Source organism: Notothenia rossii (genome assembly GCF_949606895.1).
Source record: "Notothenia rossii genome assembly, chromosome: 3".
Classification (NCBI taxonomy): Eukaryota; Metazoa; Chordata; class Actinopteri; order Perciformes; family Nototheniidae; genus Notothenia; species Notothenia rossii.
The window spans coordinates 36,911,094-37,043,068 of NC_136901.1; the positions used below are offsets into that span (position 1 = coordinate 36,911,094).

At 40.4% G+C, this 131,975-nt stretch overlaps 6 protein-coding genes, 2 long non-coding RNA genes and 1 pseudogene across 11 annotated transcripts; 8 read left to right on the forward strand and 1 right to left on the reverse strand.

Annotated features, from left to right (window-relative positions):
- Positions 1–20,865: 20,865 nt before the first annotated feature.
- On the reverse strand, positions 20,866–27,038 carry LOC307032519. The gene is made up of 3 exons (XR_013806287.1): positions 26,910–27,038; positions 23,959–24,054; positions 20,866–22,313 (listed from the first exon to the last, which is right to left on the reverse strand). It is a non-coding gene; the product is annotated as an uncharacterized lncRNA (long non-coding RNA).
- Positions 27,039–32,383: 5,345 nt separating this feature from the next.
- On the forward strand, positions 32,384–47,517 carry btr12 (bloodthirsty-related gene family, member 12). Its single transcript, XM_079669321.1, has 8 exons — positions 32,384–32,494; positions 35,885–36,369; positions 36,677–36,868; positions 37,039–37,134; positions 41,809–42,042; positions 43,644–43,791; positions 44,560–44,586; positions 45,652–47,517. Exons 1-8 carry the CDS (start codon positions 32,488–32,490, stop codon positions 46,188–46,190), a joined length of 1,728 nt encoding a protein of 575 aa, XP_079525447.1. The 5' UTR covers positions 32,384–32,487; the 3' UTR covers positions 46,191–47,517.
- Positions 47,518–47,872: 355 nt separating this feature from the next.
- On the forward strand, positions 47,873–60,550 carry LOC307031848 (E3 ubiquitin-protein ligase TRIM39). The gene is made up of 10 exons (XM_079669320.1): positions 47,873–47,972; positions 49,123–49,985; positions 51,229–51,324; positions 52,036–52,266; positions 52,753–52,900; positions 53,021–53,047; positions 53,139–56,200; positions 56,910–57,545; positions 57,877–58,104; positions 58,218–60,550. Exons 1-7 carry the CDS (start codon positions 47,924–47,926, stop codon positions 53,690–53,692), a joined length of 1,968 nt encoding a protein of 655 aa, XP_079525446.1. The 5' UTR covers positions 47,873–47,923; the 3' UTR covers positions 53,693–56,200; positions 56,910–57,545; positions 57,877–58,104; positions 58,218–60,550.
- Positions 60,551–61,948: 1,398 nt separating this feature from the next.
- Positions 61,949–72,788, forward strand: LOC307031851 (E3 ubiquitin/ISG15 ligase TRIM25-like). Its single transcript, XM_079669322.1, has 6 exons — positions 61,949–62,969; positions 63,107–63,166; positions 70,807–71,040; positions 71,207–71,351; positions 71,435–71,461; positions 71,557–72,788. The coding sequence occupies exons 1-6, from the start codon at positions 62,400–62,402 to the stop codon at positions 71,859–71,861; spliced, it is 1,341 nt and encodes a 446-aa protein (XP_079525448.1). The 5' UTR covers positions 61,949–62,399; the 3' UTR covers positions 71,862–72,788.
- A 4,910-nt stretch (positions 72,789–77,698) lies between these two features.
- Positions 77,699–85,016, forward strand: LOC307031852 (uncharacterized protein). Of its 2 annotated transcripts, XM_079669323.1 has the most exons (7): positions 77,699–78,913; positions 79,023–79,154; positions 80,438–80,533; positions 80,615–80,718; positions 80,831–80,939; positions 81,521–81,665; positions 81,858–85,016. In XM_079669323.1, exons 2-7 carry the CDS (start codon positions 79,113–79,115, stop codon positions 82,628–82,630), a joined length of 1,269 nt encoding a protein of 422 aa, XP_079525449.1. In that variant the 5' UTR covers positions 77,699–78,913; positions 79,023–79,112; the 3' UTR covers positions 82,631–85,016. The 2 variants fall into 2 exon arrangements, with proteins under 2 accessions (XP_079525449.1, XP_079525450.1); XM_079669324.1 differs by lacking the exon at positions 77,699–78,913 and having other exon boundaries at positions 78,926–79,154.
- Positions 85,017–87,515: 2,499 nt separating this feature from the next.
- LOC307031850 (E3 ubiquitin-protein ligase TRIM21-like) lies at positions 87,516–92,602 on the forward strand (annotated as a pseudogene). Its single transcript, XR_013810625.1, has 7 exons — positions 87,516–87,724; positions 89,618–90,088; positions 90,226–90,321; positions 90,651–90,884; positions 91,049–91,193; positions 91,276–91,302; positions 91,398–92,602. The product of XR_013810625.1 is annotated as an E3 ubiquitin-protein ligase TRIM21-like (transcript).
- Positions 92,603–99,440: 6,838 nt separating this feature from the next.
- On the forward strand, positions 99,441–101,990 carry LOC307034477. The gene is made up of 2 exons (XR_013806930.1): positions 99,441–99,495; positions 100,756–101,990. It is a non-coding gene; the product is annotated as an uncharacterized lncRNA (long non-coding RNA).
- Positions 101,991–103,384: 1,394 nt separating this feature from the next.
- LOC307031220 (E3 ubiquitin-protein ligase TRIM21-like) lies at positions 103,385–108,638 on the forward strand. 2 transcript variants are annotated; one of them, XM_079668129.1, is made up of 7 exons: positions 103,385–103,596; positions 105,474–106,048; positions 106,186–106,281; positions 106,613–106,846; positions 107,011–107,155; positions 107,238–107,264; positions 107,360–108,638. In XM_079668129.1, exons 2-7 carry the CDS (start codon positions 105,479–105,481, stop codon positions 107,938–107,940), a joined length of 1,653 nt encoding a protein of 550 aa, XP_079524255.1. In that variant the 5' UTR covers positions 103,385–103,596; positions 105,474–105,478; the 3' UTR covers positions 107,941–108,638. The 2 variants fall into 2 exon arrangements, with proteins under 2 accessions (XP_079524255.1, XP_079524254.1); XM_079668128.1 differs by having other exon boundaries at positions 105,477–106,048.
- Positions 108,639–113,140: 4,502 nt separating this feature from the next.
- On the forward strand, positions 113,141–125,408 carry LOC307031219 (uncharacterized protein). The gene is made up of 22 exons (XM_079668127.1): positions 113,141–113,179; positions 114,640–114,871; positions 115,061–115,149; positions 115,613–115,820; positions 115,949–116,040; positions 116,130–116,211; positions 116,298–116,383; positions 116,499–116,565; positions 116,677–116,762; positions 116,880–116,967; positions 117,054–117,139; positions 117,255–117,321; positions 117,433–117,518; positions 117,613–117,697; positions 117,798–117,886; positions 117,997–118,122; positions 121,361–121,456; positions 121,538–121,641; positions 121,745–121,853; positions 121,999–122,143; positions 122,349–122,375; positions 123,784–125,408. Exons 2-22 carry the CDS (start codon positions 114,640–114,642, stop codon positions 124,329–124,331), a joined length of 2,598 nt encoding a protein of 865 aa, XP_079524253.1. The 5' UTR covers positions 113,141–113,179; the 3' UTR covers positions 124,332–125,408.
- The last annotated feature ends 6,567 nt before the right edge of the window (positions 125,409–131,975 follow it).

Below are 131,975 nucleotides of genomic sequence, written 5' to 3' on the forward strand. Positions count from 1 at the left end.
TTTGAAAGATATCATATGAACTGAGACCGAAAAAAGCGTTCCATAATGTGTCATGGTACTTGGATGCAAATGTTGGTTTAGGAGATGGATTTACAGAATGAATGTAAAGCAGGTTAAGCTTTTTAGATGGAGGTTGACTAGCTTTAGAGCCAGAAGCACATTCAATGATACAATGAGAACCTAATCTGGGCATCATTACGGCTTGGTTCTGTTTGTGGGACTGGATTATATATCGCTTATTCTAATCAAATTAGAGCCAAAAGTTCATTGGAACCACAGCCCACCAGAGCCCCGTATTAAGCTGTAAAAGCAGCATTTTGAGCAAACAAGACTCCTGGCTACATGGAGCCTGCAGAGAGCTTAACAGCTTGGTCCACTTAATGTACAGTAAGAGCAGCTCTGAGCAGATATTCAGCCGGTAGAGAAGCACACACTCAGCACCGACGCACATCTGGTTACCTGGTCAAACACAGACCGTCAGCCGGGAGTCCTCACAGGAGGCGGGGGAGGACGGCGAGGGGTAACACAGCGTGGATGAGATGGAAACAGCCGCTGGGTGGGTGTATAAATTGAAGGGTAGAGTGGAGAAGAGGACCAGAGAGGAGATGAAACGAGCACGAGTCCGCCCAGGCACTCCTGGAAACGATATGGTGGATAAAAAAAAAAAGCCCCTGGAGTAGATTGGTTATGTAAGAGAAGAGAAAGAAAGAGGCCGGGATACAAAGGATGGATAGTTGTAGAAAAAGAAATCCCCATGCTAAAACCTGTTTCCCTTTTTCCTGACAAGAACCAGTCGCCTCCTCAGAATAATGCATCCTCCCTCCGGACCCGAACGATAATGAATCCTGTACGACGCCACCTTATTTTGACACGTTATTATTGGGCCCCGCTGGGCTAGTTAGCACTTTTGTTGTAAGCATTTAGGCAATGCAAGTTCCCCAAGACAATGGCTTAATTTCAACGTTATGTAAAGATGGAAATATTTTTTTCTCATAATCTCTTTATGGTCCCATTGATGTTGGTTTAGAGACAATATTATGCTCATCAGAGAGACTTTTCTTTTAGCAATTAAAAACGTAATTATGATTTACTAAAGTAATGTTGAAGCAATTACTCATCTGGCTGGTGAAATTTGATTTCTTTAAACTTTTATTTGGAAGAAAACGTTAACTGAAATGAAACACATATTTCTCCACTTTTATAACGAGGATAAAATCGTTGTTGGAGATATTAGAATATTAGCTTCTGGCCTTAGGGTGCGCTTTTCTAGCTGAAATATGAACACCGACACTACTTTGTAACGCGCCGTCAAATAGTGCAAACTGACTGGAGCACGTAATTACTGGGACTTAAGAATATAAATGCCTATTTCTTTGCTTTTTTTTAGCAAGTGCTGAGCGATCACCATTAACGACTGAAGCCATGGTATTGTTAAGTGGAATATAGTTAGCTTATTGACTTGACATTGCCGCTTGTAAAGTCAATGTTTTAATAAAACAAAAAAAGGTATGACGCTGTTGAACTGAAGCTCTAAACACACTAGTTGTTAGTTTGAAAGAGGTCTTGCTCCGACATTGGTTAAACGCACTTACCGCCACTTTGGAAAAAACAAATTAATGAAATGAAATTCAGACAAACGAGATGAAAAGCCGCTGCTTGTTCAGGTAAATCTACCAACATCAGATTCAAATGTCACAGGCAGTAAAGAATAAACAGAGAAAAAACAATTAACACCTACAATAATGGATGTAGACTTATTCATTGTAAATCGTTGGGTTTTGGTTCCATCGGTTGGCCCTTACTAAAACGTTGGAATATGTCACAACTAAGACTCTGGAAAATTGGGACTTTTGTGCCATTTCTGACATTTTATTGACAAAAATATTGTTGGCTGCAGCCGTACAGCAGATGGACCAACCATAATGATTCAATTGTATCTTAATATGCTGCATTGGCGTGAAAGATATGCACAATTCCCAAAATGATGACCCCAAATCTCCCTTCAAAAACCAACATTCCTCCACCATAAAGTAGGGCTGCTCAATTAATCGTATTTTAATCGCAATTACAATTTTGGTTTGCAACGATTATGAAAACAACATAATGGAAATAAAACGATTATTGATTTTTTTTTTCTTTTTTTTTTTCTGTTGAATTATACTTAAAGTTCAGCGTAATCAGCTGTTAAAAACATACCGTTCAAACATTTCAATAAGTGGAGGTTTTCAAAGTAAATGGATAATCGTTTTTAAAAATCGTGATATCAATTATTGACCCAAATAATCGAGATTATGATTTTTGCCATAATCGAGCAGCCCTACCATAAAGTTTGGATTCTACATCGCACGGGATGAGTGGGCGAGGTTGGGATTTTATGAACTCTGACAATTGCAAGCAGCTCTCTAGGACCTTATATAACTCATGTAATATGCATTACGTTCTTTCCATGAAGACTCGGCTCTGAGATCAGCGGAAGGTGGAGAAAAAGGTTGCAGCTTGGAAAGGATAAAGGGATGTGACAAAAGTGTGAGGAAAACAGCTCGGAGAGGTGTATCCCTCGAAGGAAAACTGTGTGTTGTAAATGAAGTGCAACACACAGTGAAAGGTGGGGTGGGGTGTGTGTGTGCTTCTAGCCTCTGTATACGTGTGTACAGTACGAGCATGTGCGCGCGTACCTCCATCTGGACTCCATTTATGCCAGCCGAGTGTTTTCTGAATAGACCATGTATGTTCCAATCTTTCTCACGAGCCAGTGTTCGAGCGTTTTCTTTTTTTTATCTCTATCTTGCCTCCATATGTGTCTTTCTCTCTCTCTATCACCTTCAGCAGCTCCCCAGGGCAGACTGTTAAATGCTGCAATCTGTCTCTGTCTCCCATCCTCACCCTCCCTCCCCTGCCTCTCTTTCTCTCAGCCTTTCTCCGAGGCTCGCCGCTCATGAATCACAGCGCTAACTACTACATGTAAACGAGGGAAACCCCTTACTAAAAGCAGAGGGAGGAGGGAAAGGGGGGGGGGGGGGACATATCTCAAGGGGGGTGTTAAAGCTACCTAGTCACTTGTGATTCGCGGGATGGAAGTGGAAAGGACAATACAGCCTAGGGCAAAGGATGAATGGATGATATTGGATCGTTATATGAGGACTTTAGGGTCAGGGGTCAGTTTTTAACCTCGTTGCAGCCGAATCAGAAAGCCATTTATTGACACCATTAGCAGCAGAACTGTGTTGTCAAGGAGAAAAGTGCTGAGTTACAAATAAGGTTGCTGTACTTCACGTTAATACGGTTACTTTCTTACGGGAAGCAGCGCTGCACAGAAACATTCATCTTCTGTCTATCACACAGCAGCTTCACTGGAGCAAAAGGGGGTTAAGTGCCCTTCAAACATAACGGCAGTGGGAAGGGGGGGGGGGGGAGGGGGGGGGAATGTTTCTGACACACTATTTAAAAGCAGGATTTCTCAGCAAGTACACATCTCACAGAGGGACGACCTATCCCTGCAGTTACTTGTTTGTTTTAAGCAGGATTTTTAAAAGGGTAGTGAACTGAGTGACCCCGTGACTTAGCCCTTAAGAGAAGGTGTATGTATGGATGGTAAAGACAGAGGAGATATAGGTGAAGAAGAAAATAATGGATGCAGAAAGAGAGATAACTTTTAGATCCGTAATAAATCTGAAAACGTAATGTATACATTTTGGATTTGGCACAAAATGGGATTTTCCCCACAGATATGCTGCAAAATGCTCAATTCAAACTAAAACATGGTGGTTTCTGGAATAAGTGCAAAACTTGGTGACTTATTGGTGGTTTGGGCAAAATGGACACATATTCATCACCCAGTGTTGAATGCCTATGTGAAGCACTTTGAATTGCCTCCGTGTCTTAAAATGTGCTACAAATAAACTAACCGTGACCTTATCAAGCCATTAACTGTCAGTTAAACGTAATGGTGTTTGCCATTCACTCATACTGATATATCCTTCGTCTGAATGAAATTGAAACCTCTCACACGTTAAAAGTAAAAGACCCCAGTTGCCCAATTCTGAGCAGCAAATGCAGGATTTAACCATTTGAATTTGTATCCCAGTTTCTCTTCAAATAAGCTTGAGAGAGTTTGTAAGCTACAGCCAAAAAACAAAAGACTGACAGGAAATGGAAAGCTTATTTTAATTAAAAAAGTCCAGTCTTTGTACCCTTAATGCGGACAATTTCTAATGCGTCATTCGTGTATGTCTTCTTCATACTCCCTCTCCATTTTACCACCACCTAAGATTTTAGTTTTTTTATCTTCAGTTCTGTCAAGGCCAAATCCTCCCTCTCTTTATCTGTGGATGTGTCTCTGAGTAAAAGCCTGTTTCAAAGCCTCCTTCACCAAAAGCTGCTGCACTTCTCGCTGTGTGATGAGTGCTAATGCTCAACACACAGCCTCTCTCTTTCTCTCTGCAGTGTTTCCCCCTCTTGCTGCAGACACACTCACTCATATCTCTGCAGTCTCTCTCTCTCCTACCTCACCCATTTATGTGTGTTGTATCCCCCTGTTCTCGCTGCCTCTCTTTGTTGCACCCTTGCTGCTTGCTTTCTTGTTTGTAGTCTGGTGCCTTGATGTCTCGGCATGACTGCAGTGCTGCAGTATAATGCTCTCCCTCAAATAGAGCTAAGTATTAATAGGAAAAACATTGAGTAGCATCTTTTTGCTCCACTAATGTAACATGGCAGACCAGTAGCTATGCAGATCAACTATGAAGCTGTACCATAGGTTCACATCTAGACACTTTAACGCAGACTGCAGTCGCTGGACCACTTTTAACAGCATGGACTAATTGTGGCTATGGCAACGCGCTGGCTGTCATCAGACACACTGCGGGAAACTCACTGTTGTAACTAAATAGCTCTCAGGTAACCCACAAAGGAACACCACAGCCGTTGGCGAATATTAAGTCAAGGTCCTTCACTCACAAAGACTACCTTCATATTAATTACAGTCTATGGCAGTGGTCTCAAATGGGGGTACGCAGACCCCTAGGGGTACGTTGGAGTACTGCAGGGGGTACGTGAGATTTATTTTATGTGAATGAAAAAAAAAAAGATCAATATACCAATTTTAGGAAAAGTAACGAAGTTTGAGCAGTGTGGGTTTTATATTAATAGACTAGAGTTTCACATATTTCAAAACACGAAGTGTAATAACTGCAGTTGCCTCCCTGTCAGAATTACAAAGATCCTCAGTGAAGCACAAGCACATGTTTCTCACTAAATTGTAAGGACAACTTATTAAAAAGATCAGTTTAATGCAACTAATGTCGTCTTAGTGTTATTGCATGATATTAAAATTGGTTGGTCATGAATTTAGTGATGGATTGTAAACATTTGAAATGTAGCATTTAAGTGTTTCTCAGTTACAAGGTTGTTGTTTTAATAAATCAGACACTGATGGCGCAAGGCTGTACTGTACCTCTTTATAAAGGCTTTTTTCCCCTTACAAATAGTTTTTGCGCTGATCAGGGGGCACTTGGCTCAATTTTTTTTCAAAGGGGGTACATTATTGAAAAAGGTTTGAGAATCCCTGGTCTATGGTGTCATTTAATTATATCTTTTGACATTTAGGTGGTGTCATCCTTATTGATGATGAACAACAAAGACAAACTTCTGCGGTAAATCATGTCTGATCTGTTTGGACTGAAGACAGCCAATGCTACTCTTCGTTTTAGCAGCTTAAGCTAACGTATTAGCGTCACCGACGGACAGGAAGAGCAGCTTCACAGCGCCAAATCCAACTTCAGCTTAAAAGATGGTGTAAACCTAAAAAACTGGGGATACACCGCACTTTTAAGTTTAGATTCTACAGCTATGTGCACAAGCCGTCAGTATTTTTACACTGAAGAACTGCCTCGATAACGGCTAGCTAAGAAAAACATTCTGTTGCCACATGTCCAAATTATACTGATGTTTAAGTTAAATGTAAATATTAGTGACACCAGCATAAAGTAACAATATTAACTAGTCGTTTGAATGTACGGTTATTAGCTGCAGCTGCGTACATTAGCAGTTGCCATCTCAAAGTAGACTTTTTGACATGTCATGGTAAGAAAAGCACACATTTTAGGATTATTCAATCAATTGTTTTTAATAATATTTCTGATGGAGGACTTACTTCTAGCTGCTTTAGTTTCATTTGAGCATGCTGACTCGCTACCATATCATTTAACAGGGACATTTCGTTAGTGTCATTGGCAACATCTGTGCTTTTGTGACAGGCCGAAAGAACTGCTCTGAGAAGTCCTATTATTGGTGACAAACTCAACACGAAACTTTCACCTCCTACAGTTTGTTAGGGCACTCAAAATTACATTTGACACCCGTCCTAATATTGCGGTTTTGATATGAAAAATTGCTCAGATATTGTTTTCTTTCCGACTTGTTCCGTCTCTACCTCTTGCTCCTTGGCTGTCATTTGAAATTCCTCTCTCCAAACTCTTCCTCCCTCCCTCCCTCCCTCCCTCCCCAGCCTCACCCTCTCTCTCTTCCTCCTACCAGACACATACTGTACACACTCGCATTCACTGAACATTAGTTTTGTTCCCTGTCTGGCTTTGCACACGGGACCCCGGATTGACTGTTGACCCGATGGGTTCCTTTTGCACGTGTGCACACACACACATTGTGCTCACACACTGCAAGAGCACATAAAACAATCCCACACAAATCAGCACATCAGCACAGTCATGCGTGCTTGTAGACATGGGTCACACACACACACACACACACACACACACACACACACACACACACACACACACACACACACACACACACACACACACACACACACACACACACACACACACACACACACACACACACACACACACACACACACACACACACACACACACACACACACAGTTATTGGCAAGGCCTGAGTGACAAACCCCTCTCCACCAACTCAACCATGCTCTGGTGGAGATTATATTATGCACGGGCCATTTGCTGCGTGGATCATAAAGTGCAATAAGGGCAGTGTTAGGCAGACGCACACACACATGAATATGCATTCAGACACACACTTTGACACCACATTACATAATCTGCCCAAATCTCTCCGTCCATGTCCCTCTCTGTCTTCACACTCTCTCTCTCTCTCCCCTGTATCACTGACTCACACGTCCACAAGAGTAACACCAACAGTGTGGTAGTGGCACAACGGCAAGTGGAGCTTGAAGGACAGAAGGAAAAGTATAAAAAAAAGAGACGCAAGAGGAAGGGAAGTGTTTGAAGTATGACAGCTATGGATGTCTGAGTAAAAATAACATTTTCAACAAGGGAAAGGAGTGAAGTGTAGAAGACAAAGTGTTTGAGTTAACAATAAAAGGACGGCTTACAGGAGAGCGACACATTGGGTTCACATCTTTTTCAGGAATTCAAACCTTATTCCACCAAATGACAGAAGCAACACACATGGCAATAAAGAGCCTTTCCCAGTTAACATTTTCACTCTCGTCCATCGAAAACATGTTTTGTGCGGTACTGGAGCTATCAGCCATTGGAGTGTTGCTTGTGGAAGACATTCTCAAGCAACCGTTTCGCTTCTCATGCACTGATTCGCTAGCTGAACAGCCAATCAGAGTGATTTCTTTGTCCGACTGCCTGTGGCCATGAAAGGCCAAATAAGGCGTGTCACGGCCGACGGTGCGGGACACACCAAATTGAGTTTGGGCGACAGGGCACGCTTCGTCGTCCGACTCACGAAAACGCCCGATTTCGGCCTGGTGTGTCCGGGCCTTTAGGATTTTAACCAATATCATAATGTATTAAAATTCAAAACGTACAAGTATTATATACTAAAAGCCACCATACTCTACCATGCCATTGACAAAAACTGAGAGAGAAAATGTTTTGGTTAATTTTATGTTATGTTTTTTTTATAACAGTTTATAACAATGACCACGCATACTGTATGCCACAGTTTCACAAAAATGTGCACCTACTATTAATTTGCGGTTTATTTAGTTACAAGAGAATCGATAAAAGAAATATTGTATTTTGAGTATTCCGCACGGCTTTGCTGTATGTCCCCCCCACAGTCAGAACAAGCTGTAAACACAACATCATATCACCTAAAAAAAAAACTTGGCAAATGTATTAAGCATATGGCAAGATGCAGGAGACACTCATTCAGCTCCGCAGAGTGAATGTGTCATCCTGACTCCATCACAGCCATTCTCAGGCTTCCAAGAAGACACCACACAGTCTTCTGCTTCTCCCCGGCCGGGTGCCAGGAAGCGTTTCTCAGCAAAATATGAGACTATCGGGCCGTGCTGCTTGGCAGTAACAAACCCGAGTACGGATTTATCCGCAGCGTTTATGGGAGCTGGAATCTTTTTATTAATAAAAGTATGACACTTGGACTATGTAATTATGATTGGAAACACTTGGCAATCAGGAAGATGCTTTGTTTGGCAGTAGAAATGCATTTGTTGCATCACAAAACAGTTTCTTTGTACGTGTTTATTGCAGGAACTAAACAATTAATCTAGTCTGGAACAAGAGTCAACGCAGTAATGTCACAGTATAAGGAATGACGTTAAAGTACGCATTTCTAAAAGTGTTGTTTTCTTCTTCTCTACAGCTGGCATCCACGAACTCTGCTAAATGCAGCCAGACGACTGCAGCCGACAACAAAGGTATGTCTCAGTTTTGTTGATAATGTTCTCTACTTTGTAACTTCCTTTAATCTAAACTACTGGACTTTTGCTACAAGATGTAAGCATAATTCATACATTATGATTTTAATAAGACATAAGCTTTTTTTTTTTGGATGGATGGATGCAAGAAATTGACATTTAATCCTTTTATTTATTTTAGTTAGAGCGAAATTGCTGCAAAGACAATGTGATCAATGTCACTGCAGCCAATTCAGCAAATTAGTTTGAAAGATTTGGCAACTTTTCAGACAACCCTTTAACAGATTTAATCATTAAGAGCAGAGACAGGGCAGTAATGACTTTCCCAGGGAGAGTTTTCATTGATGTTCTGTGTCTTCAGGTTCACATTACAGTACGTAAGTGAAAGTTGTATTTACCTTTTTAGCAAGACACTCGACAAGAGAAATTGCAAACTGGCAGGAGTGTCTAAGAGGCACAAGAACAACGTCTCTGCTTTTCTCTTTTGTTTATCTTGTGTTTTCCTCTGCCCCACTCTCCCTCTTTGAACACAAGTAAGTTGACATTGAGTTTTACGGAGGTCAGAGCACCGATTCTCCATGAGCTAAGCAACCAGCACACGGCAGTCTTGTTGGCAGGAATCACCAGTGTGTCAGCCAGGAAAGGTTTTTGTGCAACGTTGCTCATCAATAACCAATTCCAGCACTGCAGAATGTACCATCTATCGATGCACGCAGTCAATGGGATGAGGGCGATGGTCATGTGAATACACGGTTTCTATTTCCCTCTCCGCATAGATTCCTCTGGGACTCTTTCCTTTTCTCTCTAGCCCAAACTAAGCTTAATCTTTTCCTCGCACCTGTCCTGTCTGTGTGACTAAAATAAAATCTATTGTTCATTAAGTTTCCTTTATCCGAGCCCTAAGACTTGGTGCACCTGCTGTGCCGTGCATCTATAATATGAATACATTATAACATATAAATGCAGATTCCTTTAAGGGTTTTTGAGAGAAATATAAATGCAGTTTTTTGTATGTTCATTGTGTAATAGTAATGGTTTAAACCAATGCAACATCTGCACGAAGTATCCCAGACCAAATCATTTTATTTAATTTAACAAATATTGCAAAAGTATGGCGGATCCAATTATACAAAGATGTTGAAAAATGTCATTGTCGTGCCTTTTTTTTCAAGTAAAATACTGTAATGCGCTCCTCAGCGGTCTTCCAAACAATTTAGGATAAAAAAATCTGATGCCAGACTTAGAAACAGAAAGATAGAGCATATCAGTCCGTTTTAAGCCAACCCAATGTTTCCCACCATTGTCTCCGCCAACGGAGCCCCGCACCCACCCTGAAATTCAAGGTGTTTAAAAAAAAAAATTATAATTCTTTTTTTTTAAATAATCTTTTTTGTTATATTAATATATATATAGCACCACATTTCAACTAATCTATATCTACTGTCACTTTTCACATTGATCATGCACTCTTTCATTAAATAAACTAAACGCTTTTATTTTAAGTTGTGAGTTTAGTGTTTTTGACCCTAAGAAACACTGATGCATTAATCAATAACAATAATCCACAGCTCCTCTCTCTGCTCCAGAGGATTTAAAAAATATATATCCCAATGCCACCCCCAAACCCCCCCCCCCTCCCCCGGCTCAGGCAGCACCTCCCCAAAGCAGTAGACCTGGGGGCAACACTGTAACCCCCGGTGTTTTTTACGATTGATTGTTAAAGTCCTTTTAATTGTTTACAAGGCGTTAATGGTTTGGGACCGGCCTACATGACTAATTCCTTGTTGTTTTTATAATCCGTCATGGCTTCTTAGATCCTCTGCTTCAGCTTTTTTTTTAATACAACCTATCAGACAGATATAAGTATGGGCAGCTCAGCCTTTTCTTAGTTCATTTCTACACCAAAACGACAGCATTCCCTACTCGACGGACTTAGAAATCTACAGATTAACGTTGTAACTCGACATGCTGTTGCGTGAACTCAGATGAGATAACAAACTGTTACCCGTGTTTATAAACAACGGATTAGTTCCTTTAAAAAAATCATTCTGTATCATGCCATCATGAGACCTGCTGATTATGAGCTCAGCGAACATGAAAATTGCTGACTCAGTTGATAACCGCTGTCTACTGACTTAACATTTCTTTTTAACGTTTAACAAACACCAGATTGTTAAGGCTCTGTGGCCTCTTCTTCAGTATGTGCTGTTCGATCATCCGCACAACTCTCTGCCGGAGTCACTGCGGATTAGGCCGAGACGCAGTATGATTTTTAGAGCACCATCAAACACTTACTTGTTTCTGTCACTCAGGTGTATTTATAGGCTGTAGCGTGTTTGATGTCATATTTACTTCTCAAATTGGAAAAGGGATGTTTTGGAAATGCTTGAGCGGTCCCATATCACCTCATGTGTCACAACAGGACCTTTAGTCAGGGTCTAATGGCCTTTAAACTGGCTTTTTTAAAACTAACACATCAACATGTACCCAGTAGTGTAGAGAACTAATTAAAACAAAACAATGCAGATGCTCCATGGGCCTTACCAAGATGGCACATTTCTTTAAAACCTCCAAGGCTCCACATAATGCTCCTTCTGTTCTTTCACAATACAAGTCAAGTCAACTTTATTGTCAATCTCAAAAATATGTTTGTACACACAGAAAAATCGAAATACTGTTTCCCACAGTCCCGAGGTATAAAGTTAACACATTCAAATACAAGAACACTCAATAATAATTACAAAAAAAACACAAAATAACAGTTTACTTCAAGTAAGCAGGACATATATACAATAAGATGATGTACATAGAGCAAATGCGAGTGCAAACATGTGAGTGCAAAAGACCTAGATAAATATATACTACTGCGAAAGGGGACTCACATTCACTCAAACAGCTTACAGTAGCTTAGGCTGCAACAATTTAGCTAAAAAAAGACAGTAATTGGTCCTCTGTCTGTTCGAGTCTATTAAGTCTTCTGAAGTGTTTGAATTGCAATTGCAAATTCGTATCTCTGCTTTCATGAATAGATTTGATCCAAAATATCCGCAGGCGAATAATTAGCATTTTCATGTTGTTGACTGTTACACCACCAGTTGTGTAGAGAAGTCAGGGACCCCCTCCACTACCAAGAGGTATTCTAAATTCGGTGAAGAAGGAAGTTGACTAAACTCTGCTAATCAAGTGAATTATTTGACACATTGATCGGCTCACTGATACTTCCTGTTGTCCCCGCTGTGTATTAACCTCCAACCTTTTCCCCTTCCACCCTGCAGAGAAGGCAACAGCAGCGAAGCCTCAGGAACAGGAGGAAGAGGAGGTTGACATCGACCTGGAGGCGCCAGAGACGGAGAAGGCAGCGCTCGCCATCCAAAACCAGTTCAGACGTTTCCAGAAGAAAAAGAAGTAGAGTGACGGAAGACGAAATGAGAAAAAAAAAAAAAAAACGAGAAAAAAATATATCCGCGGTTGTACATAAATACAGTAAACGATTGAGAGGTTTTTGGGGGTGACGGAGCGAGGGTTTGAATTGTTCAGGATCTATTGTCACATTATGCAAAGTGTCAAGAAACGCCTTTTTGCATGAGAGATCGACTGATAAAGGATGAGGGAGTTGGAAGGGGGAAGAAAGACGAGGAGAAAAAAGGTGGAGATTTGGAATTTATAATCTAGCATGACGAACTGTAACCTCCCCTCACCAAATTAACCTTTACAAATGTCCCTTCACCTCACCCGTGTCCCCCTGATGCTCCCGAACACGATACCCTTATCCCCTGTCCTCGCTATACCTGCAACACAAAGTCCAGCACACAAGCAGACGATAGCTGTACTTAAAACGGTTTCCCTGCTGACTGACAGAACAAGCACACATCCTTCAACGTCGATGAAACAGGAACGCACAAACACAAAAAAGAAAAAAAGCACACTCTCTAGTTTCCTTTCTTTCCGCCGTAACATGCTTTCTTTCACTCTCCGTCTCTCCCTCTCTGCGAGGATGGAAATAACACCGGTCTCAGGTGTGTGTCACCTCTGCATCGCCTCCCGTTGAGGCCAGATATTGGATTGCCTCTGCCGCTCTGATCTCACAGGTGACGGAGGTGGTGGTCATGGAAACTGGCTGCTAACTCGCACAGTCGGAGGCAATTTGCTGCAGGCGAGATCAATATGTGAGGGAAAGTAGACACGCTCGGCCGCGTTACGCCCAATGATCGACACGTTAGAGATCATCGAGTGTACAGCGTCTTCTAACGGCCCCTCAGTGACGCTGTTTGATATCCCAGAGCAACCGGGGCGGAAATCCATTCAAATAATCATATCTGGCCGTTTTAAAAACAGCAGCCTTAATGAAGAATGTGCTGTTAGATCTGAAGAGGTGCAGTGGTGGTGACACACTGACTCCGATAGTCTAAAGACGAGAAGTAGGCATCAATTATTCCTGTTGTTTTCATTTGATTAAACTAACAATGGCGCAGCCGGAGAAATATAAGACCAGACAATTTTTCGCCCTCCATTTTCTCGGCTAAAAAGGACACATTGTTACTGGCACGTATACGGTATATTTAGATGTAGCTAGCTAGTTAAAACTAGCAACTTTCTTTTGTATTCAGCTGACTCGTTTACAAAGTCAAGACTGAAAAACTAATTTAGATGAATGAAAGGTCATTCCTGATGTCGTGGCACTAAACCGTATCCAATAACCTCCTCAGCTTACAGATTTTGCTCAAATTTCACTGAATTATTGACTGAGCAAACTCAGGATAAGCGATTTTGTCCGCCCCCTCTAAAAAAAATGTTTTGGAGAGGCTGTACACATAACACAGAAGTGACCCAACACAAAACAACTCCTGAACAGTGTGCATTGTTAGCATGCCTGAACTTGTGGCCTTGGTAGCTTTTCTACAATCTTCACACAACCAAGAATAGCTTTTGAACCACCTAGAATAGTTTAAACCTCCATCAGGTTAGAAACTAGCGCAGAGGCCACACATACAGACTGTCTTTACAAGAGGCATCATATTACTCCTGCACCGTAAGTCACAGGTAAAACATTTAAACGGTGTCCGTCTATGCCTGAGAGCTCAGTGTTGGGTTACCCAGCGCCCCAAGTGTGTAACTAAAAACCTCCGCACCCTTAAATAAACACTTGATAAGGATTCGCAGCAGATGCCAGAGGTGAACCCGAGCCCCATCACCTTTAGCTCAGACAGGAAGACAGAGAGACACTGCAGCTGTCGGGCCGAGAAGAAAAGAAAGAATGGGACTGCAGCAGCAAACGTGAATTACCAATACAACACACACACACACACACACACCTGCTTCATCCCCTCCCCTCTCCCACTCGATGTATGTAGCACACTGAACTGCTTCTAAAAAGCCAGACATACTCCCCGTCGCTTTAATAATAATCTCACTAATTACTAGAATTATTATTGGAATGTAACCTCTTTTCCGTTTCGAGGACAGGAAGCTTCCCTCAGTGTAGAGGAGATATGACGATGACATCGGCGGAGTTTCATATCAAACCTCTTTTCCTCCCCTAACCGGATTGGACGCGCTTACTAAATAATTACCTGACATATTATGGATTTGGTTGGCTTTGACATTGGCAGGCATTTTAAATATATACCCCTGAGTAACAGCGACGCTTGTATATAAACGTTTGAATAATGTTTCTGTGTGGGCTTGTCCAGCGCAGATACATTTGTGCTGGAGGCTGATCGGATTAACAAGAAAGAAAACAGCTCAGATAAGCTTAGTGGACACCGCTGAGATTCAACCTCCTTTATGTGCTGCACCTGCATGCTTTCTGTCCAGCTGTTTGACATCACCAACACAACACTCCCGGGCAGGGTTAGTGCGCTGTTTGCAGACAAGCGTATATAACATTCATTTGCCCTGAAAACATACTATACACAAAAGATTGCAGGTTTCGTTTCATTCACATTGAGATATTGGAAGTCTCAACGGGCACAAGGGAAATGTATTCAAGCATTTAATCAATCCGCGTCAATCAAACAAATGCTAAGAACAATTTCAAAAAGCAATAACTGTGAGACAAAATATCACAATTCAGGATCCCTTCAAAAATAAAAAAAATGTTTTAAGTTTTCAGGGGCTTTAAAATGAAAAAACAAATATAAGACATCAATGCTATGACTTCAGTTTGTGTGAAAACATATCCACATTCAACAAAAGCAACGCGTAACACCTCTGAATATATAAGTCTACTGCATATCAGATTCTGGATTGTCATCGTAGGAACCTGAGCCAGATCCACGTAATTGAAAACAGAGTCTCTGTCTGCAGGCTGGAAATAGCTACCTGTCAGAAACTAAAGAAGCCGAATGTTGCTTGGCAACAGGCACAACCCAAGAAAGTAACGCATGGCTGGTTATTTCAATGTGAAATGTGACTTGTGATAAGCCTGGTGGATTTGAGGCGGGGAAATCATTGGGGCGCTGGATAAAGGTGACCCTGCTATTAATGGTCGAAGTCTGCACACATGTTCCCGACGTGTTTGTCTTTTATTCAACGCCTTAGCTTTCAATGTCACCTTAGGGGAGAGAAAGAGTTTGATTCAAACTCAGCATCAACTGGAAAAGCTGATAAAGCCATCAACTGTGGTCTGTCACGAGTCTGCATGTAGTCAAATCTAAAATATACAGTTGTAAGTAATCTCTTTCGACTACTATCAAGCAGGGATATCACGTATTTCTTTGCTAATACCTTTACCTTACCAATAAACAACCCTTTGTTTCTCTTTAGCAGCTGGTTCACTGTTAATAAGCCATTAGTGTGGATGCACTTTGCTAACATGATTGTTATCACATGACAGATGCTGCTACAGCATGTTGTTCGAGATGTGCAAGATGCTTCAGGTTAGATTTGTCAAGGCGTCATCCTAATTCATGTTTTCTCCAATATCTGACGAGTTTAAGCTGATTTTAGACATCGAGCATCCCCCCATACTGCACCACATCATAGCTTATGACGACACCTCCCTTTCTTTCGTTCTATTTCTCTGTCAATGCCGTGTTTTCCCTTGGCTTTGTTAGCCTGACCTCATTTCCCTATCCCCCCCGAAGGCAACCAAATGAGGGGTTTTCGGCGAGCGCAGCATGGCCGGCGTGAATGAGAGCGGAGGATGGGTGGAATAAAAAGCTTGTGTCATTACAGAGATCATGAATGGAACAAAGATGCGTTAAGTTTGTCCGAGGTGGCTTAAGTGAAGTCCCCACATCCTCCTGAAAAACCTCTTGACGTCACGGCAGACAAGAGCTTGGCAAACATCGGCCCGGGCTTTTGTACATACCATTTATACACTTCAGTGTCTGTACAGTGTCTCCCCAAATCCATGCTTGCTGACTAAATATCCTCCTCTGCTCGTATATGTTTATCTACATCCATTTGTTATTCTGCTTGACAAGAATATACTTGATAGTGAAAAGTGATTGGTGCGGTTTGCCAACAGCGGATATTTGGGCGCAGCTTTAAAGCCTAGAAGAGACATCAAAGCCATACTTTAGAGAACAAAAACATGTATATTTAGATAATCTTTTCTTGTACATCCCTTCTGTTACGTTGTCTGTAGTGCCGCAAAAGCAACAGTCGAGCAACTTAGAATAATAAATCCAGCGCATCCGGCTGAAATAACCATGCCAGAAAAAGAAAGCATGTAAAAGTAGGGTTTTAGTTTGTGTTTGAGATGATTGTACGTTCACGACGTGGCGTTGCGGTGTGGGCTTACCCTTCACAGCGTGGCCAATCACTGACCACCGTCCTTTCAGGGAGGCATCTGCCAATCAGGAAGCTCTACAGGGCCCCATCCCACAACCCACCAGTCTCCTTATTGCCTCATGACTTCAATTGATGCTTTATTTATTGCTGGTTATTTAAAAAAAATTATGTTTTCTAGATTTCATGTCGGTAACTACGTTGTTGTGAACTCCTCATCCGACTTGTTTTGTTGTGTTTCTGATGTGATGGCATGTGAAAACCATATTTGTATGTTTTAGGCTATAAATTCCCTCTGTGTATTTTGACATTTCAATCTATGATGTGTTGTTTGATGACTTTCAGAAAAAGGTGGCTAAAAAGGGGAGAATGCACAAGAACACTTCCTGTACTGTGTTTTCTGCACTAAATAAAATGTGCTTCATATTGCTTTGAACTCTATACATTTTGTTTGTCAATTATTTGCAATCAGAACCCTGACAGTGATACACAGTGACCATTATTTAAGAAACGCACAAGATTGCCATGCGAACCATTAACCATGAATTGCAAAATTTGGCAAAAATAATAGGATTTGCTTGTTGTAAGAGTTTTGAAAATTGAGCATGAACACCTGGAAACAACCAATAATATTTTAACTCCACCCAAACTGATATAAAAAATGGTATTACACGGCTTGGTTGAATACTCGATTCTGATTGGTCAATCTGGACATTTCAGAGGTTGTTAATACGCGATAACACACCGCTGCAAAGCAGAAATAATGACCGTTGCTAAGGAGAAAGAGGAGATGTTAGATGTTAAAGAAAGAACAATGGACGTCAGATACATCAACAGAAGGAGACAGAAAGGAAGTAAACACTAACGGGAATACAGTATGGCATTTTCAATTAATATTGAGAGTTAAGTCGTTAGTTTATTTAACTGACCGTGTAATAAGCGTGATAATATACGAGGCGGCCATTAATGAAAAAAACCCACACCCTACCCATCATCCCCTACTTATCACACATGCCTTTCATCTTTGCAGCTGTTACTCGTGTTAGATGTAGAGCTTTCAAAGTGATTTAATTTGCTATAAGAATATCCATTTGACCCGGATCCTTCAGGGGATGCGAGTTTTGCTACGAGGGTCCCCTCAGGAGCTGGTTTCAATCGGGTCCCCTCTGGGTGCTGCTCCAGTTCAGACAGGCTGGGAGATGACATTAGAGAACATGGCTTCTTCATTACACTCCTGGAATTTAGGGGTTTGGAGCAGTCAATTATGCACAGGGTGAATGAATGGTTTTTGCATTTCCCCTAGACACATGAGTGCATGCTTGTTTCAAAACCACAGGTTGTTCCAGACAGAAATATGATTGCGTATTAATCAAATATAATACTTATATATTTGTATAACGATTGCTAATAACTGTTCAAATACAATACAACTGAGAATGTGTCTTTAGGAGTTTTGCAATATAACAGTATTGACAATAACTAGCATATTTCAAAAGTGAAATGTCAATAACACAAATGGAACAATATTGTATAAAAAACAACACCTTTTAAATAATTACCATTTATTTGTTGTTGTATAGTTATAGCAATGGACCCTTACCCCCTTACAATCTGACATTTAACTCAACATAATGAGAATAAGTACAGTAACGATTGTTTGTATAAAAAACAATACTGATAAAATTGTTAGATTTTGAGACACAAATCCAAATATGTCTTGATTCTGAGTTGTTTCCAACAAAACGAGCAAAGTCTTTGCAATATAAATAAAACGCTACGCATTATAATAAAAAAATGTAAAGTACATCAATCTGTTCAGTGAGCCTTCTGGGAGTCAAATCAGTCAAACAATTGTGATTAATTCACCATAAAAGGCCACATGCCAACAGCTCTTTATCGGCCACTAACTTCCTGGAAGGAAGCCCACTTTAAAAGGTTTTGTTCTGAAAACCACAATGCACCCTGGGCTGTTTTTTTAGGGGCCTGACACACTTCAATCGAGAGGGAATAATAAAGTATTATGCATTTTTCACAACTCAAAATGTTTCCACCAAATGGTTGACTTTACAATTTCAATGGGTTGTTTATTGTATGCCATACAAGAGGTCAAAGGTTATCCTGCTATGTTTATAATAATAATAATAATAATAATAATAGATTTAATTTGTTAGCGCTTTTACAGGTGCTCAAAGACGCTTTACCGATAATAGTGAAGAGAAAAGAAAAGAAAAGAAAGGAACAACAAATAAATATATAGTTAAAGTTAAAGTCAAATAATACAAAAACAATCACACATGAAAAGGCAGATTGAAGAGGTGAGTTTTTGTGAGTGTTTTGAAGGTGGTGAGGTCGGTGCAGTCTCTGATGGGTTGTGGGAGTGAGTTCCAGAGGGAGGGGGCAGCGACGGAGAAGGCGCTGTCCCCCCAGGTCCGGTGATTGGTGCGGGTGGGGATGGATAGGAGGTTGGCTTCTGATGCTACTTTATGGAGCTAAAAGGGTAACTTTGCATAGCCGTGCTTGAACACACACACTGTTAATATTTCATAATCAAAGAAAAATAAAGCCTGTCTTGATTCATGTCTGGATATGTTGATCAGATATGATTATAATGATGAATATAAACGTTTCCTTTCTCTTGTAGCTGCCATTAGCCTTTGCTACACTTCGATCTTCACGTTTCAATCTTTCAATACTAAAACAAAAGACAATCCTGCAGTTAGACAGACTCATTGTTTTAAACCTCCCTTGTTTTGGAGGAATATAAAGATGGGATTTCACATGTTTATTGAACCACATCATCTTCAACCTCAAAATGTCTCATATGATCACATGACGATAAGACATTCAGGGTGCCTTTTGTGCACCGTGGCCTTTTCAGTGTCTTTATTATTAAGTCAAAAGACGGGAATATCGTACGAGATGAGCGATGAGATCAGATGAGACGGCGGGCATCAGATTAGATCAGATCACATCTGAAGGAAGAGGGTTTAATGTCGCTGTCAAACGCAGCCTCATGCTCGACTGTTTAAGCCGTTTAAAGCAGAATGTGGTTTAAGGAAAATCCTCCGTTGGCCCTGAACGCACATGCTTTCATGATTACGTTCAAGAAACACAGTCATCCGGGCGACAAAAGCCATGTGATGCATGAAAAGGCATTACCTGATAGGATGTGATACAGATATTACAGGGAAAGAAGATTCACCTCCACAGTGCGCGCACACACACACACACACACACACACACACACACACACACACACACACACACACACACACACACACACACACACACACACACACACACACACACACACACACACACACACACACACACACACACACACACACACACACACACACACACACACACACACACACACACACACACACACACACAGTTACATGTGAAGCTCAAAGCACGTTTCGTCTTTGAATGATGGGGAAGCAAAAAGCTTATTTTGCTAAAAATAAAACTCGTTCTAAAGCAGCGTGGAAATTGCAGTTCTATTGAAACAGGGACGGTTTGGCTTCCATTCGTACAGCTGAATACATTTACACATGCATGCAGTAAGTCTTTAGAGACCGTTGATGTGTATGGCAAAATCCTCTCCTGCATTTAAAGAAGCAGTGTGAAAAATGGGAGGATGTAAGAAGCTGCAGCAGCCCTACTCATTACTTTTTTGGAGCAGTGTGCAAAACATCAAAGTGATGACTAACGGCAACACGAACAGAAGCAGCTGATTTAATGGTGCTGCTGAATTATAAGTAAGCTTCAAGCTTTCATTCCCCTGCTCAGACTTCCATCTCCCACTCACTATCTCTTCTCTCAAACCATAGAGCTGCTGATCATGGGGGCTAGATGGTGGGTCAACATCTTACCCAAACACAATCCATGACTTTGATGCTGAGTTAATTGATATCTTATACAAAAAAATCTCTGTGTTTGGAGCAGCGAGGCTTTGAGCTAAATGCTACGTAACATTTGGGAATTATTGGTAACGTGTAAGCCAAAAGTAAGCCATAAAATATTTCATAAAAAACAATGATTTGCTTTCCTGCAGATTGTTGAATAAGAAGGCTGATGGCACACGGCACTTGGTAGTTGGATCAGCGTTCATTAATGGTAATGGTGCTGATGTAAATAATCTGGAAAACATACATTAATCACAACTTCTCCCCATCTTCCAGCAAGGATTGTTACCATGGATTGCTGCAGATAAGCTCACCACTGTAGAACAGATAGTGTGATAGCAGCACCAAACGCACTAACATACGAGCGGCTCTCCGTGACAGTAGCTTCGTCGATGTTTTGTGTCGGAAAATGACCGGACGGCATGTCAGAAATCATGTTATAATACCAGTTCATTCTGCATTTCTTTATTAGTCAAAAAGAAAAAGTCAACGTCAGCTTTATTGTCAAGAATTCTACATGTTTTACATCCAGAAATATCGAAATATCGTTTCTCGAGGTCCTAAAGTGTGACATGTATACATCAAACATGAACAGAGAAACAAAAAGGGTCTAGATAACCGGGGTATACAGTTTAAAATGTTAACAATATGTTAAAGTGTTCAGCGGAGATGGCAGAAAAGTGACTGGTGCTGGATGAGGAATGTGTGTGTGTGTGTGTGTGTGTGTGGGTGTGTGTGTGTGTGTGTGTGTGTGTGTGTGTGTGTGTGTGTGTGTGTGTGTGTGTGTGTGTCTAGCATTACTATACTTTTGGGGACCTAAATCTGTTTACACAGTCACGTGTGGGGACTCACTTCCCTTATGGGGACAAATTGGAGGTCCCCATAAGGGGAATCATTAATTTTAGGGTGAAGACTTGGTTAGGTTTAGGATTAGGGTTAGGCATGTGTTGGTTATGGTTAAGGTTAGGAAAAGTATCCAGGAAATGCATGTAAGTCAACGTAATGTCCCCTGAAATGATGTATACATGGTATGTTTGTGTGTGTGTGTGTGTGTGTGTGTGTGTGTGTGTGTGTGTGTGTGTGTGTGTGTGTGTGTGTGTGTGTGTGTGTATGTGTATGTGTGTGTGTGTGTGTGTGTGTTAGAGTCCAGGACCATTTGGGGCAGGGGAGAAAGGTCGGAGGCAGGGTGGAGAGTCCAGTTTACAGTTAACATCACCACACGTACTTTAAAGTAGTGATTGATGACTCACCACTGATTTAACACATGTGTTAATCGATTGACACCACATGTTATGTCGCTGCTGATCGATCAGTCATGCAGTCTGCACATTACATAACCCTTCAGCTGGGTGTTCACAAACACCTTTCAAGTTACAGTAATGAGCACCTGTTCTACTTGAGTGCCCTTGAGCAAGTATCTCACTTCCCTAAGCCCGAAGGGAATATCCAAGCACAGTGTAATCTCAGTGTTATCAGAAGTGCTAATGCTACAGGACTGCCTGCTACAGTATAGAGATGCCACCTGATCAGATCTAGGAGGCGTGCTTTCAGCTGTGGCTTTTTTGTCCTCTGGTTGCCGGGGCACAGCGCGGTTATCAGTGACATAGAGAGTGTGACACTATCCGCACCGACTATCAATAATGCTCACGCGCGCTACCGTATCCCCCGAAGGAGGTGAGAGCACTGATACCCTCTTTGAGAAACCAGAGAGCATAGAGAGAGGAAGGCGGAGGATGACACGCAGGAGTAAGCTGGAGAAGGAGGGTGGGGGTTAGAGGAAGCAACATGCTGCGATGTGAGAACAAACTATACAGGTTTTTCCTGTGTTGGAGGAAAGCTGCAGAGTGTGCAACCTGAAGCTACATTGTGTTAAGAAAGACAGGCGTTAGTTCCTGCAGGCGGGTTCTCCAAATGATGTGCGAGTTTAGAGGAGAGAAGGGGGGGTTGAAGACGGGAAAAACCCAGCGCAGTGGAGAGACTCTGCCTGGTGCTGGATTGCAGTGAGAAGAGAAGAAAAAAGGGGGGGGATTAGAGAAGGGTCCAATAATACACCTGAAATATAAGCCTTTCGGATTGGGTTATGGAAAACAGAACAGACAGAAAGACAAAGACAGGGGTACAAAAAAGACGAAAAGAGAGATGCTTATGGACAGGGAGGAAGAAGAAGGGGGAGGAAGAGGAGAGGCGGGGGGGGGATACATTTACCTTGACTGACACTGCGACAGGGAGAGAAAGCAGAATTCCCCACTCCAAGAAACTGTAGCTCCCCAACATCATGCGACACAATCTCTGCAGTGGTTTGCTTTAGGGCTACACTGAATATTACAGCATGCACGCTCCTATGCATGCCCACGTACACACACACACACACAAACACACACACACACACACACACACACACACACACACACACACACACACACACACACACACACACACACACACACACACACACACACACACACACACACACACACACACACACACACACACACACACACACACACACACACACACACACACACACACACACACACACACACACACACACACACACGTAACATGATCCTCATTGTATTTATTAAAGTAGAATCAAATGTCACCAAGCAGGAACACTCAACTATGCTAATACAAAAAATCTCCTTCAACTCGTTTCACTTGTGTGAACAAAGCACTTGATTATGTAATGTTTCATGTCTCCCTATCGAGGTGAGTTGTACTTGAATCAGGCAGCAGGTGCGTACAGGGGGTGGGAAACTAGAAGTTAACCGTTTCCTCTGGAAGCACCGGTTGGACGGCCTGAGACATGGATGCCGCCAGAGGAAAACAAACTGCATTCTCCTGTTGTCTCTACAGAGCACGAGAAGACATCAATCTACAGTGTGGGATCTTTAACTGAAACATTAGCCCTTCAACAGCTGAGCTTCCTCACATTCTCTATGCTTTTCTGGATCAGACTGTTCTTGAAGTGCGAATGAAGCTCAAATGACTGATTTACAAGTCAGTCAGTGCCAGCCTTTATAAGACATGCAGGCATGTTCAGATGAGATGAGATGTAAGAGGGATCAGTGTGAGAAGAACAGCTACACTGTCACACAATTGTTGTTACCTATTTTGGATTAGCTGTTATAGTGAATCCTATAGCTATAAGTCCAATGTTTTACTTGTAATGCCACTAAATGCACTTCTTTTGAAATGTCCATGTACATGTAGACCCATCATGGTAATATGTCTGTGGCTCTAAATGTGCTGGATTCGGTTTTCCCCACATTTGCAAAAAAACATTTTAAAGCTGCCTTTCACTATAATTTACACTTACACTTGATCATGAATTCACAATGTGACAATGCTTTTGCCATTGATTGGTTCACAATGTGTCATGTTTTCTATGATGTTTGTCCAAAGGCTTCACTTTTAAACAATAAATACCTTCAAATTTAAAATTGAAATCAGTTTTTTTGCCTTAAATTATCTTTCTGGATGTGATCAAATTGGGGCTACTAACACATTGTCAGAATAGCTGCTGCTCCCACTGGTCTAACACTTAAAAGAGTTGATCATTGACACCAGAACTGTCTGATTGTCTTTCGACACACAGTTAGAGAGAGATCGTTGTTAGCCCTCAGCCGACTCACCTTGATGACCTTGATGGATTGTTTGATTTCATCCAGTTTCTTGGTTTTCTCCTTGATCACAAGTTTGAGCTCTGACCTCTTCTTTCCCAGATTACTCTGCAGGAAGAGAATTGTGGATAAGTGGAATTAATATCTATGCGGGAGAATCTAAATCCATTGACATAAAGCCATTCAATCAATCAAAAAGTGCACTTGTTGTAATGTAAGGTGGTCGGTGCAGGTAAGACGCAGATATACAGCTATAATGGAAAAAATGCAGAGAATAAAAAGTTATATTTTAGGGAGGAAGTTCACACCAAAACAAATTCGCTTTCAACTACATGTGTTCAACTAAAAAGACACAAGCTATGGGAGTTTCTCTAACTGAGGAAGATGAAGACACACAAGACAATCAATAATATGCAACAGATAAATAGAGACGAGTGACATTTGCAGGAAGTGAGAGGGATCGATAACACCTGAGAGACCTGGACGTGTCTGTCATTTTTCCAACAGAGCCCCCCTCTTTAAAGCCTCATTGGATGAGAACGATCAATGCTCTCAATACGCTGCATTGCAAAGTAATCAATCTCTTTAAGAGCTCGGCGGGCGGTGGCTTTCAGGGTAATGATTCAAAGTTCGACACCAGAAATAGAACACATCACATCTAAAACGAACACTGACATTAACGTGGTTCTACATTATTTGGCAGTATGACCTTTAACATTGATTGTTCTAATAGGTTAATAACATGGGGGATTTCAGCCTGTGGCTGTGCACATACGTTGCCATGACAGCATCTGCTACAGTATAGGGTAAAAATGCATCATGAATGTAAAGTGTGTGTGGACACCGGCTGGTCTTCACTCAGCACAATGCCGCCCACTAGTGGTGAAGGTAAAGCATTGAAGATTCTAAACACATTTAACTCTGCTATCATTACACTGAAACATCTTATATATAACAATAATTAAAAGGAAATAAATGAAACGTGTTATATAATCCATTAGTGCTGATATGCAGGCTTATGGGATTTTTTTTTAATGTGGAAAATTACAACGATTTATGGGAATGACATATTGTTGTCATATTGACATATTGTTGTCATATTGAATTTCTCAACAACTATTGGATGTTCTGCCTTATAATATGTCCACCAATATTCTTTTTTTTCTAGTCTGAACTATTCTGTATGTATTATGGAAGCCCATTTCCGCCACTTGAAAAAAATAAAATCCCCATGAAAAGTCATAATTATGAGATAAAAAAGTCAAAATAATGAGAGAAAAAGTCATAATTATGAAATAAAAAGTCGAAATTATGAGATAAAAAGTCGAAATTATGAGATAAAAAAGTCGAAATTATGAGATAAAAAGTCGAAATAATGAGATAAAAAGTCGAAATAATTCTGCAGGCGTTTTACCATCACACACAATTTATTTCAATTGTTCAACCTCCAGTTTCCATTGTGCATCGCAGTTTGGTAAAAGCAGAGAGAAAGGAAAATGTGATACTGGTTCGTTGCTCCACATGTAAATACTAGGGAAATACAAAGAGATCGTGTTTCAGCCGTTACACCCAGCGCTCCAAACAGGAAAAAAGATGGTAGGCTACCTGATAACAGTCATACCTGCGCAATAAAACAAAAAAGCAGGTATGTTGAGATATCTGATAATCTGTGCAGTGAGCAGGAGTGGATTTTCATTCTGCTAAAGGGCCTTACATACATTAAGAGGTATGGGTTTTGTATTGAATTTGAGGCAAGTTCTTGCTTTAAGAGCTACTTTCTCGCCACTTTCAATTGACTACCTGCATGGTATAAGATAATCAAACACTAGTGGGCTAAGGTTAAATACAAAAACTAAAATCAAACCCGCTAAAAATTAACTATTTTGGGCTTAAATATGCACTTAAGTGACAGATAAGTGTCAGAAACCCTGCATGGTGTGTTTATGAGGAGCTTGATTAAACTTCTGAGGCTATTTTTAACATAAAAATGACTGAATTTGAGGGTGCCAAAAACAAAGTCTAAGCACAAATGCAAGGACTGTGTGAAACTAATACATATCTGTATTTTGCTGTGAGGGAGCACAACATCAGCAGCCCTCAAAAAGACAGATTGAAAGAAAGGATAAAATATGCAAGATACTGGAGCTGATGTGTAAAAAAGTTGATTTATACGTCAGATCTGTGCCAAGGCAGATCACATCCAGCAACTTATGACTGCAAAAGGTACCTCACAGGAAGAATATTTGTTGTATCTGAGTTTCAGTCACACAAACTATTTTTGCAAAGATAAATGTTATTATTCAAAGCAGATCTTCGACCTGAAAATAATTGAACACTGTATTTAGTATGTTGACAGACATATACCGTTGGTAGCCTACTATAATATTGTAGGACTCAAGTTAAAGTAAACTTGTGTAAACTCCAACATATAAAGTAGGTCAGTTAGCAGCAGCAGCAGTAGTAGTAGTAGTACGGTAGTAGTAGTAGTAGTAGTAGTAGTAGTAGTGGAAATAGTAGTAGTAGCAGTAGGGTAGGCTAGTAATAAACGTGTGGAGAGTCCTGATGATATAGAGATACATATTACTGGTGTTTAATAAAAAATAAAGTGTATTAGATGTCAACGTATACACACTATGGAGCAACTTCCCACACCACAACGTCCAAACTAACCAATCCATTTTCTATTGACTCACTTGCAGCCTGTGCTTACAACCAATTATAAATACACAACAACCTCAGTTAAGAGACAAAACTCCAACAATTATTAAATAGCCATTATCATTAAACATCCTGACACTTCATATATAATCAACAGTAACATTAAACCACGAAAATCTCCAAAGCCAGAGGAGAGGCACTGTTTTATAAATAAAGTTTACCCACACACAAAGCTACAATGCTACACAGTGGTTGTTTACGTTTTTTCAGGAGAGTTCATAGACATGTTGTGTTGTTGTACTCACGTCTGAACGTCACTCTTCAAGTCTTCCTCACCGTGAATGATTCCTCAATCTTCTCCAGGATAAACTTCTCAGCCGTATCAAGGTAAAGTCCCTCAGCAAACGCAGAATTAAGTCAACTGAAAAATCCACCATTAGCATGTTAGCATTTTAGCTACACACACACACACACACACACACACACACACACACACACACACACACACACACACACACACACACACACACACACACACACACACACACACACACACACACACACACACACACACACACACACACACACACACACACACACACACCTGTTGCTGCATTTGGGTCAATTAGCATGCTAGCCAGTTGGTAAACATACAGTATCAGTGATTAATTAAAGAAGATTAACCATACAAGAGGTAAACCAAAATGATGCCAACCATAAAACGTGGTCCTTAATTTCATGTAATTGGTGTGTATTTTTTTGTAGGCATTGTCACCATCAAACATTAGCTTCTTTTTTTCTCAAAAACTTTATTTACAACAAAGGTAGGCTAGATTATACAGAAATCATCACTATAGCAGCATTACTATTCCAGAGTACCTTAATTTAAAGTCATTTAAGAGTTAAAAAATGATACGTCTATGTATTAAAGGTGAGTAGTTTTTGCTTGGTTCTTCAACTTCGTTTTGAGTTAGATTAGGGGTCGTGGAATATAATAGGCTAATATATTGCTGTACCCACCCCATAGAAAACACACGTTAACTTATTTTTAAAGGTAGATAATATATTGCTATCCACCTCATAGAAAACACACTTAAAAAGTTTGAATAACTTCAGATCCTATGTATTAGCTCTGCTATTAATTAGGGATGCCAGAAACTGACCAAGATCAAAATGGAAAATCGGACAGCCCTGGCGAATAATAATCTATTATTCGTCCCAATCTCTTTTACATAAAGCAATTATTACATGTCATTTGTTAGACGCTTTTATCCAAAGCGATTTACATTCAGTACTGTGGACAATCCCCACAGGAGCAATTTGAGGTGAAGTGTCTTGCCCAGGGACACAACGACATGCTGACTGCAGTGGGACTTGAACTTGCTCTTACTCTGATTCGAAGTCCAGCACACTATCCACTTAGCCACAGCCTCCGCAATGCTCCTACAACATTATGTTCTGCATACCAGTTCTAAAAGAGTACATGTTGTTAGTCATAGTATTCATTGTTAGACATTGCCATGCTTTTAACTACACTTGTATCTCAGCTCGATATTTTTTTTACATTCAAAGTTAGATTGGAAAAGCAGACAAAGACAACGTATTACCTTGAAGTTGGGCAATAATGTCATTAAAACTGCATAGGTTAGTCTTTAAGTAAATGCTGTACTTTTTGGAGACTTTGTGGTACATGGACAATAGATGGGAATTGGGCCAAGTTAGGGTTATATGTGGCCATTTGTGATTAATGCAATGTTACCCTGGAACATCTGACTCTTTGTCATTGACAGTCTGATGAGGCTGTTGGATGAAAACGCTGCACGTTAAAAATAAAGTGATAAATGATTATGTCACTAAAGATGATGAACTCTGGGGTGATTTGATTAATTGAGCTATTTTTATTAATGTAACTACTCTTGTCATTTATCACTTCAAAATGCTCATTTATCACATAACTAATTAAGGTCTATCTTCATATCTTAAGAAAGTGCAGTTTTTAAACTTAACTAAGTAAACTTTTTAGTCATGATGTGTCATTATTTTTGTGTAATGAACTTTATATATGTTGTAATCTCTGTAAAACAAACAACATTTTAAAGAAATACTCCTGTACACTTCATGAATTTCACCAGAAGAAGGTTCAGGTCAGAGAATTTAATAAATAAAATGAGTACAAATAATCAAAGGGGTTAACAAGATTAACCAGATTAACAAGAATAGGTCATAAGTAGTCCTACATGTCCTTTTTAAATGAAGATAGTGATATCATTGATACTTATCAGAGTAATAAATCAGGTGAGTAAAGGGAAGTTATGACGCCATAAACCTGTCTACAAAACCTTGTTGCGGAATAGTTGGTGATATTAGTTTATATATATCATAATAATAATTATAATTGTATATATCTAAGCACAACATGTAGAGTAAAATTTAAAAAGTAACCCCCCCTGTATGACATGCAACAATTAAGAACCTGAGAGCACATAAGAGCAGATAGAGCAAATAAAAGAATACAAACCTTTGAATGAAATGAATAAGAAAGAAAGAACGTGCAAAATATAATATAATAAATGATAAAAGTGCATATACAATTCCGAAAAATGTATGATATTAAAATAAGCACCTAATATATGTGTAATGACAATTTAAAGGTGGGGTAGGTAATTTTGCAGAAACCAGCTCGAGTGCGCTAGAATTTGAAAATACACAACCGGAAAAAATCTGCCACTTCCTTACAGAGCCCCTCCTCCAACACACACGAACGCGCACATGACCAATGAGGGCACGAGATAAGTTTGCCCTATTTCCAAAGTGCTGATTCTCTGTCTGTTACTTTAGATGAAAATAAGGAGCCCCTCCCCACGCCCCTCTGAGAGCGATTTGGTTAAAGAGAACACAACGGTGCTCTAGGAGGAGATGCAGGTGATAAGAGGGGGGGGGGGGGGGGGGGGGTTACCTTGGTTGCTGATTGGCTAATGGTTACTCAAGCCAAAAAAACGTTATGACATCATAAAGTGGCCACAATCTGATCAGCTCATTTTCAGACAGGTTTTTATAGAAATGGATCAGGACAAAAAGAGAGAGAATCTTTGTTCCTGAAACTTTCAGAGTCTCTTTCCACAGAGGGGACACATGTTGATGTAGAAGAGACATGAAGAAGAAGGGACACATGTTGATGTAGAAGAGACATGGAGAAGAGGGGACACATGCTGATGAAGAAGAGACATGAAGAAGTGGGGACACATGTTGATGTAGAAGAGACATGAAGAAGAGGGGACACATGTTGATGAAGAAGAGACATGAAGAAGAGGGGACACATGTTGATGTTAAGAGACATGAAGAAGAGGGGACACATGTTGATGTAGAAGAGACATGAAGAAGAGGGGACACATGTTGATGTAGAAGAGACATGAAAAAGAGGGGACAGATGTTGATGTAGAAGAGATATGAAGAAGAGGGGACAGATGTTGATGTAGAAGAGACATGAAGAAGAGGGGACACATGTTGATGTAGAAGAGAATGAAGAAGAGGGGACACATGTTGATGTAGAAGAGACATGAAGAAGAGGGGACACATGTTGATGTAGAAGAGACATGAAGAAGAGGGGACACATGTTGATGTAGAAGAGACATGAAGAAGAGGGGACACATATTGATGTAGAAGAGACATGAAGAAGAGGGGACACATGTTGATGTAAAAGAGACATGAAGAAGAGGGGACACATGTTGATGTAGAAGAGACATGAAGAAGAGGGGACACATGTTGATGTAGAAGAGACATGAAGAAGAGAGGACACATGTTGATGTAGAAGAGACATGAAGAAGAGGGGACACATGTTGATGTAGAAGAGACATGAAGAAGAGGGGACACATGTTGATGAAGAAGAGACATGAAGAAGAGGGGACACATGTTGATGAAGAAGAGACATGAAGAAGAGGGGACACATGTTGATGTAGAAGAGACATGAAGAAGAGAGGACACATGTTGATGTAGAAGAGACATGAAGAAGAGAGGACACATGTTGATGTAGAAGAGACATGAAGAAGAGGGGACACATGTTGATGAAGAAGAGACATGAAGAAGAGGGGACACATGTTGATGTAGAAGAGACATGAAGAAGAGGGGACACATGTATATGTAGAAGAGACATGAAGAAGAGGGGACACATGTTGATGTAGAAGAGACAGGAACAAGTGGGGACACATGTTGATGTAGAAGAGACATGAAGAAGAGGGGACACATGTTGATGTAGAAGAGACATGAAGAAGAGGGGACACATGTTGATGAAGAAGAGACATGAAGAAGAGGGGACACATGTTGATGTAGAAGAGACATGAAGAAGAGGGGACACATGTTGATGTAGAAGAGACATGAAGAAGAGGGGACACATGTTGATGAAGAAGAGACATGAAGAAGAGGGGACACATGTTGATGTAGAAGAGACATGAAGAAGAGGGGACACATGTTGATGTAGAAGAGACGTGAAGAAGAGGGGACACATGTTGATGTAGAAGAGACATGAAGAAGAGGGGACACATGTTGATGTAGAAGAGACGTAAAGAAGAGGGGACACATGTTGATGTAGAAGAGACGTGAAGAAGAGGGGGCACATGTTGATGTAGAAGAGACATGAAGAAGAGGGGACACATGTTGTTGATGAAGAAGAGGGGACACATGTTGATTTAGAAGAGACATGAAGAAGAGGGGACACATGTTGATGTAGAAGAGACATGAAGAAGAGGGGACACATGTTGATGTAGAAGAGACATGAAGAAGAGGGGACACATATTGATGTAGAAGAGACATGAAGAAGAGGGGACACATGTTGATGAAGAAGAGACGTGAAGAAGAGGGGACACATGGTGATGTAGAAGAGACATGAAGAAGAGGGGACACATGTTGATGTAGAAGAAACATGGAGAAGAGGGGACACATGTTGATGTAGAAGAGACATGAAGAAGAGGGGACACATGTTGATGTAGAAGAAACATGGAGAAGAGGGGACACATGTTGATGTAGAAGAGACGTAAAGAAGAGGGGACACATGTTGATGTAGAAGAGACATGGAGAAGAGGGGACACATGTTGATGTAGAAGAGACGTGAAGAAGAGGGGACACATGTTGATGTAGAAGAGACATGAAGAAGAGGGGACACATGTTGATGAAGAAGAGGGGACACATGTTTATTTAGAAGAGACATGAAGAAGAGGGGACACATGTTAATGTAGAAGAGACATGAAGAAGAGGGGACACATGTTGATGTAGAAGAGACATGAAGAAGAGGGGACACATGTTGATGAAGAAGAGACATGAAGAAGAGGGGACACATGTTGATGTAGAAGAAACATGGAGAAGAGGGGACACATGTTGATGAAGAAGAGACATGAAGAAGAGGGGACACATGTTGATGAAGAAGAGACATGAAGAAGAGGGGACACATGTTGATGTAGAAGAGACATGAAGAAGAGGGGACACATGTTGATGAAGAAGAGACATGAAGAAGAGGGGACACATGTTGATGTAGAAGAAACATGGAGAAGAGGGGACACATGTTGATGAAGAAGAGACATGAAGAAGAGGGGACACATGTTGATGAAGAAGAGACATGAAGAAGAGGGGACACATGTTGATGTAGAAGAGACATGAAGAAGGGTATTGTGCATAATAGGTGACCTTTAAGGAGGCCCTTGCAGCGGGTTCTGCATATCTACAGCGCAGAGCCATGTAAATCAGAGTGTGATAACAGTGGGAGGGATGTGTGGATGTTGGGTGTGTGCACTGAGAGTGGGAGGGACACTTTGAGTTTCAGGAAGAGAGCAGCACCTGTCGGAGTGAGACTCACAGCAGAGTGAAGGACTGCACTGCTCCACGTCACAGGAAAACATGCAGAGTAAGTTCTACCTAATATTACATGTTTTTAACGAATGGTTACCTCTTCTGTACACGTGGTATGTCTTGAGTGTACGTTTATGAACAGTTTATATGGAGGTTGTCCCGTAGAAGAGTCACAAACAGACATACATCTCGGTGTTTGGTTTGTTACGGACATTTTCAACAATAATAAGTCACCACTTGTTAAATAGTAACAAACCAGAGCAAATGTTTACTTGGACAAAGCTGTACCCTGTGTTATTTTGTACAATTATTATGAAATGTCTGTAAAGCTAAGCATGTGTTTGTTTTGTTTTGGCAATTTTGATTAAAAAAATTATGTTATTTTGGCTGACTTAATGTCCTGAAATGGTGCTGTAAAAATGTGTCTCAGTTTTTATCAGCGGCAAAACTACTAAAAAATAAACATTACGGTTGACAAATGTAATATAAAATAAATCTTACTAATATTCCCATTACTGAATACTGATGTTAAATAAAGTCAAGCCTTTTAAAACCTAATCAAAAATGCCATCAGCAGTTGCTGTGTTTGTTGGATTTGTGTTTTCTTTTAAACCTGAAGCAGGTGCTGTGAGGCAGCAGGTCCTGAGTTTCTGCATTCCTCAGATAGCTACTCTCTTACCACAGGACAGAGTGACGCTCTTAAATCTACTTCCTGCTCGAGTAGAACAGCCTGGTGCTGAATACAAACGGTTTTCTCTGCTCCTCTGTGGCTCTTAAAGATCAAACTCATAGTGCCAAGGGAACAATAACACTGACCTTTGACTCTGGAGTGAGATTTAGGCTAACAAGGCCATTTCTCTCTCTGGGAAAGAGTTTCACTTTAGTCATTTGTCATTGACACTGTTGGGGTTCAACTCATGGTTCCCATCCAATATCAGGATAGTGTGCACAAACCCCAACCAATACCCTTGTTTTTAGTCAAATATTAAATCTAATCATCAGTAAGTGCAATAGCTATGCTGTACTGGAATCCCCTCTGAGGCAGTTTCACAGCAATTCACACTTCTTCTTCTCTCATGCCCCTGACATGCATGACACTTAAGTGACTCGTACACGACATGAAAGGCGTGAACGACCCTCTTGTGCCGGTGGCGAAAAAGCACAAAAAGATCCAAATGTAATATTTCTACTAGGGATGTCCCGATAACCTTTTTTGCTCCCGATCCGATTTTTGATTTTGACAATCTGCCGATACCGATTTTTCCCGATCCGATCTTTATGCAATGCATTAAGAGAAAAAAAGGTAACAGATAACGGCTGGTCATCCAACGCGGTGAATTCAGCTATCTTGGCTGTTGGCTTGACTGTTCTGGGGCAGTTTCTCTTTCCTTTTAAAAGTCTCTGAAAGTGTCGGTTGTTTCAGTGCCGTTACCTGAGTGGCCGCTGTGTACTCGTCGTGTTGTTGTTGGTGTTTGTTTCTCAGGTGGCGTATTAGATTGGTCGCGTTGAACGTAGCTCTGTTCTTTACACCACGCGGAACCTCCGCCTTGCAAACATTGCATCTGGCTGTTACACTGCCTTCGCTTTCAATTTTATAATACTTCCAAACTCCTGACATTTTCTCTGTCCCGACTCCCGAGTCACCAGCTGAACGTAGCCTCTCGTTAGCTTACTGTTACTATTAGACACTGCGCCCTGCCCACTCTGTTGCCAGATTTGAGAGAAATAAGCAACCAGGTCTATGAAAACAAGCCCAAAAGAAGCAACACATACATGATGTTGTGTAATTTTAAACCAAAACGAAGGCCTCAGAATGACTTTAAGACGTTAACATGGTCATTTTTGTTTTGTAACATTAAATAAAATAATACAAATATTTTATATAAAAATTTTTTTTTTTTTTTAAATCCCGATCCCCAATTTTTTTCTCCCGATTCCGATCTTTTCAAAATCACGTGATCGGCTCCGATCCCCGATCACGTGATCAGATCGGGACATCTCTAATTTCTACATATATTGTTTGTAAGAGTGCTGGAAATCTTTGCAAACACAGGTTGGAAAGGAGGTTCCTTTTGTAGCGTGAAACCTTGTTGTGTTTTCCTTTTGTCACCCTTGTGTAGGACTATGTAAAGACACACCATTTTGGATTTAAATAGCACAATAACTATATGTTATTGTGTGTACTGTGAAAAGCGGTGGAATTTCACCCTGGAAAAACCCTCCATACAGTTATAAGGATTTTAGCAGATGCATGGACTCAAGTCAAATTACTTTACCCAAATTGACAACATCCTAAATATTTTAACCATACTTGGACTTTAAAGCCAATGACTTGTGTATTTTGACCTAAATACATTTCTACAATCCCAATCATTACGTATCCACTTACATTAGTGTCAACATTCATTTCCAAGAACCACTTTATTTGCCCGAATCCAAACAGTATCCATCATGTTATAAAAACACTCAAATAAGGCACCAAATAATTAGACCAATTATAACTTAGCTCACTCACAAAACTATGTGTGTCAACAAAATAGTTAGTGTACTCATTTTTGATTGCATTACATTATTTTATTTCATATTCTGTTCTTCTACATATCATATTCTGTACATAGACTTTTTCCACTACTTTTTATTTTGTATTTTTGTATTTGATTATGTTGCGTTGTTGGATGAGCTCAGGTCACAAGATTTTCATTGCCATTTGTACACTGTAGCTTTGTGCATATGATGATAAAACCTTTGAATCTTCCATTATTATTAATATTACGTAGAAGCATGCATAAAAAAGTGTTAAAATAAAAATAATAAAAAAGTTATACAATTTACAAAATCCTGTTACAGTTCTTAGGATTTAGCAGCCAGGTATATTTTGCAGTTATTAACGGCATATGTATATATATGTGTATATATATATACAGTATATATATGTATGTGTATATATATATAGATATGTATATATATATGGCGCATAGTTGGTTGGTATTTAACAGCAAGGGTTGTTATTGTGTGTGTGTGTGTGTGTGTGTGTGTGTGTGTGTGTGTGTGTGTGTGTGTGTGTGTGTGTGTGTGTATATGTGTGTGTGTGTGTGTGTGTGTGTGTGTGTGTGTGTGTGTGTGTGTGTGTGTGTGTGTGTGTGTGTGTGTGTGTGTGTGTGTGTGTGTGTGTGTGTGTGTGTGTGTGTGTGTGTGTGTGTGTGTGTGTGTGGGGGGGGGGGGGGGGGGGTCTCCTACTTTAGGACTCGAAACTCAAAGTTTAGGAACTGGGACTTGACTCAGGACTTGTTCATCTCTAGCATAATAACATTAACATTAAGCCATCTCTGTTTCTGCTGTAACAACGTAAATGTACCCTCTGTGGGACTAATAAAGGTATTCTGATTGTACCCAAGCTTTGAGCATCTAATCACGTCCCTCCTCCCATTGGTCCTCCTCCCCGCAGGCCCTCAGTCCCCAAGCCTCGGCCGGGCGCTCTCTGAGGACCAGTTCAGCTGCTCCATCTGTCTGGAGGTGTTCGTGGAGCCCGTCACCACGCCATGCGGCCACAGCTTCTGCAAGGCCTGCCTGCTGGGCTACTGGACGCACAGCAAGAAGTTCACGTGCCCCATGTGCAAGAAGAGCTACAGCAGACGACCCGAGATGAGCGTCAACAGGGTCCTGGCCGAAATCTCCTCTCAGTTCCAGGGGCTGATGCTGGCCGGGGAATCTGGAGGAGCTGGAGGATCAGGGGGATCCTCGCGGGGATCCACCCTGAATCTGAGCTCAGATACGAGCCACGGCAGCCCCAGCAGAACTGACAACGGGGAGTTTGCCCGGGCGGGGGAGGTTCCCTGCGACGCCTGCATCGGGAGGAAGGTGAAGGCTCTGAAATCGTGTTTGAACTGTCCTGGGTCGTTCTGCGAAGTCCACCTCAGACATCATAAAAAGGTCTGTTCTTTGCTTCTTTAGGATTATGGCACATTTCTCTTGGTTTTCATTAGCGATGCCTCTTTCTTTCCCACTTTATTCATGTACTTGAACATAAAAGTTGACAGCAATCCCATTCAATGTCTTTTGTTGGAGCTTCTAAATCATCCATTACTTATCCTACATGCATATATTTTAAATAGTCAAAGAAAATTGCATTCTAGGGTTACCTTTACATATGTTTTGCTAAAAATGTGTGCACAGAATACTCTTTTTTTTGTATTTATTTTGTGTTCGCGACTCTCTTTCTCTTTGCACTAATTCCTAGGTGAAGTCTCTGACGTCTCACCGTCTGATCGAACCCACTTTCCACCTGGAGGAGAAGATCTGCAAGAAACACGAGCGTCTCCTGGAGATCTACTGCCGCAGCGACCACACCTGCATCTGCACGGCCTGCGCAGAGGCCTCGCACAGATCACACGACCTCGTCTCCGCTGAGCACGAGTGGAAGAAGAAGATGGTGAGCTGTAGCTAAAGATTCTGAAGTAACGATAAGGGACAAACAATCACCAAAACTAAAAAGGAAAAGAACAACAAGTGCACTTTTTGATTGGTTGAATGGCTTTATGGCAATGGGTTTAGATTCTCCTGCGTTGATATTAATTCCACTTATCCACAATTCTCTTCCAGAGTAATCTGGGAAAGAAGAGGTCGGAGCTCAAACATTTGATCAAGGAGAGAACCAAGAAACTGGACGAAATCAAACAATCCATCAAGGTCATCAAGGTGAGTCGGCTGAGGGCTAACAACGATCTCTCTCTAACTGTGTGTTGGCAGACAATCAGACAGTTCTGGTGTCAATGATCAACTCTTTTAAGTGTTAGACCAGTGGGAGCAGCAGCTATTCTGACAATGTGTTAGTAGCCCCAATTTGATCACATCCAGAAAGATAATTTAAGGCAAAAAAACTGATTTCAAGTTTAAATTTGAAGGTATTTATTGTTTAAAAGTGAAGCCTTTGGACAAAGATCATAGAAAACATGACACATTGTGAACCTATCAATGGCAAAAGCATTGTCACATTGTGAATTCATAATCAAAAGGGTTCTTACGGTCATTAAAAACCTGGAAAAGTCATGGAAATTCAAAATGCTAATTCCAGGCCCTGGAAAAGTTATGGAAAACAATATTTTTCCCCAAAGTTTTTGAAAAGTCATGGAAATGTAACATCAAATATAATTTATATTTTATCGAATCGCCGGAATAGTAATACTATAATGATAATAAATACTGTATTGTATTGTAATGAAATGTAAAATGGCATTTAACTGACGAGGTGTTTTGCTGGTGAGAGACTTTAGTTGCTTTAGCGTGTAGAAGCTAGTAAGCCTATTATTTGTTTTAGATAGGAACAACATGTTTCAGACCTTATTGTCCTGTTCCATGTTAAAATAAACAATTTTCAGTGGTGCCGCTGAGAAAGTCATTTCTTTGGTCATGGAAGATTAGGTAAAGGTCATGGAGAAGTCATTGGTGAAAAAGTGTCGGAACCCTGAATCAAGTGTAAGTGTAAATTATAGTGAAAGGCAGCTTTAAAATGTTTTTTTGCAAATGTAGGGAAAACCGAATCCAGCACATTTAGAGCCACAGACATATTACCATGATGGGTCTACATGTACATGGACATTTCAAAAGAAGTTCATTTAGTGCAGTGGTTCTCAAACTTTTTCTGTCAGGCCCCCCCTTTGGAGAAAAAAAAAAGTCGGGCCCCCCCAACACAAATAGTGAGGCTCAGTGGCGGCGCCAGAAATTTATTTTGGGGGTGCTGTGGGGTAGCTTGACGTTTCATAGAGGGTGCTCAAACATTTAGGGTTTCCCATTAATGTACCGGGCGCTACAGTGGAATTTTCTACTGCAACATTCCCCACGCATAGTGAGACAGTTACAATGAAGGCTCGATAATCAGCTCACGGCATAGGGTAAAGTGCTATTTTTATAGGTGGTGTGTGGACCTCACATAGGGGGGTCCGGGGGCAAGCTCCCCCGGGAAGATTTATTTTTAAATATTGAAGTTAAATGCATCAATCTGGAGCACTTTGAGAGCAAAATGAAGAGATCTATGGATACATCTCTCAACACCCATATGAAACAGAACTGTAAACAGATTTACTTTTTCTTTATGGATATTTTACAAATCACCCTTTTAAACGTTATTCTTGTTTTACTGCCATATAGTATTTCATACCTGTTTTTCATTTATTCTCTTATTTTTTTATGACTATAATGATCATATAAACGTGTGCCTCAGAAATAATTGTTTACATTAATCGTGAACAAACCGTTTGAGACCCACTGAGATAACTTAGACTAAAGTGAACTATCTAAACACTGAGAGTCCTTTAGCTCAGGGGTTCCCAACCCCCGGTCCGCGGACTGGTACCGGGCCGTGGAGGTGTTACTGCCGGGCCGCGAAATGGCTGTGAGTTTATCGTAATATTTGCAGAATTAGAAATATTTAAAAATATTTTATCATTGTTCATTTATGCACAGAGAAAGTTACCGGTGCGCCAATAGGAAGTGGAGCACACAGGGGACAACCGTTTAATCGCAGACTGTTATGTTTATGTGGGGAAGTGGCAGTGCATACATTATTTGAGATATATTTCGAACTCGGACTTCATTTTAAGGACATTGCGGCCAGGGGTGTAGAGCTATTTTTTTTATTTGTAAAACCTCCTTCACTTCATGAAATGGCTGCAGCATCAGGAGGCAGCCTCTGAGAAGTGCAGCACCAGCGTGTACACACAGCCTTCACTGTGTTCCCCACTGCAGGCTGCTACGCTTCACACACACACACACCGAACGGCCTGATTATTACCCCTATTACTCGTTGTATGAAGGAAATGTCCGGTCACAAAGGCACATGATGTGTGTGTGTATGTGCTCTGCTCAGCTCCGCTGTGTGTGTGTGTATGTTTGGTGTGTTTGTGTGTGTCCAACAACGGCATTTGTTTTCAAATTACCATGAACAGTAATTTACACACATCTGGCCAACTCCATAGGTATGTGGGTGTTCCCAAAAGAAGTTAGTTTAATCTTCATCTCGATGTAGTTCTAAATGCTGTCGGAGTGCACCGGAACGAACGCCCCGGTATGACGTTATTATGGCTGGCAAACAAGCCTAGGGGTCTCCCTGACATTTCAGTTATATCAATATGTGTACAGTGGTCCTAATTTGTTTTGATTGTATCCTGGTTTTAAACGTTGTTAATATGTTTTGGATGCATATTGTTCTATTATTTGTTACATACAATGTAACAGCCTGATATTGCCATATTAGGCTATATTATATTATATATTATATTAATATTTGTAAAGCGGTCCTAATTTTTTGTTTTAATTGTATCCTGGTTTTAAACGTTATTAATATGTTTTGGATGCATATTAGTATTTCTTCAGGCTGTTAAAAACAATTAGCCTCTGTTGCCACCTGCTGGTGAGTAAATATTAAAATCAGCTAAAATTGACAACCGGTCCGCGAATTTTTTTTAATGTATCTGCCGGTCCTTGGCACAATAAAGGTTGGGAACCCCTGCTTTAGCTCACTGAGTCTCTCAGTCTGACAGGAGAGGACTCTCCTCCACTTTGTTGTTGAAAAAGCTCCTTATATCCGTTAGCGTAGCTCGCTAGCACCAGAAGCTAACAACAACGATCCCCGGTACCAGTGCGCTCTCTCTCTCTCGCTCGCGCACACAAAAGGGCTCGTTCCACACACACACAGAGCCGAGCTTTAATGAAAAACAGAGACCCAGACGGAATAGTACTGCATCATATTATTTTCGAATAAATAATTTTTAAATGTATGATTTTTTATTTTTTTATCTTTTACATTTTTTTTTTTTACCATTTTTCCTCCTGGTCTCTCGCGCCCCCCCTGGTATGCCCCCCACTTTGAGAACCACTGATTTAGTGGCATTACAAGTAAAACATTGGACTTATAGCTATAGGATTCACTATAACAGCTAATCCAAAATAGGTAACAACAATTGTGTGACAGTTTAGCTGTTCTTCTCACACTGATCCCTCTTACATCTCATCTCGTTTGAACATGCCTGCATGTCTTATAAAGGCTGGCACTGACTGACTTGTAAATCAGTCATTTGAGCTTCATTCGCACTTCAAGAACAGTCTGATCCAGAAAAGCATAGAGAATGTGAGGAAGCTCAGCTGTTGAAGGGCTAATGTTTCAGTTAAAGATCCCACACTGTAGGTTGATGTCTTCTCGTGCTCTGTAGAGACAACAGGAGAATGCAGTTTGTTTTCCTCTGGCGGCATCCATGTCTCAGGCCGTCCAACCGGTGCTTCCAGAGGAAACGGTTAACTTCTAGTTTCCTACACCCTGTACGCACCTGCTGCCTGATTCAAGTACAACTCACCTCAATAGGGAGAAATGAAACATTACATAATCAAGTGCTTTGTTCACACAAGTGAAACGAGTTGAAGGAGATTTTTTGTATTAGCATAGACGCACATGTTGAGTGTTGTTCTTGATTTCCTGCTTGGTGACATTTGATTCTACTTTAATAAATACAATGAGGATTATGTTACCAGAGGGTGTGTGTGTGTGTGTGTGTGTGTGTGTGTGTGTGTGTGTGTGTGTGTGTGTGTGTGTGTGTGTGTGTGTGTGTGTGTGTGTGTGTGTGTGTGTGTGTGTGTGTGTGTGTGTGTGTGTGTGTGTGTGTGTGTGTGTGTGTGTGTGGGGGGGGGGTGTCTGTCTGTCTGTCTGTCTGTCTGTCTGTCTGTCTGTCTGTCTGTCTGTCTGTCTGTCTGTGTTTGTTATTACCGTAGTAGTGTGTATTGTTTAGGAAATCAAAAACAGGAAATGGAGAATACAATTCAAACCTTTGCAGGGTGAGATTGAGACACAATGCTTGGCTGTTTCCTTCGTGTGGCGGGGGAAAGCGTAACCTGTTGGTCCAGTTTTAGAGGCGGCAGGCAGACACTCAGGAAAGGCCGCATGATAAAGGAGCTGTGAATACTGAAACTGCAGGTTCAACAGCGTAACATGTTGTACTGTTTGGTTTCAATGGTTTGCTTTAGGCTAACCCTGTAATTTGTAGATATGGGAAGAATGTACACAACAAAAGCTTTAAGGCGAGGTAGGATAGCATAATGGGCCCCTTTAAGTCTACCGAACAGATTGTACTCCAGAAAGTGCTCCATCCTATGTTTCCCACAATGCAACCCTTCTTTTTTTTACATTAAACCCTTTCTGGCTGGACCTAATGCAGGTGCACACTTTATTAGATATTCAAGTTAAATCTAAACAAAAATCTTGACGTCATTGGGATTCTGTTCTAAGCCTTCAGAAATCTCATTCAGAGCCACAGAAGAAAGTACAGTGTTTTGAGGAGACTTCATCTATCCTCATTCCTCTCCTTCATGTCCCCTCCTCTGCAGGCCAGCTCTCAGAAGGAGTTGGAGGAGAGCTGGCAGGTGTACGCCGAGCTGCAGCGCCTGGTGGAGCAGAGTCAGGCGGAGTTGGTGGAGCTGATCGCCAAGAGGCAGCGCGAGAGCGAGCGCCACGCGCAGGAGCTGGCCCGAGGCCTGGAGAACGAGCTGAGCCAGCTGAGGAGCCGCAGCAACGAGCTGGAGGCGTACTCTCACACCCAGGACAAAGTGCTCTTCCTGCAGGTGGGTGACGCTCTCAGGTGACACGCGGCAGCCATGTTGGTAAAGCTCGTTAGAAGCAAAAGACCTGAAGATGCTTATTTATTGTTTTGCAGACATGGCATTTTCAGTACATTATATAAAGTACAGGACAATTTGTCTGAAAGAAAAATACCCATTGTTTTTATTTTCATATTCAGATGAACTCATTTCAAATGTTTTTCCTGAAGGATCACATTTTCTTTAAAACACAGGAAATAAGGCTGAATGCTCAAATGTTCACCTCGTCTTCATCTGTTGGTGTAGCTCTTCCATTCCTTTCACTACTAATGATGATCAATATTTAAAATCAGGGCCACGCTGCAACTGACATTTTAAAAATGCATGCTGGCACATTTATCAATACTTCAGTCAGTTTTCCAGCGTGTAGCCTACATACACAGCATTTATTATGCATTTAGGACAGCTAGGGAGCTAATTAAGTTTGAATCCTCGAGACTCAGCCACTGCTGCTGATGCTCCACTTACAGTAATGCAAATACATCCACCTAAACACACGTTATGATCATTGATAATGTTACCAACCAAGCTGGGACTGTATATATATTCAAAATGATCTGTTATTCTCACATAATAACCAAGTATCTCGCAGACCTCCATGGTTGCGTTAGTTGCTAGGAGATTTGTAACACGACATCAAACGCCTCCAGGAACAGAGCCGGCTGTTATGGAAGTCCCCCCTTGTGCGTTTACCCTGGACTGTTTATGTAGATATAAAGTGGATTTTCTTTCATGAAAGACGTCTTTGAAGTTATTCCAGATAGTATGAGAGGAAGCATGATAAGGCATACAGCTACACATAAAGATCTGTGTCTGTTAAACACTTCTTTACTTTGATTTTAAGAGACACATCGCAGTCAAAGTCAACTTTAATGTCAATCTTACTCAGTTTGTGTTTACAGACAGAGATCGAACTGACGTTTCCAACAATCCCGAATATAAAATTATACAGATATGTATACAAATATGTATAATATATGTACTGTATATCCTATATAGACAATAAACAGACACATGTACACATAATGCACACAATAAGATAAAAAACACACAACAATCAATATATACAAAACAACAGTCACTTAGTTGATTGATTTATATACTGCATTGTCTTGTTCATGTTTCTTATGCTGGTGTTATCTATTGTGTATCTTTTTGTGTGGGTTTTTTTGTGTTTGTACGGCGACTTTGAGAGCCTTGAAAGGCGCCTATATCAAATAAATGAATTATTATTATTACTTCAATATCAATATTTTTGGTGCAAGATTGTCCATAAAATGTGTATTTATTGCAGATTGTCCAAAAAAGTGTCTTGTGCTGAATTTGAGTGTGTGAGTGTGTGTGGGGAGTTATAGTCCAGTGGGGGCAGGGGAGAGGCAGGGGAGGGAGAGGAGAGAGGTCAGCCTCCTGACAGCCTGGTGTAAAAATCTGCATAGTGTCAAGATGTTTGTCCCATAAAGCTGTAGAAATCATATTTGGTGTTTTTTTCACTGAAAAAAATGTATTTCCGCGGATGGATATTTACATGTTCATTGAGTATTGCCTGACTTAACCATTTCCTTCAGAACCTGGCGACGCTTACACCCCCACCCGAGCCCATCGATTGGTCGGCGGTCAGCATCAACACTGACCTCTACCTGGGAACCATCCGCTCCTCCGTCAGCGGCCTCGTGGATAAATTCCACGAGGAGCTCAAGAGACTGTACGGGAAAGGTGAGGGTCGAAAATAAATGTTTCCCTCTTTCACGATAAATTGCTGTCGTTTTTTTAAATTGCGTAATAAAGGAAATAAAGTAGGGAAATAAACCGGAATGTGTCACAAACCTAATGACAATGTGTATGTTCCCATTACAAACTGATAGGATTCTACAAAATAAAAGGAACACCGTCCTTTTTGTAATTCAACTATCCTACAAAAAGTATAATGAACAGCTGTTGTGCTGGATTATAATGTAAGTTGTTCTTGTTATTTTGTCCACCCCCTTTTTGACAAAACTCCGCATGGCTGATTTTATACTAACACTCGTATTTAAAAAAAAAAATCATAAATGGATGAAAATGTTTCTTAATGTGCCATTTTCAAACTTTGATTTGGAAAATAAAAGCCTTTCAAAAGTTGTAATTTCAAAATAAAAGCATTCGGCAGACCCCTTTTTTATATTGTAAATGCAAAATGAAAACAAAATCCACCCTTCCTCGTCTGATATTCTTTGAAATAGAAACATGACTCATCACTGCGCCACATGCTCACACACACACACACACACACACGATGGTGGGACAGATGGAGATAGTGTTGATGCCACAGTTCAGCCACTTGGAATCAGCGAGAGATGAGTGACAGCAGCACATGTCTCTCAGCGTTTATAGCTCTGGATCAGATACATGTTTACCACCCACACGTGCCATCTGCTTCCACTTTGACACCATTACTCTATAGACGAATGACTCGCTGACACGATATCTCTTTCTCTCTCGCAGAGCTCCGGAAGGTACAGAACTATTCAAGTGAGTACATTCATTTTATATTTGTTCGTCTTCTGTTTTTTTTCCAAGGCTGGTTTGTTCTTATAAAGGATTTTTGAAAGTACAAAACTTGATGTTCAGTTCTCTAAATTGGCCACAAGATGGCCCTACTTCTTCAGATCCAAACGCAATCCAGAGGCATGTCGCCAGTGTCAAATGTATTGTAATCATTGGACAATATAATTTAAAATGGGAATATTGTAATAATTTCTACAGATATTTTAAATATAGACTTAAGATTTTCATTGCCATATATACACTGTAGCTGCTGTGCATATGACAATAAATCCTTTGAATCTGGAATCTAGATACCTTGATTTAACATAAAATCATTAAATACATTATTTATAAAATATAATAATACCAGTTAAATGTCTTGCAATCCCACACAGGTCTTTTGAGTGGGAAGTTTGAATTCCGCAAAGCTTCAGCAAACATTTACCACAAATTGTACTTGTATGCAACATTGTGCAATAGCAATTTTTACTGGAATTAAGGATCTAAGAACTTCTGCTCCACCCATTTTGAATGTTATCAGTTCATTATATGACCGTTATCAGTTGTTACCACTACGGTTATAATGCGATACAGGACATACTGCACCTACCCTCACGTTGTAAAACTGTTGGGGTTATTAACACAGGGTTAAGGTTGTGAATGTGAATAACAGAACTTGGTTTGATTTAGACACCAATTGTACATGGTTAGGAAAACATCAAGGTTAAGGTTGAATTAAGAATTTTTTTACGTAACTTAAGTGTTAGTTTAGTTCATTTCATGTTTAAACCTCTGCTCTGGAAATCAAACTACTGAGTCAATTAGGAGCAATAGAGCCATACCACCTTAAATCTATGCACCCAATAATAATGGCTATTTAATCAACTGATAACATTGGTCTATCATTAAATTAAGAGTGCCATAACAACTGTAACAGGGACATTTTTTAACAGTCTTTATACATTTTTCTGTTGCATCAAGCAGACAATCCATTATTATGAAACTGTACATTTTGTTATATAATGTTTTTTATTATTGTTCGATTTCCAGGTGAGGTGATTTTAGACCCTGCCACGGCCCAGAGGAACCTGGTTGTGTCCGAAGACGGCCGCCAGGTGAGATACGAAGAGCGTAAGACCTCCCACAGCGAGGGTCCCAAACGCTTCAGCCCCGCCCTCTTCGTCCTGGGTCGAGAAGGCCTCACCTCCGGGCGCCACTACTGGGAGGTGGACATGGGGCACAAGACGGCCTGGACGCTCGGCATGGCCGGCGCCTCGGCCCGACGCAAGGGGGAGATCAAGCTGAGTCCCGAGGGGGGGTTCTGGTGCCTGTGGCTGAAGAACGGGGAGGTGAAGGCTTTGGCTTCGTCCCGCCTCCCTCTGCTGCTGCCGTCCCAGCCCAGTAAGGTGGGAATCTTCCTGGATTACGAAGGGGGCCAGATTTGCTTCTACGACGTGAAGGCGCGTCTGCATCTTTACACGTTCGTGGATACCTTCAACCAGAGTCTGTACCCAATCTTCAGCCCCTGCCTCACCCAGGAGGGGAAGAACTCTGCGCCTCTCATGATAAGCTCTGTTAAACACACCTGAGATAAATTCAACAAGTTAAGTGCCCATACTTGTTATTTAATCTAATTTAATCAGATCATTTTGTCATTTATTTGGTCTTTAAACATCATTTGTTGTCTTCTTAACGAGCCAACACTAAAACAGTTTTACTTGTTTGCATAGCACTTTATCTCGATCATCTTAATAACAAAGCCAAAGTCAAAACTACCCGGTACAAAATGTTCTCATAGTATGGGCACATTATTGCATTAGTTTAAGCTAAATCAGGCTCAATACAGATATTTTAAGGGACAATGACTAACAGAGTGACTGTTTCAAAGTAATACAACCAAAGCATTGTGAATGTTTGGTGTGTTTGGATCCCAGGAAACCAAAATGTAAGAGATGTATTTACAATTTGGTTATTTAAAAGTTACAAATTGTTGCCTCACCCTGTATACCCTTATCTTAAAGTGGACCTATTATGCTATATTTGAAAAATATATTGTAGGGCCATACCTACACAAAACATGTCTGTGAAGTTTTTTGCTTAAAATACCAAACAGATCAGCCATTGTAGCCATGCCTCATACTGCTCATACCCCTCTATTCCAGCCCTGTTCCAAAAAGGCTGATTCTGCTTTAAATGGAATGGCTGCTGCTAGCCACGCCCCTTTGTAGCGTCACGCAGCTTTCCCCTGCTAAGAGAGTTTTCTACCGGGAGAAGCTCAGCTTAACGCTGCAGTGAATAAATGCCATATTATGCTCCCAACCACTTGAAGCATTGTTTCTGAAACAGTGTGGAGCTCAAACGTTTCTCTCTCGCAGGGTTTACCGCAAGGACATTACATTACACATATTCTCTACAGTAGCCTACAGCGTTAGCGTTAGCATGCTTGCTAATTTAAACAGAAGATATTACTCCCAAAACACGCCACGCATTGTTTCTGATACAGCACATAGCTTGACATGCTCTTTCTTAAGTGTTTACCGCTAGAACAGGGCCATTATATTTATTATATATAACAACTTTACTCTAAGTGCCTCCTTCAGACATCCTGCTGAATAGACAGACACACAGCTGCGAGAGGGGATTCAGCTAGACGACTGTATACGGAGACGATAGGTTGGGACGTGTCACGTGTGCCGGATGTCGCCAATGACGTAATAGGAGCCAAAATCCTGGATCTGCTTGTTTGCAGATTTTTTTTGTACATACTGAAACTGTAGGACTCTGTATAACATTGTTAACAATGGCTGTTTTTAAACATGTTCCGACATTGAAACCATGTTCTGTATTTTGATATCAAATGTCTGCTTTTGTACCCTTTTTCCTAACTTTCTATTAAAGATTATCGATCACAAATAATGCAGAATTTTCTTCCTTGATTCTGCACTCATAAACATAATATATTAAAATGATAAGCTAAGCTAAGCTAAGTAGCTGCTAACTAGCATTCAACTAACACCTACAAGTGGTAAACAAAGTAGCAATAAACCCATGAAATAAATTGAAAGCAGCCAGGAAATACAAAAGTAGTTAAATCCAAAATACTTTTATCGTCATCTTACATTACAAAAATCACATGATGCCTTAAAAAACAACAAATATGGCCTGAAAAGATCAACCATAACTCCACTGCAGAAGAGTCTGAAGCCATTCCTCCTGCAAGGGCCAGAGGGTATACATTTGTATCTGGGGTAAAAAGAGGGGAGGAGGGGGGATATATTTTGGGTCTTTTGGAGGGGGCAGTGGAGGTGGCAGTGGTTATAGCATGTCTCATGTGTCAGTGTTCAGCGGAGCTCTGAGGCAGCTGCTCTCTGGTGAGTGCTTCTGCTTTTTCTATCGTCTTCTTGTCCTCCACTGCATTTTCATTTCCTTACCATCACACCTCTGTGCACCAGTAGATCTATTTGGGGAGTGTTGTTTGTATAATTTGTATCACTGATTGGCAGTAAGTGTCTATGATCTGTGCTAAGGCCTTTTCTCTGTAGTAGTTATACAGAATAAACCCTTCTATCAAGTTTTGTTTTTGTGTTTCCATGTCAGCAAACAAGTCACTGGCTAGATTAATATTTTTGAAAAATTGTTAATCCGGCCTGCTGTGAATAAATGCACTAGGCCTCGTCTCGAGCAGAGAGCTGCTTATTTTAAAAGTCAAACTCACTTACGGCTTCATACACACTCAAAATAAATCAACAAGCGTGATATATTTAGCTGCAGCTTAAGTAAAGGGACACATGACTTGTTCAGAAAGCAGATCTTATTTAAATATTAAATGCAGATATAAGATTATCACAAATATATAGATATTTGTTGGTCAAAATGGCCAAAAATACGTTTGAGGTAACTTTAAACAGTGTTGCCATAATGTTGTTCGTCCACCAGAGAATGCTGAAAAGTTTTTTTTCCACCTCTTATATATTCCGCTCAATATATTCTAAAAATGCTTTTGTAATGTGTTTAAATTAAATACCAATTAATTATCTTTGCAAAGTTGCTCCATTATTATCTTGCAAGCCAATCAGAGCAGTTTCATTCTTAAAGAGAGAGGCGTCAAAACGGAGCGTTTTAAACCGAGGCCTTAGAAAGGTATTTATAATTAGGCAGTGTGAGAAAAATAAAGTATTTTTTGAACAATAAATATGTAGTAGAAACCTAAAATGCAAGTATGAACCTGAAAACGACAATGATATGTCTCCTTTAAAAACTAATACAAGGAATAATATAAACAACACTCCCCAAATCTTGCAAGGGCTCACTTATTACAAACCGAGATATTTCCGATATCTGGCTTGAGTTCGAGATAATAAATGAGTCCTGTCATGCTTTGCTTCATAATTTTGCATGAAATGACCTCACCTAAAGTCATGCCATCTAACCCGAGCGCCCCTTAATATCACAGCAGGTTTGATGCCCGGTTCAGAGCCTGGTTGCTTGCGCTGAAAATGACCCTGCCAATCTGCTGTGCAGGAATGGCCTCCACCGGGAACCTTTCTGAAGAGCAAGTGCACTGCTCCATCTGTCTGGACGTCTTCACCAACCCCGTGTCCATCCCCTGCGGACACAACTTCTGCCAGGGCTGCATCCTGGGATACTGGAAAACCAGCCCTTTGTACCAGTGCCCTATGTGTAAGAAGTCTTTCTGCAAGAGGCCGGACATTAGCATCAACACGGTGCTGAGGGAAATCGCAGAGCAGTTCAAGGAGATCAGGATTAGAAGTGCGGAAGAAAAGGTGAGCGAAGAGGTGGAAGGCGAGAAGAAGTGGACGATGGAAAGAAAGAAAAAGGAGGATGAGGAGAGGCTTTTGGAGGAGGAGCAGAAGCAAGATGTTCGGGAGGAGGTGAGAAGTAAGGAAGAGAAAAAGCTTCTCCCAGAGGATTTACCACCGCTTATCCCCCCTGTGCCAGCACCCAGAAGATCTCCTCCATCCTCACCAGATCAGGGACCACCTCCACTGCTCCAAATATCCCCCCCACCTTCACCTCAAACCCCTAGTTCTTCACCTCCCTCCTGTTCACTCCCACTTCCTGCTTGGGAGGAGGTATTCTGTGATGTTTGCCTGGGCGACGGCAGACCAAAAGCCATCAAATCCTGCCTCGTGTGTCTCACCTCCTACTGCGAGGAGCACCTGAAGGCTCATTCGGCCCGGTTCACCAAGCACAAGCTGATGGAGCCCGTCGCCAACATGGAGGACCGGATGTGTCCGAAGCACGAGAGGCTCCTGGAGCTCTTCTGTAAGAAGGACCAGACCTGTGTGTGCGTCCTCTGCACCGAGACCGACCACCGGGCGCACTACACCGTCCCCGTGGAGAGGGAATGGATGGAGAAAAAGGTAAAAATCAATCCATGTTTTCTTATATCAGTTAGTAGAGGGGCTTTCAAGGTAGAAACCTCATTGGTGGTGTTTGTTTGATTGAGAAAGCCAAAGAGAATGTGATCTTCAACTGTCAAAACGAAAATGATTTCCTGATTAGACGATTGGGGATTGTTGTCATATACACTTTGAACCATCACTTGATTTTGCCCCTATTACTTAATAAAAATACATTTTAACTAACCATAATATAACACTTTCAAAAAGGTTTATTTGTTTTTTCCCAATCTTGGAATGAATCTAGTCTGACCTCTTACTGATCAACCACATTATATTACCTAAAAGTGTTTATGTTGAAGATCATTTAAAACATGTCCCCACGACCAGAGTTGGTTGTAACGCATTACAAAGTAACGCGTTACTGAAATAATATTACTTTTGTCGGTAACGGAGTAGTGTAACGTGTTACTTTTATAATTCAGTAATCACACTACAGTTACTAACATTGCCCCGACACGCGTTACTTCGTTACTTTTATAAAATAATCACACTCACTGACAGACAAGAGGGGTTTCCGCCGCAGGTTTGTGTAGGCCTACGTAATCTCCGCGATTTGCGCGTCCACATCTCCACGTGCAGTGCTGCATAAACATGTCTTTTCATCTGTAAACTTCCTCAACGGGGCCGCTCGCTCTCTTTTTGACCATCTCTGTTACTAAGTTATGGAAGACTAAATAAATAAGTAATTAGATACCTTACCGTTACTGCGCTCATAAAGAATGATAAGAATAAGAATAATGCGTCTTGAACTGGTTTCATTAATTAGTGTCTTTACGTTTCACAGACTGTTAGCTTGTTGTGGTATTTTATTAAAGAGCATATCAAAAGAAAGACTTGTGTTATGTCTTCCTTAATACAATAGTAATTGGGGGTGCAAGTGGAGTCTCGCAGAGGCAAAACTGTGGCGCGCTTACACTGTAGGTGCGCCGCAGTCTGCGTGATCTGCCTGTAGGGAGGGGCGGGCCGGCCCTGCGAGTAAAGTAACGAGTAAAGTAACGAGTTACTTTATGTAGACAGTAACGAAGTAGTGTAATATATTACTTTTTTTTAGTAACGACCCCATCTCTGCCCACGACAAAGTATTCATATCAGCAATGCTACATGCTTTTACCCCCAAAACTGAAACTACAACAATAAAAGTAAAGACGGATGTTTGTGGTGTCATGTTTTTGCCTGTCATCGGCTTTGTTTGTGTGTGCAGGCGCAGCTGAAGATGACAGAAATAGACATCCAGCAGATGATCCACGAGAGAGAGAAAAAGTTGCATGAGATCAAACTCTGCGTGGAAGAAAACAAAGTGAGTCCTGCTGAGCTCAAACACTTAGGCCCAATCCCAAACCACGCCCTACACCCTACCCCTACACACTACCCCTCCATGACGGAGTGAACTCCTTCTGTAGCCACACTCACAGCTCAATGAGGCTCCCTCCTGTCAGATGGAGGGAGTAAATACAGCGGCAAGCTTTGGGACAAACTCCCCTCTCTCCTGCAGAAACAGGAAATGCCTTAACTGTATGTAACAACGGTTTCAAATCAGCATCTCTTAGACAAAAAATACAAATTAATAACTAAAATAAAACTCCAAACATCTTTAATTTAAGACTAAACACAGGCATGATCCTAAGTGAACACATATGAGGTTATCATGAGGTTGTTAACATCGCAATTTATCAGTGGATGTTTGCTGGAACTGTTTGTGTTCCTGATGGACACACACAGCGTTGAGACCGGTCATGGCTTGATAGCCCACTCCCTCTCCACACCACTCCACACTCGTTGGTTTGGAACACCACTTAAGTTGGCGGACCCTCCGCGCGAATGCGCAAACGGAGGGGTAGTGTCTAGGGGTAGGCGTAGGGTGTAGGCGTATGGGTGTAGGGGTAGGGTGTAGAGGTAGGGTGTAGGGCGTGGTTTGGGATTGGGCCAGAATGGCCCATTAAACTCCAGTATGATGCATTTAAACAAAGGTTATTATCAAACGTTGAGCAGTGTATTGTGTATTTTCCAGGCCAGTGCTCAGAGGGAGGTCGAGGAGAGCATGCAGGTCGTCTCAGAGCTGGTTCGCTCCATCCATAAGACTCAGGGCGAGCTGGTTTTGGGCATAGAGGAGAAGCAGAGGCAGACGGACAGGTGGGCTGACGGCCTCATCGCTGGACTGGAGCAGGAAATTGCTGAGCTGAAGAGGAGGAACACAGACCTGGAAAACGTGGCTCGGACAGACCACATTCACTTCTTAAAGGTGGAAGAGCATTGTTGTGTAAAGAGAAGTTGGCGACCACCTAAAGGTTTAAGATCTTGTCTTCGGACTCCAAATCATCTAATGTTGGGATGTTTGGCATCTACAGTATGTTTCATGCTACATTTCAGAAATTGAACGAGAGCTACAGTTACACGGTAGCTTTCGATTGCAAGGAAAAATAGTTTTGGAGTATATGCTGCTAAAATAAACCCTTTCCTTTCCTTTTCTTACACCATTTGATTTGTGCTCAAACAACAGTTCCCTGTTCTAAAATGCAGTGCAAACCAAAGGCAAATCATAAAAAATGTACTGCAGGCTGCCTCAAAGAGTACTCCAAAATACAAATAAATTGGATTATTACTGAAGGTTTTGTAAATACCTATGTGCAGGCTTGCAAAATGTTCTATTTTGAATAGAAGTTCTGGATATATTTGTGTATTGACTAACCTAATCCTATTTCATGTCCTATGCTTTATCTCTCCGTAGAGCTTCCCAGCCCTTAGCACTCCTCCTTCTGTCAAAGACTGGTCTGAGACCAGTGTTCCCACTGCCATGTGTGTCGGCATGATCAGGAGATCTTTGTCCAAACTGGAGGTAGCATTAAAGGAAATGATCCGCAAACTGGCGGAAAGTGGTACGATTTCCTTTAACATTGAAATACAGATTTGATCTGTTTTTGTTTGAGAGTGAATTGAGAGCATCGCCAGGATAAGATGGACATTTTATCTTATAGTTTTGTTCTGTTTTTCTACAGAGATCAAGAAGATTCTGAAATATACAGGTATCTTTTTGGCACTCAGTGTGGTTTTCTTTTCATCATCTTGAAACTGTCAAACAAAATAAATCCTTCATTATGTGTCGTGTTTCTATAGTGGACGTAACCCTGGACCCTGAGTCCGCCAACCCCTGGTTGCAGCTTTCTCAGGACAGGCATCAGGTGAGACACCTGGGCGCATGGCAGGACCTCCCAGATAATCCTCAACGCTTCGACACCGTGGTCGTCGTCCTGGGCCGCGAGGGCTTCACCTCAGGAAGACATTACTGGGAGGTCCAGGTGGGGGACAAGGACGACTGGTACATGGGTGTGGCCAGGTCTTCGGTCAACAGGAAGGGCAAAATTGCGATAAGTACTTCCCAAGGCTACTGGGCTCTGGCCATGAAGAAAGGCCAGGGGTATCGTGTGTCAACATCCCCGCCGTTACCGCTTGCCATCGACCCCAAGCTCAAGCGAGTGGGCGTGTACGTGGACTACGAGGAGGGGCAAGTGTCCTTTTATGATGTGAAGGCTTTGACCCACATTTACACATTCAAAGATACGTTCACAGAGAAGATCTTGCCCTTCTTCTACCTGTACTGCTGCGACAAAGCCTCTGATACCATTGTGATATCTCCTGTGATTGAGAAGAGCCCGATCAAGCAAAGCTAAGGAAACGTTTGACAGTAAAAACAGCACTGAAAATATGTATGAGAGTGAAAACTGACTGTGTTATGTTGTAGCCACCATACTTGCTCTGATCAAATCCTGTATATGTATTACATGTACATGTATAGTGTAGCCCTACAATATATTGATTCAACAACTTATGTATTTTATCTGTTCAAGTTATATGAAGCCTTAAAGGGATAGTTTGACATTTTGGGAAAAATACATCATAAAATACAACTCTCACCACTAAATCTGAAACTAATGTTGATTTTAATTTTCTCTCACTTGAAAACTGTTTTGCGTTATGCGTAGCGGGAAGGTGTACTCACACTTCTCATCCCTTAATGGTCACCATATTGTCTACTTAGCAAAAGGGGAGAAAGAAGTAATGATGGCAGTTGTTAAGCAACACATATTTGATTTTTTTCTCTAGATACCCTGTTATCAGGTTTAAGCCATCAGTATGTTTATTTGGTTAATTAAGCAGTCTATAATTATTTGGTACAGCAAACGATAACGCCAATGCTAGTTAGCTAGATTGAAATGTATATAGGCCTACCAGCAAGTTAACAGTGTAGCCTACATCATGAAAGTAACCGAAATTGAGACACAGGATAGAGCAGTTAGTTAGCTTAGCATAAATGGGGGTTTTACAGTATGTTCAAGAATATTTCTTCTTTGTTTTGCACAACTAATATGATTTATAAGAAGTGAACTTGTACAGACGCAGGCTAGCTGTTTCCAGTACTTATGCTAAGCTTACAATATTTACCATTCAGACATAACAGTGGTTTTGAAACAGTTGGTCTTTCATGTAACTCTCAGCAAGAACATCAACACGCGTAGTTTCTATAATTACCGCTTCTAACCGCATGACATTTCATAAAATCTAAAGAAAGTGTAGTTTCCAGATTTCCAGATTGCATGTTGATTTTTAATCAAGTGTGATTGATGCGGCTAAGGTTGCTACGTTAGTTCATGATTTATAACAATAAATGTTCCTTGAAGACATTTCAGTATTTGTGTTTCTTGAAAAAAACAGTTTCATTTCAGTAAAATGTCTCTTGACCACACCCACTTACAGTAACCAAAGCGCCTTCAGGGCTCTTCTCGTCATGAGTGATGATTATTGCATTGTTTGTGGTGCGATAAATTACAGCGTAGGCATATCATGTTTTTGTGAGAGGTAGTTCAGTCCTTTGGAAAATACTGAAGAACCATGGACAATCTGGTGTGTCATTCTTACAAATACTTTAGCTGTTTTTCTTTTGGTTTTGATTTTGAAATACAGAAATGTACTAATGTGATGCAGGAAAAAAATCTACAAGTTCATTCATGCGCAACGGACTCATGTATTCTAAACAGCCATACATATTGACCTGATTCTCAAGATGTATCTAACTTTTGGACTCTTTTACACCTACAAATGTTATGTTCTAGCATTTTTTTATTTATTTGAATTTTAAGAAATTATTCACAACGCAGACATGACAAAATAAACACATATAGATATATGAATTAATTACATAACAGTCGACAAATCCGAAATGAAATAATAATAATAATAATAGCAATAATAATACAAATAAAAGAATGGAAACAATATTAACACTCAGGTATACAGTATGTCAATTTGTTCCTTATAAATCTTCATGATAGTGTTCTACACTTTACCCATTGTTCCCATCTTTCCTCAAAGTTATGCATTTGGTTTCTAATTCTCATATTTGTTTTCTCCATTCCATAGATTTCAATTACTAGGTTAATCCATTGTGAGTTTATTAATTTATTATCTTTTAGCCAATTCCATGTCATTTGTTTCATGATCGCTATTCTTATCACAAGAAATATAACTTTTAGCATATTGATCGCATTTTCCCCTTCAGGGAACCCATAAGGTCATCACGCAATGGTATCAATGCGGGAGGATTATCCGATATTTGTGAACATCATCAAAGACCTGTCTCAGCTGCTGCTCATCACTTGGACAAGACTGATTCGTGGGCTAATAAAACCCCAATCGGACTCTTCAAATGTTGACAATAACTTCTAGTACAACTACTTCCACTACGAGAGACAGGTGTTAGCGAATAGTTAATTCACGTGAAAAATGTGCACCAACAGAGCTTGGATGAATGTGTAATCAACTACAGTATATCATAACTGATTTCACAACAGCACCAATGCATGACAAAAGTAGTTTTCTTTCATTATTACGTTATTCTATAAAACATTTTGACCTCCTTCAGGAGAATAGTGTCTCCTTGCATTATTACTAAGATTCTCTTGTTTTTTCGTTCCCCTTTTTTGGAGTTGCGGCTACATTTTTCACCTGCTTAATCACGTGAGTTTATGAGTGTACAGGAAATGACAGAGTCCAACAGGACAGCCCTGCTTCCCAGCACTGATAGGTGTGTCTATACCTACAGAGGAGGAACCAGCTGATAAGAGTGCAACACAACGCTGTAAGAGCCTCAGGGGACACAAGCTGGTAACTGCTCAAGAAAGGTATGTGAGCTTTAAAATGGAATTTAAATGCTGTATCTATAAGTACGCTAAACTGACAGTGTGGGCTGATCAACTATCTATTACTTTAGTTTACTACATTGTTACTACATTTACATTAAGAGTCAGTTTCACTTTTACACTAAAAAGTCAAATGACAAATAAACAACCGGAAATATATTTTTACTGTAAATACTTTGACTGTATATGTAACAATCAAATTGCTCTCTTGAACTAATCTTAATCTGTGTCTTGATTTTAATTTGGCCAGGGGGTGTGCAATATTTTGGAAATAACCACATGACTTTGACATAGTTTCCTCAAAACAATTTTATCTACCAACAATACAAAAATAACACTAACGCATATATCATTTATTTATTTCCTCTTACAGTATGTATTTCTATATAATGTGTCCTCCAACACTAGTGTGTTACTTCTGGCCTCGATAAGAGTGAAAATAACCTCTTTAAGCATCCACAACGTCAGGTAATCAACATTATCTGCTGTAGATACTCTATTCCTCCCAAATTGGGAAATGATTTTCAGCATTACATGAGTTCAAACACTTTCGAACTTCAAAATGATTAGAGGAGCAGGTAACATTACCAAATTGAAAATAAATTCTACCAAAATGAAAAGTACATTGCAAAAGTGTTTATAAGAGAAACCTTCTCATGTATATGCTAACACACATTTGTTCACTGTACAGATACCGTAAATCAACAACCAATGGAATACACCATCATCTGTGCCTGCTGATACACCATCACATCAGACGTCCTGTTGCATGCTTACGAACACACACATGCAGAGTGTGATGTCCGAGCCTCCTCGGTGCTGCATCTGTCTGGATGAGTTTAGCAGGCCCGCCTCCCTCCCCTGTGGACACTGCTTCTGCCTGGGCTGTATAGGGGAATACTGGAGGATCAGCAAGGCCTGTCAGTGTCCCCTTTGCAAGGCCTTTTTCCCCAGCAGGCCACAGCTCAAAACAGACCAAACACTGCATGCTGGTGCCCTGAATAAAGAGGGAGATTTGCCATTAAAAGCTGGAGAGGTTCTGTGTGATTTCTGCCCAGTGAAACACAGAGCAGTCAAGTCCTGCGTGAAGTGCCTGGCCTCCTACTGTGCCGCTCATCTGGAGCCGCACTACCGGAGTGAAGAGCTTGGGCGCCATCTTCTGATCAGTGTGGTGAAGAACCTGGAGGACTCTGTCTGCAGGCTGCATGGGAAGCAGTTGAACAGGTTCTGTAGGAGTGATCGAACGTGCATCTGCTCCATGTGCGCCCACACGGAACACAGGGGCCATCACATCCTTTCTATCAGCAAGGAAGCTACAAAGAAGAAGGTAGAGTCTAAAAAAACCGGTAGCTAAGCAAACATTTTTCCCGTAATGCCACCGGTGTTTGACCACTTCTATGACAGAAAGCTTTACTTTAAACAAAAAATAATCTTGTCTTGATTGTGTGAAACAAATGCAAAAAAGTACCCTGGCATGACAATTAATTCAAACATAATTTTGTCCCAAGTTCACACAAAACAAACACAAAAGCATCTTTGAAAAGGATATTAACATAAATTACTAATTGAGCTCCAAATTAAATCCTTGACATGTTCTCACTGATGTAAACGCAGATCTGTCTTGCATACCTTAGAATAACGGTTTTGTTTTTTGACAGGTCAAACTAAAGTGGAGAAGGATGAAACTTCAGCAAGCGATTGAAGAGACACTGAGTAAAGTTGAGGAGGTTCAAGCGTTAGACCTCGGTGGAGGAAATCCAAAAGAGGCATGGGCACAAAATAAACAGCTAATCAAACAACTAGAGGAAGAGATCTCGGAGCTGCAGAGCAGACACACGGAGATAGAGCAGCTCTCACAGATTGAAGACGACCTCCACTTCCTGCAGGTCTGCACCACCATGAAAAACCATCTCAATATTCTCTTTCATTAGCAATATTTGTGATGTCAAACAATAGTCAACAACCACTGATTCTTTGTTGTTGTCTCTCTTCTTTACAGTCATTTCTACTCACTGCTTGGTCTTGATGAATGGACGAACATGTGGACGATTCACCTTAAAGACCACATGAACAAAGTTATTTTTTATTTGTTTTCTATAATTTATTGATTATCTACAGCAGCATATATTGTGGGACCATGTGTTTGCTTAATAGGATTGTTTTCACTCTCTGGTTGAGGGTTGGATTAGAGGATCAATACCACCCCCACATTTGACCGTAAAATATAAGGCTAAAGTCTGTTAGCATAGTTTAGCATAAAGACAAGCTGTACAAATAATCTACATAGGGGAGAGTGAGGTAAATTGAGCCATTTTTTTGTTATGCTGTCCTCTAAGCAAGGAGAAATGACACATAGTAAACATGAAAACACACACCTATAATTCAGGATGTCTCCTATCAATGGCAATGATAATAATTAATATTTGATCAAGGGCAGTGAAAATGTTACTTCTTAAAAAAAAAAGGTCAGGGGGTAAATTGAACCACTGTTCAAACCTGGGCATACCTGTTCAAACCTGGGCATACCTACAACACATCTTAAAGGTAACTATAAACAATAAATAACAAACCAAATACAAGCATAGTTTTTCAAATATTTTTTATATAAATTTCGATTGAATTGATTGATTTTTTTTTAACATGTTAAAAGGAAAAGTAATCATACAAATGGTGATACCATTTCATACATCTTACCAATCAAACACAGGGTAAATTCAACTTTAAATGTAGACTACAATGAGCTCTTATTATCAACTTGGCCCACTTTCATTAATTTCTCCATTGAAAAACTGGCTCAACTTGCCCCGAGACCCATGGTTCACTTTACCCCATAGCCACCATTTTAGAAAAAATAGCCTAGCATTAACATTCAGAATCATCTTTAGCTTAATGATTCACATGGCTTAATACGCTGCCAACACATCAACATACAATAGGCCTATATGTGTTTAAACCTGGATACTTTTTTTTTGACATGAAAGCCGATATAGCTGACATCTAGAAAATGTACTTTGACAAGCAAAAAAGGTTTTTTGTAAAAATGTTTACTTACCAGACCACAATGAGTATCTCTCTTTCACAGGCAATGAGAAATGGGTGGAGCTTGCATAATTTCTGATCACTTGATTACAACTATAAGGCGTTGCCTGGTTACAGGGGGTGGTTCAATTTACCCACTGGCTCAATTTACCCCTTCTCCCCTATCATACTTTCTAATGCTCAATATTTCACATGCCCAGCCTGATGCTAGCTGGTTCCTAGTGGTTTCCAGTCTTTGTGCTACACTAGGCTAATTTAATGCTAATTTGCAAACACATGTGACAGCCGTATGGAGCTTCTCACTATACCTTTCAATCAATAAAGTAAACTATGAGGCTAATGTCTGTTAGCTTAGCATAAACACTAGCAAAATGTAATCCACCTATTATCATCTCTTCAGCTTAATATTTAACATGTTTATCATGTGTTGCTAATGCCCCCACCCTCATGCTAGCTGTTTCCCAGCGTTTACAGTCCTTGTGCTAAGCTAGGCTAACTGGCTGATGGTCATAGACATAATTAACAGACATGTGAGACAATGGTATTGATCTCCTTACCTAACTATCCACCAAAAAGCTAATAAGCATATTTCCCAAGGTGTCAACATTTTGTTTAAACAGATTCATTTAAATGTATTCCCTGATGAAATGTTAAAGGTGGGGTAGGTAATTTATTTCACAAACACTCTTTGTTATATTCCATGGAATGCTCTTAACATCCCGATAGCAATGAATATATTAAATGCTTTGACAATAAATATATTCAAAAATGTAATCTCTGGAAGCCATAGTTCTGTAAAAAGCACGACCAATCATCTGAACCGGCCCGGCTAGAATAGCTGGATGGCCTACCTGCCTGTCAGCCTTCCATCTTTGCACAAACTTACCTCGTGCCCTCATTGGTCATGTGCGCGTTCGTGTGTGTTGGAGGAGGGGCTCTGTAAGGAAGAGGCAGATTTTTTCCGGTTGTGTATTTTCAAATTCTAGCGCACTCGAGCTGGTTTCTCCAAAATTACCTACCTCACCTTTAAGCGCACTTTTCTTTAAAACAAGAATATTGAGCAAATAAAATATGAGTAATTCTTTCTACAGAGCAGAAAACCTCGAAACAACATTAAAAAAAGAACTGAACTTGATCCGGGGTGTACACAATAGCTTGTATTGTTTGAATGTAATTTATGTCTGGGTGAATGATGTGATTTGTGGATAATGCAGTGCAGTCGTTCAGTGTTAAAATGCTTTTCCTTTTTTATATTCCCTTGGACAAATTAATAAAACACTCTATTTATGCTTTTCTTTTGTGACTCTTTTCCCTCAAAACATTGATTATGAACCTTATGGAATTGAATAACTAAGGCAAGTCAAATATTTGATCTGTTATTTGCAGTTGCCAAACAGGGAACTCAGTCTTCAGCAGACAAACAGATTTGGTTTCGCATTTGCATTTGAAAAGGAATGACGCTTACAATAATTAGTTATAACAAAAATACAACAGCTGTTAGGAATCGTGGAAAAAGGTAGGACCCAAATGCAGACTACAAAAAGGTAAAGGTTATAAACAAAAGCGAGCTTTATTAAAAAGCTGAGAAACACAAAAACATGGCATGAAAAACACAGGTAGCACAAACACACAAAACTGACCGTGACCAACAAGGAGGGATACAGGAGAGACTAACAAGAAGCGTGAGGGAGGACAAACCAACAATGAACCGACAGGGGAACACAGGAAGAGACAAGACTAAATACAGGGAGGGGTAATCACGAGACGAGAAACAGCCGGGCAGGGAAGGAGAAACACAAGGGCAACAGGTGAACACAATTAGACAATCAGACACACCAGGGAAACTAACGACAGGATAACAAGACACAGGTGGGAACAGAACAGCAAAATAACACAAGACAGACTAAACTAAAAACGTGACGTGACATTAGGATTGTGACAAGCATGCAACAGGGTTAAACTGCAGTGGTGTCGATATTGGAATTAATCAAAAGCTATAGTGGCTGTTGTTTTGTAGATATTTTTGCTCAATAATAACACACAGTCCTGGGTGGAAAAGTAGTAATGAAATCTCAAAAATCTCAGCAACTGCAAAAAATAAATGAATACATAATGCCAATCTTTTCAGAACCATCCAACTATAATATTTCAAAATCTCAACGGATCAGTAGGAAACTTATACCAATACTAGAAGTAAGGATTAAAAAGTAGGTAAATGGTAGAGTAATGATCGTATTGAGAATAATATGCGTGTTAAATCTCTTTAAGTTAATTCTGAGCTTTTATTATTCAAAGACTTACAGAATAAATCAAGAACAAACATGTTAAACATAGAGCAAATAGCAAATGTTCTTTTTACAAATGAAAAGTTGCTCAATCCCATTCACTCTAGTACTAATAGGTACTGTAGGGGTGTGGTTGCTACAAGCTATCTAGGCCTGATGTGACTAAGTGGCTGGAAAATGAGATGCAAATACTATGCAGTTACTCTTTAACTTATCTCCATGTATGCTATGGTTTTGCATTTATGATTATCCTGTCATCTGGCAACAATACCCAATGTTGGACAAAATGTACACACGCCCCTGCCTTAAGTTATTAATTATTCAAGGTGTTACGTTCCCTCCAAATCTAGGGATACGAAGGGGAGTAACAAAACACAGAATTGACCAGGAATGAGAAAAAAGAGAGGAAACTGATCTCTGAAGCCACGAGCAGGTCATTTAATGGACAAAAAGAACACAGGCTCACCAGCCGATTAGCTCAGTAAACTAATGTACCAAAGTATACAGGAACACAACTCCTAATAATTGATAAAACACAGGCCTTAAACAGAGACAGAGACAGAGACAGAGACAGAGACAGAGACATGCTGCACACATGCAGCCAGAGGACAAGGAGAGAGACCACTGCAGCCTTCCTCAGGTCCATTAAGGAGGCCCTGATTGGGGATTGGGACCTGGGGGGAGAGGCTGCACCTGGAGACAATCAGGGAGGGAGACAAAAAGCACACACACAAGCACCAACTGCGGCACGTAACACAAGGTATGAGGATGAAGCAAAACAAAAATTCCAACAACAAAATAATGAAGTGGGATTTATTATACTTATAACGACTTCTTGGTGTTGTCTTTAAGCAGATATGGCCTCCGCTCCAGCATCACCCACCCCCTCACTGGAGAAGCAATTAGAATGCTCCATCTGCCTAAATATATTTGAGGATCCTGTCACTACAGCTTGTGGCCACTCTTTTTGTAAGAAATGTTTCCAACGTAACTTTAGCCTCAGTGTTCAAGCGTGCCCACTATGCAAGCAGCATCTGATGAGAACCCCAGAGTCGAACATCGTCCTGAGAAGCATTGTCGAGCAGGTGAAAAAAATCCCGAAGAAAGACGTTGAGAAGTACACCGGGGCGCCCGGCGAAGTGGCCTGTGACATTTGCACAGAACGAAAGCTCAAGGCTACGAAGTCCTGCCTTCTGTGCCTTGCGTCGTATTGTCCAACCCACCTTGAGAATCATTCTTCAACTGAAAGGTTGAAGGGCCACAAGTTGGTGCAACCTGTCGAGAACCTGGATGAGAGGGCCTGTCTGAAGCATGGACGGCCCTTGGAGCTGTACAGCAGAAAGAGGGGGAAGTGCATTTGTGTACGCTGTTTGGAAGAAGATCAGGGGGAGGTTGTGTCTACTGAACACGAATGGGACAAGAAGAAGGTGAATTCAAAGTCTTGACAGTGCTGTATTTCAGCTTGAATCCATGTTGTGCAAATCAATATGCAAACACACTTTAAGAAGGTACACAAAGGCAGGGTTTGCTGAGGTATTGACTTGCTTTTTTGTTTTTACTACAGGTCCAACTTGAAAACACAAAGACAGACTTGCAAGAGAAGATTAAGAAGAGAAAAGCACAGGTATGAGATTAATACATCTCTAAAGAGCTGCAAGGTAAGCTGCAAGAGCAACATGTTCTCACTCCCAACCCGTCACATGTTGACGGACTGTCAGGGCCCCTTCCCGTCAATCTATTACGTACAGGGTACCCCTTGGAAGTCAGTTTTCAACGGGCAGGGCGTCCCATTGACTTGCATAGAGCTCCCTGAACGTTGGTAATAGACGAGTTGGGATCGCGGCGAAATGCTCTCCGCAGATCCATTCTCACAGCGTTTATCAACCTTTTTCTTACTCAATATCAAGCCACACTTATTGTTTTTACTTCTTTATTTTAATTGAATAATGTAGGACTTTTGTTGCTGTCAGTTAAGGGGAGAGTATGGGCTCAGAATACTGAAATCTGTATTGCTTCATCGTTTTTTCCTTCTAATTTTGTATTTTCTAAACCACAAACTGTTATTTACTCAACAATAACACATCATTTTCCTTGTGTTTATTTATTTGTTTGATTAATAAACACAAGTTGGAGTCTGTCAGGACCGAGGGTCGGAGCAGCTCATAGTAGTTGCTTTAGAGAATTTTACACCTGGAAGTAAGTATTCTCTCCGCTTCGCAAACCCTGTGATAGTCCTCAAGCTCTGTGATTGGATGTCTGAGTGTGCGCCGAGGGTTACACCGAGCGTCGAACAGCACTTTGAAATGGGATGGAACCACGGCAGACTGTCCAAAACTGGATTTGAAAGGGTCCACCCCGTCCCCAGAACTACACACGTTGGCTCTATGGCACGTCTCTACTGGGAATTGTAGTTTTAAAATACTTTTTCGTATTTCCCATAATAAGAAGTGGCCAGTATTAAACTGTGTACATCCCTGGAGGTTTAGGGGATAGGAAACACTCAAATTTAAAACATATAATTAAGAAATGGGTGAAAATTGCTTGTGCCCATAATGGGCAGCATTAATATATACCCACATACCAGCTAAGGTCAGAAGAGCTTTATTTAACAGCTGGTCTTATGTCTGTGACCCCTCCTGTTGTTAATTGATAAGCCTGAAACATGCACTTGTCAAGGTTCAGAGGCACATTTTGCAAATATGGCAGTAGCCATCGATCATCTTAAGATAAGATATACTTTATTGATCCCAAGTTGGAAACATTTGCGTTACATCAGCATGTGTAACAGTTGTAAATATGCAGTGGTGTTTATTTGTAAATCATTTAGTATAATCAAACAAATTCTGTGTTTTATATTGAATAATTCTGTGTTCTTTATTTATTGAATGTTCAATACCTGACAAGGTCGGAGATGAAAAACTTGGGTCGCAGGTTCCTCAACCTCCACCATTAAACTGTCGTATTCTGCACATTTCTTATACTATCTACATACATCTTATAAGAGTGTAATACATATGTATAATATCTAACCCTGTCTCCCAATTACGTTCCCACAGAACTAAACTACATTCTCAATTACATTAAGCTAAAAACGTATTTTCTCCCACGTTACGTTTCTTATGAACGTATCTTAAATACGTTTATTTTCTACATATCTTTGCCATTTATTGTCTTGCTTATAATAATGATAATAGTCATTTATAAATATCATTTTAGAGCACACATTTGAAATCAGTAAGCGAGGCTGTAATCTCGCCAGCTGTTACTCTCATGAGCGAGGCAGAAAATAATAGTTTTAACATGCCAAAAAGCTGCGGTGTCGTTTATTGCACCTCATTAAAACAAATCCAGAGGTACATGTTTCTGTACTTCCTCTAAGAAGAAAGGACAGTAACAGAAGATCTCTGTGACGCCAGATGTGGTGTTGTTAATGCGATATGATATCCGGAAAAACAAATTCAGTTTAGGATGGCCGAAGACACTACACTACCCATAATCCCCAGCTATCGTTTGGGACTACAGTCCCGTTGACAAACCCCGTGATTAATCTTCAAACTCTGGGATTGGATGTTGGAGTGGCAGTGTGCCAAGGTTACGCCGAGCGAGAAATGGAACGAAATCACGGCAGACTATTCAAAACTGGACGCCCCCCGAGAACTACACATGCTGGCTATTGTGTTTCGCAACATGTTCTCTTTGGCACGTCTCTGCTGGGAATTGTAGTTTTAAAAGAATTTTTCATTTTTCCCAAAATTAGAACTTGACAGTATTAAACTGTGTACAGCCCTGGATGTTTAGGCGATAGGAAACACATTGGTGTGTACACATTTAAAACATGTAATTACTAAATGGGTGAAAATCGCTTGTATCCATAATGGGCAGCATTAATATATACCCACATGATAGCTCATTGTTACTGTGTAATTCTACTCCACTACAATTCAGAAGTTAACCTGGTATTTTTACTCCACTACATTTATTTGAGTTACTTTGCAGATTCTGATTAATGATGTGAAATATAAACAACCCTTAAAGCATTCTTTAGTTACACCTGAGTAAAATTCAGGTAAAGGTGATTGTCAAGTGCCAACAATCAGGAGAGATATTTGATAGTTGGTGCTTGAGAAGACTAAACATTTATCTGCAGATCTCTATAAAGTATATTAATTACTCATTATTCTCTCCTAATAGATAATTAAAGACTGTATATAATTGCTATTTTGCACATCCCTTTCAAGATTTCAAGATTTTTGAAGGTGTATTGATCATTTACACAACTACGGTGTAGTTATGCAATGAATGAAAAACTTGGGTCACAGGTTCCTCAACAGTGCATTACAAGACATCTATCAATATGTGTGTGTACCTCCACCATTAAACTGTCAAATTATGCACATTTCTTATTCTATCTACATACATAAGATTATAATTCATGTGTATAATATCAGTTAAAATAAGTGCTTCAACATAGTTAACATTGCAGGAAAGCAATATATTAGACGTAAAGTACTTTGTCAGGCTTAATATTTATCTGTAGATACCCCCAAAGCTTTTTTCTTATTTGAAAGGAGACATTAACCTAAAGTGTTCTTTAATGTGTTAATAAAGGTTAATTTGTTTGTCTGTTTTGCACATCCTCATATGAATATCTTTATACATCCAGCACTAAACTGTTTTATTGTAGAGATCACTTACAGTATCTTCTTGATTTTGTATATTCTATATTTCTATCATTGACCTTCTACTTTCCCCCTATGAAAATATGTACTCTTAATATTTTTTTCATCAAATAACATTATTTAACAAAAATAACATTATTCAACAAAAATAATTCAATAACGTGCTTTAACCACTACAGTAGGTACACACAGCATACTAATAATAACTTTGTATTATTAGTGTAGGACACTTATGTATGGATAACATCTGAAGATGTGTAGTTTTATTCATGTTTTTACATAATTTTACAGGATATTGCTATACTACAGGGGTGCCCAATACGTCGATCGTGAGGGTAGTGCGGGTAGATCGCATGGCATTGAAAAAAAACTAAGAAAAAAAAAAAACTTTTAAATTTTTTTAAAGTTAGCCTATCATTCATCCTTACTATGGCATTTGCCACTTGATTGACGTACAGCTAAGCCAGTCTGAGTTGTATTGTGCCATACGGGTTCATGCAGTTATGAGGGGGCCTCACCTCCTCATCTGAAGCACAAATGCGGCGCACTATTATACGCTTATGCGGCACAATTAGTGTAAGCGTGCCACAGTTTATCCGCTGTTTAGTCCACTAGCATAGCACCGCCTCTGACAACACAGATTGGGCAGGGGCGACCCTGTAGGTAGATCATTTGGGCGTGGTCATTTTAAAAGTAGCTCCCAAGCTGAAAAAGTGTGGGCACCCCTGCTATACTATTTCTCATGTTTTACACAATAATATCTGATTTGTAAAACATCCCAGACAGAAAGGCATATCCGTCATATAATGGTAAGCTATTGAAATTGTGATTCCATAGATGTGTCTCCCATCACCCAAATCCCCTAACTATTCTCTCAACTCAGTATTTACATTCTTATATTCAAAGAAAATCAGTAATATCTTTAAAAACTACAAGTCCTTTTCTATCAGCTGTGCACCGTTATGTTGTAAATACCAATTAGATCAAATATAAAAGTCAGCCAAATTACTATTGATACTGCAAGGACACGTATTTTGTGAAAATAAATGCAAGATGTTGTTTAATTGTTGATATATTTATGATCCACGTCACATATTTAGTTTTGGCGGCAGTTCTTCAAGTTTGTCCAAAGGTCTTCTCATCAGGGCTCTATAAATAAAGAATACGGCAGATGTGTAATATTTAATGCAGCCAAACCGTGTATTACAATGCCGTTATGTGATGACTTCCAAAGAGAAAAGCAAGAACACTCGGAATAAATAAATAGAATGGTTTTGAATAAGAGAGTAAAATCTACGTCACTTTACAGCCCCCCCCACTTTTGGGGAAACCAACGCTGTCATTTGAAACGGCAATCAAGCCTGAAGCCACAGAGATCTTCTGTTACTGTCAGTGCTTGAATTGGAATAAAAAAGGTGCCAGTACTCTAAATCAGCAACAAGTATTTGGCTCAAAGTCATAGTATATCCTATAATGCTGGTGGGTTTGTCTCTTTACTGTATATTTTAGAAAAGCTCACTGCACTTAAACAAAATGACTCAGGGTGCATCTGAGATTAGAGGGGGTGCAGTGGTAAAGTGCTATTTTTATAAGTGGGAATTTGAGAGCAAAATTAAGAGATATATGGATACCTCTCAACATCCATAAGGAAACAACTGTAAACAGATTTACTTTTTCTTTATGGATATAAAAGAAAGTAAAGCTTGACTCCTACTGGCTGGTTAAATGACTCCTCGTCCCTGAGGCCACTACCAGTTTTTTGTGCCATTTTGCTGGATTTATTTGTCAATAGCGTTGCTGCACAAAGTGATAGCCCTTTAGTTTAAATCTACTACCCAAAAAGAAACACATGGAGATGGGTTACTATTTAAAAAAAATTGCAAATCTATTTGGGAACAGTGGGGCCGGGCCTCAAATCCTATAGGGGGGTCCGGGGGCATGCTCCCCCGGTAAGATTTTTTTTTAAGTGTTGGACTTAAATGCATCAATCTGGCGCATTTTGAGGGGGAAATAAAGAGACTACACCCATATGAAACAAAAATGTATACATTTAAATAATCATAAAATCATAAGTACATGGCCATAACCAATAACATACAATATCCAATATGAAAAAACATTGAAACTTGTTTATTTATTTGTTTTTGGTTCATTTATAGTTGTGAGTGTGTCTGGGCTCCTGAATCGGCCTCTCCTGTCTCCCTCCTCTCCCCCCTGCTCCTCTTTGAGGCAACAGCAAAGACTAGTTTTAGCTCTCAACAAGTTTATCTTACCTTTTTTCACCTAATTAACATTTTGTTTGTATTATTCATGTATATTTTACTAATCACTACCCCCTCAAATGGAAATATGTGTTTACATAAATGGTGACCGAACCGTTTGAGACCCACTGAGATAACTTAAACTAAGTTAACTATCTAAAGACTCAGAGAGTAATTTACCTCACCAGAGCTGTAGTTTTCAGCCTCTCAGTCTGACAGCAAAGGACTCTCCCTCCACCTTGTTGTTGAAAAAGCTCCCTATATCCGTTAGCGCAGCTAGCTAGCACCAGATGCTAACAACAATACACGTAACCGGTGCGCGCGCTTTCTCGCTTGCTCGCGCCACACATACACCAACACACACCCTCCCGAGCTTGAATGACACGCAGAGACCAATCCAGGGCATTAGTATGATCTGTATGAAAGTGGCAATGTCGGCAGGCCACGTCATGTAGACAGCCAGTCACCCTCTGTGAGGCAGAGTCAGACCCACATTTGCGCTGCGTTGCGTTTACAATATATACGTATATTGCCGGCGGCTGAGTACCGGCATTTTACTGAGTACCGGCACCTTGCCGGTACTCAGTAAGAAGTGCCGGTACCACATGGGTAAAAATCAGAAGTGCCGGTACTGCGTACCGGTGAGTACCGGCCCAATTCAAGCACTGGTTACTGTCCTTTCTTCTTAGAGGAAGTACAGAAACACGTAACTCTGGATTTGTTTTAATGTTTGAGGTGCAATAAACGACACGGCAGCTTTTTGGCATGTTAAAACTATTATTTTCTGCCTCGCTCATGAGAGTAACAGCTGGCGAAATTACAGCCTCGCCTACTGATTTCAAATGTGTGCTCTAAAATGACATTTTTAAATGACTATTATCATTATTATAAGCAAGACAATAAATGGCAAAGATACATAGAAAATAAACGTATTTAAGATACATTAACGTAACGTGGGAGAAAATACGTTTTTAGCTAAACGTAATTGAGTATGCAGTTTAGTTCTGTGGGAACGTAATTTTTAGGAGACAGGATTGATAATATCAGTTAAAATAAGTGCTTAAACATGCAGTAGTTAACATTGCAGGAAAGCAATATATTAGTACTTTGTCAGGCTTAATATTTATACCCCCAAAGCTTTTTTCTTATTCAAAATAAGACTTTAACCTAAAGTATTCTTTAATGTTTAAATAAAGCCTTATTAGTTTGTCTGTCTGTGTCTCCTATTAATATCTAAAAATAATACATTTCAACAACGTGCTTTAACCACCAGGTGTCCCTTTCTATCAGCTGTGCGCCGTTATGGTGTAAATATACCAATATACCTATTGGATCAAATATAAAAGTCAGCCGAATTAGTATTGATACTGCGAGGAGACTTAAATTGTTAAGAGAAATTGAAGATTTAGTTTAATTGCTGATATATTTATGATCCACGTCACATCTTCAGTTTCGGCGGCAGTTGTTCCTTTTTGTCCAGAAGTCTTCTCATCAGGGCTCTATAAATAGCGAACTACGGCAGATATGTAATATTTAATGCAGCCGAACCGTGTATTACACTACCTTTATGTGATGACCTCCAAAGAGAAAAGCAAGCAAACTCGGAATAAAGTATTTTATTTTTAAAAACTGTTTTCGGATTTCACATCAACAGAAAGTCCGGTTAACTAAAATGTCCGTGCGGAACAATACCCCAACCCATAGATTCGTGGGTGAATAATGTCAATCACCACACTACACACATCCCTTCATATTTACATTTTAATTTACATTAAAGTATTTCGTGAGGCCTTCTAAAATGTTTTTAAATATAATTAGGGTTGTAGTTGAAGAGTTTGTAAATTATTGCGTTGCCTGGCAACCACAACCACACGCATGGATTAACATCGATTTAATACATTAATGTAGCCTTTGTTTCTGCCAAAAGAGGTGTCAACCAGCTGGGGCAACAAGAAAATCGGCGAAATCGAGTGCCACTATTAATCTTTTTATAATTGTTATATTAATATTGACGATAACAACCGACCGTCGGGGAGCATTCTCATTGCGTGTATTATCAACGCTATGGGAGGTCTATGAAGGTCTATGGGACGCCCTGCACGTTGTCGGGCCGAACCACGCCCCTTAGCTGTGATATAATGAGCATATACCACGGCCTGTCGTGAGCTATTGCTTAAATATATCTTTATTTACAGCTTACCCATCTAGGCTATTGTTACAGCTCTAAAACACCCAACCTGTCCCAGAATTGCTCTCTTCAGATTTAGTTAAACTGTGACCAGTGTTGAAGCAATCAAAATAACCCTATCCCTGAATCATTTCAGGACAAAATGTACAAGGAGTGGTGGGATATTGAGGGTGTGTTCAGAGCTGTGATTGCCATTGTGAAGGGAGCACAAGCTGCGGCTCTTAAGCCACTAAAGGACAGAAGGGAGGTCGTGGAAAAAGATGCAAAATACATCAGAGAGAAGTTGGAAAAAGAGATTAGAAAACTTGAGAAAACGGTCTCTGAGCTGGACGATATATCTGCGCTTGAGGATCACCTCCTTTTCCTTCAGGTGAGAGGAATGGACCTTGTTTGTGTAATACAGTGGGGTCATGTGTGTTTACATATCTTATGAAGAGCAACAACTACAGTCAAGCTACTGTGGCTTGTATGATTTGATCTTATTCTCTGTATGTTTGTTGGTAAATCCCAACACTATTTCTCTTTCTTTGTCTCAGAGTTACCCATCTCTTCAAGACTTGGACTTCAAAGACTTGAGGAAGGTAGAGCTTGACACATCAGTGTCTTTTGGCACCATGAGAAAGACCACAACAGCCATGTTGGAACAAGTTCAACAGCAACTGGACAAGCTGACCTCCATTGGTAAAAGTTAAAAGTCATGACGGTGAATGTTAAGATCTAAAATGATGACAAAATTGATTCAAAACGATTTCTTTACTTCACAGAACTTAAGAGAGTTCCAAAGTTTACAGGTAAGGGATTTGATCAGCTTCTTCCTGACAATACCTTTACAATAATACACTTTTGTGATCAGATCTTTTAATGAACTCCAATTTGTTGTTAACAGTGGATGTAAAGCTGGATCCAGCCACCGCGCACCGACGCCTTGTTCTTTCTGATGATGGGAAGGAAGTGAAAGATGATGGGGACGAACAGGAAGTAGATGATGCTCCGGAGAGGTTTGATATTTTTGGCAGCGTCCTTGGGTTCAACAGGTTGACCTCTGGGAAGTCTTTCTGGGAGGTCGAGGTCACCAACAAGTCGGGGTGGGACCTCGGTGTGGCAAGGGGCGATGCAAACCGCAAGGGAGGACTCCTGCTGAACCCAGAAAACGGCTACTGGGTCACGGTACATTACGAGGACGATAAGTAGGCAGCCCTGACAGCGCCGCCAGTTCGTCTTTCGCTGGAAGAGAAACCTAAGAAAGTTGGGGTGTTCGTTGACTACGAGGAAGGTCTCGTGTCCTTCTACGATATCAAGGCCCAATCTCACATCCACTCATTTACTGAGTGTTCTTTTGGTGATGAGCTCTTCCCATATTTCAGTCCTCATGTAAAACACGACGAGAAAAACTCTGGTCCTTTGATCATTTCTGCTGTGAAACATGAAACGTGAAGAAAGTGCAAGACTAGCAGTTAACATTTTGTCTTTTTCTGGGAGTTTGGTCAATCCTTCCCCATCGAAGCTTGATGAATTTGCAATAATTAATCAATAGCGGAGTTGTGAAGAATCTGTAGGATTAGAATTTATAAAATGGTTTGTGAAATTGTAGGTGGAACTGTAAATGATGAGTCGGCCACACGGTGTACTGAAAACAAGCCTTTGGGAATAATAATGAAAGATTAGGGGATGCTAGTTCAGCTACATTTCCCATTAGCATTAGGGTAGCGTAGTAGGTGGTGGTGTCATTGAAAAGACCAGAACATACTGAGTGTCTTTATTATATTCATGTTTTTCATACTTTATCATATTATACAACCTTCAACAAAGCTGTAGCTTAATACCAGTAGCTTGGCTTTATGAGCTACTGAATGGGGACATTTTCATATACAGCCATTATACAGGCTAAATGCATTCAAAGGTTTAACACTGTTGTATGACCAAATTGGTATAAATGATAGTGTAAGATTTATTTAACTTAATTACAAACAATTATATTTTTTTTCTGTATTTACTTTCTTTATTTGGGTGGAGAGGGGGTTATTTTACTGGGCAGGAAATATCAAGTGTGTGTCTTCATACAATGTACCCTGAATATTTACAACTTATACTGTAATAACATATTTTTTAATTATTAAATAAATAAAAAATAAACTATTGATAACAAATCAAGTTTCTCTTTTCCTTTTGTGTGAGATTTCCTGTTTCACAAAAAAGGAACTCTTTTTGTGAAACAGGAAATCTCATGATTCATTTTTCAAATTAACCTTTTATTTGTTGTACTTTAAAGATGGGGTATGTCATTTTGGAGAAACCGGCTCGAGTGGGCTAGAATTAGAAAATACACAACCGGAAAAAATCTGCCACTTCCTTACACAGCCCCTCCTCCAACACACACGAAGGCGCACATGACCAATGAGGGCACGAGATAAGTTTGTGCACAGATGGAAGGCTGACAGGCAGGTAGGCCATCCAGTTACTTTAGCCGGGCCGGCTCAGATGATTGGTCGTGCTTTTTACAGCACCACGGCTTCCACAGGTGACATTTTTTTATGTATTTATTGTCAAAGCATTTAATATATTCATTGCTGTCGGGATGTTAAGAGCATTCCATGGAATATAACAAAGTGTTTCTGAAATAAATTACATACCCCATCTTTATGTGACATTTTCAATGCAAGTACTGTACTTAAGTAAAACATGTAGTTACTTTTACATAACTTGATTATTTTCATTTTATGCTACTTGACACTTGGAATCCACTTAGTGGGCCAGTTTTTACTTTTTAATCCACTACATTTGTTTTACATATTTAGTTACTATTACCATTGCAGATTGAGGTTATTAATACAACACAACACACATTGTAATATCTTATTATAGGTTTAGCTACCTAGTAGTGTCAAAAGTAATTCATATACACCTTTATCAATTGCAACACTGAAGTGATGAACACATTAATGCATCAATCAATTTAATAAAAGGATTTACAAATATCTTGTGCTTTATAATGGAAATGTTGCATAACCAGTCCCTTTACTTTTGGAACTTAAACTAGTTTTCAGTGCTAATAGTTATTTACTTAAGAATCATTTTGAATGGAGGACTTTAATTTTTACTTATGTCAATAATCTAAGTACTTCTTCCACGTCTGGGTACTAATGAACGTTATACATGTTTAAATATCTTCAGAAAAACATCAGATATTAATTGTGTGTTAGCTCTTTGCGACGGCAAAAGGCACTTATTTGTTGAGATGCACAAGAAATGAAAAAGAGATTAGTTTCTTCTTCTTTTTTTTAAGGTGTTGTTCAACAGGATATCGTGTGCAGGTGGGGTGATGTTAGGGAATGGGTATTTTTTTGTTGTTAGAAACGAAACTGGAACAGTTCAGAATTAACAAATAGGAGGAGAGACCGAGAGACAGATCACTCAGAGGATCGCGAGGAGAGAGAGACAAGGTAAGATGCAGCTTGACAGCTAATCTGAAGAAAAGTACTCATAATGCAGATATCCTTTCAGAATAATATATATGATATGTTTTGATTATAATTATTGATGCATTAAAGTGTTGTGAAAGCTGGTAAAGGTGCAGCTAGTTTTAATGACTTTGTATACTGCAGTGTTGTGAATTTACTCCAGGTGTAACTAAAGTCTGATTTAAGTGTATATTATATTTCACATCATTAATCCAAATCTGTAAAGAAGCTAAAGGTATTCAAATGTTTAGTGAATTTAAAGTACACCATTTACCTCTAAATTGTAGAGGAATAGAAGTACAATTTAAAAACTCGAGTGCAACCTCAAAATCTTACTTAAGTAGCCTACAGTGCTTAAGTAAATTCTTCGTTACTTCCACCACTGATCTTTTCGCCTAGGGCGCCATATCTGGGGGGGCGCTGCGCTTGCAGCTCTGGGAGGGAAATACCCTTTGTGATTGTTGCGGCTCTGCCCGCTCATCCTAATTTTCGGCCTTGATGTAACAATATTCATAATTAAGTAAATCTAACACCCTTTTCACCCCGGTTACACTTTTCATTTGCCCTAGACCAGGGCTCGGCAACCTTCTTGATATGAAGTGCCATTTAAAAAAAAAGAAATTGATCAGCGTGCCAACGATCGAGAATTATCAACGGGGGGGGGGGGCGGTTGAGGAGCTTGACGCTCGTGAACTATCAGCAGGAGGGCGGGGGAGCCTCGCTGAGGGGAAGCAGTGTGTGGACCTGTCAGCGCAACTTACATGATGCCGAATTTAACACATTTAAATAATTGGTTTAAACGGCATAATAATAAGGACGATCGTCCGTTCTGTGATTTTCCAGAGCACACATGTTATGATATTAGGGTAATGCAGAGTGAGATGAGATCGCTGTCCCTTTAAGAGAGAGAGAGAGAGAGAGAGAGAGAGAGAGGGGTGTGGCTTGTGCATGTGTGTTTGTGGATGGTAGAGCGACAGTGAGGGAACGTGTGTGTGTTTCTGGAAGTGAAACGAGGAAGCAGAAAAACAGAGGTCTGATGTATTTTGTGAAACAGAAGAACAGCTGAATAAATGCAACGGCCTCCCAAGAAGAGCTCGCCTCTCTCCGGTCATTTAAGCTAAAGTGGGTTATTGAACCTGAAGCGTGTTGCTTCTGCCCTCCTCGACTACGGTCTGGGAGCCGACAGGAAAGTGCAACACACAGATGGCCAGTCCGCCCCTTTGTAGCATATTATTTCGATGAGAGATGAGCAGATCGCCACTGGGCTTTCAACTAAATACACAGCCACGCAAAAACTGTGGCATTTGTACAGCTCCTTATGGGTACTGCAATTAGTGAAGTGCTTTCCTCCGTGGTGAAACGATCAGCACTGCACCACAGAGGAAAGCGGCAGAAAGTCACATGGAGTTAAAGAGAGCGGTGCTGCGTTGCGTGCATGGCTCCCTTCTGCAGGTAACGGGGAGACGCGCTCTGGCGGCGGTCTTGTTAAGGATCCGAAAATACAATTTAAATATTTTGCACACTTGCACAAAATAAAATAAGTTACATTTATTTTGTATTGGCTATGGTAGGTTTTTTATGTTCACATACTTATTTGGTTATTAAAATGTAAACCGATCTTTTTCATATGGGTGTTTAGAGTTGTACCCCCTGGATCGAATCAATAGTAATTGTGTGCTCAAAGTGCACCAGTTTGAAGCATTTTACTTTAAATGTTCAAACATTTCTTTCCTGGGGGGCATAGGCATACCTCTGGACCCCCCTAGAAGATGCGACGTCCACACACCAATTAAAACATGTTTATACAATACTGAATACATTTGAAGCCTTGTTTATGTATATTAGATGTCAATATGTTTTTTGTAGGGTATTGGTCTTTTGTAGAGATTTTTCATTTACTAATTATATATTCTGTTGTGTATTCCTTGGATACTTTTATCTTTTCTACTGTACAATTTTCTGGCGGGGGGGTCGCCAGCTAAAATCTTGCCTAGGGCAGCAAATTGGTTAGAACCGGCCCTGCTCGCTCACAGACACGCTGCATTTCTCTCTCTATATCTCTCTCTCTCAATTCAATAGCTTGATTAGCATGACCATAGTTACATAATCAGGGGTTAAATTGTCTAAGCCACACATAAGACGATGCTCTGATGTCATCATCACCCTCGCACATTCTCATATGTTTGTCATAAACGATATTGTTAAAACTTTTCTCGTTCTTATTAATATAGACTATATTTAGGCTCAATATTTGTTGACTTTACTTTAAAATAGCAGAGCTCTGTGACCGGATATAGTTTTTTTTCGGCTTAGTGAACGTGTGCCAATTTAACCCCTGCATACAGTATTGCCAAAGCTCTGTATAGTTGCAACATCTATACACAAATACATACACAAACAAACTGCTAAGAATTTGAACAGCAACAACATGTTTTTATTTGTTTTTTACAAGGAATACAGATTCATTTTTAATTCATATATTACATTGCAGACTGTCTCTCTCTCTCTCTCTCTCTCTCTCTCTCTCTCTCTCTCTCTCTCTCTGTCTCTTTTTCTCTCTCTCTCTCTCTCTCTCTCTTTCTCTCTCTCTCTCTCTCTCTCTCTCTCTCTCTCTCTCTCTCTCTCTCCATACTAATAGATAATTATCCCTTATATGCTGTATCTACGCTATTTTAGATTACTTATACATGTTTTTTACAATAATCAGTCAATATAACACGAAGTACTGTAGAGTACCACTAGAGGGCAACTAATCACCGTCTAATCTCAGTCCTACACATCTTTAATCACATCAATAATGACTTTTGGGGACTCATCTGGTGACAATTAAGATATTAAAATTGGGTTTTAATTTCTTCTTGAAATGTCCCATAACAATTAAGTTTTGGCATAAAACAAAAGTACAAATCTTTATTTACTTTCAATCTAAGGAAAAAAGTGATTTGCCTAAAATGCAAATAAGTGTTAATAAATACAAAGCAGAGGCCTCCTGTGAACTCTGAACATCTTGGGTGGCATGTGTTGCTTCTATGTGGAGCACGTCCTTTCCTAATGTCTGTGTATGACCTCTACAGATGTCCAGCGTGCAGGTTTGCCACTGTGGATGGTCCAAAGTCACCACCTACCGGGGTCTGAGGATTCACCAGGGGAAGATGGGATGCAGACCGATGGCAATGATTATCCCTGAGAGGGAACAAATCAGATTACCAAATGACTACAGGATCGTCCCTTGGAATAGGCAGTTTAGGCGAATGCTAAGGGCGCTTCAATCAATGAGAGGCGCCAAAATTGAAAAAATTAATTTAGAAATTAAAAAGAATATTTATATTATGATATATTATATATTATTATATATTATTAATATGTACAATTTCCCGATTTTGGATCAACAAAGTACATCTTATTATTTCATACTAACAGAACTATGCATATTGCGTACAGCGTCCATATATTATTGCGCACCCCCCCAAAACCAAGTGAACTGCCCCAGCCCCAGTAAAAACCAGAGGTTTATGTGAAATAGTTCTTTTTTTAAATAATGGTTTTAGTGTGCAATTATAGTTTCAATTTTGTATTTGTGTTAATTTAAAATAAATCAAACTCCCCAAAAACGTATACAGCTTTTATCAACATTGGAATTTACTGTGTAAGCGGCCGCAGGGGGGAGAGCTTTAGAGAGCTCTCTCTGAAAGACTGAGCGGCTCTGATAGCCTCAGCACAGTGAGGTAAAGGCACACCTTATATGATGATTATAGTTATAAAAAATAAGAGAATAAATGAAAAACAGGTATAAAATACTATATGACAGTAAAAAAAAGTAGTTATTAATAAACAAGAATACAGTTTAAAAGGGGAGTGATTTGTAAAATATCCATAAATAAATAGTAAATCTGCTTCCAGTTCTGTTTCATATGGGTGTAGAGAGATGTATCCATAGATCTCTTCATGTTGTTTTCAAAGTGCACCAGATCGATGCTTTCAACTTTAATATTAAAAAAATAAATCTTCGCGGGGGAGCATGCCCCCGGACCCCCCAAGAGGAGGTTAGGTCCACCACCTACTTAAATCATGTTCAAATGGATAGGATAATAAATACATTTGCACACATCTTGTGTCCATATGTTTCTGTTTTGGTGGTCATGCCACAACCGTGCATGTGCATGCATACGCGAGTCATAGTGAGTGGTCCTGATTACATCTTCCAACAGTAGATAGCTCAATTACTCCAGTCCAGAAGGAGGTAAATCCTAGCAAATGTATAAATTATGAGTTCCTATACATTATAAAAACAAATAAACTTTGACTTTTAGTAAAAATAATGACAAACACGATGTCTTGGTTCAAACCACAATTAAGAATGACACTATTGTGGACCGTGAGAATAATTATCATATCACCTTAGCTTTACATTGTTCCCGAAGATGTTGAGAAGCAATTGTCACTTCTATAAATGTGGAGTAAGTTCATTGTTTGTGTGTGACCTCTAAAGATAACCAGCACATCAGACAAGAGCGTGCAGATATGCGGACTCTGCGGATGGCCCACAGTCACCTCCTCCCAGGGTCTGAAGAATCACCTGGGGATCGAGGGATGCGCATCAAAGGGAATGCGTATCCTTGAGAGTGAACTATTCGGATTCAAAGGTGACAAGTATACAAATGCTGACAGTGGACCATCAATCAAAATAGACAAAACTTTGACTCCCCCCTACCACAGCGAAACTCATCAAAACACCAACAACGTTTGTACTGTAGAGTGCTCGATTTCTTCACCGGTGCATAGCAGGTACAACAGGTCTCATGTCTTTTAAATGTACCTTCTTTAATAGATCCATTTCAGCCTGACATGTTACTATATTGGGGTCTAGCTTGCACTATGTGCCTTACTCCTTTAGGTGGGGCAGTTCTACTGGGAACTTCCAACAACCACAGCTCAGGAAACAGCTTTCCAATTAAAGGAGAGAGAGAGAGAGAGGGAGAAGAAGATGGAGATGGAGAAAGAGAGGGAGGCTCAAAAACCACAAAAGGTACTTAACTTTAAATTATACAATGTTTAATTAGATAAACCTAGCAGTATGTATGACATGTTTGCCTATTGTTAGGTCTGTTGGTTCACCACTATGGTCTGGTCTTAGATATTTCAACTACTCTCAAATGAAGCTCCATGAAATGTGGTACTGATATCCACGGTGCCCACAGGAAGAATCCTACGGCCTTTGGTAGAACTTTGACTTTTGATGTAATGCTATCCATATCTGGTATATAAGAAGTGAAAGTAGTCAGTGTTTGAGCCGTGTATTCATATGACAGCTGCTCAGTAGCTCAATTGTTTCAAACTCATAGGCTTCCAACCTTTGTTGTCCCCCCCTACTGGCCATTTGAAAGAATACCTGTTTAAATAATGTAGCATAGTCATCACTTTTAGTGCCATGATATCAAGGATTACTCGTCCAGTTTTAAAACATCTACAAGATACATTGGCTAAATTGCTATTCAAGACATTTCTGGTCACTAGATGTTATATTCTTGGGCCATGGGTGTTTCCCAGTTCCCATCTTCTAGTGCCACCAGCAGGTGCATATTTGTTGTTTTAAGGCATTGTCCCCCGAGCTTCGGATGGGTTTAAATTAGGGATGTCCCGATCACCTTTTTTTGCTCCCGATCCGATTCCGATCATTTTATTCTGACAATTTGCCGATACCGATTTTTCCCGATCCGATCTTTATGCAATGCATTAAGAGGAAAAAAAGCATTCAAGTTGTCCCTTAAGGTTATTTTTTTTATTTAAATTGGATATTCTATCCAACATGGATATAGCTTCTTTCTTTCACAGCAGCATTGGATCAGTTCAGTTGTGCAGCATTGGATCAAAACAAAATAAAGCTTATCAGTACTCGTTAGCCTACTGCTACAATTAGACACTGCGCCCTGCCCACTCTGTTGCCAGATTTGAGAGAAATAGGTCTATGAAAACAAGCCCCAAAGAAGCAACACATACATGATGTTGTGTAATTTGAAACCAAAACTAAGGCCTCAGGATGTCTTTAAAACTTGAACATGGTCATTTTTGTTTTGTAACATTGAATACAAAAAAAAAAAAAAAGTATTTATAAAAAAAAAAAAAAAAAAAAATCCCGATCCCCGATTTATTTCCTCCTGATTCCGATCTTTTGAAAATCACGTGATCGGCTCCGATCCCCGATCACGTGATCGGATCGGGACATCTCTAGTTTAAATGGAAGTTATGCTCCCCTCAGCTTGTATTGACCATATATGACATTCTAATAAAAGTACTTTGTCTTTACTCAAGATGAGGCAAGACATGATAAGGGCTGATTTACAGCAGAAAATTCAGACAAGAGAACAGAAGATTTCTGAAGTCACATCATCTATAAAAGCCTGCAAGGTGAGCCGGAGCAGATTATTTACATTTTCTCCTTTAAATAAGGTTTTTTTCAACATCCTCATCATCCGTTACTCTTTTCAGGGCGGCTTGGATGCCGAATGTCTGGAGATCAACAGCGTTTTCTCAGAGGTGATGAGAGTTGTGGAGGACTCTCGGCAGGAGGCCCTTCAACCTCTGGAGGAGAGGTGGGTGGCTCAGTAAATATCGCAGTGATTTATGACATTAACTGCACCAATGTTAATGTCATCAATGAACAAATAAATGAAACTGCTTATTGTTACTGTATGTTATTTTTAGGAGAAAGAGAGTGAGTAGAGAAGGAACAGTTCAGGTCAAGAAGCTGCAGAAGGAAATTGACAAAATCAGGAAGACCATTGATGAGTTGGAAGAAAATTCCGACTTGCAGGTAAGACATCCACACTTTTGGCATTTTTCCATCATTAAACATGTCACACTTCTAGGGTTATGTCACGTTTGTAATTTTGTATGTTTAGGTTATGTCACGTTTCTATGTCTAGGTTTGGGTTTTTTGTTGTTCTCCCTGTCATGTTTTCCTCCTGTTTATTGTCTGGTCCTTTTCCCTGTGTTTTTCCTCCTGTTGTTAGTTTCCCTGGTGTGTCTAATTGTCTGATTATGTTCACCTGTGGCCCCTGTGTTTTCTCCTCCCTCCTCACCTGTGTCTTGTTGTGTGATTAGTCTTGTGTGTATTTAAGTTCTGGGTTTTCTGTCTGTCTTTGTCGGTTCGTCTTGTTTAATGACTTGGTCTGCAGTGAGTGTTCTGTTCAGTTTTTGTAAATAGTTTAGCCTTGAAATAAAGGAGTTATTTTTTGCCACTTTAATCTGCATTTGGGGTCCTGCTTCCTACACATACCGTGACAAAACAAGTAATTTGGCCTCTATAATGCTAGATGTCAGAATGCACGAACAATATCCAGATCCAGGGGACACTAAAAGGTTTATACTGAGAATGTGACATTTATCCCACAGGATCTTCCTAAAACAGGCCTGGATGAATCTCGAGATTGGAAACATTTAACTGTTGACACTTCATTCTCCTTTGGGCCACTGAGAGCTACAATATCGAGCATGATGGAACAAATTCACCAGGAACTGGAAAAACTCTCTTCTGTTGGTATGTTCTTGATGTTAAACATGACAACTCAAGCACCACTGCTTTCTTTGTGTTTCGTAAAATAATAAAACAAGACTTCTCGGGAATCAATCTGAATGAAGATGTTTTTCTTACTCTACATGCGTTCAATTTAAAGCAAAAACCTATCCATTGCCAATTGCATATCACATAACACTATTTCTCTTTCCACAGAATCCAAGAAGAGTTGCACGCCCACACTACGCAATCACAACAAACACGTGAATCTGACCAATCTCCTTCCACTCCCCCGGTCCACACAACCCCTCCCAATGCAACGTCACCTCAGAGCAGCCCTGCTTAACACACGCTCCATCCACAAATGGGAAAAAATCCCCATTCTGAATGAATTCATTAAATACAGTAACCTGGACTTTCTGTATCTGACCGAAACGTGGCAAAAACCCCAGGCCAATTTTTTTTTAAATCAAATCACCCCAGCAGGATTCACATACATTGACAAACCTCGCCCACATAGGCGGGGTGGTGGTATAGCTGCTATTATCAGAAAGGAAATAAAAACTACCAAAATCCCCATCCCTGATGTCTCTTCATTTGAACACCTGATCTTTAAACTCTCTGGTCCCACTCCCCTGGTCACAGCCATCATCTACCTTCCCCCGAAGCCAAACCCCTCCTTTCTCTCCGACCTCTCTGACATTCTCACTCAGCTTTCTGCCATATCCCCATCTGTTCTCCTCTTAGGTGATTTTAACATTCATGTTGACGACCCGACCTGCAAAGATGCCTCTGAATTTAAGGAAACCCTTCACTGCTGCAACTTCTCTCAACACGTCAACTTCCCAACACACAGCCGTGGTCACATCCTGGACTTGTTCTGCTCCACTGGTCTCACCATCCATCATCTGTCCAGCCTCAATCTCCACATCTCTGATCACCTGGCCATCATCATGGACATTGACATCCCCATCCCCGCCCAAAATTAAAAACGTACAATAACCTACAGAAACCTCAAATCCATCTCACCTTCAGCAATCACTGCCTCCATTACCTGCAAGATGTCTGTCTCCCCCCCCCCCCCCCCACTTTCTGAAAACCCATCTGAACTTGTGGACTATTATAACAGCACCCTCTCCTTCTGTCTCAATGAACTGGCCCCCACAAAAACAGAAAAATGTCTCTTTCATACACTCCTAATTACTACTCACAACTCGTTCACTCTGGCTCCAGCAACCCCAAGCGTCTCTTCTCCACCATCAGCAAACTTCTCAAACCCTGTGACAATGCCACCTCGTCCTTCACCACCGAACAGTGCAACTGCTTCCTTTCATTTTTCCAAACCAAAATCAGCAACATTTACAGCAATCTGACACCCTCATCAGCACCCCCCACCTCCTCTCCTGGCTACCCCCCCTTCACCTCACAGCCCCTGTCCCACTTCTCCCCTGTGACCCCCATGCAACTGTCCAACTTCATGACTGGAAATAACTCCACCTGCACACTTGACCCAATGCCGTCCAAATTTGTTAAAGAGAGCCTCTCTGCCATTTCCCAACTCATCGTCACCATTATTAACTCCTCCCTCAGATCTGGATCAGTTTCCCCCCCTCTCAAACTGGCTGCTGTCACATCCATTCTCAAAAGACCTGGACTCACACCTGACATCATGTCTAACTTCCGGCCCATCTCAAATCTCCCCTTTCTGTCAAAAATACTTGAACATGTCATTGCCTCACAACTTAAATCCCTCCTCAGCTCCAATGACCTCTTTGAGCCATTTCAATCCGGTTTCCGATCAAAATCATCACTCGACATCACAGACACTGCACTCTCCTGGCTGAAATCCTACCTCATCAACAACCTCCTCCACTGCTCCTCTGTCCCAAGGCGTCCCCCGGGGTTCGGTGCTTGGCCCCCTTCTCTTCATCCTCTACATGCTCCCCCTTGGCAAAATCATTAGTCGCCACAACCTTCAATTTCACTGCAACGCCGATGACATCCAACTTTATATCTCAACAAAAACCATCCCCCCCACAACACACTCGACTCAACTCTCACCAAATGTCTCTCAGAAATAAAAGCATGGATGCAAACAAACTATCTCCAACTGAACAGTGCCAAACATCATCATCATCGGCCCCCCATCCCATATCAAAGCCATCCAGAATTTTGACTTCACCATTGACAGCCACACTCTATCTCCCCCCCCTCACATCCGCAACCTCAGTCATCTTCGACAGTCAGCTCAAATGCAATCACCACATCAATCACATTACCAGGGGCCTCATTTATAACGCCGTGCGTAGGATTCACGTGGGAAGGTTGCTTACGTAGTACAAAGCAAAAAAATAGGAACAGACATTTTCCGATTCACACAACATTGCGTACCGGCGAGGGAAGTGCGTATGGCACTTCCTACGCCGGTTTCCCTTTATAAATCACAACCGACTCGAAATGCGGTGCAGCTTTTGCGGGCTTCATGGTTTGCCGTTAATAAATTATCCCTTAATGTGGCCAAAACAAATGACATGTTATTCAATACAAAGTCTGAGAGTAGAAATGACTGTATTATACGGATTTGCAATACTGAGATAGAGAAAGTTGGTGCATGTACATTTTTAGGACTCATTGTTGATGAAAAACTCAACTGGAAGCACCATATAAACTATGTACAAACTAAACTGTCAAAATCAATAGGTATTTTGTATCATACTAAGAACATTCTCGAGGAAAAAATACTCAGAACTCTTTATAACAGTCTATTTCTCTCTTACTTACTGACTTACTTATTACTGCTCCGAAATATGGGGAAACACGTACTCAACAAATCTACAAAAAATAATAACATCTAAAAAAAAAGTATTACGAATCGTCTGTGGTGTTGGTAAATATGAACACACAACTCCCATATTTAAAAAACTTAATCTATTCAAATGTGTTGATATAGTTAAGCTTAAAACAGTAATGATTATGCACAACATTTTCCATAATAAAATGCCTACTAACATTCAAAAGCGGTTCCAAACCACAGTCAGTAAATACCCAACCAGGCATCCTAACTGGTTGTGTAGCAAGCCCTGTAGAACAACCATCAAATCACACAGCTGATCCATAATCGGAGTTAGAACATGGAATGGACTTCACCCAGACCTTTCAAGTATCAATAGTCATCAACATTTCAAAACTAAAGTAAACACAATTATATTTTAAGATTACTCCAGCTAACAGGTATTGGATATTCCCAGTATTACTTATATATGCATTTACTTTTTTCTTGCCCTAACTTTTATTTTATTTTTTAATTTTTTTGCAGTTTTCATTAGTTTTCTTTATTTCTTTGTATTCCTCAATTTCTATACGTTTTTGACTAAATAATGCCATTATTATATTGATGCTAATGATGATGCACGGGAGGGCTACTCCCATAAGCTATGCTTCAGCCCTCCCGCTTCTACTAATTTTGTTCATTTGTGTGTATGAATTATACGTTTTTGTTTTTCTATGATTTTAGTAGAATAAATAAAAAAAAATAATAATAAAAAAAAATTAATAATTTCCTAAGCCTTGAATAATCAGTAACAGTTTGTTCACTTCGGTCAATTCAAACAGGTTGTAGGCTATCCCCTTTCGGTATGAGTCAGCATTGTGGTCGTCTCCTGCTAACTGTCATAAATGGACTCTCTTCTAGTTTTCAGGTACATTTTTGAAGTTACAGCTAACATTAGCAGGAGCAGAATAGCATCCAAAAAAAACTATTTTTAACTTCAAGCTACTTTAATCTGTGTTTCCATCGGTCATTATAACAAACACTGTTTATTGTTTAGAGTAGGTCACTGTGGAGTCTATTGTTATATAACATTAAAAGATGGATTCTTATTACTACATTATTATATGCTTATTGTGCTCATGAGATGTTGCTATGACTATGGAATAAATAGACACAATCACCAATCCCAGGTTCTGATGGGTTGGATACGAAACAAAGGGAAAAGTCATAGAAGAAAGTTTTTTATAATAATACATAAATGTACGGGCAGAGGCCTGAATAATAAAAATGTATGACCGCACGAGGTTCAATGCTTCTTTCCGGAAATAGAGTTACAGATTACAGCTCTGCAGCCTGTGATTTCTTTGACCTTTGGCCAAGTGAAAATATATATTTTGCTCTCTTTTAATAAATAGTTAAACCTAGAAGTTGTTTAAAACTGCTATTGACATATGCAGAAAATGACCTTATATCTAGTTTTCATATATATATACATTTATTTATTTTTTCCCTAGTTTTTCTTTATACTCCTTAATTTCTATATGTTTTTGACGCAACAATGCCAATGTTATGAGGGCTACTTCCCATAAGCTCCATGCTTCAGCCCTCCCGCTTCTACTAATTTTGTTTATCTTTGTGTGTATGAATTATACTTTTTTCTTTTTTGGCTGAATTAGTAGAATAAATAAATAAATAAATAAAAAATAAAAAAAGAAGTTGTTTGGCTTTCCTGGAATAAAAGAACAGGACAATAGAGAATAGCTAATTCACATGAAAAATGTGCACCAACAGAGCTTGGATGAATGTGTAATCATTATCATAACTGATTTCACAACAGCACAATGCATGACAAAAGCAGTTTTCTTTCATTATTACATCATTCTATAAACATGTTTTACTTCCTTCAGGAGAATAGTGTGTAGTTGCATTATTACTAAGATTCTCTTGTTTTTTCGTTGCCATTTTTTGGAGTTGCAGCTACATTTTGATGAGTAAACATTTGCTTTATCAGGCGTACCTGAGTTTATGAGTGTTCAGGAAATGACAGTCCAACAGGACAGCCCTCCTTTTACATTACATTTATCTGACGCTTTTATCCAAAGCGACTTACAATAAGTGCACTCGACCAAGAAGATACAAACTAGAAGAAAACAGAAACATATAAGTACATCAGGTTTCATAGAGCCAAAACATTTCAAGTGCAACTCAACTGGCTTTAGATAAGCCAGTCCTTTATTAGTATAAACGTGCTTTGTTAGTAATTGTATTGTTCCTTCCCAGCACTGATAGGTGTTCCTATAAATAAACAAAATGTAACAAAATCTACCTATTCTCATCAGCTTAATATTTAACATGTTTATCATGTGTTGCTAATACCCCCACCCTCACGCTAGCTGTTTCCCAGGGTTTACAGTCCTTGTGCTAAGCTAGGATAACTGGCTAACGGTCATAGACATAATTAACAGACATGTGTGACAATGGTATGAATCTCCTTAACTAACGATCCACCAGAAAGCTAATACGCATATTTCCGAAGGTGTCAACAGATTAATTTAAATGTATTCCCTGTTTAAATGTTAAGCCCTTTTCTTTAAAACAAGAATATTGAGCAAATAAAATATGAATAATTCTTTCTACAGCGCAGGAAACCTCGGAAACAACATCAAAACAAGAACTGAACTTGATCCAGGGTGTACACAACAGCTTGTATTGTCTGAATGTAATGTATGCCTGGGTGAATGATGTGATTTGTGGATAATGCGGTGCAATGCAATGTTTAATGTTTTTCCTTTTTTATATTCCTTTGGATAAATTAATAAAACTCTATTTATGCTTTTCTTTTGTTACTCTTTTCCCTCAAAACATTGATTATGAACCTTATGGAATTGAATAACTTTCAGTCTACCAGTCAATCTTGAGCCTCAGAGACTAAAACCTTTTACTTTTTCAAAGGCAAGTCCAATATTTGATCTGATATTTGCACTTTCCAAAAAGGGAACTCATTCTTCCGCAGACAAACAGATGATTTGGTTGCTCATGTTCACACCCACATGCCTCTTTGAGAGAAGGAAGTAGCTGATGGAACCTTTAAACAGAAACGAAACTTAGCAGTAGAGTAAGGACGGCCAAGAGGAAGGACACACACACACACACACACACACACACACACACACACACACACACACACACACACACACACACACACACACACACACACACACACACACACACACACACACACACACACCAGGTGCGAGTGGAGAGAGAAAGAGGCAGACACCTACGAGATACACAGCATTTCAATAGCTGAAAGGTAATATCACAATCTACTACATCAAATTACTTTCTATGAATGGTTAGTTTTAAAGGTAGTACCAGAACATGTTAGATTACCATGTTAATGTTCTGTTAACCTTTTTACTGATACTACTATATAATCTCAAGCACTTGCAACATTAAATTACAGTGTGTTCACCTGCTGTGTTTTAGACACGGTATTATCTTACTGCAATCGTTTGTTCCGTAAGTCCGGATGCTTTTTGCTTTTGTGATCTAACCCGCTCACACACCCACACACATGAGGCTTATATACCTAGAGGGTGTCACCTGTAATACCTTTGAGGTAGAATTAGAATGTTTTTGTATGTGTTCTTGCTGTTCAGAAAAGGAATGATGCTTACAATAATTAGTTATAACAAAGATACAACAGCATGCAACAGAGTTAAACTGCAGTGGTGTCAATATTGGAATTAATCAAAAGCTATAGTGGCTTTTCTAAAAATGTTTTGTAGATCTTTTGCTCAATAATGAAACACCCTCCCGCTATAATATTTCAAAATCTCAATGGATCAGCAGGACCTACCAGAATATACCATACCAAGGATACCTAAAAGTAGGTCAATGGTAGAGTAACGCTCGTATTGAGGTTCATATGCGTGTTAAATCTCTTTGAGTTAATTAGGAGCTTTTATTAAGCCAAGACTTACAGAATAAATCAAGAGCAAACATGTTGAACATAGAGCAAATAGCAAATGTTCCTTTTACAAAGGAAAAGTTGCTCAATCCCATTCACTCTAGTACTAACAGGAACTGTAGGGGTGTGGTTGCTGCAAGCTACAGTATATAGGCCTGATGTGGCTGGAAAATGAGATGCAAATACTACGAAGTTACTCTTTCACTTATCTCCATGTATGCTATGTTTTTGCATTTATGATTATCCTGTCATCTGGCAACAATACCCAATGTTGGACAAAATGTACACACGTCTCTTTGCCTTAAAGGTCCCATGTCATGCTTTTCCGTTTATTATCCGTCCCCTTGTGTGTTATGAAGGTTCTTATGCATGTAAACGGTCTGCAGAGTCAAAACCCTCAAAGTACACCCTGTAGCGAGTAAAACTCTAACACAGAAAATATCTCCCCAAAACGCCTCGTTGGAGATATGTCACTGCCCATTGATTCTTCCGGGTAACTCATGATGTCATGCGTTACCCGGAACCAAATGGACCAATCCGTGGAGCCGTTACGTTAAGTCCGCGGAGCCGTTACGTTAAGCCCCCGCTGATTGCTCCAAATTGACCAATCCACGGACTTCCTCACACACACACTCAGTGCATGCAGCTCTGGTGATCTCTCCTCTCTGGCTGCAGGCTGATAACAGACAGTTGGGATCGCGGCGAAATTCTCTCTGCAGACCCATTCTCACAGCGTTTATCAACCTATTTCTTACTCAATATCAAGCCACACTTATTGTTTTTACTTCGGCTGTGACTTTGTGTGTGCTCAGGATGAGTTTGGCTGTGTTTCGCTGTGTTTCGCTAAACAAGGAAACCACACCTCCAAGGAGCTCAGCGCGATCCACAACGTCCCAACCAATCAGAGCACACTGTGCTCACAGGGAGGGTGGGGGCTGGAGCTATTGGAGCTACAACGAGCCGTTAAAGGCAGAGAGTGAAATTCAGTGAATACACGTAGTTTACAGAGATGCTGTATGAGAAACCAGAGTGATTTGGGAAAATTGCACAATATAAATATATTCTAGCAGACCTCAACAATGGAATTATGATCAGTACAAATGGCCATGACATGGGACCTTTAAGTTCTTAAGTATTCAAGGTATGAGGACGAAGCAAAACAAAAATTCCAACAACAAAATAATGAAGTGGGATTTATTATACTTATAATAACTTCTTGATTTTGTCTTTAAGCAGATATGGCCTCCGCTCCAGCAGCACCCATCCCCTCACTGGAGAAGCAATTGCAATGCTCCATCTGCCTAGATCTATTTGAGGATCCCGTCACTACAGCTTGTGGCCACTCTTTTTGTAAGGAATGTTTGCAACGTAACTTTAGCCTCAGTGTTCAAGCGTGCCCACTATGCAAGCAGCATCTGATGAAAACCCCAAATTCGAACATCGTCCTGAGAAGCATTGTCGAGCAGGTGAAAAAGAAAGACGTCGTATTGTTTGGCCCACCTTGAGAATCATTCTTCAACTGAAAGGTTGAAGGGCCACAAGTTGGTGCAACCTGTCGAAAACCTGGATGAGAGGGCCTGTCTGAAGCATGGACGGCCCTTGGAGCTGTACAGCAGAAAGAAGGAGAAATGCATTTGTGTACGCTGTTTGGAAGAAGATCAGGAGGAGGTTGTGTCTACTGAACAGGAATGGGACAAGAAGAAGGTGAATTTAAAGTCTTGACAGTGCTATATTTTAGCTTGAATCCATGTTGTGCAAATCAATATGCAAACACACTTTAAGAAGGTACACAAAGGCAGGGTTTGCTGGGGTATTGACTTGCTTTTTTGTGTTTACTACAGGTCAAACTTGACAACAGAAAGGCAGACTTGCAAGAGAAGATTAAGAAGAGAAAAACACGAGTGGATGAGATTAATACATCTCTAAAGAGCTGCAAGGTAAGCTGCAAGAGACAAATGTTAGCTTCCTTGTGTTAACTTGGATAGAAAACCAATCAGACCAGTCTTCAAAACTGGCTGAGCAAGTTCCCAAACAGTATGACATTTAAGTGGAAACATAGTGTGGTATGTGTTTCCCAAGCAAATTAAAATGCTGGTACTTCGGCCAGTTGCTATAAATATTTACCTTTATTTACAGCTTACCCATCTAGGCTATTGGTTCAGCTCTAAAACACCCAACCAGTGCCAGAATTGCTCTCTCCAGATTTAGTTAAACTGTGACCAGTGTTGAAGCAATCCAAATAAATTCTAACCCTGAATAATTTCAGGACCAAATGGAGAATGAGTGGTGGGATATTGACGCTGTGTTCCTAGCTGTGATTGCCATTGTGGAGGAAGCCCAAGCTGCGACTCTTAAGCCACTAAAGGACAGAAGGGAGGTTATGGAGGAAGATGCAAAATACATCAAAGATGAGTTGAAAAAAGAGATTAGAGAACTTGAGAAAACGGTCTCTGAGCAGGACGATATATCTGCGCTTGAGGATCACATCCTTTTCCTTCAGGTGAGAGGAATGGACCTTGTTTGTGTAATACAGTGGGGTCATTTGTGTACATGTCTTATGAGGAGCTACAACTACAGTCCAGCTACTGTGGCTTGAATGATTTGATCTTATTCTCTGTATGTCTGTTGGTAAATCCCAACACTATTCCTCTTTCTTTGTCTCAGAGTTACCCATCTCTTCAAGACTTGGACTTCAAAGACTCAACGAAGGTAGAGTTTGACACATCAGTGTCTTTTGGCACCATGAGAAAGACCACAACAGCCATGTTGGAACAAGTTCAACAGCAACTGGACAAGCTGACCTCCATTGGTAAAAGTTAAAATCATGATCATGAATGTTAAGATCTAAAATGTTGACTAAATTGATCTAAAACGATTTCTTTACTTCACAGAACTTGAAAGAGTTCCAAAGTTTACAGGTAAGGGATTTGATCAGCTTCTTCCTGACAATACCTTTACAATAATACACTTCTGTGATCAGATCTTTTAATGAACTCCAATTTGTTGTTAACAGTGGATGTAAAGCTGGATCCAGCCACCGCGCACCGACGCCTTGTTCTTTCTGATGATGGGAAGGAAGTGAAAGATGATGGGGACGAACAGGAAGTAGATGATGCTCCGGAGAGGTTTGATATTTTCGGCAGCATCCTGGGGCTCAACAGGTTGACCTCTGGGAAGTCTTTCTGGGAGGTCGAGGTGACCAACAAGTCGGGGTGGGACCTCGGTGTGGCAAGGGGCGATGCAAACCGCAAGGGAGAACTCCTGCTGAACCCAGAAAACGGCTACTGGGTCACGGTACATTACGAGGACGATAAGTACGCAGCCCTGACAGCGCCGCCAGTTCGTCTTTCGCTGGAAGAGAAACCTAAGAAAGTTGGGGTGTTCGTTGACTACGAGGAAGGTCTTGTGTCCTTCTACGATATCAAAGCCCAATATCACATCCACTCATTTACTCAGTGTTCATTCGGTGAAGAGCTCTTCCCCTATTTCAGTCCTCATGTAAAACATGACGAGAAAAACTCTGGTCCTTTGATCATTTCTGCTGTGAAACATGAAACGTGAAGAAAGTGCAAGACTAGCAGTTAAAATGTTGTCTTTTTCTGGAAGTTTGGTCAATCCTTCCCCATCGAAGCTTGTTGAATTTGCAATAATTAATCAATAGCGGAGTTATGAAGAATTTGTAGGATTAGAATTTATAAAATGGTTTGTGAAATTGTAGTTGGAACTATAAATGATGAGTCGGCAAAACGGTGTGCTGAAAACAAGCCTTTGGGAATAATAATGCAAGATTAGGGGATGCTCGTTCAGCTACATTTCCCAAGAGCATTAGGGTAGCGTAGTAGGTGGTGGTGTCATTGAAGAGACCACAAAATACTGAGTGTCTTTATTTATTATATTAATTTTTTTCATACTTTATCATATACAACCTTCAACAAAGCTTTAGCTTAATACCAGTAGCTTGGCTTTATGAGCTACTGAATGGGGACATTTTCATATACAGCCATTATACAGGCTAAATGCATTCAAAGATTTAACACTGTTTTATGACCAAATTGTTAAAAATGATAGTGTAAGATTTATTCAACTTAATTACAATCAATGATTTTTTAAAATTGTACTTTCTTTAATTGGGTGGAGAGGGGGGATTATTTTACTGGGCTGGAAATATCAAATTTGTGTCTTCATAAAATGTACCCTGAATATTTACAACATATACTGTAATAAAATATGTTTTAATTATGACATAAATAAAAGTCAACTATTGATAACAAATCAAGTTTCTCTTTTCCTTTTCTGTGATATTTCCTGTTTCACAAAAAAGGAAACAATGTTGTAAGACAGGAAATCTCCTGATTCATTTTTCGAATTAGCCTTTCCATTTTTGTACTTTAAGTCACATTTGCAATGCAAGTACTGTACTTAAAGATGGGGTAGGTAATTCACTTCAGAAACCCTTTTTGTTATATTCCATGGAATGCTCTTAACATCCCGACAGCAATGAATATATTAATTGCTTTGACAATAAATACATTAAAAAATGTAATCTGTGGAAGCCGTGGCGCTGTAAAAAGCACGACCAATCATCTGAGCCGGCCCCGCTAAAGTAACTGGATGGCCTACCTGCCTGTCAGCCTTCCATCTGTGCACAAACTTATCTTGTGCCCTCATTGGTCATGTGCGCGTTGGTGTGTGTTGGAGGAGGGGCTCTGTAAGGAAGTCTGAAGGTAGAGGCAGATTTGTTTTCAAATTCTAGCGCACTCGAGCTGGTTTCTCCATTCTTACCTACCCTACAAGTAAAACATGTAGTGTGGTGAGAGATGGGAGTCGGAGGCTGGGGTATCGAAGGTACAAGCTATACTTTTATGAAGCGTCTGCAAACACATGTAAACACTACAAGCCCGGGAAGCGAAGACCGGCGGAAACCGGAAGTCCGGCTCGCTCTAATGTCCGCGCAGAACAATACCCCAACCCATAGATCCGTGGGTGAATAATGTCAATCACCACACAAGCCCCCCCAGTATTCACCCATAGTCAAAATCCCCATGCCTCGGAGGAAGTACCACCCGACCCCGGCGTGTACAGACCACAGGGGCCGAGGAGGGCAGGGCCAAAGGCGAGGGCAGGGGCGCCAACGAGGGCGAGGGCATCCCCACAAGGGGCGGGGGGCAGGCCATGGGAGGGCGGCCCCGACGTGGGGGCAGAGCCAACTCCAACGGCTTGGAAACGTCCACGTGAGTAGGCTTAATCCGATCAACGGACACAGTCTCAGGCCTGCCACCAATGTCCACCACCAGGCTCTTGTCCCCGTCACGTATGACCCTGAACGGACCGCCGTAAGGGGGCCGCAGGGGACCGCGGTGGGCGTCGTGGCGAATAAAAGCGAAATCCGCCGACCGTAATCCGGGGGACACCCGGAAAGCTGGGTTGCTGTGCTGCGACTTGGGGACGGGCGTGAATGTCCCGGCGGTCTCCAGCAGGGAGGGCACACCTGAGGCCGAGCATAACCCATGGGCAGTGTTGGGCAAGTTACTTCCAAAATGTAATATATTACATATTACTTATTACTCTCTTTTGAAAGTAATAAGTTACATTACAATATTACTGTCTCTGAAATGTAATGAGTTACACTACTTTAGTTACTTTTTAGTTACTTTCACCAAAATAACCGCAAAAGAATAGCTAGGTATTTTAAATGCTAAAATGTAGTTTAGTGCAGCTCAGTATGCATCCAGTGAAGGGCAATGTGGTATAGCATAACAACTGTGTATGCCCTTAAGGCTACTAACAACTTGTATTACACGGCTTAGTTGAATACTCCATTCTGATTGTAAATTCTTAACATGTGACACGTTGTTAATACAGCAGTACAGACCGCTGTCAAGGACTATAATGAAGGTTAACATATTGTAAATCAAGGCAAATATTATTTAAACCATGCTCATGGTTTGAAATGGCAAACATTGAAAGGCAAAAGTATTATTAAAACCATGTAGCCTACTACATCATCACCTTGGTCCTATCATATACGCTGGGAAGAGAATATTTACTGTGCTTGAAAACTGGTATCACATCATCATGTGAGGTTGGCTTTGTGACCTGGAGAACATTTCAGCTGCAACATCAGCTCGTTGATAATAAGCTTGGGATATGAGATATTTTTGTAGCCATTCGTGGTGAAGGCATCTGTGCTATTGTATGCATTATTTTTGACCCAACATTTTTACAGGCATGTCAGAATATGGTACTATTTTCACATGAATATTCTAGCCATTGTCTATTTTTATACCACAAGCTGCAAAATGACCGCCTTACCCCACTGTACAGGCGGGTAGTTGTTTAAATATACCTGGCACCTGCGGGCCGCAGAGGGGCGGCGTAGTTTCGGGCGACGAAGACTGCTGCTCCGGGGCCGGCGAGTCAGGCGGGAGTAAGCTAGTGTCGACAACGGAGGGTAACGTGATGTCGGCATCTAACCTGTTGCTACTGTCTGCAGTAGATGCAGTGTTGCTGGCGCTTAGTGATGGTTGCTTTAACCATTTTCGTATAAATGATTATCCACAGATCAGATGTGTTTCACTGCTGTGGAAGCACTTTGGAAATGATGCACGCGCAGCGGAGCAGGTCACGCGCACCTGACACAATTTGTTGTTTGTATTTTTCGCTACGTTCTCTTTTTTGAATGGTTGCATAACGTTCAACTTCCCCGAAGATCTCGACGCGAAGCCTGAAGGGTAAACACCAGGTTTACTAATCTACCCGCACAATTTGTCCGGTGTCGGAATGTACGCTATGTTAGTACATTCTTAAAAAACAAAACACCATTTAATTTCGGGTTAAAATGTGTTGTAACTGCGTTACTGAGCATTGTAACGGGTAATATATTACCCACATTTCATTAGTAATGCGTTACATTACTTCGTTACAGCAAAAAGTAATATATTACTGTAACTCCGTTACTTTTGTAACGCGTTACACCCAACACTGCCCACGGGAGCTTATCCACCCAGTTGCCATCGGTCAAGCCGGCACGCAGTGACGCCTTCATGGACCGGTGAAACCGCTCACACAATCCGTTAGCCTGGGGGTGATATGCGGTGGTGCGGTGCAGTTTGACCCCGAAACCCACAGCAACAGCATTCCACAGCTCCGAGGTGAACTGAGAACCGCGGTCAGAGGAGAGGTCAGACGGGGTCCCAAAGCGTGCCACCCACGTGCCGATGAAAGCGCGGGCGACGTCAGAAGCTGACGTCGAGGCGAGGGGAACGGCCTCGGGCCAGCGAGTCGTCCTGTCCATCATCCTAAACAGGTAGGTGAAACCGTGAGATGAGGGAAGCGGACCCACGAGGTCGACATTGACATGGTCAAACCTCCTCTCAGGAACCGCAAAAAGTTCAAAAGGGGCCCTAGTATGGCGGTGGACTTTTACCCGTTGACAGGCCATGCACGAGTCGACCCAGGACCTTACGTCCTTCTTAAGCCCCTGCCACACCAACTTCTGCGACAACAACTTCACGGACGGCTTCATACCGGGGTGGGAAAGATTGTGAACCGCCTCAAAAACGGGTTGGCACTAGGCTGCAGGGACCAGTGGTCGAGGCTGGCCCGTGGAGACGTCACACCACAGCTTTGCGCCAGAGTCACCGACCGTGATCCCCTCCAGGCGTAATCCCGTGACCGAGGCTTTGAGGGTCTGGACCCCGTGGTGAGAGGCCTGGTCAGCGCCCATGCGGAGGTAATCGAGGCCCAGCTGCACAGCTCCGATGACCGCTCTGTAGAGGCAGTCCGCGACCACGTTAGCCTTGCCAGCGATGTGTTGTATGTCCATGGTGTACTCGGAGATGTACGAAAGCTGGCGTTGCTGTCGGGCGGACCACGGCTCGGCCACCTTGGACATACAGAAGGTCAGTGGCTTACGATCCACGAACGCCGCAAACTCCCGGCCTTCCAGCAGGAAACGGAAGTGGCGAACTGCCAAATAGAGACCAATGAGTTCTTTTTCCAAAGCGCTGTACTTGCACTTCCTGGGAGTCAACTTGCGGCTGAAAAGGCGAGCGGTTGCCAGGCGCCGTTGACCCACTGTTCATGCACAGCGCCCACTGCGTAGTCAGACGCGTCGGTGGTGATAGCGATGGGGGCCCTGTGTGACGGGTGAGCCAACATGGCGGCTTCGCTCAGGGCGGCTTTGGTGGCGTCGAAAGCGACCTCCCTTTCAGCCGTCCAGTCTATGGCCTGGCCGGGGGACTTGTCCTTGAGGGCCTCGTACAGCGGGCGCATGGTGTGGGCTGCCCGGCGGATGAACCGGTGATAAAACGTCACCATCCCGAGGAACTCTCGGAGCGCCCGAGCTGTAGGCGGTCATGGAAAGGCATGCACTTTCGACGGGAGGGGGGCGGCCCCATCCTTGCTGATGAGGTGCCCGAGAAAATGGATGGAGGACAACCCGAACTGACACTTCGCCGGGTTGATAATCAGGCCGTGTTGGTTGAGCCTTGCGAAAAGGACCCGGAGATGTGCCTGGTGTGCTTCGGAGGAGGAGCTGGCAACCAGGATGTCATCTAAATAGACGAATATGAATGGCATGTCCCTGAGCGCTGAATCCATCAGCCGATGAAAGGACTGAGCTGCGTTCTTAAGTCCAAACGGCATACGCAGGAACTCGAAAAGCCCAAACGGTGTAATCACCGCAGTTTTGGGGATGTCCGAGGGGCGCACCGGCACCTGGTGGTAGCCCTGCACCAGATCCACCTTGGAGATAACCAGCTTGCCCGCCAGGTGTGCAGAGAAGTCCTGGATGTGAGGGACCGGGTAGTGGTCTGGCGTAGTGGCGTCGTTAAGGCGGTGGTAGTCACTACACGGTCGCCAGCCACCGGCTGATTTAGGGACCATGTGAAGCGGCAAAGCCCAAGGGCTGTCTGAGCGGCGGATGATGCCCAGACGCTCCATGTTGACGAACTCCGACTTGGCGACTGCCAGCATGTCAGGGTTGAGCCGCCGGGCCCTAGCGTAGGCAGGGGGGCCTTCAGTGTCAATGTGGTGCTCTACCCCGTGTTTGGTAGTGGCAGCGGAAAAGGTGTGTCAAGTCGGGAAACTCACTGAGAAGGTGCTGGAACTTGTCGCCCTGTGAGAGTGAGCTGGAGAGCCCGCTGAATGAGGCCTCGCCGCGGGTAAACGTGAACGAGGCAAACGTCAGCGCATCCACCAGGCGTCTGTTCTTGACGTCCACCAGCAGCCCGTGAGCTCACAGGAAGTCTGCGCCGAGGAGGGCGAAGGAGATGTCAGCCGTGACGAAATCCCACTTAAACCGCTGACCCTCGAAGCACAGGTCCACTGTCTTTGTGCCATAGGTGCGAATAGGGGTGTCGTTAGCGGACGTTAAAGGTGGGCCATGGCCTCCACCGGCGGCATCCTCCACGGTAGCCGGCAGGACGCTCCGCTGGGCTCCTGTGTCACAAAGGAGTCTGCGACCAGAGAGGGTGTCCCTGATGAACAGGAGCCGGTTGGATGTGCCCACGCTCGCGGCCACTACCGAGCGCAGGCCTTGGCGTTTCCCGTTACCTTGTAGGTGCAGGGGACGGCACATCTTCGCTTTCGCCCCGTAGTGTGCATGGTAAGAACACAGGCCAGGGCTGGAGTTGCTGACGTCGGCCCCGGAGCTTCTGCTAGGTGGCATGCCTGTACCAGGGAAGGTGCCGCTGTGTGTCGGGGCCAGCACCTCCGGGGTAAAACGCTGTGTTGCCAGGAAGAACCGGTCGGCTTCTTCGGCCAAAGCGCGGGGCTCAGTAATTGCCGTGTTAGCGAGCGCTGTCTGTACATGCGGCTGCATGTGCCGAAGAAACAGTTCTATGAACCAAAAATTAGGCTCTTCCGTACCTAGCAGGTTGAGCATCATTTCCATGTGGTCAGAAGTTTTGTTGTCCCCCAGGCTATGAATAGCGAGCAGGCGTCAGGCCCGTTCCGACCGTGACAGCTCGAAAGTCTTTAGCAGGAAAGCCTTGAACACTGCATATTTATCCTGGGCAAGAGGAGATGTAATAAAGCCCACCGTCCGGGTCACAGTGGAGCTCCCCAGCCCCGAAACGACGTGAAAATAGCGTGCTTCGTCATCAGTCACTCCGCGGAGGGCAAACTGAGCCCCCGCCTGAGCGAACCATGCAGCCGCAGATGCGGAGGCGGGGTATCGAAGGTACAAGCTATATTAAACATCTGCAAACACATGTAAACACTACAAGCCCGGGAAGCGAAGACCGGCGGAAACAGGAAGTCCGGCTCGCTCTAATGTTCGTGCAGAACAATACCCCAACCCATAGATCCGTGGGTGAATAATGTCAATCACCACAGTAGTTGCTTTTACACAACTTGATTATTTACATTTTATGCTACTTTCAATCCACTACACTTATAGGCCAGTTTTTACTTTTTAATCCACTACATTTATTTTACATATTTAGTTACCATTACCATTGCAGATCGAGGTTATTAATACAACATGTAAAACGGACCGGCACACATTGGAATATCTTATAATATATTAAGCTACCCAGTAGTGTAACAAGTAATTCATATACACCTTTACCAATTGCAACACTGAAGTGATGAGCACATTAATGCATCAATAATTTTAATAAAAGGATTTTTAAACATCTGGTGCTTTATAATGGCCATTTTGCATAACGAGTCACTTTACTTTGGGAACTTAAAGTAGTTTTCAGTGCTAATAGTTATTTACTTAAGTATCATTTTGAATGGAGGACTTTAACTTTCACTTATGTCAATAATCCAAGTACTTCTTCCACCTCTGGGTACTAATGAACATTATACATGTTTAAATAACTTCAGAAAAACATCAGATATATTAATTGTGTTTTAGCTCTTTGCTACGGCAAAAGGCCACTTATTTTATTAGATGCACGGGAAATGAAAAAGAGATTTGTTTCCTCTTATTTCTTTTTTTTAAGGTGTTGTTCAACAGGATATCGTGTGCAGGTGGGGTAATTTTTGGGAACAGTAGTTGTTTGTTGTCAGAAACGAAACTGAAACAGTTCAAAATAAACATATAGGAGGAGAGACCGAGAGACAGATCACTCAGTGGATCGCGAGGAGAGAGAGACAAGGTAAGATGCAGCTTGACAGCTAATCTGAAGAAAAGTACTCATAATGCAGATTTCCTTTCAGAATAATATATATGATATGTTTTGATTATAATGATTGATCATTAAAGTGTTATCAAAGCTGGTAAAGGTGCAGCTAGAATTAATGACTTTGTATTCTGCAGGTAGCTTGTGAATTTACTCCAGGTGGAACTAAAGTCTGATTTAAGAGATGATTATATTTCACATTATTAAAGCCAAATCTGTAAAGTAGCTAACAACAATTTAGTGGAGTAAAAGTATCTTCTTTTATGAAAGCATATTGATCTTTGCAGTGTGAACCATAGCATCTACAGTTGTTTATGTTGTATTACACTCTATGAATAATGTGCAGACAAACTAATAATAGACTTTGAATGAGACAGGGCAGCAAAGCAAATATGTTGTGTACACGGATCAGGGCATGATCAAACACTGCAGTAAACACAGTGTGTGCGGAAAATATACATTTTTAATATGCTGTTCTTAAGATGTCAAAGAGATGTAAATAAAGTTTCCCATGATGAAGGTTTTTTTTAACATTTCCAAGTTTGTTCAAAGTTATCTTAGACAGATAGTAGCATTTTTTAAGATAAACAAAAGTTACAATGTAAATATAAGAAATAATGATTGAATACATAAATGAGAAATTATGACTAATACATTTTTTTTTTTTCATTACTGTACAGTATATAACCTTATATAATCTTATATGTCCTATTTCTATCTTGAAGTGTTGCATTTTTTATTCATATTTGTATTTATTTACTTACTCACTAATTGATCTAACCCTATTTTAAATTGTGTACTGGTTTCACATAATGCTCGGTTACATTTAATATACATACTATTAGAAAGAAGTAGTCAATTTAACACAAAGTACTGTAGAGTACCTACAGTCTAGAGGGCGACTAATCACTGTCTAATCTCAGTCCTGCACATCTTTAATCACATCAATAATGACTTTTGGGGACTCATCGGGTGACAATCAAGATCTTAAAATTGGGTTTTAATGTATTCTCCAAATGTCCACATAAACATTAAGCTTTGACACAAAACAAAAGTTGAAATCTGTACTTACTTTCAATCTAAGAAAAAAGGTGATTTGCCTAAAATGAAAATAAGTGTTAGATAATAAATAAAAAGCTGAGTCCTCCTGTGAAAACTGAAAATGTTGGGTGGCATGTGTTGCTTCTACAAATGTGGAGCTGGTGCTTTCCTAATGTCTGTGTTTGACTTCTACAGATGCCCACAAAATCAAATCAGAGCCATCAGAGCCATCAGAGCCATCAGAGCCATCAGAGCCATCAGAGCCATCAGAGCCATCAGGACCCTCGGAGCTGCACCCCCTGCAGCTGGTCCAAAGTCACCTCCTACCAGGGTCTGAGGACACACCAGGGGATGATGGGATGCACACCGAAGGGAATGAGTATCCCTATGAGCAGACCCGTTTCCAGAAAAAAATGACTTGGGGTGCATCTGAGATTACAGGGGGTGCAGCAGTAGTAGGCTTATGTGGAGTCTATTTTTATATAACATTACAAGAGGGATTCTTATTATTACATTATATGCTTATTGTGCTAATGATATGTTGCTATGACTATAACATAAATAGACACAATCACTAATCGCAGGTTTTGATGGGTTGGATACGAAACTAAGAGAAAAGTCATGGGAGAGAGTTTTAGCTTGCAATAGAAATGTAGCAAAAGCCAGGTGCAGACACTGCAGTGACAAAGAGTTATTGAAAACAGGAGATCGCCCTGGCCTTGAACAGTGTGTGTGATCTCCTCGGCTTCGCATAACTGGGAACTAACTAGTATAATGGAAGATTCCCAATATCTATTGCAAAGCAGCTTCAGCAAAACAAATTATTACAGGCCGGCCAAATGCTGATTGGAGTTCGTGTTGCCAAGAGACTTTGTCTAAGTCTGTGCACCAACAAGGGAGGCCAAAGTCTAAACCATGGTCTTCCCCATCTAGTCTCAACCAATCATAAATTTACGGGCAGAGGCCTGAATAATAAAAATGTATGACCGCACGAGGATCAATGCTTTTTCCCGGAAATAGAGTTACAGATTACAGCTCTGCTGCCTGTGATTTCTTTGACCTGATGGAGTCCTTGGCCAATGAAATATATGTTTTGCTCTCTTTTAATAAATAGTTAAACTTAGAAGTTATTTGAAACTGCTATTGACATGTGCAGAAAATGACCTTATATCTAGTTTTCATATATATATGCATTTTTTTTTTTTTCCCTAGTTTTTCTTTATACTCCTTAATTTCTATATGTTTTTGACGCAACAATGCCAATGTTATATTAGGATGATTCACGGGAGGGCTACTTCCCATAAGCTCTATGCTTCAGCCCTCCCGCTTCTACTAATTTTGTTTATCTTTGTGTGTATGAATTATACTTTTTTATTTTTGGGATGAATTAGTAGAATAAATAAATAAATAATAAATAAATAAAAGAAGAAGTTGTTTGTCTTTCCTGGAATAAAAGAACAGGACAATAGAGAATAGCTAATTCACATGAAAAATGTGCACCAACAGAGCTTGGATGAATGTGTAATCATTATCATAACTGATTTCACAACAGCACAATGCATGACAAAAGCAGTTTTCTTTCATTATTACATCATTCTATAAACATGTTTTACTTCCTTCAGGAGAATAGTGTGTAGTTGCAGTATTACTAAGATTCTCTTGTTTTTTCGTTGCCCTTTTTTGGAGTTGCAGCTACATTTTGATGAGTAAACATTTGCTTTATCAGGCGTACCTGAGTTTATGAGTGTTCAGGAAATGACAGTCCAACAGGACAGCCCTCCTTTTACATTACATTTATCTGACGCTTTTATCCAAAGCGATTTACAATAAGTGCACTCGACCAAGAAGATACAAACTAGAAGAAAACAGAAACATATAAGTACATAAGGTTTCATAGAGCCAAAACATTTCAAGTGCAACTCAACTGGCTTTAGATAAGCCATTCCTTTATTAGTATAAACGTGCTTTGTTAGTAATTGTATTGTTCCTTCCCAGCACTGATAGGTGTTCCTATAAATAAACAAAATGTAACAAAATCTACCTATTCTCATCAGCTTAATATTTAACATGTTTATCATGTGTTGCTAATACCCCCACCCTCACGCTAGCTGTTTCCCAGGGTTTACAGTCCTTGTGCTAAGCTAGGATAACTGGCTAATGGTCATAGACATAATTAACAGACATGTGTGACAATGGTATGGATCTCCTTACCTAACGATCCACCAGAAAGCTAATACGCATATTTTCGAAGGTGTCAACAGATTAATTTAAATGTATTCCCTGTTGAAATGTTAAGCCCTTTTCTTTAAAACAAGAATATTGAGCAAATAAAATATGAATAATTCTTTCTACAGCGCAGGAAACCTCGGAAACAACATCAAAACAAGAACTGAACTTGATCCAGGGTGGACACAACAGCTTGTATTGTCTGAATGTAATGTATGCCTGGGTGAATGAGGTGATTTGTGGATAATGCAGTGCAATGCAATGTTTAATGTTTTTCCTTTTTTATATTTCTATGGACAAATTAATAAAACTCTATTTATGCTTTTCTTTTGTTACTCTTTTCCCTCAAAACATTGATTATGAACCTTATGGAATTTAATAAATTTCAGTCTACCAGTCAATCTTGAGCCTCAGAGACTAAAACCTTTTACTTTTTCAAAGGCAAGTCCAATATTTGATCTGTTATTTGCACTTTCCAAACAGGGAACTCAGTCTTTAGCAGACAAACAGATGATTTGGTTGCTCATTTTCACACCCACATGCCTCTTTGAGAGAAGGAAGTAGCTGACGGAACCTTTAAACAGAAACGAAACTTAGCAGTAGAGTAAGGACGGCCAAGAGGAAGGACACACACACACACACACACACACACACACACACACACACACACACACACACACACACACCCACACACACACACACACACACACACACACACACACACACACACACACACACACTCATCAGGTGCGAGTGGAGAGAGAAAGAGGCAGACACCTACGAGATACACAGCATTTCAATAGCTGAAAGGTAATATCTCAATCTACTACATCAAATTACTTTCTATTAATGGTTAGTTTTAAAGGTAGTACCAGAACATGTTAGATTACCATGTTAATGTTCTGTTAACCTTTTTACTGATACTACTATACAATGTCAAGCACTTGCAACATTAAATTACAGTGTGTTCAACTGATGTGTTTTAGACACGGTATTATCTTACTGCAATCGTTTGTTCCGTAAGTCCGGATGTTTTTTGCTTTTGTGATCTAACCCGCTCATACGCCCACACACATGAGGCTTTTAGAGGGTGTCACCTGTAATACCTTTGAGGTACAATTAGAGTGTTTTCGTATGTGTTCTTGCTGTTCAGAAAAGGAATGATGCTTACAATAATTAGTTACAAAAATACAACAGCATGCAACAGAGTTAAACTGCAGTGGTGTCAATATTGGAATTAATCAAAAGCTGTAGTGGCTTTTCTAAAAATGTTTTGTAGATCTTTTGCTCAATAATAAAACTTCCTCCCGCTATAATATTTCAAAATCTCAACGGATCAGCAGGACCTACCAGAATATACCATACCAAGGATACCTAAAAGTAGGTAAATGGTAGAGTAACGCTCGTATTGAGGTTCATATGCCTGTTAAATCTCTTTGAGTTAATTAGGAGCTTTTATTCTGCCAAGACTTACAGAATAAATCAAGAGCAAACATGTTGAATATAGAGCAAATAGCAAATGTTCCTTTTACGAAGGAAAAGTTGCTCAATCCCATTCACTCTAGTACTAACAGGAACTGTAGGGGTGTGGTTGCTGCAAGCTATATAGGCCTGATGTGACTATAAGTGGCTGGAAAATGAGATGCAAATACTATGAAGTTACTCTTTCACTTATTTCCATGTATGCTATGTTTTTGCATTTATGATTATCCTGTCATCTGGCAACAAGACCCAATGTTGGACAAAATGTACACACGTCTCTTTGCCTTAAAGGTCCCATGTCATGCTTTTCCGTTTATTACCCGTCCCCTTGTGTGTTATGAAGGTTTTTATGCAAGTAAACGGTGCGCAGAGTCAAAACCCTCAAAGGACACCCTGTAGCGAGACAGAAAAGACCTCCCCAAAACGCCTCGTTGGAGATATGTCACTGTCCATTGATTCTTCCGGGTAACTCATCATGTCATGCGTTACCCGGAACCAAATGGACCAATCCGTGGAGCCGTTAAGTTAGGTCCACGGAGCCGTTACGTTAAGCCCTCGCTGATTGGCCAAATTGACCAATCCACGGACTTTCTCACACACACACTCAGTGCATGCAGCTCTGCTGATCTCTCCTCCCTGGCTGCAGGCTGATAACAGACAGTTGGGATCGCGGCGAAATTCTCTCTGCAGACCCATTCTCACAGCGTTTATCAACCTATTTCTTACTCAATATCAAGCCACACTTATTGTTTTTACTTCGGCTGTGACTTTGTGTGTGCTCAGGATGAGTTTGGCTGTGTTTCGCTGTGTATCGCTAAACAAGGAAACCACATCTCCAAGGAGCTCAGCGCGATCCACAACGTCCCAACCAATCAGAGCACACTGTGCTCACAGGGAGGGTGGGGGCTGGAGCTATTGGAGCTACAACGAGCCGTTAAAGGCAGAGAGTGAAATTCAGTGAATACACGTAGTTTACAGAGATACTGTATGAGAAACCAAAGTGAGTTTGGAAAAACTGCACAATATAAATCTATTCTAGTAGACCTCAACAATGGAATTATGATCAGTACAAATGGCCATGACATGGGACCTTTAAGTTATTAAGTATTCAAGGTATGAGGAAGAAGCAAAACAAAAATTCCAACAACAAAATAATGAAGTGGGATTTATTATACTTATAATAACTTCTTGATTTTGTCTTTAAGCAGATATGGCCTCCGCTCCAGCAGCACCCATCCCCTCACTGGAGAAGCAATTGCAATGCTCCATCTGCCTAGATCTATTTGAGGATCCCGTCACTACAGCTTGTGGCCACTCTTTTTGTAAGGAATGTTTGCAACGTAACTTTAGCCTTAGTGTTCAAGCGTGCCCACTATGCAAGCAGCATCTGATGAAAACCCCAGAGTCGAACATCGTCCTGAGAAGCATTGTCGAGCAGGTGAAAAAGATCCCGAAGGAAGACGTTGAGAAGTACACCGGGGCGCCCGGCGAAGTGGCCTGTGACATTTGCACAGAACGCAAGCTCAAGGCTACGAAGTCCTGCCTTGTGTGCCTTGCGTCGTATTGTTTGACCCACCTTGAGAATCATTCTTCAACTGAAAGGTTGAAGGGCCACAAGTTGGTGCAACCTGTCGAAAACCTGGATGAGAGGGCCTGTCTGAAGCATGGACGGCCCTTGGAGCTGTACAGCAGAAAGAGGGAGAAATGCATTTGTGTACGCTGTTTGGAAGAAGATCAGGAGGAGGTTGTGTCTACTGAACAGGAATGGGACAAGAAGAAGGTGAATTCAAAGTCTTGACAGTGCTATATTTAAGCTTGAATCCATGTTGTGCAAATCAATATGCAAACACACTTTAAGAAGGTACACAAAGGCAGGGTTTGCTGAGGTATTGACTTGCTTTTTTGTGTTTACTACAGGTCAAACTTGACAACACAAAGGCAGACTTGCAAGAGAAGATTAAGAAGAGAAAAACACGAGTGGATGAGATTAATACATCTCTAAAGAGCTGCAAGGTAAGCTGCAAGAGAGAAAAATGTTAGCTTCCTTGTGTTAACTTGGATAGAAAACCAATCAGACCAGTCTTCAAAACTGGTTGAGCAAGTTCCCAAACAGTATGACATTTAAGTGGAAACATAGTGTGGTATGTGTTTCCCAAGCAAATTAAAATGCTGGTACTTCGGCCAGTTGCTATAAATATTTACCTTTATTTACAGCTTACCCATCTAGGCTATTGGTTCAGCTCTAAAACACCCAACCAGTGCCAGAATTGCTCTCTCCAGATTTAGTTAAACTGTGACCAGTGTTGAAGCAATCCAAATAAATTCTAACCCTGAATAATTTCAGGACCAAATGGACAAAGAGTGGTGGGATATTGATGCTGTGTTCCTAGCTGTGATTGCCATTGTGGAGGAAGCCCAAGCTGCGGCTTTTAAGCCACTAAAGGACAGAAGGGAGGTCGTGGAGAAAGATGCAAAATACATCAAAGATGAGTTGAAAAAAGAGATTAGAGAACTTGAGAAAACGGTCTCTGAGCTGGACGATATATCTGCGCTTGAGGATCATATCCTTTTCCTTCAGGTGAGAGGAATAGACCTTGTTTGTGTAATACAGTGGGGTCATTTGTGTACATGTCTTATGAAGAGCTACAACTACAGTCCAGCTACTGTGGCTTGTATGATTTGATCTTATCCTATGTATGTCTGTTGGTAAATCCCAACACTATTCCTCTTTCTTTGTCTCAGAGTTACCCATCTCTTCAAGACTTGGACTTCAAAGACTCGACGAAGGTAGAGTTTGATACATCAGTGTCTTTTGGCACCATGAGAAAGACCACAACAGCCATGTTGGAACAAGTTCAACAGCAACTGGACAAGCTGACCTCCATTGGTAAAAGTTAAAATCATGATCATGAATGTTAAGATCTAAAATGTTGACTAAATTGATCTAAAATGATTTCTTTACTTCACAGAACTTGAAAGAGTTCCAAAGTTTACAGGTAAGGGATTTGATCAGCTTCTTCCTGACAATACCTTTAAAATAATACACTTCTGTGATCAGATCTTTTAATGAACTCCAATTTGTTGTTAACAGTGGATGTAAAGCTGGATCCAGCCACCGCGCACCGACGCCTTGTTCTTTCTGATGATGGGAAGGAAGTGAAAGATGATGGGGACGAAGAGGAAGTAGATGATGCTCCGGAGAGGTTTGATATTTTCGGCAGCATCCTGGGGTTCAACAGGTTGACCTCTGGGAAGTCTTTTTGGGAGGTCGAGGTCACCAACAAGTCGGGGTGGGACCTCGGTGTGGCAAGGGGCGATGCAAACCGCAAGGGAGAACTCCTGCTGAACCCAGAAAACGGCTACTGGGTCACGGTACATTACGAGGACGATAAGTACGCAGCCCTGACAGCGCCGCCAGTTCGTCTTTCGCTGGAAGAGAAACCTAAGAAAGTTGGGGTGTTCGTTGACTACGAGGAAGGTCTCGTGTCCTTCTACGATATCAAAGCCCAATCTCACATCCACTCATTTACTGAGTGTTCATTCGGTGAAGAGCTCTTCCCATATTTCAGTCCTCATGTAAAACATGACAAGAAAAACTCTGGTCCTTTGATCATTTCTGCCGTGAAACATTGTGAGAAGGATTTCAATGAAGTGAAGAAAGTGCAAGACTAGCAGTTCAAATGTTGTCTTTTTCTGGGAGTTTGGTCAATCCTTCCCCATCGAAGCTTGTTGAATTTGCAATAATTAATCAATAGCGGAGTTATGAAGAATCTGTAGGATTAGAATTTATAAAATGGTTTGTAAAATTGTAGTTGGAAATATAAATGATGAGTCGGCAAAACGGTGTGCTGAAAACAAGCCTTTGGGAATAATAATGCAAGATTAGGGGATGCTCGTTCAGCTACATTTCCCGAGAGCATTAGGGTAGCGTAGTAGGTGGTGGTGTCATTGAAGAGACCACAAAACACTGAGTCTCTTTTTTTATTATATTAATTTTTTTCATACTTTATCATATACAACCTTCAACAAAGCTTTAGCTTAATACCAGTAGCTTGGCTTTATGAGCTACTGAATGGGGACATTTTCATATACAGCCATTATACAGGCTAAATGCATTCAAAGATTTAACACTGTTTTATGACCAAATTGTTAAAAATGATAGTATAAGATTTATTCAACTTAATTACAATCAATGATTTTTTTTAATTTTATTTACTTTCTTTAATTGGGTGGAGAGGGGGGGTTATTTTACTGGGCTGGAAATATCAAATTTGTGTCTTCATAAAATGTACCCTGAATATTTACAACATATACTGTAATAACATATTTTTTAATTATGACATAAATAAAAGTCAACTATTGATAACAAATCAAGTTTCTCTTTTCTTTTCTGTGATATTTCCTGTTTCACAAAAAAGGAAACAATGTTGTAAGACAGGAAATCTCCTGATTCATTTTTCGAATTAGCCTTTCCATTTTTGTACTTTAAGTCACATTTGCAATGCAAGTACTGTACTTAAAGATGGGGTAGGTAATTAACTTCAGAAACCCTTTTTATTATATTCCATGGAATGCTCTTAACATCCCGACAGCAATGAATATATTAAATGCTTTGACAATAAATACATTAAAAAATGTCATCTGTGGAAGCCATAGTGCTGTAAAAAGCACGACCAATCATCTGAGCCGGCCCGGCTAAAGTAACTGGATGGCCTACCTGCCTGTCAGCCTTCCATCTGTGCACAAACTTATCTTGTGCCCTCATTGGTCATGTGCGCGTTGGTGTGTGTTGGAGGAGGGGCTCTGTAAGGAAGTCTGACGGCAGATTTGTTCCGGTTGTGTATTTTCAAATTCTCGCACACTCGAGCTGGTTTCTCCATTCTTACATTCTTACCTATCCTACCTTTAAAACATGTAGATGCTTTTACACAACTTTATTATTTACATGTTATGCTACTTTCAATCCACTACACTTATAGGCCAGTTTTTAGTTTTTACTCCACTACATTTATTTTACATATTTAGTTACTACACTGAACAAAAATATAAATGCAACACTTTTGTTTTTGCTCCCATTTTTCATGAGATGAACTCAAAGATCTAAAACATTTTCTATTTACACAAAATAACCATTTCTCTCAAATATTGTTCACAAATCTGAAAAAATCTGTGATAGTGAGCACTTCTCCTTTGCCGAAATAATCCATCCCACCTCACAGGTGTGGCATATCAAGATGCTGATTAGACAGCATGATTATTGCACAGGTGTGCCTTAGGCTGGCCACAATAAAAGGCCACTCTGAAACGTGCAGTTTTACTTTTTTGGGGGGGTCTGGGGGGGGTCCGAAAACCGGTCAGTATCTGGTGTGAGGATTAGGATTAGGGTTAGGGTTAGCCCTGCGTAGTGCACTGGCTCTCAGTAAATAGGTGTTTAAAAAAACATTAAAAACCTCCGTAAACATAAACCTTATAAAAAACCCTTTTAAAAGCATTGTAAAAGCTCCGTGAGGACAAGACCGTTTCAAAAGAGTGGTTAAAAGGTGCAGAGCGGAGCTGGACCACGGAACGGCGGCAGAGTATGTTAAAAAGCAGATCTCCCCGTCCCAGGATCTCTGGAGGGAGGTGTGTGTGTGTGTGTGTGTGTGTGTGTGTGTGTGTGTGTGTGTGTGTGTGTGTGTGTGTGTGTGTGTGTGTGTGTGTGTGTGTGTGTGTGTGTGTGTGTGTGTGTGTGTGTGTGTGTGTGTGTGTGTGTGTGTGTGTGTGTGTGTGTGTGTGTGTGTGTGTGTGTGTGTGTGTGTGTGTGTGTGTGTGTGTGTGTGTGTGTGTGTGTGTGTGTGTGTGTGTGTGTGTGTGTGTGTGTGTGTGTGTGTGTGTGTGTGTGTGTGTGTGTGTGTGTGTGTGTGTGTGTGTGTGTGGCTTGTCCCAATGGAATCTGAAGAAGACCTTAAATGATAAGGGGATCTAAAATGGTTAATTTAAAATTGATTCCGGTTCTATTAGTGAAAGCCATACATAAAAAACATTTAAAGGTGTAAGTGCAGTTAAAACACAAGTGCAATGATAAAGATAAAAAATAATTAAAACAATCTCCCCAGTAATATTAATTTAAAAAGTAAAGGGAGTGTTAAAATTAACTAATAATAATAAAATAAAGGAAGGCACACAGGGTTAGTAAAATCGTATAAAATGAACTGGATGTCACTGGAAAATAAAAACCACTAAAATCAAGGTTGGGTAAGTTTAAAAGATCCCAAAGGGCAGGCGTTTTTTGGCTCTGTTTATTTAAAAGGGTAGCAGGTAGGTGAAGAGTTTCTCTCTGCGGGTGGTTTTCTGGCCTCCAGGTAATAAAATAATTTAAAATAAATATAAACAAATAAAAATGTCCCTCCTCATGTGGCTTTGATTATTATCAGATAAAAACATGCACATAATTAAAATGATAAAACATGTAATAAGTAATAAAAACATAAATATAAACACCATTAAGATAGATAAGATAATGCTAAAAACATGCGTTAAAAATGTAGCACACCAATAAAAAAAGTCCAGATGAGGAGGATCTATAAATAATTAATAAATACATATAAGGGTTAGGGTTAGGCTTAGGGTAATGTTGTGAATCGAGTGGCCCATGGTGGTGGTGGGGTTATGGTATGGGCAGGCGTATGTTATGGACGACGAACACAGGCCACTCGATTCACAACATTACCCTAACCCTAACCCTAACCCTAATCCTAACCCTCACACCAGATACTGACTGGTTTTCGGACCCCCCTAGACCCCCCCAATAAAGCAAAAATGCACGTTTCAGAGTGGCCTTTTATTGTTGCCAGCCTAAGGCACACCTGTGCAATAATCATGCTGTCTAATCAGCATCTTGATATGCCACACCTGTGAGGTGGGATGGATTATCTCGGCAAAGGAGAAGTGCTCACTATCACAGATTTTTTCAGATTTGTGAACAATATTTGAGAGAAATGGTTATTTTGTGTATATAGAAAATGTTTTAGATCTTTGAGTTCATCTCATGAAAAATGGGAGCAAAAACAAAAGTGTTGCATTTATATTTTTGTTCAGTGTATTACCATTGCAGATTGAGGTTATTAATACAACATGTAAAACGGGCCGGCACACATTGTAATATCTTATAATAGGTTAAGCTTCCCAGTAATGTGACAAGTAATTCATATACACCTTTACCAATTGCAACACTGAAGTGATGAACAGAGCCGGCCCGACCCATTAAGGGACATAAGCGGCCGCTTAGGGCTATTTAAAAAAAATAATAATCTCAGTACGCCATCGCCGTGTATGTTTAATTAATTGTGTTAATATGCCTAGATTGCCTTCTCTCAAAGTCATGTTTTATATTATTGAGTCAATAATATAATACATTAACCGTGCTTTACTTGAACCTCATCATGACACAAGAGAGGACGGCAGGATTGTAATTTCCCGTGTTCAGTGAATGCAACAGAGGCAAGACACCAGACCAACCAGAGAGTTGAATGGAAATAAACATCTGTCTTATTGGCTGACAGGTACCTATCCTGTGAGCTGTGACAATGTTTAAAATAAACAGCCAGTCGGACTCAGAGTTTTTGAAGATGGACATAACAAAAACATTTCTTAAAAAATACGCAAATTCTCAAGTGGTGGCTCACACAGCAACCCCAGAGCCACCACTTGAGCCAGGTAAACAAGGTATGTAAATGTCAGTAAACTTCCAAGTTATGCGAACATGTAAGCAAAGCATAAATTACAGCTACGTTGACGTTACTTTGAATCGCGGGGTGAGCTAAACCGTTAGCAAGTTAGCATGTGGCTATTTGGCCACTGCCGTTGCCATAACAACACCTGAATTTAGATGTGCAACCTCTTTTTGTGACAGATGTTTGCAAGAAATTATAATTCTTCTGAATGATATTCCTATTGAAAGCTAGTTTCTATGTGAACATTATGAGATGGACAGCCAGAGAGAATAAAGGAAAGATAGTTATGAAATACTATATGACAAAACAAGAATACAGTTTAACTGATTTGTAAAATATCCATAAAGAAAAATCTGTTTACAGTTCTGTTTCATATGGGTGTTGAGAGATGTATCCATAGATATCTTAATTTTGCTCTCAAAGTGCACCAGATTGATGCTTTTAACTTCAATATAAAAATTTAAAAAATCCCGGGGGGGGCATGCCCCCCGGACCCCACTAGAGGAGGTTAGGTCCACGGTGTTTACATGCTTATTTATACAATATGTGTGCTTATGCTAACATCATAAGACAAAAGTTGGTTCCATGTTGTGTGTAGTGGGAACGCGCTAGAGTACGGGGGGCCCCCAAGCCAAAGCTCGCTTAGGGCCTCCAAAAGTCTAGGGCCGGCCCTGGTGATGAACACATTAATGCATCAATAATTGTAATAAAAGGATTTTAAAATATCTGGTGCTTTATAATGGCCATTTTGCATAACCAGTCATTTTACTTTTGGAACTTAAAGTAGTTTTCAGTGCTAATAGTTATTTACTTGAGTGTCATTTTGAATGGAGGACTTTAACTTTTACTTATGTCAATAATCTAAGTTCTTCTTCCACCTCTGGGTACTAATGCATTATGCATGTTTAAATATCTTCAGAAAAACATCAGATATATTAATTGTGTGTTAGCTCTTTGCTACGGCAAAAGGCCACTTATTTTATTAGATGCACAGGAAATGAAAAAGAGATTCGTTTCCTCTTCTTTCTTTTTTTTAAGGTGTTGTTACACAGGATATCGTGTGCAGGTGGGGTGATTTTAGGGAACACGTCAGTAGTTGTTTTTTGTCAGAAACGAAACTGAAACAGTTCAGAATGAACAAATAGGAGGAGAGACAGAGAGCCAGATCACTCAGAGGATCGCGAGGAGAGAGAGACAAGGTAAGATGCAGCTTGACAGCCAATCTGAAGTAAAAGTACTCATAATGCAGATTTCCTTTCAGAATAATATATATGATATGTTTTGATTATAATTATTGATGCATTAAAGTGTTATCAAAGCTGGTAAAGGTGCAGCTAGTTTTAATGACTTGTATTCTGCAGGTAGCTTGTGAATTTACTCCAGGTGGAACTAAAGTCTGATTTAAGAGTTGATTATATTTCACATCATTAATCCAAATCTGTAAAGTAGCTAAAGGTATTAAAACAATTTAATGGAAACAAAAATGGTAGAGGAGTAGAAGTACAATTAAAAAACTTAAGTACATCCTCAAAATCTTACTTAAGTCAATTCTTAGTTACTTCCGCCACTGATCTTTTTTAATGTAAACATATTGATCTTTGCAGTGTGAACCATAGCATCTACAGCTGTTTAGGTTGTATTACACTCTATGAATACCGTGCAGACAAACTAATAATAGACTTTGAATGAGACAGGATAGCAAAGCAAATATGCTGTGGACAAGTTCAGGGCGTGTGCAAACACTGCAATAAAAACAGTGGGGTGTGTGTGGAAAATATAAATGTTTAATGGGCTGTTCTTAAGATGTCAAAGAGATGTAAATGTTTTTTTTTTATTTCCAAGTTTGTTCAAACTTATCTTAAACAGATAGTAGAATTTTTTAAGATAACGAAAGTTAAAATGTATATAAGAAATAATTATTCAATAGATAAATGATATATGATGACTAATAACAAATGTTTTTCTCATTATATAACCTGTCTTTGATATGTCTTCTATCTTGAAGTGTTGCATTATTTATTCATATTTGTATTTATTTACTTAATCACTAATTGATCCAACCCCATTTTGAATTGTGTACTGGTTTAACATAATGCTTGGTTACATTTATTATACATACTAGTAGATAATTATCCCTTATAGGCTTTATCTACGCTATTTTAGTTTACTTTTACATGTTTTTTTTCTATTTAATTAGCAGGAGGAAGTAGGCAATTCAACCCGAAGTACTGCAGAGTACCCCTAGAGGGCGACTAATCACTGTCTAATCTCAGTCCTACACATATTTAATCACATCAATAATTACTTTTGGGGACTCATCAGGTGACCATTAAGATCTTAAAATTGGGTTTTTATTTATTCTCCAAATGTCCAAATAAAAATTAAGCATTAACACAAAACAAAAGTTGAAATCTGTACTTACTTCAAAGTCAAAGTCAACTTTATTGTCAATCTCAAAATATGTTTGTACACACAGAAAGATTGAAATACTGGGTGGAGACTTTCAATAAATGCTATTTTCCAAGACATTTAAATACATATTAGAAAATGAATACAATCATGCACCTCTGAGCCTCCTGTACACAGAACATATTGGGTGGCATGTGTTGCTTCTATGTGGAGCACGTCCTCTCCTAATGTCTGTGTGTGACCTCTACAGATGCCCAACACATCAGACAAGAGCATGCAGGTTTGCTACTGCGGATGGTCCAAAGTCACCACCTACCAGGGTCTGAGGACTCACCAGGGGAAGATGGGATGCACACCGATGGGAATGAGTATCCCTGAGAGTGACCAAATCAGATTCACAAGATACACGTTTTCTAACATTGGACCGTCAATCCAAATAGAAGAACCTCTGAAAGATATCTTCTGCCCTTATCTGGAGATCGGTGAGTCCTACATATTTTTTGTTATAACTGATGTCTTTCATTAAACTGCTGCAGATAAGGGTCAAATGTAGAAAATATGAAGAGTGACAGTAACGGTTAAGAGCTCTCTCCCAAACATGGATGGTTGTCTTCTTCCAGAAATAACTGTATTTTCTAGAAAAATATTGGTTTTCTTATTATGTTTTTCAGATCATCAACAGTTCACCTGGAGAAATGCCGTGGAAGAATCCCGTCAAAACGACAGCGGACCAAATAACGGGGTTACTCCAGTCTGGGAGGTATATTCAAGCAAATATACTTTACTTACATGTACACACACATTTTTTTTTTAAATGTTAGTTTCTATTGTTGTGAAGTCTTCCACAACACCGGCCCCTTGATTCGCTCTACATTGACAACTAACTTTCTACCGTCAAAAAATATTTCCATCTTTTTTTTATGTCCTGGCGGCGTGTCATTTACAGCAGGAAGTAGTCAAGACCCCACAAAAAATACTCTAGAGTACCCCTAGAGGGCGACTACTCCCTGCCTAAATTCTAGAAATAAATGCTTCAAATCCCACAGACCGACATCAAAAAAATAATCAAAAAAATAATCAAACAAATACAACAAAGACAATTACTTGGTCTTACTGAATTGAGGAATTTTCATGGCAATAGTTTCACAGAACATATTGAGAAGAAATTGTTGCTTTTACAAATGTGTTAGTGCTTTCTAAATGTGTGTGTGTGACTTCTACAGATACCCCAAACATCAGATGAGAACCTCCTGGTTACGACCTACCAGGGTCTGAGGACTCACCAGGGGATGATGGGATGCACACAGAGGGGATATAGTATCCCTCAGAGTGACCAGTTAAGATTAACAAGTTCCCTTCATTCAGCCGCTAACGTTGGACCTTCAACCTTTGAGCCTCTGAAGGATATCTTTGGCCCCTCTCAAACGTTTGGTGAGTGACAAACAGCTAATTATATTTTGTAAATAGTATGTTTGTACTCATTCAGTGTCTGCAAATGATGCATGAGGGCAATTTCACGCTCTTAAAAAACAGAATTTACAAAACAAATCTATTCCCAGAGAGTAAACAGATTACTTGGGGAAGTCCCCTGGAAGAATTTCCTCAACAGGATGGCGGACCAAATAACTCCATTGCTTCAGCAAGGGGAAAGGTATATTCAAGTAAAAATATATAGATCAAATGTATTAAATATATCCCTGAAGGAAGAAACCCTAACCCTAACCCATTATAACATGACAGAATGTACCTGTTGCTTCAAACTTCACAACCCAGACGGCCGCTCCAGCTGCAGAAGCCACACTGAACGACACAAATCAATTATGTATGCATTCATCTTTGTACTTTATCATAGCTGGAAGTTAGGCTATGCAGCTGGTTTTAACAGTAAACCATCCTCCTTTCCTACAGTTGTTACAGCTCAGCAGAACTTCCAGCAAACAGCCACAAACTCTGGCGTAAATCGTCAAGCTTTGACTTTCTCCAGTGGTGCACAGGTACAATACTTTCCTGTTAAACAGTTTCAAGTGTCAAAAAACTTTTTTATTTTTTTACAGAAAAAGTTAGAAAAGCTATATAGATATAATCATATTTCCCATTTTCCTCTGACAGCCTTCAATTCTCCCAATGCCACAGATGTTTGGTACCCCAACCATTCCTGCAGCAGCAGAAGTCCCAGGTAAGGCCACAAACAAATCATATGCATCATCATTATAGGATATTTCTAACTGGATTAACACAATGCAGGAGTGTTTAACCCTAACCCATCCTCTTTCCACAATTTCTACAGTTATGAAAACTCAGCAAAACTCTCCTCAAAACACCACAAACTCTGACAAAACTCATCAAGCATTCAATCTCTCCATTGGTGCACAGGTACAATACATTCCTGTAAAACAGTTTCAAGTGTCGCTTAAATTATAATTTTTTGGGAAAGGTTGGAAAAGCTTCAGTTCAAATCATAAAATCTTATTTTCCATTTTTCTCTGACAGCCTTCGATATACCCCGTGTCACAGATGTTTGGTACCCCAACCACTCCTGCAGCTGGAGGAATCACAGTCAATGACACAAACACATCATGTATGCATTACCAATTTTGTATATTTGTAACTTTATTTGACAAAATGCAGCTGTATTCAACAGTGACTCATCCTCTTTTCCTACAGTTGTTACAGCTCAGCAGAACTTCCAGCAAACAGCCACAAACTCTGGCGTAACTCGTCAAGCTTTGACTTTCTCCAGTGGTGCACAGGTACAATACTTTCTTGTTAAACAGGTTCAAGTGTCAAAAAACTTTTTTATTTTTTTACAGAAAAAGTTAGAAAAGCTATATAGATATAATCATATTTCCCATTTTCCTCTGACAGCCTTCAATTCTCCCAATGCCACAGATGTTTGGTACCCCAACCATTCCTGCAGCAGCAGAAGTCCCAGGTAAGGCCACAAACAAATCATATGCATCATCATTATAGGATATTTCTAACTGAATTAACACAATGCAGGAGTGTTTAACCCTAACCCATCCTCTTTCCACAATGTCTACAGTTATGAAAACTCAGCAAAACTCTCTTCAAAACACCACAAACACTGACAAAACTCATCAAGCATTCAATCTCTCCAGTGGTGCACAGGTACAACACATTTCTGTACAAACAGGCATGAAATGTTAGCAAAGCTTTGTTAAGTTTAACCCTTAAAGTCTCATCTTCCATTTTTCTCCAATAGCCTTCGCTGATGCCCTTTTCACAGATATATGGCAGCCCAACGATTCAAGTTAAAGATGTCACAGTGACGAACACAAACAAATCAAGTACTGTTTTTAACTGATTCCTTTAGAAATGTAACTAACTATATATAGATAAGATTAAAAGCAGCTTGTTTGATCCTTATCAACTTTTTTTTCTATACAGTGTTTGAAACTCCCCCCCATCTCAGTAAAACTCATCAAAACAGCAACAACGTTCGTAGAGCGCTTGATTTCTCCACCGGTGCACAGCAGGTACAACCGGTCTCATGTCTTTTAAATGTGGCTTCTTTTATAGATCTATTGCAGCCTGAAATGTATACTGTCTTTGGGTCTAGCTTGCACTAAGTGCCTTCTTCCTTTAGGTGGGGCAGTTGGACTGGGAACTTCCAACAACCACAGCTCAGGAAACAGCCTTCCAATTAAAGGAGAGAGAGAGGGAGAGGGAGAAGGAGATGGAGAAAGAGAGGGAGGCTCAGAAACTACAAAAGGTACTTAACTTTAAAGTATATGTTTAATTAGATAAAACTAGCAGTGTGAAATGTTTGCCTATTGTTAGGTGTGTAGATTCACCACTATGGTCTGGTCTTAAAGGTCATCTATTAGGCAAAATCCACTTCTTCCTGTCGTTTATACATAACCAACCATTTACATAAAAACCTGTCAGATGTTGGCCACCTTATGATGTATATATCTGAGACCTTTAATATATTGATGAAAAACAGTATGATAGGGGACCTTTAAATATTTCAACTACTCTCAAATGAAGCTCCATGAAATGTGGTACTGATATCCACGGTGCCCACAGGAAGAATCCTACAGCCTTTGGTCGAACTTTTGATGTACAGGACTGTCTCAGAAAATTAGAATATTGTGATAAAGTTCTTTATTTTCTGTAATGCAATTAAAAAAACAAAAATGTCATACATTCTGGATTCATTACAAATCAACTGAAATATTGCAAGCCTTTTATTATTTTAATATGGCTGATTATGGCATACAGCTTAAGAAAACTCAAATATCCTATCTCTAAATATTAGAATATCATGAAAAAGTATACTAGTAGGGTGTTCAACGAATCACTTGAATCGTCTAATTAACTCGAAACACCTGCAAGGGTTTCCTGAGCCTTGAAAAACACTCAGCTTGGTTCAGTAAACTAAATCACAAGTATGGGGAAGACTGCTGATCTGACTGCTGTCCAGAGGACCGTCATTGACACCCTCCATCAGGAGGGTAAGACACAAAAAGAAATTTCTCAAAGAGCAAGCTGTTCACAGAGTGCAGTTTCAAAGCACATCCACAAAAAGTCTGTTGGAAGGGGGAAATGTGGCAGGAAACGCTGCACAACCAAGAGAGATGACCGCAGCCTTAACAGCATTGTGAAGAAGAGTCGCTTCCAGAATTTGGGGGAGCTTCAAAGACAGTGGACTGAAGCTGGAGTCCAGGTATCAAAAGTCACTGTTCACAGACGTGTCCGGGAAATGGGCTACAATAGCCGTATTCCCATGGTCAAGCCACTTCTGAACTCAAGACAACGGAAGAGGCGTCTGACTTGGGCTAAGGAAAAGAAGCACTGGACAGTTGCACAGTGGTCCAAAGTCCTCTTTTCAGACGAAAGCAAGTTTTGTATTTCATTTGGAAGTCAAGGCGCCAGAGTCTGGAGAAAGGCTGGAGAGGAGCAAAATCCAAGTTGCTTGAAATCCAGTGTGAAGTTCCCACAGTCAGCGATGGTTTGGGGAGCCATGTCAGCTGCTGGTGTTGGTCCACTGTGTTTCATCAAGCCCAGAGTAAATGCAGCTGTGTACCAAGAGATTTTAGAGCACTACATGCTTCCGTCTGCTGAAAAGCTCTATGGAGATGAGGAATTCATTTTCCAGCATGATCTGGCACCTGCCCACAGTGCCAAAACCACCAGTAACTGGTGTACTGACCATGGCATTACTGTCCTCGATTGGCCTGCAAATTCCCCTGACCTGAACCCCATAGAGAATATGTGGGGTATTGTGAAGAAGAAGCTGAAAGACACCAGACCCAACAATGCTAATGAGCTAAAGGCCGCTATTGAAGCATCCTGGGCATCCATAACACCTCAGCAATGCCACAGGCTGATTGCCTCCATGCCACGCCGCATTGATGCAGTAATCCGTGCAAAAGGATTCCCAACCAAGTACTGAGTGCATTAATGGACATTTTCAAATGTTTGATTGTGTTTTGCTGTTATAAATCTTTTTTTTTTACTTGGTCTGAGGAACTATTCTAATTTTTTGAGATAGGATTTTTGAGTTTTCTTAAGCTGTATGCCATAATCAGCAATATTAAAATAATAAAAGGCTTGCAATATTTCAGTTGATTTGTAATGAATCCAGAATGTATGACATTTTTGTTTTTTTAATTGCATTACAGAAAATAAAGAACTTTATCACAATATTCTAATTTTCTGAGACAGTCCTGTAATGCTATCCATATCTGGTATATAAGAAGTGAAAGTAGTCAGTGTTGGAGCCGTGTGTTCATATGAAAGCTGCTCAGTAGCACAGAAGACTAACACTGACACCGTAAACGTGTTAGCTAAATGTTTACACCAGTAATTATTAAATTGTTTCAAACTCATAGGTTTCCATACAAACACATTTGTTTTTAAAGCCTTTGTTGTCACCCCCTACTGGCCATTTGAAAGAATACCTGTTTAAATAATTTAGCATAGTCATCAATTTTCTTACCGTGATATCAAGGATTGCTGGTACAGTTTTTAAACATCTACAATATACATTGGCCAAATTGCTATTGAAGACATTTCTGGTCACTAGATGTTATATTCTTGGGCCATGGGTGTTTCCCAGTTCCCATCTTCGAGTGCCACCAGCAGGTGCATATTTGTTGTGTTAAAGGAGAGGTGTCATGGCCATTTCCACTGATCATAATTCCATTGTTGAGGTATACTAAAATAGAAAAATATTGTGCAATTTTCCAAACTCACATTGGTTTCGCATACAGCATCTCTGTAAAGTATGTGTATTCAGCAGTATTCACTTTCTCCACTAAACGGCTCGATGCAGCTCCCCCCCCCCCCCCCTCCGTGATTTCCTTATTTAGCGATACACAGCCAAACACAGCCAAACTCAACCTGAACACACACAAAGTCACAGCCGAAATAAAAACAATAAGTGTGGCTTGATATTGAGTAAGAAAAAGGTTTATAGGTTGATAAACGCTGTGAGAATGGGTCTGCAGAGAGAATTTCGCGCGATCCCAACTGTCTGTTATCAGCCTGCAGCACGGAGCAGAAATCAGCAGGGCTGCCTGCACTGAGTGTGTGGATTGGTCAATTTGGACCATTCAGCGGGGGCTTAACGTAACGGCTCCACGGACGTAACGTAACGGCTCAACGGATTGGCCCATTTAGAAAGCACGTACCCGGAAGAATCAAATGACGATGACGTCATGATGACGTTTCACCAACAAGGCGTTTTGGGGAGGTATTTTCTGTTTTAGAGTTTTACTCGCTACAGGGTGTACTTTGAGGGTTTTGACTCTGCGGACCGTTTACATGCATAAAAACCTTCATAACACACAAGGGGACGGGTAATAACCAGAAAAGCATGACATGGGACCTTTAAGGTATTCTCCCATGAGCTTCGGATGGGTTTAAATGGAAGTTATGCTCCCCTCAGCTTGTATTGACCATATATGGCATTCTAATAAAAGTACTTTGTGTCTTTACTCAAGATGAGGCAAGACATGATAAGGGCTGATTTACAGCAGAAAATTCAGACAAGAGAACAGAAGATTTCTGAAGTCACATCATCTATAAAAGCCTGCAAGGTGAGCCGGAGCAGATTATTTACATTTTCTCCTTTAAATAAGGTTTTTTTCAATATCCTCATCATCCGTTACTCTTTTCAGGGCGGCTTGGATGCCGAATGGCTGGAGATCAACAGCGTTTTCTCAGAGGTGATGAAAGTCGTGGAGGACTCTCGGCAGGAGGCCCTTCAACCTCTGGAGGAGAGGTGGGTGGCTCAGTAAATATCGCAGTGATTTATGACATTAACTGCACCAATGTTAAGGTCATCAATAAATGAAACTGCCTATTGTTACTATATGTTATTTTAGGAGAAAGAGAGTGAGTAGAGAAGGACTACATCTGGTCAAGAAGCTCCAGAATGAAATTGACAAAATCAGGAAGACCATTGATGAGTTGGACAAAAATGCCGACTTGCAGGTAATAAATCCAAGCTTTTGGCATTTTTCTATCATTAAACGAGTCATTTGGCCTCTATAATGCTTGATGTCAGTATGCGAGGACAATACCCAGATCCAGGGGACAATAAAAGGTTTATACTGAGAATGTGACATTTATCCCGCAGGGTCTTCCTAAAACAGGCCTGGTTGAATCTCGAGATTGGAAAAATGTCACTGTTGACACTTCATTCTCCTTTGGGTCACTGAGAGCTACAATATCGAGCATGATGGAACAAATTCACCAGGAACTGGAAAAACTCTCTTCTGTTGGTATGTTCTTGACGTTAAACACGAAAACTCAAGCACCATTGCTTTCTTTGTGTTTCGCAAATAATAAAACAGGACTCATAGGGAACCAATCTGAATGAAGATGTGTTTCTTATTCTGCATGCGTTACATTTAAAGCAAAAAGCTATCCATTGCCTATTGCATATAATGTTTTTAAATCATAGTAACAACATTTATCTTCCCACAGAACTCAAGAGGATTCCCACATTTGCAGGTGTGTGACCCAGAATATTAAGAGAAAATGTCAGTAATTAAACAATGAAACCTGGTCATGGTTTGAAAGAAAACACCTCCAGGCACTCACAGAAAAAAAAGATTACATGGCTTGTGCATGGCAACAAAAAAAGTAAATGGTCAGGTCTCCTTCAGATAAAGAGACAAGACCTGAGCCTGATCCTTTAATGCAATCATTTAGGGCTGCTTCCTCGTTGGGTAATATGGTCAACTGGTGGGAGATAATCAGCGTCATTCAGGGGGTGCTCCCCAAAGATTTTACCAACCGAAATAAATGAAACTACAAGAAACAAATCAAATAAGGATAAACATTATTATTTGCAAAGAAAAAAGTATCTTTCACAATAAAAATACTGTGAGGAAATGTACTCTATGTGGCAGAAACATGTCCTCAACCTACTTTAAGTGATTGAAATTCCTTCAAGACAAAGATATTTGTTAATTTAAAAATGAATAGGACATTTGCAACTGTCAACTTACCCCACCCTTGACCACTATACTGTACATTATATTGTCTTGATACACAAAAAGGATGGACTTTCTCCACACAAATGTATAATGAAATGTGTACAGATGTTTATTGAGGATATTGCATGGATAAAACAATGACCCATTTGTGAACAAACCTCCATAGAAAAGCCTTTTTGACTTCAAAATGTAATGGAATAAACTGATTATCCTGGCCTAAATGAAGAAATGTATCGTTAAATATGTATTTAAACGTATATATTTGTATATGTATTTTATTGAGTGACCAGGTTTATATTTTTATTGGATTCGTTTTTTGTTTGTGAAATCTTAAGAAAGTTCTCTCAGCATAACTCTGGTTATCTCCCACCTGTTGACACAATTTCCAGTGAGGACACAAACCTGAGTGATTGCATAAAAGGATCAGGCTCAGGTGTTGCCTCCATTGGCACCTTGCAGCAGATTTGTTAAATGGTTGAATTCAGTTTCATCAGCATTTGTTTGTTGAGTGCATTTCATGTCTGACCCACTGAGCATACCCCTCCTTTTTTGGTAAAAACATTTTCCACAAACAAACTCTTTGCAGTCTTGCAGTTGGACATTTTGATCACATAACTCTCCACTTAGTCACTAGAGGCATTTTCTTAAAAAATGTAACCTGTGTGTTTTGTTGGTGGGACAATGAACAAGCTGGGACCTTAAAAAAAGATTTGGTCCTACTTGTAGATCAATATTGTGGAAGTTATACATTTTAAAGCTCTATTCTTCTCAAACCTCTCAAGACTCCATAATATTTGCTTTCTTTATGAAGTAGTTATACTTGAATATGACAAGTTAAAATTAAAAGCATTAGCATGTACTTTGTGTCATCCATTTGAAGTGCATGATGACCCTATTTCTATTTATCTCCTCAACCACAGTGGATGTAAAGCTGGACCCAGCCACAGCCCACCAGTGCCTTGTGCTTTCCCCCGATGGAAAGACAGTTAGAGATGGAGGAAATGACCAAAAAGTACCCGATGATCCGCAGAGGTTCGACATGTTCGGCAGCATCCTGGGGCTCAACAGGTTGACTTCTGGGAAGTCATACTGGGAGGTGGAGGTCACCAACAAGTCGGGGTGGGACCTGGGTGTGGCACGACGCAATGCAATTCGCAAGGGGAAACTCTCTGTGAACTTGGAGAACGGTTACTGGGTAGTCGTGCATTACGAAGACAAAAAGTACGCAGCCCTGACAGTACCACCAGTCAGCCTCCCCCTGAAAGAGAAACCTGAAAAGGTCGGAGTGTTTGTGGATTACGAGGAACGTATGGTTTCCTTCTACGATGTGGTGGCTCAATCTCACATCTACACGTTTACTGAGTGCATGTTCAGCGATGTGATTCTTCCATATTTCAGTCCACATCCTAAACAAAATGAGAAAAACTCCCATCCGCTGATTATCTCTCCTGTGAAGAAGCAGTTGTAGTTTTATGAAGTGAATAGTTACCGGTGCACTAAAAGTTAAAATGCACCACTCCATGTAAATATCAGTTCAGGTGTACATGATATTTCATGACACTACGAAAGGGTTTAAATCTAGGGTATTGGCCTGGGCATCACCTGTGTAAAGAGATTATGAAAGTTTCAGGAACAAAGATTCTCTCTCTTTTTGTCCTGATCCATTTATATAAAACCTGTCTGAAAATGAGCTGATCAGATTTTGGCCACTTTATGATGTCATAACGATTTTTTCGGCTTGTGTCACCATTAGCCAATAACCCGTCGTCTCCTGCTAGCTGTCATAAATTGACTCTCTTCCAGTTTTCAGGTACATTTTTGAAGTTACACTTTTTATATCTTGTTCGTTTCTAACTATACATTTTAACTGAATGAAGAATTTCTGTTATCAGACATGTGTACCTTAAGCTAACAGACACACTAGCTAAGCTAACATTAGCAGGAGCAGAATAGCATCCGAAAAAAACAATTTTTTAACTTGAAACTACTTTAATCTGTGTTTCCATCAATCATTATAACAAGGACTGTTTATTGTTTAGAGTAGGAGATCTTATAAAGACCAGTTCACTCACTTTTAAATCCTCCTGAACAGGATCTTAGAATTATCAGACAGACATAATAAGCTAATGTTAGCAGTTAGCTTGCAACCACACAGATGGATTTCATGTTTTGTATGCAAAATCCACATTTTGGAAGTAACTTTAGCTGTCAACTGCTTCGACGTAGCATAACTCAAAAGGTTAAATGAAGTACTATCATGCAATATAAAGTGTACTTGTTTACATTCTACCACTTATCTTTACTTGATATAACCCCTAACTCTTGCACATTGTATTTTCTTTATTTTTTAAATTACATTTTACAGATCCTTTTTTCTAGATCCAGATGATCTGTTACACCGCCATGCCTGACTCTCTCTATGTATAACTATTGGCGGTTATGATGAAATGTTTTTATGTTATTAAACGAGTAGACAAGTTATATTTGGGAAACTTTTTATACATCTCTTCAGGGGTCTTGTAAAAATTAAAGCAATAAAACATGATTGACGTTGTATTTGTTGATGTAAAAAGGGAAGTGCTCTCAGTCCGGTCGACTTCAAGCTGACATTACTACCAAATGAAGTCATTTTAAGGAAGGCATTTTAAGACTCTTTATTTTATTTTACTAGGAACAGTCTTGTGTGTCATTACATAGAGAATGTCATGGTGTCACATTTTAAAATGTGTTTTATGTCTTGTAATTGCATTGAGAAAAAAACCTGGCACTTACCTATAGAAGATTACATTTGTTATTATAATTTACTCAATATGATTTTAATAGGATACTAAATACTTGTGAATCATATCAGTGTCATTAGCATCGGCGTAGCTAGTGGATCGTCGGAGCTGTTAGATTAACATTAACATACTTATAGTAGTTGTAATTGCGGCCTGTGGCACCATGGAGCATATGTGTGGGCTCGAAAGGAGTGAGCAGAGGATAGAGTTGTCGATTCTATCTTCCTCACCATGCTGAACACCCTCTCAGAATTTCAGTTGCTCGCACTACTAAAGAGACGCGCTGCCATGGAAACCAAACAATGGTGTAGCTGTATTAAAGTCCGAGTGGAAACAGTCGTGAGTAAATCAGATTTTGTCAGAAATCTGGAGAAATGCAGGAGAAATATGACCCCGGGAGGAAACCGGGAGAGTGCAATGAAATCGGGAGTCTCCCGCGAAAATTGGGAGGGTTGGCAAGTATGGTAGCACGTAGCTTACAGATCGTTGGATCGTCGATATTTTATTATTATTGCAGTCTGAAATCACAAAAGCTTTTACATATGTCGCAGCAAAAACAAACCGGCACTTACCAGATTACGTTTGTTATTATAATTGACTCAATATGATTTTAAAGGATACTAAATACTTGTGAATCATATCAGTGCCATTAGCATCGGCGTAGCACGTAGCTTACAGATCATTGGATCGGCGATATGTTATGATTAGTAGCTACAGTCTCAAATCCAAACTTTATAAAAGATAGCGCTACAAAAACCGAGTTTAGATAAAGACAATTGCGTTACTTGGAACTAAATAGGAGAATAAATACTTGTGTTATCACCTCTGGCGTAGCTTTATAGCCTTCACACAGATCGCCATTACAGCACTATGTCTGAACATGTTTGCAAATGCCTGATCATTTAAATAAAAGTAAAGACTGCTGAGCTTACAAAATTAAATTAAATTTTACAAAAATATATAAACATCCAACCGATTACTGTCGATGTTTGGGTTAGAAAAAAGGCTATATTGATAACAGTGGCGGTGCGAGAGATTTTATTTTGGGGGTAGCTTGACGTTTCATAGAGGGTACTCAAACATGTAGGGTTTCCCATTAGGGTACCGGGCGCTACAGTGGAATTTTCTACTGCAACACTCCCCACACGCTCATACACAGTACACCCATGACTGTTACAATGAAGGCTCGATAGTCAGCTCACTGCATATAGGTGTTCTTTATGGATATTTTACAAATCACTCCCCTTTTAAACTGTATTCTTGTTTTACTGTCATATAGTATTTCGTAACTGTTTTTCAGTTATTCTCTTTTTTTTTTTTACAACTATAATGATCATATGAAGGTGTGCCTCGGAAATAATCTGTTACATAATTTGTGACCAAACCGTTTGAGACCCACTGAGATAACTTAGACTAAAGTTAACTATCTAAACACTCAGAGAGTCCTTTAGCTCAGGGGTGCCCAAACTTTGCCATGCCAAGGACCCCCATATAGCATTATCCTCTGGCGGGGACCCCCCTGTTGCATTTTTTTTTTTAAATGATGAGTACATTATGATGGGAAATATGACACATTAATCATACAGCTTAATACATTTTCTTAATATATATTTGTATTCATAATTAATAATCAGTTATTGTTCTAAACATTTTGTGTATTTATCTTTTGTTTGTCATTCATTACATTCATTGTGTTTTCTGTTATAAACATTCTTAAAACAATATTAAACAGTAAACATATTTTTAAAGCATTTTTAAAGTGATTTCTGTCTTTATAATATTAGATAATTTTGAACAGTAATATGAACAATTAACATATATTTTTAGCATTTTTGAAATTAACTTATGCCTTAATAATATTATAATATGCAACAGTAATATTAACAATAAACATATTTATATTCATATATATAAACAACAATATTTGCTACATCCGTGCTCTCATCCAGCTGCAGAGCGAAATATTTACTAGCTCTCACTTGCTCCAAAAGCTGAGCAGATACTCAGTTTCACTCTCAGTAGCGGCAGCTCAATTCTGATTGGCTTGAAGGGCGGTCGTGTGAATAAAAAAAAAATATATATATATGAATAAATAAAAAATGTTAAAAGATTGACATCAAAGGACACATAGATTGATAGATATGCAGTTATTAATAACATCAACAACAAAAAAATGTAACTTTAAAAAAAGAAAAAAGATTCCCCTTTCCCCCAAACTTTGCGTGACCCCCCTGACTCCCCCCCGGGGGGTCGGGGCCCCCACTTTGAAAAACACTGCTTTAGCTCACCTAAGTCTCTCAGTCTGAGAGGACTCTCCTCCAGCTTGTTGTGGAAACAGCTTCTTATATCCATTAGTGCAGGCAGCTAGCTAACCAGAAGCTAACAACACGGTCCCTGCTGGCACCGGTGCGCTCTCTCTCTCTCTCTCTCTCTCTCTCTCTCCCTCTCTCTCTCTCTCTCGCTCGCTCAATCACACTAAATGCGCTATTGTCCCACACACACAGAGCTTGAATGAAACACAGAGAGCCAGAAGTACTTGCACTGTAGCATATTCTCCACCCCTTGAGAATTGTCTTCTTTATTCGTTTTTTTTAAGAAACATTTTTGTTATGTCCATCATATTGAATAACTCTGAGTCTGAATGACAGTTTAAACATTGTCACAGGATAGGTACCTGTCAGCCAATAAGACACGGGGGAAGCGGTGCACGTTTTCTGCCCACCACTCCAGTGGATTATCCATTGTGGGGATATGCGGTGTCCGCTGGCAGTAATCCCGTAGCTCATCATCCGCATCACTGTTGACCCGTGTTTTCTTGCTGTTCGTTTGCCTCTGTTCAGTGCTGACGCCGGTCCGTTGCTCACTGGTGCTAGCATTACTGCTAGTGCTAGCTGTCGGCAGCGGGTGTCTCATCTTCAGATGGTTGCGCATAGCAGATGCATTTGTATTGTACTTCAGTACAGCTGTACACAACTGACACTTCACTGTGGAGTTGGTTAAATCTTCGTTGAAGTACTGCCATACATAAGAATGTCGGACGTGTTTTGTAGCATTTTGCAGCACCTCGTTTACCTCCATTTTTTTCCACGACTAGTCAACTAGGGCCTACAGCGCCGACTAGTGGTAAAGGTAGTCGACTAGTCGACTAGTCGATTAGTTGGTGAAACCCCTAGTACGTACGAGGGGAACCGAGTCGTACTTGGTGAGAGCCGTTCTTTTTATCGTTCAATCGTTGGTCCGCACTCACTGCCTGCCAAAATCCACTCGCCTTTTATAAAGCTTGATTTTGTTCCCCAAACGTATTTTGTGAAGACCCGCCCCTACTTTGATTGGTAGGTTTCAGCACGAGGAGTGAGATGGCGTCGGTCTTAACGGAATACGCGAGAGAGAGAGAAGTCATAACAAGTGGTACAGGACAGGTAGACGACCAGGGGTCGGCTGGTGGAAATAATTTTAGGTGGGGCTATTGTAATGGTGAATAAACCACACAGGGAACATTTTGAGAAAGGACCCCTTAAATTATGACTGCTTCTGATGTTAGAGATATGAGAAGACTGATCAATACCGCCATAATATTCAGTGTGGTTAGCTATGAATCTTCCAAAACTTCCAAATACCTTGTCCTGGACATAGTTTCTACAGTAAACTGTGCAACAGTACAGTAGGCCCACACAAACTGCAGAACACTGGTTCTTTGGGAACACTCAATTGATTGAATTCCCATTTATAATCAGGAGACTAATTACAAACATTATATGCAGACACAGACGTGGTTCAGAAACAGAGAAATATTAGAAAATAGACCATTAAGGCAACAAATCTAGTTTGATGGTTGCTGTCAAAACTCAATTATATACAATAATATGTTTGTGTGTGTTTATTTATCACGGGCACATAGTATCTGTCCCCGGCTGTTTGAAGAGCAAGTATGGGAAACAAAAGACAGTGTTTACCTGTTTGCATCCAGCTAGTCACACACACAGTTACAATCACACTCCCTGTAATTGACATAATTAATAGATAGTTTAGCTTCTCACCATAATTTGCTGTGGCCCACTGATGTTAACGATCGTAACTGAAAGGCTGCCTGTCAAACGTAAACATTCAGCCATGTGACTCGCAAACTCTCGCGAGAGTTTTACACAAGACGGATCCTTTCTAGCCATAACCAACTCTCGGGCGCTGCAATTGCCGCCCTTTGAGCATCAGATCTGACAACGCTGGTTGGCTGAAATTATGTTTCGGCGGCGTAGTTTACAGATAGCAACAGTCAGCAATGTGTTGGATGCTGCTGGGGCTGAGTGAGGGCTCCTTTCTTAGCGCCCAGACGAGAGAGGATAATGATACAGGCTGCGGCCAGGCAGGAAACATGTAACACCATTTTAAACGAGATTTTATTTTAGATTATACATTTTACTGATACCAACTATATAATATTTACCTTTATCTTATTCATTCATTTTGAATGTCAATCAAACATGTGGGAAGAGGGGGGGGGGCACCCCTAGCGCCCCTATGGGCCGGCCGCCACTGACGACGTATTTTTTGGATGGAAATGTTGCCAAACGCAGCAGCATTTGCATCAACCCAAACCCAGGCAGTGATAAAGCGGAGTGCACCATTTGTAAAGGCAAAACATCTTTTCTACACCGCACCCCCGATACCGGGGGGGAAAACGCGTCATATGCAGGAAACAGCGTCTGAGGGCATCTTAATATTCAATAAACTATGAATGTTTTATATCCATGTCGCGGGAAGAATCTCAGCTAAAGGATCTTTTTTTTTTTTTAAACCCACAAAACTAGTGCTGAGACTATGAATTAGCCACGAGCGAAAAAATGCTAACGGCTTTTTGCACAGAAACTCACTCATAACACCCTTATTACTTCATATTACTAAAAGTGGTCTTCAATGGCATTACAACGATAAAAACTCTGCTGAAGTTAATCCATAGGTTAATCCAATGTGTCTGTGTCCCTTTGAAATGATTTCTGATAATCCATAAGCAATAAACCTGCTTTTCCATTTCCAGATGTCAGAGAGAGAAATTGTTTAACGTCATCATTTAAGTGCCGCTGACGGCCGACAGAGGGCGACAGGTGCCGCTAATGCAGTTGTGTGGTTCTTATCTGTCAAATAATCACACACGAAGAAGAAAAAAGACCGGCCACGCGAAGAGAAAGGATTAGACGCCGCGGCAGACAGGGAGAATGAAAAAACATGGATAAAAATCATAGAAAAGAAAAAGAAAAAGGTGGGGCCGAGAAGGCAAGAGAAAAAAAGGTGAAGTCACACGCAGGTGAAGCATATAAATGTCGCAAATTGATAGACCCTTTTGGCAGCAGCGCCAATCTATCATCAGCTGCATAGAACAAGTGCAAGATGATGAAGAGAATGATGAGGGGGCGAGTTCAGATATACAGCCAGCCTCCTGCGTTCATGATGAGGGACAGAGTTGAGCTGGTGGAAGAACCAGCTCAACTGGCACACGTGCAGGGCAAGAGCAAGAGGCGGGTGAGAATTTTCCCTTGAAATCAGTGGCGTTTTTCTCCTGGAGGCCAAGGGAAGCCAGGCTTCCCCTATTTTTTTGGATTGTAGTTATCATTTTAATAAATAAATAAAAACACTTTAGTTTAGTTTCGGTAATTATTCTGCCGGCCCATCTCTCCCCCATTCTCATTGAGTATTTTACAAAGAGTGAAACTGCGCCCCTCTAGATGTTATGGTGAAACAGTAGATTGCACCAGCCGAAATTGGCTTCCCTTGGTAAAAAAAATCTAGGGATTGACCAATCAGATGAGGCTCACGTCAGGCCTCACAATCCAATCAAATCGCATCAACTTCAGTTCGTACTGTAAATGTGATCACCGCCCTTAAAAAGTACCAATCAACTGAAGCAAGCGCAATTATGGAGGGTGGAGATTTGGAGTATTTCATCAAAAATAATTTTACTAAACTTCCGCTACAGCAGCAACTAAAATTGATATCTGATGACAGGCCAATGCCCAAACTGGAGCTGTGTAAAGAGAGGAAAAAAGGAGTGAATCTGACGTAAAACTTTAAATAATAAACAGTGGATTTCAAACACTTGACATTTCATGTGGCCGGACTGGGTCAGTTTCCAGGGCTGAATTTTAGTCCAAGTCCGCCCCTGGTTTTCACTATAAATAAAAAAGAATTTTTGGACGGACACTATAATTTACAGTTTTTTACTATGTTCAATCTGAATTTTCTTTAAAATAAAAAAACATCAATATTGATTCTGACTTTTCTACATCCAACTCACAGGCTTATCATTACTTTGAGAAAAAAGATTATTAATTTTCCCCTTT

Bases quoted from the DNA above. Each gene is read 5' to 3' on its own strand.
- btr12 (XM_079669321.1), top strand. The intron at 42,043-43,643 runs GTGGGTGACGCT...CATTTCCTTCAG, and splicing joins ACAAAGTGCTCTTCCTGCAG to AACCTGGCGACGCTTACACC. The intron at 43,792-44,559 runs GTGAGGGTCGAA...TCTCTCTCGCAG, and splicing joins CAAGAGACTGTACGGGAAAG to AGCTCCGGAAGGTACAGAAC.
- LOC307031848 (XM_079669320.1), top strand. From the start codon at position 47,924: ATGTCTCATGTGTCAGTGTTCAGCGGAGCTCTGAGGCAGCTGCTCTCT. The intron at 47,973-49,122 runs GTGAGTGCTTCT...TCTGCTGTGCAG, and splicing joins TCTGAGGCAGCTGCTCTCTG to GAATGGCCTCCACCGGGAAC. The intron at 52,267-52,752 runs GTGGAAGAGCAT...ATCTCTCCGTAG, and splicing joins ACCACATTCACTTCTTAAAG to AGCTTCCCAGCCCTTAGCAC.
- LOC307031220 (XM_079668129.1), top strand. From the start codon at position 105,479: ATGGCCTCCGCTCCAGCAGCACCCATCCCCTCACTGGAGAAGCAATTG. The intron at 106,049-106,185 runs GTGAATTCAAAG...TGTTTACTACAG, and splicing joins AGGAATGGGACAAGAAGAAG to GTCAAACTTGACAACACAAA. The intron at 107,265-107,359 runs GTAAGGGATTTG...TGTTGTTAACAG, and splicing joins AAGAGTTCCAAAGTTTACAG to TGGATGTAAAGCTGGATCCA.
- LOC307031219 (XM_079668127.1), top strand. From the start codon at position 114,640: ATGCCCAACACATCAGACAAGAGCATGCAGGTTTGCTACTGCGGATGG. The intron at 117,140-117,254 runs GTACAATACTTT...TTCCTCTGACAG, and splicing joins CTTTCTCCAGTGGTGCACAG to CCTTCAATTCTCCCAATGCC. The intron at 121,854-121,998 runs GTAATAAATCCA...TTTATCCCGCAG, and splicing joins ACAAAAATGCCGACTTGCAG to GGTCTTCCTAAAACAGGCCT.
- LOC307031852 (XM_079669323.1), top strand. From the start codon at position 79,113: ATGGAGATGGAGAAAGAGAGGGAGGCTCAAAAACCACAAAAG. The intron at 80,534-80,614 runs GTGAGCCGGAGC...TACTCTTTTCAG, and splicing joins CATCTATAAAAGCCTGCAAG to GGCGGCTTGGATGCCGAATG. The intron at 80,940-81,520 runs GTAAGACATCCA...TTTATCCCACAG, and splicing joins AAGAAAATTCCGACTTGCAG to GATCTTCCTAAAACAGGCCT.
- LOC307031851 (XM_079669322.1), top strand. From the start codon at position 62,400: ATGGCCTCCGCTCCAGCATCACCCACCCCCTCACTGGAGAAGCAATTA. The intron at 71,352-71,434 runs GTAAAAGTTAAA...TTTACTTCACAG, and splicing joins GGACAAGCTGACCTCCATTG to AACTTAAGAGAGTTCCAAAG. The intron at 71,462-71,556 runs GTAAGGGATTTG...TGTTGTTAACAG, and splicing joins GAGAGTTCCAAAGTTTACAG to TGGATGTAAAGCTGGATCCA.